The sequence below is a fragment of the Piliocolobus tephrosceles genome, chromosome 13 (genome assembly GCF_002776525.5).
Source record: "Piliocolobus tephrosceles isolate RC106 chromosome 13, ASM277652v3, whole genome shotgun sequence".
Taxonomy (NCBI): Eukaryota; Metazoa; Chordata; class Mammalia; order Primates; family Cercopithecidae; genus Piliocolobus; species Piliocolobus tephrosceles.
In genome coordinates this window covers 71,340,763-71,484,941 of record NC_045446.1, presented here as the reverse complement: position 1 = coordinate 71,484,941, position 144,179 = coordinate 71,340,763, and positions in this window count along the sequence as shown.

Here is a 144,179-nt window from a genome sequence, read left to right as displayed (position 1 = left end):
AAAGCTACATTTTAGGTTTGTGTCAATCAGAATCAGAATTCTTTTGGTGAAGTAATGTCAGCTCAGATTTATTGATATAGAACTGAATATCTCACACATTTATTCAACAGTTATTGACACTCTACTGTGCACAAGATACTTTTCCAGGTGCTAAGGATGAAGCAGTGAACAAGTCACCTGTTCTCATGAAGCTCCTCTTCTATCTATTACAGAGGAGCATGGGGAATATGGAGATAAGTAGAGGAAATAAAAACGTTTAGCAATAAGTACTTTTTGTTATGTTCTATAAAAATACACTACTAGGACAGAGAATAAGTTGAAATTGATAGGACAGGGAGACATCTTAGATAGGGTACATAGAGAAGTCCTCTCTGAAGTGGCATTTGACTTGAGACTGAAAGAAAAAAAAGAGCCAAGGGTTTGTTAAGTTTTAAGCATCTGGGAGAGAAACGTAAGAGTTTCAACTTGACGTTTATTTTCTGGTCTAACAAAGAGATTGAGTTCCTATCTCGTTATCAATTTGAAAAATGCTCAGAGAGGAATATTGGCCCAGTTGCTTGTACTTAGAGCAATCAACTCTGCCTAAGAAGACAGGGTTAAAGTAAGTAAATGACTTCCAATTAGAGCCACATAGTAGGAGTAGTGGTAGACGTAGTCCCCATAGAAGGATGGGGCAACGGTCAGTGTCTACTTACTGCAAGATCTAATGGAAATTTACTAGATTTTGGTAAAAATGGCAAACTGGCACACACACACCTCACTGGTGACAGATTGAACCTGTGCAAATCTTATTGAAAGCAACTTGAAAGTTATTGCAAGAGTCAAAAGGATGTTTACACTTTTTTTTGACTCATCAATGCATCTTGATAATGAATATGAATATTATTCATCTTATGAATAATATTTTTGAAAAAACAGTATGGTATGCATGAAGATGCTCATTACAGTGTCATTTAATAATGAAAAATAAGAAATAGGCTGAACACTCAACAATATTTTAGAAGTTGTGAAACTGTGACACATCAGTTTGATGAAATAATAAGTACTCATCACAGCAATAATTAAGAGGATTATGAAACAAAAAGGACAGTGAAATATATGTTAAAGTAAAAGCATGGTTTGAAATTATAACTGTGGGTTTTTTGAATTTCATGTTAAATATATGAATTCATTTGGGCAAAATGCAAAAGGAAACCTGAGGGAAAAGTCTAGTTTATTTTATATAGTGAATAAAACATTAGTTTATTTGATATATTTAATAAAAACATTAGAGACATACAGTATTTTGCCAGATTTAGAGTAGGAAGATAAGTCCTCCTTATTAATAATAAGCACCTCATGTTTTGGACCTCCTATCAATTCAGGTAGTCAGTATGTACATACAGAAACAGGAGGAGCTACTTGCTATTGTAGCAAGCTCATAGGTTGGGGGAAGTGGGTGAAGGAAGAGAGCCATTATTTCTTGAGTATCTGTTGTGCATTAGTCTCTTTATGAAGAATTTTATCTGTGTATTTCATTAAGACCACAAAAACCCTATAATTTACATTTCATCATGCTCTACTTTATTTTCAGGTAAACTGAAATTCTGACTAAATAATTTGATTACATTCTCTGTTGCAATAAGTAGTAAATCTGTAATTTAAATATATAGCTTTGGGTTCCCAAACACATCCTCTGCTTTCTCCTTGGAAACACGAATTTAAAGGGGGCAAGAGGAAATTAGGGAAATGAGGAGAATGTCCTCAGAAAGCATAGACATGGCTTTTGCACTGGGTCTAAGCTGCAGTGTGGAAGCTTTGTAGGGACATTGTTCTAAGTCTCGGAAACTGCATATACAAAGGAAGGCACTGAGACCTGAGGTAGCACAATGTGCTTTGTACATTGTGTATTTAGAGTGGCTACAGACGGGCCTCCATAGCAGGGAAGAGCAGGACATGAGATGAAGAATTTGTATTTGAGTGATCTATAGGCTATGATACAAAGCGTGAACTTAATACTTAAATGGTGGAAAACTAAAGAATCTGCAAATTTATAAGGGAGCTTTACTTGTTCCTTTTGTCTAGCCTGTACCTTTTCCAATTGCAGAGGCCAGAGACAGACACCAAAATGAAAAAACATCCACTGACACCTCAAATGTAGTTCTGCCACATATTATCATAATTTCTGTTGACAGAATCACAGAAATTTACATTAGAGCAATTTGAAATCAGTTCCTTTGTGGGTCTCTCAGTATAATGTTTCTCTCTGTTCAATCTTGCCTTTATGTTAAATGAGATTTGCTTATCCATGTTGCTGTTTCTTGTTATTGTTGTGATTTCCCTAACCTTTTCAGATCTCTATCATCAAAGGCATTGCTGTGGAAATATGATCTTTGTTTAAAACTTCATTAGCTATCTTGATAAACAAAATATTATCTTATTTCTAGTATTTTAAACTCAAGCCTATGAGCATTTGAATTTCCAAAGGACTCTACTTTTTTAAGAAGCCTTGAATGTAGTATATAATCTTTTCACTATTTTGGCCATAGCCCGGCATTCAACCAAAAGATACATATATATATGAATACATATGTGTTTACATATGTATATGAATCTCTGCATATATGTGTACACATATATACATAAATATATATGCATAAAAATAAGCATTAGATTTTACATATACATTATAAAAGTATAAATATATATACACAAGTAGACTATATATATACTTTATGGTAAACATAGAAAACAATATATTATTTATTATATAATATATTTCTATGTCCATAGACAAATATATTTTTAAAAGAAAATATAGACAATGCTTAAAGATATATCAAGAATTGCAGATCTATACAATTACAGAGCAAGGTTTAATCCTAGATCCAATAATAATTAAAGTGTGGCCCCAAATAAATCTATCAATCTATAGCTAATATTTCTACCTGCAGTTTTTTTTTTTTAATTTATTGAAAGAATAATTTTGAGTTTTATAGATATCACTCTTTGACTTCTGGAGAAGGATAAACTGCATATTCAGTATGACATGGATAACATGCAGAGATCATTGCTTGTAAAGAAAGAATCCAAAAGAAGTAAAACATTGCAACATGAAGAGGAATTTGCTTTAAAGCAACATTTTTCTGGATTGTCCATAAGCTATCACTTTTCCTGAAAGCCTTATCTGCAGATTTATCACAATAACAAATAGCAGTGTTTCCAGCCTCACCACACCATCACAATTGCACACTGAAATAAAATAAAGGCTACTGTCTAAAAAATTTAACCTTGAAGACTGATAATAGCTGAATTATTTTGTTGAGAAACTTATAATGAAGAACCATGATACACTGACGCCTCTCTTCATTTTAAAAAATAATCTTAAAACACTAAATGTTTCAACAGATGATAGAAAATTGATGAAAATATCAATGGTAGATACATAAATAGATACAAGGTACAACACCACCATTTGTATAAAAACTTCTATAAATATAGACTAGGTGAAACTGAAAAGTAAAAAAAAAATAGTTTTCATTATTCTATTATAGAACGTACATACATGCATGAATAAGGTGAGAATGTAAATATATAGAATAAGTGGATTTTTGCCAAGATAATTAATTTAGTACAAGGTTTTAAAATTAAATTCATTTTAGTTCAGAAAAATGAAGTAGCTATAACTTTGTGGAGTGTTCTTACACCCAGGAATTTCCCCTATGTCAACATCTCAACAGAGAGAACAAGCCAATTTTATAGCTAAAGGAGCTTGGGGTAAATAGGTGCTTAGTTGTGCTTTTTTATAGAAAATGTTGGATCTTTCTACTTTTAATTTTGTGTTTTTAGGAGATAATTATATCCACTAGACTACAGTGCCTTGAAGCATTCTTTACAGTCAGACAGAACTGATTTCAAAGTAATATCTTCAATTTATGGGCCTAGTAACCTTGGGCATATTGTTTAACATCTCTGAACTCCACAATGCTCATCTACAAATATAAATGCTAACAGCATTACTTATATTGAGTGGCTTATTGGATTTCTCTAACAACTTCAGTTTCTTTCTTAAAACCTTAAAATTAAAGTTAAAATTTTATGCTTTTGGAATTTTATTTTAAATCTGGAATCTAACAGCTTAATTATTCTGACAATATCAGTCTCTTTGAGCTATTAGTAGTTAAGAAAATGTGTCCTGTTCATTTTAGTTTCCCTAGCCTCCACAAAATGCCCACATAAAAACGATGTTAACAAAGAGAAAATTAAACCCAGTTTTCTTAGTTCGTCCTTATTAGTCAGGATAGGATAGGCTCTGTTGCAGTGACTAACTCTTAAATCTCATTAGTTAAGATGTAAGAAGATTTTATTTCTTGCTCATGCGAAATTGGGTGGTTGTAAGTTGAGACTCTCTTCCAGATACTGAGTGTTTCTAGTTCCTTCAACCTTGTAATACTGTTTGTGGATGCTACAGGGGAAGTGAGTTGGAGAAAGCCATGTAATATTTTTAAGAACCAGGCTAGAATGTGGATTATAATATTATTCTCCTATTTTATTGGCCAGATCTCAGTCGTACATTTAGAAGGTAACTCTAAAAGAGCCTGAGAAATGAAGCATTTCTGCTTGCCCTAAAGAAGAAATGATATAATACACACATACATAATCTCTACTAAAGTGTGCATAATGTTGTTATATTTTCTGTAAAACTTTTCCATATCAGCTGATAGAACTTAGTTTTTATTTTCTCTCCTAAGTACGGCACAATACTTTTTAAAGTAAACATTTATATAGGTAATTTAGGTACATTTTAAAAACTCTGTAATGACATACATAGTACAGATCTCCAAAATAGTAAATATTTAATTAACCTTTTCTTAATATATGTGAATTACACACAAAAAATTATATAAGATGTGGCTTTAGATATTTGATAGGCCATCATATGGAGGAAATTAGTTAGTTATTCCTTGGAACATCAGATAGCTGAAGTATAGCCTATGAGAAATTTCAGAAAGGCAAACTTCTCTTCAGTTTACAAAAGGATCTCCCAAGAAAGTAGGTTAATTTGGTCATAGTGACTTCTCAGTCTCTCAATACAGTGTAGTCATGCCTAACAGCAGGATATGTCAGAAAGAGATAGTCATTGGAATAGATTCTTCTGGGATCAAATCACAGTTCTATCAGCTAGCTAATGATAGTGTAGCCTTGGCAAGTGAATTAAATTCACTGATCTTTAATTTTTTAATATATTTAATGGAGGTTTTTCTGTCAGATTTCTTTATTGTAAGCAATAGAAATGAACTTTGGTTGATTCAAGAAGAAAATGAATGTATGGAAGATATTGCATAATTCACAGAATTAACAGTAACCTAGAAAAAGAAATAAATAACAGACCAGATAAAAGCCAAGGTTGAACAGGCACTAGAACTGTAGTCAAAATCATGCCATGGGAATCATCTGGTGCTGACGCTGGCTGGACATTCATTGCCATGGCTGGTCCTGCCACTGCTGTTGATCCTCCTACTCTGGAAACTGATGTAGCAGTTACCAGTGAAAATAATTACTTATTAGACTTACCTGTGGCACTCTGGACAGATTCAAATTCCTAGGCCAGAGGGTCTGACTGTTTGGGCCTCAACTACATGCCCATGTTGGTGCTGCCAGAAAGTGGAGAAAAGTACTTGGCTTTCTTCTTTCTGTAGAAGGAGGCAGGCTTACTCTCCCTGCAATTCATACCATGGGGAAATCTCCAATATGGAAAGATATAATTATTGAACACCCCAAATCAACTACAGGATATAGCAATTGTAAGATCTTATGCTTAATGTAAGAATTATTTAAGATGTATTTTAAGTGGTGTAATGTAATATTTCACAAGTGCTCTCTGGACCCAGTTTTGAAGTCTTGGCTGAAAACCCTCAATTACCCTTTGGAGGCAGTTTGCTAAGCCTCCACCCCAACTATCTCCCTTAAGATGCTCTTATACTCCTGCGTTATAATACATATATGCCTATGCCAGAGGTCCCCAGATACTAAACACCAAGGAAGGCTTCTTCTGTCTTTGGTGGAAAGGTTGTTAAAAATGCTCAGTCCTCACAAAGTTCATGAATACTAGCTAATCTCACCTTACTTACCATATATAAGCCATGTCCTAAAATCCCAGCTTGCTATTACCCTGTACTGGGGTGCAGCTGGACATGTGGTCTTTCACGATAGCCTTATCTCATTTGGAGATGCCAGTAAGAAAGAGTTCTGCCTTTCATCTCTTCAAGTCTTTGTGTCCCACCATCCAAAGAACTGTAATTATATCTGATAATTACTTTTAAATTTACTTGGTTTCTGAAGTTTGTTATAATGTGAAACAAATGATTAGTACCATACCCGGAATATATCAGTTCGATAAATTTTTGAATAAATAACTACTGGGAGTACATTAGAGAACATTCTTGCACTGAGTAAGTTTCAGTGTTTCTCTTCAGAAGGTCAACCCAGGCAATACATTATGAAGACTTTTTTTCATGCAACATCTTTTACATTTGCTCCATTTTCTCCAGTTCCAGTGTTGCTCCATTAGAATAAGTCTTACTTGTTTGATACGCTGTGTTTTTCTTTATAATCTACAACTTATTGCTAACATCTCAAGTTCATCCATTTTACAACTCATAGAGTGATTTTTATGTATTAATTTTAAAGGTGTGAAGCATACCTTGTATGCTTGTTAAGAGTTAGGTACTGTGCAGGGTGATGAATAGTTGTGTATAAGGAAGGCTACCTAGTTTTTGGCTTCTGGCTAAGGTGGAGAATCAGGCACCAAATTTATCTTCCAGAGAGACATAATGCTTTCCTCCTGAAATCATGAGCAAGAGAAGGGTGTTTGTTCTCAGCATTTCTATTTCTTAACTAAAGGTTTTAGTCAGTGTAATATGGCAAGAAAAAAATTAAAAATCCAATTGAAAGAAGAAGTAAAATTATTTTTATTTATAGGCAACAGAATTGTCTGTATAGCAAATCCAATGGAATCTACAAAAACAAACTTCAGAAACCAAGTAAATTTAAAAGTTTCAGAATACCTGATACAGAAACAAAGAATCAATTGCTTTCCTATGTATACTAGCATCAAAGATGAAAATCTTAGAAATCTGACATAGGATGTGAAATACCTATACACTGAAAACTGCAAGATACTACTGAGAGAAATTAAAGCAGGCTTTGAAATGGAAAGGCCCAGTGTTCATGTGTTGGAAGATTAAATATTTTCTATGTTAATACCCTTAATGGCTCCAAAAATTTAATGCAATGCTAATTAAAATTTCATTAGAGTTATTAGTAAGAATTTAAAAACTTTGTCTAAATTTAATATGGAAATTCAGAGGACTTATAATTTCAGTAAGTCAAATTTGAAAAGGAATAAAGTCAGAAAACTATGCTACTACCAGATTTCAAGACTCCTTAAAAACTGACACTAATTAAGATAGTTTGTATTGGCGTTAAAATAGAAAAACGGATCAATTAACAGACTATATTTGCACAGTTTGACTGATAGATTTACATATATTTCATATATTTGAGTAACTGATTTTTTGAACAATTGGTTGTCCATTTGCAAAACAATTTTTTTTAAAAAATGCTTTAATTCATACTTGATACAAAATTTATAAATAACATGTGAGTAAAAGTGTAGACCTAAATGTGAAACATAGAATTGTTATACTTCTGGAATAAAACATAGAAGAAATCCTTTGTGATCTTGGATGAGGCAAAGTTTTCTCAGATACAATGATAAAATCATGACCCATGAAAGGATAATATGAAGAACTGCACTTAATAAACATTGAAGTCTTCAGCTCTTCAAAGATATTAAGAGACTAAAATCATCAGTCACAAGACTGGTAGCAAAAAATTTGCACCAGTCAGTGCAAATATCAGGTATTTATCATATACCTGATAAAGAAGTCATATCGTGGCCAGGCGCAGTGGCTCACGCCTGTAATCCTAGCACTTTGGGAGGCCAAGGCGGGCGGATCACCTGAGGTGGGGAGTTTGAGACCAGCCTGACCAATATGGAGAAACCCTGTCTCTACTAAACGCACAAAATTAGCGGAGCACGGTGGCACATGCCTGTAATCCCAGCTATTTGCGAGGCTGAGGCAGGAGAATCCCTTGAACCTGGGAGGCGGAGGTTGCGGTGAAGCGAGATCGTGCCATTGCACTCCAGCCTGGGTGACAAGAGCAAAAATCCATCTCAAAAAAAAAAAAAAAAGACATATCAGAATACATAAAGGAGCCTCAAAACACAATAATAAAACAAATAACGCAATATAAAATGCTTGAAATATTTGGACAGACACTTCACCAGGGAAAATAGATGGCTTGTTAGCCCATGAAGGGTGTTTAACATGAGCAGTCATTAAGAAAATGTAATTCTGTACTACATTCCTTTTAGAATGGCTAAAATTTAAATTATAAATATAAATAGGCATTATAAATTGAAAAAGTATCTTTAGAGAATAATTTCTTAAAAAGTTAAATACATGACTACTCTATAATCCAGCAATTTTATTCCTTGGTATTTTTTCAAGAGAAATGAAAATATATATTATTATAAATAATTATATATTAATGTTCATAACTTTTCTGTTTGGAAGCCAAACAATCAGGACTAACCCTAATGTCTATCAAAAAGTTAATAGGTAAACAAACCGTAGCACATTCATACAATAGAATAGTACTCAGTAAGAAAAATGAAAAGACTATTGCTACATCATTGATGAATCTCAAAATAATTATGCTGAATAAGAAAAATCAGACAAAAGTGTTATATAATTACTTCTACAGAGAATTGTAGAAAATGAGAGTCTCGTGACAAAGAAGTTCAGTGGTCGACAGGGAATGAGGGGACTGAGACTAGAGTTTTAAAACTGCACATCCTGAAGATCTGTATTTTCTTAGGGGCAGATTTTCTTTTCCATTGTTTTGCTTCTTTTCTCTCTATAACCAGAAAGTCTTTCCCTTCCATAAGTGCTATCCAATTCTATTAATTTTAAAGTCAGCCCCATGAAGTATTCTCTGATTCTAGCTTGTATTTCTGCCTCTTATGAAAACCCAAAATACTTTATTTAGAAACGTGGTGATGGCAGTTATGTGTCCAAGAGTGCTGTTAGCACTTTCACATGCTGTTCATTTGATTTTCACAACATTGCTCTGAGGCAGGCAATATCATCTCTACTATATGGATGAAAAGCTGGAGGCTCTGAGAACTTATATGACTTTCCAAAATTCACACATTGCTAAAAGGCAGAACTAGGCAAATGATTCAGGGCTTTTGCCTCCACGCCCTGTTTTAATTCCATTATGGTATTACTACTACAGCCCACAATTATGCCTGTCTGGTTCTAACGAGCACGATTCTATCATACTTTATACTCACGTTTGCTGTGGTTTTCCAACAAGATCACAAACTTCATTAGGGAATGAAGGCAATGACTTTTTATCAATTTGTGTGAGAGATATGCATATGGGATGGTCAATAAATGTTTGAGAGAAAGAATGAAGGGAGGATGAAATGAAAGAGAGAACAGAGGTGTGAAAGGAGGAAAGAAGCAGGTCAATGGTTAGTATTATAGAAAGAAGTAATTTAGTATTATAGTTTGACTTTGGGAGCGTAATGCTAGCTAGCCTTTGCTAAATGCTAAAGATGAAATTCAGATGAGGATTCAGATAAAGATTATTGAACTTTTAATAAAACAGAAATGTCTTCCATTATGGATCTGAATCTCATAATGAATTTACAAAGAATCTGTATTATCTACATTAGGTTTATTTGGGTCCTTAGAGTAGAAATCCATTGTCTGCCATGGAAATATTTGTTTACTCTGCTCTTGAGAGTTGCACCCTAGTTTGACAGTGGTGGGGAAGCATGGTAGGTTTAAGGTACTACCATTATTTGTCTCTCAGTACGTGAAGGTCCAAATGTGTCATGTGAAGTGCAATGATCCAGTAAGAGTCTCCTATGCCACATATCACAGTGATTGGGTTAGGAAAGGGTGTGACCCTAGTTCAAGCCAATTAGGAATCAATAAAATCTTAAGTTGCTGATTTTTGGAGAGATAGGGCAAGGCATACCATTTTCCCTCTTGATGCTAGATTTTGACACACACATCCAGCTATATTTAAAGTTACAACTGCCTCTGAAATTTTAATTATTTGAATTTAAAAGACTATTTTTGGCTTTAAACTTGTTTAGCTTGAATATTTTCATCTTCTTGTGGTTATTTTCAATTACGGTATCCTTAATACAAAAAACAATGTTGGTGCCTTGCAAATATATGAAGCTTTCCAAATGAATATATTGGTGTAGTGACTTGGCTTCTTTTGATCACCTGGGGATCAGTTGTGCTATGTAGGGTTGTCTCTATTACCTCATGAAGAGACTTCATCATTGAGTGTCAGTTTAGGATTACCAGTAATTGAGTGCTTATCATGTGCTAGGTAGTCTGCTATGCACTTTATATTTTTCATTTAATCCTCATGATTAACTCATGAAGGAATGGGCATTATTTTCTGTTTTAGAAATGAGATAATTGGGGCCTACAAAGATAAATAACTTGCTCTGATTTTCAAGCCGGAGTTTAAATATCTGTCTGATTTCAAGAACTGCTCTTTCTCCACTGCTAAATCATACTACCTTCCCCTTGTCCATGAGAGATACATTCCAAGACCCCCAGTGGATGCCTGAAACAACAGATAGTACTACACCCTACATATACTATGTTTCTTTTCTGTATATACATACCTATGACCAAGTTTAATTTATAAATCAGGCATAGTAAGAGATTAACAATAGTAAAAACAAAATAGAACAATTATAACAATATGCTAGTATTACCACTCTTGTGCTTTGGGTACATTATTAAGTAAAAACAAGGGTTACTTGAATGGGAGCACTCAGATACTGTAACAGTCAATCTGATCGCCAAGATGACTTCTAAGTGACTAATGGGTGGGAAGCATTTACAGCATGAAGATGTTGAACAGAGTGATGATTCAGGCCCTGGACAGGACAGAGTGAGCTGACCTGAAATTTCAAAATAATGTGAAATTTAAAACTTATGAACTGTTTATCTCTGGAATTTTCCATGTAATATTTTCAGACCATGGTTGACCATGAGTAACTAAAACTGCTGAAACTGAAACCATGGATAAGAAGGGACTGCCATACTATGCTCTTTAAGTAATTATTGAAAATACTTTTTCTTTCCCTTCTAAAAATACTTCCCAGCAAAGAGGGAATATTGACATTGAGAGATTTTTTTGTTGTTGTTCATAATATTAGAGCGGCTAGAGTATATCTCTAAGAGCTCATATATTATTTTATTTCCCCATGAGTTTTTTGTGAGCAAAAAATTTTATTGGCATCTTTGCATTGTACTATGGACACAAAAAGATATTTTGGTTGAAATAGCATGACACAGTCAACCTTGAAATAGACATTTAAAAGCCTTTTCATTTCATAAAGCTTTCAGTGTAGCATGCAGATATATGGTTATATTTTTCTACAACAATTAAAATACATATAAATAACATTCTCCATGTTTAGCATTTTAACCTTCCTTTGTTGGTAGCGAGATGCCTTCAGCTTGTTTTCCTGAGTGCAGCATAAAAAAACCATAAATTCAATAAGATGTACATAATACTATTTATACCTAATGTAAGAACAGTCTTTGAAATACTTCTTTGTGAATATATCCACTACATGAAGAGAAGTAAGCTTACAAATTTAGCTTGTATGTATATTATATGCTAATTAACTCACAATTTTATGTAAATTTGTGTGAACAAAAAAGAACAGAAATAAAAATCCATGGAAACCTTGTATTTATTTTGAATGTTGGCAATGAGAAATGTTCACTTTCTATCTTTCTATATATTATATTATTTTTAAAAATTTTTAGAAAAATATAATACATTATACTTTAAAATTTTATATACATTGTAATGTATAAAGATTATTAATACTAATTCCAAATATTACCCTTAAAGATAAAGAAGTAAGTATTAGTTGCCCAAAACTACCCATTTACTTATTCATTCAATTATTTTTTTAATTTACTATACATTATAAATACCTAACATATATCTGGCATTGTTAAGAGTGATTGAGGATATAATAGTGAAAAGACAGGCAAAATCTCTGCCCTCAAGAAGCAAGCATTATTATAGTCAGGGTAGAAAATTGATACACATGCACATACATCCAGATGTGCACGCACGCAAGTACACACACACCAAGAACACAAACGCCATATGAAATGAACACTATGAAGTGAAACAAGATCATATGGTAGATAAAAACTGGGGTGGGGAAGGTCTTTCAAAATCATATCTCTCTACATGTTTTCAAAAATAAGGAAGAACCATGTGGGTGTAAAAATAATCATTGAGTTGGTCTTACTATCAGTACAAATAAATAGAAAAAATCTCTAATATTTGAATGGCTAAGTTGTTAACTATATCAGTTTAAAAATGCATAGCATTGGATGCATAATTAATGCTATTATAAGTAGATTCTTATGGTGTGTGTGAATCCTGCACCAGCAACTGAGGTATCCAGGTTCTGCATCAGAACTGACTAGGTAGCTGGCGTGACCTATGGAGAGGAAGGAAGAACAGTGCAGTGTGGTGGCCCACCTGAGAGCCACATGGGAGAGGGGAGCCCCCACTGCCCAACCAAGGGAGGTGGTGGGTGAGCCTGCTACCCAGCCTGGGAAACTGTTTTTTCCACAGAACTGTGCAACCCACAGATCAGAAGTTCCCACTCGTGAGTCCACGCCACTGGGATCTAGGGTCCCAATCATGGAGTTGTGCAGATTCTCAACAGTCACTCAACTGGAATCTGCTTAAGCTTGCGGAGCCGAGGGGGGTCAGCACCACCACTGCAACTGTCTGCTGTCTAAGTCCTTGGAGCTTCTTGGGGGAGGGGCGGCAGCCAGCACTGGGACTCACAGCTGCCTAACACTCTAGGCTCCCAGGGTGGGGGAAGGGCAGCAGCCACCTCCATAGCTCCAGGCTGTGCATTTTCCATTGATACTTAATCAAGAGATTGGATTCAGTCGTACAATGAATTTACTTTTTGTTTTTATATCTAGAATGTGAATTTTCATTCAACTCCCTTCTGAATCCCATAGCTCTCCTTCACAGGACATTTGTTTACTCCTAGCCAAGTTGTGCTCTAGTCTAGTAGCACATGAAGCCTCTCAATATTTCAGGGCACACACACACCTGCAAGGATACTTACTCTAGAAGAGTGCAGATCAAGACAAGGCGACTTCGTAGTGTTTGATAGATCAGTAGGGTGAATATAGTTTACAGTGATGTAGTGTATATTTTAAAATAGCTAGAAGAGAATGATTTGAATGTTTCTGACATAAAGACAAGCACTTAAAGTGATGGATATCCCAATTACACTGATTTGATCATTACAAATTATATGGATATATTAAATTGTCACAGCTATCCTGAATATATGTACATCTATTATGTATCAATAGAAAATAAATTTTTTAAAAAGACAAAACATAGGCTCTGGAGTGAGGCAGACTTTATTCAAAAGTGATTAGTTATTATGTAATTACATGTTATAAAGCCTTGGAAAGGTATTTTACCCTCTGAGTCTAAGTTTCCTTACACACAAAATAAGAATGATGATACTTACTTTTCAGGATTGTGTGAATAAAGGAGCTAGACCACCACATAATAGCAAATATTTTTTTTCTCTCTCAAAAATCTAAGCCAGCATGTTGACATTTGCTGCAACTTAGGCCCTTCCTTCACCCTTCTTGGCAATAAACCAACTTTAATTAGCTCATCTGTAATCCTTCTTTGAATCTTTCTTTAGTATTTATTTCATTCACTCTCTTATTGCAAATAATAGCTGTTCGCGGTGACTCACGCCTATAATCCCAGCACTTTGGGAGGCTGTGGTGGGAGGATCACAAGCTCAGGAGATTGAGATCATCCTGGCTGATATGTTGAAACCCCGTCTCTACTAAAATGCAAAAATTAGCTGGGCGTGGTGGCGCGCCTGTAATCCCAGCTCCTTGGGAAACTGAGGCAGGAGAATTGCTTGAACCTGGAAGTCGGAGTTTACAGTGAGTGGAGATCATGACACTGAACACCGACAGAGCAAGAGCAAGACTCCGTCTCAAAAAAAAAAATTGTTTATATATTGGACTTTATTCCAACTACAACCAGACTGAAGACAAGATTATCTTATTACAGTAAGACTATCTTATTACAGCCTCCACCTCCAGGCACCTTCCACTGGTGTAGGGCCTCCTCCATGACAGTAATGATTTACGGAATGTCTTCAATGTGTTGGCTACTGTTCTGACTGCTTTTCTGGATCAATTTGTTAAATCCTTATATCCAGCCTATGAGACAGGCACTCAAATTACCTCACTTTAACAGACAAATAAATAGAGGATGCAATAAATTAAGGGACTTTCCTAAGGTCTTTTTCTCTAACATCACACTGCACAACTTGAGGGAAAGCAAGCAATACATATTTGTTAAATAGGGACTGGTGGGAGAGCAATGCTACAGCAAGCTGCAATTGTTTAAAATATATTGTTTATGAAATAGATGTCTTAATATTAAAGGCATAATTTGAAACCTTGTTCTGTATGGCCATTAACAGGATAGTTTTCATGTCTTTAAAATGATCATAATTATATATAATTTATGTGTTGCATGATTTGTAGGATATACATCTAAAGTGTATCTCATAATAGGAAGCACCAATAAGTGATACAAACTCTTTTGTTGTTATAATTAACAATAACAATAGCACAAAAACAATTGCAATGTGTGCCTCCTTCCTGCTCAGTCATTGAGTTCTGAGATAGTCTTTATGTAAGGTATTCTGGTTCCAGTTCCTGCCTCCTCCCAGTCCCCAAACTCCAGCTGTAATAACATCTGTAATAACAATTCCACAACCAGAAAATGTAATAAGCTAATAAGTCCTTCACAGCGTTGCATTTCTTGGATGTGGTGTTATACTTACCTGTTAGTCATCCCCATCAAACCTTCAGCTGCTGACCCCCCACGTCCAACTCTTTCCTTGAGACCACACCTCAAATGCATTTTGTTGTAGAGACAAGGAGGTGACTGTCCTGAATAGAGACCTCCATAACTGCTTGCTACTGCTGTTGATTTATTCTGACTTTCTCATTTTGAAATGTGAGTTATCCCAGGAAAATTGAGATAAGCCACGATGAACTTTATTTGATCCTTTAGAAAACGGCTGTGTTTGGAGAAGAAAGCCACCACAGAGATTCAAACCCATCTGGCAGGCACAGAGAAAATGAAAGTGATTTGTAAATGCTAAAACATCCATTTGGGGGAAAAGTATCAAGGGATTCAACAAAGGTCATTTTGGGGAGCATCTCTGTTTTCTTCATGAACATTTCAGAGAAGGACATAAACTGGGTATTAATCACGAACCCTGTGCAAACTAAATTGGAAGAGACAACAAATAGGAGACAAAGTGGGGAGGGGGATCTATGAACAAAGTGATCTGGGAAAAGAAAAGACATATTAAGCATAATTTAACTGGAAGCTTAGGGATGTTGAGTATCATTATTCAGAAACACAAAGTATTAAAACATAATTTCTCCCACTGTTTTCTGCTCCATGGTTACTTTACCTTCATTTTCTTTTGGTTACTTTCATGAAGGTATTATTCAGGTTAGGTCCAAGTTTCCTCATGGTGAATCACTCCCTCCCAGCATCTTTGTTTTAGGATCATACCCACTCAGCTTCCAACTTCCCTGGGATGAGTCTGGGCATAAAACGGGATCATAATAGGCAGGCAAGTATATTCTCTCTGAAAATATTTTTTCTTATACTGTGCCCTCCGTGCAAGATGACTCTCCCTTTTCCTGTATTGATCCAGTTCAAGTAAATTCATCAAAAATAAAAATAAAAGACCCTTTCTCAAGGACCTTACTTTCCACTGTTGGAAATTAAAATGAATTTATATCTTTCAAAATGTTAGTTATTGAAATACATCTATTCATGCTAATGTAGAGTTGGTGGGGAAAGGGCATGTAAAAGGAAACAATGATGAAAACGTTTGCATATACCTCTGAGCCCAGCTCTTCTCTGTCAAGTACATAAAGCCTTTTTTGGTGCTCATTTATGTTCACATTGCCCTCTTTTACTGAACTATTTTTTCCTTCTTATTTTTATCTTCCTTCGTCTGGTAAATTTTCCTGCCCCCCCCCCCCCCCCCCCGCCAACATATGATAAACTCTTTAGAATTGACTGAAATATCTCTTTATGTAATAATCAATCACTGTACTAACCAGTCCCTAAGTAGAGTTCTCAAAGTGCAATACGTAAATCATCAAATTTGGTGCTCCCCATTTCTCTGATAATTAGCTAGAAAAAAATAATAATTCTCATTTGTATATTACAAATCTGCTTTCCTGAGAGGCAACGGCTTGCATGTGGAGCCCTCGAACATCTCCAGTCTATAAAGGATGACAGGGATTTCTTCTATCATATTGTACACTGCATACTGGAGCAGTGCAAAATTCTCAATGCACCCCAGCAGACATTATTGAAGACCCTTTTTACATCAGCAGAGACTTATTGGGTAAAATGAAATGACTTAAACAATTGTGTTTTCTTCCTTAATAAAACCCACACTTGTTTTCAGTTTATTGCATATCTCAACTCTGTTATTTTAAGGTGCCATTCAGTGTAATGCAGAAACACTAAATCTGAAGGAAAAACGGGGGGCGGAGGGGAAGAAACAATTTACCTGTCTCTTTCCTTGTATAGACTCATTTAGTCAGTAATGTGCAGCCAAATCCTGCTCCTTACCCCCCAAAATATAAAATAAAATGGAACTGGTAAAGAGCAAGTCCTAAAACTTCTGTGAAAGTTTGAGGCATTCACTTGAAATGTCAGAAATGCCAAGCACTCACTCATACATTTAAGAACTTAGAAAGCTCTTATTTACTCAAAGTAACTATCTGGAAACTGGGTAAAGTTCAACATTTTAGTGGAAAGCTACCAAGAGTCAGAACCTCATTACATGACAACTTATCCAAAGAATGATATTTGGTCAAAAAGACCTTATTTGAAGATATTCACTACTACTCTTTGAGGTAGTATTTTATCATAATTAAATATGTTGTAAAAATTGTATTTAACTTGATATTTAGGCTGCTTTTATTCTGAAAGTAATATTATTATTATTATTATTATTTGCTTTCATAAGGCAAATGAGAATTTAATGTTTTAAGTCATTTTTATAGCTATTATCTCTGAATTTAGTGAATTTGCAGGACCTCTAAGACATCTACAAAGAGCTGGTCTACATCTACGTGGTCTCTATTCTCAAGGTGCTCACAAGCTAGGGAGAAATATAGAATGTGTAAAAGCAAATTAACACAGGTACTGTTTTGTTTTTTGAGACGAGGTTTTGCTCTACTGCCCAGGCTGGAGTGCAGTGGCACGACCATGGCTCGCTGTAGTCTTAATCTCCCCAGCTCAAATGATCCTCCCACTTCAGCCTCTCAAATAGCTGGTACCACAGGTGCATGCCACCAAGCCCAGCTGATTCTTAAATATTTTGTAGACAGGGGTCACCATATATTCTCTGGACTGGTCTTGAACTCCTAGTCTTAAGCTGTCCTCCTGCCTCAGCCTCCCAAGTGCTAGGATTACAGGTGTTAACCACTGTGCCTGACCTAGGTACTGTTTAAAATGAGAACATAAGAAACTTCTGTATTAAAAAAATAATTTTCCAGTTCCGTAAATACAGCATTATCTTTGGGATCATTGGTATTCAAATGCACATCTGGTTTGTTTGCATGTCTCAGGTAGATAGTAAATGCAGCAAATTTTCCAGCAAAACAATGCCAATTCATGTGGAGATAGATAATCAGGGACAAAGATTCCATGAGCTGTTAAGAGTTTCTGTTGTTTAACCACATCTCTGCATTAAGGAGAATTAACAGAGAATGGATGTTGGTAATTAAAATGACAGACAACATAATTGCCATTGTTTTTATATCTGTTTAAACTTGTTTAAACTAGTATGAAACACCTTTTTTTTGTTCTTCTTTGACCTTGTGCCTCTGAAGGAATCTAATGGATTTTAATAAAATATAGGGTGATAAAGTTACTGAATTTATAGGTTCAGCTGCTGTGCATTTTTTCCCTTGGTAGGGAATATTAACCTGTAAGCATATATTCTGTCCATTTGTTATGATGAATACTAAATGAGTCAATATTGCATCAATAATTCAAGGAATAATTTAGCTGCATAATTGTATTTTATTGCATTAATGCTTTCAGCTACTTTGGTCTAAAGTGTATCTATTGCAGTGTAACAATGTGATAGGATTCTTCCTTATACAAAGCTTTATATTTACTATTCTGTATTTTTTAAATCAACATAAATATAACAAATACAGAGAAAAAAAGGGCACCATAGAAAGATTTTCCAGACAACATGACAGATTAAAAAAAAAGAAGAAGAAGATGGATGCTTTTGTTTCTCCTGTCTATGTAGCATAGACACCTTTCTGCTTGAAATGCTTGGATTTTGGCTATATTTAATTCTGAGCCTCTGCCACTAGAGTTGTAACCTCATCAGTCCAGAGAAAATTTGAAGTCCTCTACCATAACAATAACTGTAAATATAGGTGGGAGATTTGCGATTTTCAAAGCACTTTTGCATCTATTGTCTTCTTGGCTCTTTGAGATAATTGTTTTCTTTTATGGTATGGTTTATTCTATTTTAGAGATGAGGAATGTGAAGCTCTCAGAGATAAGGTTCTTCTTGCCACAAATGACAAACCAGAAAATAGGGAAAATAGAGGAGGCAGAGTTTAAGACCTTCTGGCATCATTTCTTTGGATTCTTATGTTTTAACTGTGTTTGAGCTGTTTCTATTTATGGAATACATTTTGGCTTTTGTCTTTCTATGACTATTTGATGCACGGACTGTGATAATTCTATAGGAATAGTCCCATTTTGTAAAGGAAAAATGAGTTCCTGGTTTAGTTTTCTCCTAAACCATTTCAGTGTAGTTCTTTAGTGTTTCATGACAAACCTAGTTACTCTTTTTCTTGTTGGTGAATATGTAGCCCCATTTAGGGCAGAATATCTTGCCCCATACCCCCTCTCTAGACTGTGGTGTCTACTTGATGAGGGTCGACTTAATTATTACTTATATGGATCTTCACATTCATTTCTTCTCCAGTAGCTTTGGCCTTTTTATTCTATACTCTTATCTTAATTTTCCTTACTTGTTTCACTGCAGGAATCATTCTCAAAGTATAAATTCAAAATTAGGCACATAACAAAAGCCTGGTCGGTCTGATCAGGGTTTCCCTTAACAGATTTGTTTATTATAATGTATTTTGGGAAAATTCATACCTATTCAAGAAGTCTTTCTTAGACTTTAAGTTGTAGATATTATATTTCGTGTTACTATGGGGTTACAATAATGTTGTAACTAAAAGATAATGCTGGGCATCCATATGTGATACAGTTTTGATAGAACAGAAAGGGTTAATGAAAATAGAATTTTTATTAGAACACAAGGTGCATAGTTCTCTTTCATTTTGATACCCCATAAATCTTTTAATAATTGAAAGTGTAGTGGATGCCCACAATGTGACAGGTATTATGTTTGAGACACAGTAGTGAACAAAACAAGCATGGTCTTGCCCTAATGAATTTATGGTCTCGCAATGAATGATTGAATGAGCACATTGGTTACTAATCAAACACAGACTTCATGCATAAAATATAGTTACTGTACTTCTTATTCTAATACCTTAGAAATTTAATAATAAAAGGGAGTTTATGCATATCACTACCAGCATGGCATAAGCATACTATTGTCCATTTCTGAGGAGCTCTTCTCTTCTTCACCTTTATAATCTTTGCCATAAACTGAAGATATGAAAGAAATAGCTCATTTGCTTCTAATCTTGTTGTTTGTTTTCATATTTATGAGTTTAAAAAGGCACACATTTTCCAAAGTACAAATTTATTATTTTTATTTACTGAAAACAAATGGTGGGGAAATTTTATTTATGTTTTCTGAAGGAAAACATTTCCTTTGGTATATATTTACAACAGCTAACGTAAGTCTTTAAGAATCAGAATAAGGACATAGTTTATTACCTATGGCATATATATAATGAGCTTTGTTACATGGCAGTACATATGAAACTATAAACTTTTTCACAACAAAGTCCAGCTCTTAATTATCTGAATCTTCCTGACATAACAGAGAGCCTAGAAGATATTTATTTTATAATTGATGATATGGTTTGGTGTTGTGTCCCCACCCAAATCTCATCATGTAGCTCCCATAATTCCCAAGTGTTGGGGGAGGGACCTGGTGGGAGATGATTGAATTATGGGGGCAGGTCTTTCCTGTGCTGTTCTCCTGATAGTGAATAGGTCTCACAAAATATGATGGTTTTAAAAACAAGAGTTTCTCTGCACAAGCTCTCTCTTTTTGCCTGCCACCATCCACGTAAGATGTGACTTCCTCCTCCTTGCCTTCTGCCATGATTGTGAGGCCTCCCCAGCCATGTGGAATTGTAAGTCCAATAAACCTCTTTCTTTTGTAAATTGCCCAGTCTCAAGTAAGTCTTTATTATCAACATGAAAACAGACTAATACGGCAAACTGGTACTAGTAGAGTGGGGCGTTGCTGAAAAGACACCCAAAAATGTGAAAGCAAATTTGAAACTGGGTAACAGGCAGAGGCTGAAACAGTTTAGAGGACTCAGAAGAAGACAGAAAAAAATGTGGAAAACTTTGGAACTTCCTGGAGACTTATTGAGTGGCTTTGACAAAAATGCTGATAGTGATATGAACAATAGAGTCCAGGCTGAGGTGGTCTCGGATGGAGATGAGGAACTTGTTGGGAACTGGAGCTAAGGTGACTCTTGTTATGTTTTAGCAAAGAGACTGGCAACATTTTGCCCCTGCCATAGAGATCTGTGGAACATTGACCTTGAGAGAGATGATTTAGGGTATCTGTTGAAAGAAATTCTAAGCAGCAAAACATTTGAGAGGTGACTTGGGTGCTATTAAAGGCGTTCAGTTTTAAAAAGGAAACAGAGCATAGAAGTTTGGAAAAGTTGCAACCTGACAATGCAGTAGAAGAGAAAATCCCATTTTCTGAGGAGAAATTCAAGCTGGCTGCAGAAATTTGCATAAGTAACAAGGAGTCCAATGTTAATCGCCAAGACAAAGGGGGAAATGTCTCCAGGGCATGTCAGAGACATTTGCTGCAGCCACTCCCATTGCAGACCCAGAGGCCTAGGAGTAAGAAGTGGTTTTGTGGGCTAGGCCCAGGGTCCCTGTGCTGTATGCAGCCTAGGGACTTGGTGCCCTGTATCCTAGCTGCTCTAGCCATGGCTGGAAGGGGCCAAGGTACAGCTTGGGCTATGGATTCAGAGGATGCAAACCTTAAGCTTTGGTAGCATCCATGTGGTGTTGAGCCTGCAGGTGCACAGATGTCAAGAATTGAGGTTTGGGAACCACTGCCTAGATTTCAGAAGATGTATGGAAACACCTGGATGTCCAGGCGGAAGTTTGCTGCAGGAGCGGGGTCCTTATGAAGAACTTCTGCAAGGGTGACGTGAAAGGGAAATGTGAGGTCAGATCCCCCACAGAGTCCCTCCTGGGGCACCACCTAGTGGAGCTGTCAAAAGAGGGCCATTGTCCTCCAGACTCCAGAATGATAGCTCCACTGACAGCTTGCACCATGCATCTGGAAAAACCCCAGACACCCAACACTAGCCCATGAAGGCAGCCAGGAGGAAGGCTGTACTCTGCAAAGCCACAGGGGTGGAGCTTCCCAAGACTATGGGAACCCACCTCTTGCATCAGCATGACCTGTATATGAGACATGGAGTCAAAGGAGGTCATTTTGGAGCTTTAAGATTTGACTGCCTCATTGGATTTCAGACTTGCGTTGGACCTGTAGTCCCTTTGTTTTGGACAATTTCTTCCATTTGGAGTGGCTGTATTTACCCAATGCCTGTACTCCCATTATATCTAGGAAATAACTAACTTGCATTTGATTTTACAGGCTCATAGGTGGAAGGGACTTGCCTTATCTCGGATGAAACTTTGGACTGTGGACTTTTGAGTTAATGTTAAAATGAGTTGAGACTTTGGGGGACTCTTGGGAAGGCAAAATTGGTTTTGAAATGCGAGGATCTGAGATTTGGGAAGGGCCAGTGGCAGAAACGTGTGGTTTGGCTGTGTCCCCACCCAAATCTCATCTTGTAGCTACCATTCCCATGTGGGTGATGATTGAATCATGGGGACAGGTCTTTCCTGTGCTGTTCTCATGACAGTGAGTGGGTCTCATGAGATCTGATGGTTTTAAAACCTGAGTTTCTCTGCACAACCTGTCTCTTTCTGCCTGCTGCCATCCATGTAAGATGTGACTTGCTTCTCCTTGCCTTTCACTATGATTGTGAGGCCTCCCCAGCCATGTGGAACTGTAAGTCCAATAAACCTCTTTCTTTTGTAAATTCCTCAGTCTTGCGTATATCTTTATCAGCAGCATGAAAATGTATGAATACACTTGATAAATAAAATTATAAGAATAGAGTATCAGTATAAAGAAAAAGAACTGGAATTGGAATTATTTTTAAATGTCTTTCTCATTTTGGTACTAAAGTTTAATAATGTCAATTCGTGAGTAAAAAATTGGATTTCTACCTGTTTAGGTATGTTTGCATACCTAAAATCTAAGGTTTGTCTATCATACTACATAAATTAGTTTCTCTCACATTGTTTCCTGCAGTTGATGCTGTGGTATGCTACCCAGATCTCCCCTTAAGAATTGAGGTGTTTATTGAAGCATTTAATATTTCATCTTTAGAGCTGTGGGCTGCCAGGGGTATTGGTTTCTAAATTCTTATACCTGAGTCCTTCACAGGAATTGCTTTCAGCTGAAGTGAGTTGTCACAACTAAAGTTGCTTTCTTTCTGGGGAAGCCCACATACAATGATTCGTTAATATGGGAAATGCAAAGGTTTGATCGTCTTGCCTTAATTCAGCATAACTTTGAAGGGCTCTTCCAGCTCAAGAGTTTTCTATGGGATAAGCTGAGACTTCTGCTGCAACTACAGTACAGTTTAACTTCTCTCTCTGCCCAAACCTGCTTCTCCATTTCCCATTCAGGTATTATTTTCCCAAACACTCTCCAATAACTGCTATGCATACACACACACACACACACACACATACACACACACACACCCTTAATAAATTGTATCCTTACAAAGGAAATTTAGGATAATTGGTTCTTGAAATAATCCTAGAAATCATATTTTAAAATTGAGTTTTAGAGTTTGTCACTCTTCAGTTGGTGATAAAATGGTAAATGGAGTTCTTATAACCCCTGTCATTGCTAAAACTTTTTGGTGATCTGGGGTGGGATACCATGGAAGATAATGCACTGGCTAGTATACTATGTCAGGTATTTAGGAGGTTTGAAGGAATAACAAATGTAAGGTCTATGCAACTGAATAGCTGTTGCTGGATGCTATTGATGAATTGGAAAAGATAATGAAAGACTAGAAATTTTTAATTGCCAATTAAAGGCAAACTGTGAAAGCCGCAAAGGGCCTGCTTGACAGCATATAAAAGCACTCCCATCTCCTGCACCTCAAGAGCAGAAAATATTGAGGATTAGGTGAAGGACTTAATTATACAGGTCATGGGAACCCAAAAAGTGACTAAATTCTCAAACCCCCACAAGTCAGTTTTGTCAAGATTAGGATCTCAAGTGGAAAGAAGTGAGATTCTGACACTTGTAATGAAAGGATCTGGGATAATGCACTTATAAACTTTGAAATCTCACATTGCACTAAAATTTCTAGGCTTGCAGAAGTCGCCCACTCTGGTTAAAGCTAATGGTCTCTCACTGGTTAAAGATGATGCAGAGATTTGTTACCTTGCAAGACAAGAAGCATCCACTTCAGGATCTATTCCTACCTCCCTTCCTGGCTACTAGACCAATACCTAGGATCAAATTTAATATAATCTTACTAGAAAGGTGCTGTATCTATAGGAGAAGTTGTTATATACCTAAGTAGCCAAAAGGTCTAGCCAACATGTACTAGCAGGAACCAGTAGACAGTATGGATTATTAGTTCTGAGAATGCCATGCAAAGGGAGAGGAGGAAAGGTTAATTGAGCTAAGGAAATGCTTATTTATCAATGTTTATATTTACAGATATAGAACACCTTTCCATGATATAAGATTTAACACCCTGACAAGGGCATTAGAAGCTAGTCTTAGGTCTATGAAGCTACGAATAGTCTTGGAGACTTAGAGAAAAGCAATGTACAGTAGGAATGTCATAACTGGCACAGAAGATGATGCAATTAAAAAACAAAAACAAACAGATCAATGGCTCACAGCCATGGACATCCAAGAGTCAAAAGAGTAAATATGGCCAGAAGACAACAAAGACAGGTTTAAAAGACAATTATTTTACCAAAGCAATAAAGAATGTTTTAGGTAAAAGGGGATGTGCATTATTGAGAAACTCATTAGTGGCTTTCCTATGCAAGCCAAGACTAATAGTGGGAAATTCTATTACAGATATGAATTTCCTCATAATAATGGGAATAATAGAATCCCCAAATAATAGAAGCCAGGTAATGGCCCTTAATAATCAATAGCAAGTGGGTACATTTATCTCAAGTTACACCTATGGTTGCACGGTAGATGGGGAGTTTTCTCTTATGACCAGTCACAGAGGAAGAAAAAGTCCAAGCTTTTTCACATATAAGGCATCTCAGAATGTGAGTTCAAAACACAAATGGACTGCTGCTGCACTACAGCCTCAGTCAAGAGTGTCCCTAAAGCATAGCAATCAGTGTCCCTAAATAAGAGCTGCTAGTGTTATACCCAGCCATTCACTATGTTTGAAAAGACCAGTAGTCCAAGATAAGAATATGCATTGAATATTAAGCATTAAGAAGTGACTTTACTGGTTATTCAGGAGTAAGAATGGGAAGAAAACAAACAACAAAAAAAAAGGACTCTAAGATAGAACCAAGGAATGATACCAGCAATTTATCTGGTATCATTACTTGGAGAAACTATTTTCAGATGAGACAAATTTTCTATATACAGAAAGTGAGCCAAAGCAGGAAAACAAGTAGACTGTAGTGAACACTGTGCTCTACCACCTACACCCCACTTTAAGATTAAGACACTCATTTCTCATTTTTCCCAGTTTGTTTCTGGCTGATGGTGGCAGTCTAGGAATTTCTTTCTGTTGAGGTGAGATGCCTTGCTCAAATTTATAACTCTTTCCTGGAGGCAACCTGCATCAAATTACCGGTCAATGTGGGATATACACACATCCCATATTGTGATGTATGCTTTGATTCAGGTTTCTGGCTTTGATTCATGTTTAATCTGAAGGGTTAAACCAGTTCTCAAGCTCCTGTAGGATCTACTGATCCCTCTATTGCAATTGTTTACCTGTTTAAGTTCCTCTGTTTGGTACTGCTGTACTCCACCCCTTCACAAATAATTATTTTTAAGAGTACTTTCCAATAATCCTCTAGAATAAAAATCTTAGAGCCTCAAAGTCTATTTCCTAGAGTACTCGACCTAAGACTAGTGATGAAGATTGATCTGTTTAAAGATTATTTCAAGGCAGTTTTATTTATAGAAAGTATAATTTAGCACAGTGGAAATATAGCATGTTTTAGAGTCAGGTAGAGAAGGCAACTGGCATTGCTGTTATGAAAAGGATTAAGATTTACCTAAGCAGAGATAATGGTTTAGATCGTGCAGCCCAAGCAACTCCAACTCATGAAGGCTTGTTCATAGTTTCCCAATAGATGCCAGTCCTTACCCCGTTCTCACCACTGTAAACTCTGATCCTTCTGGCTTAGGCCTCTAGATGTATCATGAAATTATTATCTAAGAAATAAAAGAGAAATGCATGCTGTATTTTGGGTTTTGTTCTGTTATTATTTTGTGGTAAGGGTAGATTTTGAGAAGTAGCAATAATGTGTTTGATTTTAGAAGATGTAGTTTGACACAATTATTTGCCACAGAGAAACACAAAGAAATTATGTTTGTGATAGGAGTAAATTAAATAAGAAGTAATTTTTAATAGGGTTTGCATTTTATATTGGACATTTTCTCTCATACAGAGCCTATGTGTGGCTTATGATAGATGTGCAGTCAAGTTTTTTATGTGGTTCACTATAAATGTAGTGGGATCATGAAAATTTCAATGTTTCCAAAGATTCTTCAAATCCATGTTTTTATATAAACAGTAAATTGGCTTGTTTTATTAGTAAAATAGAGTAAAACGTAGATGCAAAGGCAAGAGCATAATTTTAATAAAATACTTCATGATAATCTGTACCCCTACTTATATTACTGCTACACCAGTTCGGGATTCCTATTAATATAAGTAAGTCACTGTCAAGTTTCAGAGTGGCCTGGAACATATGTTAATTTTCTGCTACCTCTAAAAGTTGTGACATCCTGTGCCCTGCCTGGATATTCCAGAAAGGTTCTGGTTTTCAGGGGGCTATCGTATTCATGTGTGTCTGATCTAGGCTTGGCTTTGTAATAGAAAATATGATAACCACATAATCAGAAACCAGAAGGGACCTCAGAAATTATAGTTCACTTTCTCCATTGAATTTTTGAATTGAGTTCAAAACAAGTAAACTGTAAGGCCAAATGCTGCATAGTAAATTAATAATTTTAACCCAGAATTAATTTTTAAAGACTTGTTATACATGTGAATCTCAATAGGGAAAATATGAAATAAGAACACTACGTACTATTGGGCTCAAGGAAATCTTGTGGTGGGGTATTCTTACAACAATAACAAAATGGTTGATAAGACCAAACCTATGCTTAGGAACAAAAGAAAGATGAAACACATTGATGGAAGGTGTTAGAGTTTGGAAGGTTAGAAAAGTCAAGGGGTATATATTGAAACTGAGGTATAAGTAATCTTGTATATCAGTTATGTGTCTGTGTATCACCTGTGGATTTTCTTCAAATTACAGATTCTTATTCCATAGGTTGTGGGGATAAGGCTTGGGATTCTGCATTTTTAGCAAGTTCCAAAATAATGCTAATGCTGCTGGTTTCTGGACACACTTTGAGTAGCAAAGAGCTAGATGGCTTAAGCTTCTTATGAGTAATGGATATTTGTCTAATGCTTTTTTATACGGGCCACTCAGTGGAAAATTTGATTTTTCTTTTTGACAACATTTAAATTATCTCCATTTCATAGACTAAGAAGTTATGTGAAGAAAGTCACATAGTAATTATATTTAAAGCAGAGCCCACAATTCTTGACTTTCTTGTGTTTTACACACAAGACCAAATTACTTCTCAATTTTATGGTGTGTGAATAGTGACCCGAAGTCATAAATTTTCAAAAAAAAACTTTAGTTACATCTTACTTAAAATTCCATTGGCATAGTCCATATCTTCATCTTTGTACCTTGCTCATATTCCAGCTTTTTGACATACATAGAAACATAATTACTTCTGCAAGCCCCATTTAATATTAATTAATAGGGCAACAATTATTGTAAATTTTCTATGCCAGTAATAATTATTAATGTTGAGAAAGGTATACCAATATTATATGTATGTATGTATGTGTGTGTATATATATATATGTATGTGTGTGTGTATGTGTGTGTATATATATATATAATTTGTCTATAAGACATTTAAAATCTAGTTGGAAGAAACAGATGAAAAGGTATGAAATAGAAAATACCTAAAATCTATAACATAGAAAGAATATTGGACATGAAATTAAAACATGTTAAAAGAATACAAATTCTAATCCTAGAAAATTACTAGATGTGAGATTTGAGGGTGGGTTACTTAATGCCTTTGAATTTCTATTTCTTATTGGTTAAATGGGGATAGTAATAACAACAGTATAATTCTTTTTTATTATTTATTTATTTTTTTTTTTTTGAGATGGAATCTCACTCTGTCACCCAGGCTAGAGTGCAGTGGCACAATCTAGGCTCACCTGCAACCTCCGACTCCCAGGTTCAAGCAATTATCCTGCCTCAGCCTCCTGAGTAGCTTGGACTACAGGTGTGTGCCACAATGCCTGGCTAATTTTTGCATTTTTAGTGGAGATGGGGTTTCACCATGTTAGCCAGGTTGGTCTCAAGCTCCTGACCTCAGTTGATCCACCCGCCTTCACCACTCAAAGTACTGAGATTACAAGTTTCAGCCACCATGCCCCGCCTAAAATTATTATAAAGATTAATAAAACATACACATACATTCCTAGTTCAAAGAGAGGCAATATGGAGTAATGACTAAGAACACAGGCTTTGGAAATAGATTATGTAGTTCATAATCTTGGTTCTGCCAATTTACTGTGTGTGATTTTGGGTGAGTTCCTTAATCTCTGTGTTCGTCATTTTTTACATTTAGATGCTGGGAATAGTAATAATAGTTACCCATAGGTACTGAGATATTAAATACACACACACACACACACACACACAGAGGTAGATTATAGTTGATGTGTATTAGGGTTCTCTAGATAAACAGAATCAATAGGAAATAGATAGATAGATAGATAGATAGATAGATAGATAGATAGATAGATAGATAGATATTTTATAAAAATTGGCTCATGCAATTCTACAGTTAAAAAATCCCACTACATGCTATCTATAAGCTGGAGAACCAGGGAAACTTGTGGTATAATTTAGCCTTAGTCCAAATGCTTGAGAACCAAGGCAGCTGATGGGGTGCATTCCTGTCTGAGTCCAAAGATGGAAGGACCAGAGTGCAGAGATTTCTGAGATCAACAGAAGATGGATGTTTCACCTCAAGAAGAGAAAGAATTTGCTATTACCCCAGTCCCTTTTTGTTTTACTCAGGCCCTCAACAGATTGGATGGCACCCACATCAGTGAGGGTGATCTTCTTTACTCAGTCTACTGATTCAAATGCTAATCTTTTTTGAAGACACCCTCAGAGACACGCCCAGAAATGATATTTTATCTGCTTTCTAGGAATCTCTTAGCCCAGGCCCAGTCAAATCAATACATCAAATTAACATAGATGATAGATAGATAGATAGATAGATAGATAGATAGATAGATAGATAGATAGATAGAAAGAAACATCATTTGGCACATAAGCTCCATGTGAGGGTTTGCTATCATGTTTATCATGGTAGGGATTCAATACATATTTGTTACAAGCTACTACTGAGTAAAAGCAAGATAAGTTTGGAGAAGAATAAAATCAGAATGGGTTCTAGTAAAAGCAAAGACTTTCAGAAATAGAAGTACTTGCTTTAATTATCACAAAATAATGCAATGCACAAGAATATTTTTAAAGTCATGTAGAATTCTAGGCACTGGTGGTAAAATGTGAATAAGATTTTGCAGTCTAATGGGAGTTCAAATACCTCAGTAAATATAAGTTGTTCAGTACTCTCAGGGCTGTAGCAGAGGAAGATATAAAATAAAGTGAGGGCCACAGAGGAGCTGTCACCCTGAGAAACCAGGGATGGCTTCACATTTGTGTATTTAACAAATATATACAAAGTACCTAGTATGATTCAGGTCCTATGATAAATAGGCCCTGGGCAATTTGAAAATAGGTAAGAAAGTTCTTCTCATAGAATGTATGTTCATAAAGAGTATAACATTAAATCCAATCTTGAAGAATGAGTAGCGTCTATATAAACATACAGAACGTGATAGTTGTTTTACATTATTATTGTAGGAGAACTCCCAAGGGTTCACAGTGAAGGAATATCAGGGCTAGAACTAGATGCAGAATTCACCAACAGATAGTCTTGCAAATCTTCTCACTGCAATCCACTGAGGTCAGAGACCCCAAGAGGAAGGAATTGAGCTATACTTCACCTGGATCACTGAGCACTTTGACATATGTAACATCAGAACTAATTTCTGTATGCCATTAGAGGGAGAAAGGAGTTTTAATGTCATCTTTTTCCTTTTGCTGTCCTCTTTTATGGGAAGAAATTTCTTCCAATGAAAATGATGCTTATGCAGTACATAAATATTGAACATGTATTTTTTATGTTTTGGAATGGATTTAACTGAATTTGTATTGGTAATCTGGGAATGCAACACATCCAAATAAGTTAAGGAAGTTTGATATCAGCCTAGCTAGAGTTTGGTTAGTATCAACTTAGCAGGACTAATCTTGTGCCCTCCTGCAAACTTCTTTCTTCTCAAAAAAAAAAAAAAAAAAAGAAAGAAAAGAAAAAGCTTACTGCTGAATGTTGAAGATGTTCCTGCTGTTCTTTCCCACTGAGTCATCAAGAAAGATTTTGATTGATATTACATATGCATCAAGGAAATGTGCTGCAGCAAGGAACCTAATTTATCCTCTGATTTTTGACCAAACAGTGTGATTCACCATTCTAGAGGGAAATCATGAAAACGTCCATTATCTCTAAAGAGCTATTATGAGGTTTACCTGCTTTTTGGAAAAGTAAGTAGGTATAGACACTTTAAAAGGAAACTATGGAAAATGTTCATCCTATCCTGGGACTCCTACCTCGATCAGTAATTAAAATGGGATAGAAAAATAGAATTTGGAAACAGTAAACTCAGTTTACGACCCTGGTTCTACTGCTTATTAGTTTTAAAGAAGTTCTTTTCACTTCTCTGAGCCTCAGTTGCCTCATCAGTAAAATGTTGAGAACTTCCGTTCAGAAATAGAGGATCTAATGAAACAAAATATCTAAAGCTATTAACATAGAAGCTGCAATTGTGTGAGTAGCTATTACATAGAAGATCCATTCCCCTCTTCCTTGAAAATGTATTCTACTTAATTTAGCTATTTATAATTCTCTCTCCAAATATAATTAGTTAGATAGATAGATAGATACATACATACATACATACATACATACATACATACATATCCCTGTATTAGGAAAGGTATACATTTAAACTTTTCTCTCTCTCTTTTCTAATTTAACAGAAATTTATTGAGCACACATTATTTTCTAGGCACTTTATAAGCCACCAGGGAGAGTGCTTTCAGATTTCCCAGAATACAATACCTCCAGATAAGATAGTATAGGAGAACAGCACAACCTTCAGAGTTTACCAAACTCTGTGGATTAGGCATGGTGAGGCAGATTGCCCCACTTTACAGATGAAGTAAACCAAATGCTAAAATGTCTTGCTCAAAATAACACGATTGTTTCTGTCATGTTGATAGCTTAGGCTACAAATTCAATTTTTTTTTTACCTTGCTTTTCTTCTCAAATGTCTGACTTTTGGCATAATTTGATTCATCCTAATTAACTTCTGATCACGAATCATTCTTCTATCTAGGCACAATAATCCCTTAGACTTAACCTTGGTTCTTTTACTCAGAATAAACTTCGGGCTTTTAGAAAGTAAACATCCCCAAGATGCATGACTTTCATCTGAATAACAAGTGTATACTCCCTTGCTCTATTTAGGGTGGTGATTTAGTTGTAGATTAATATGTAAGAGATAAGAGTGATCCTATAGCAACTGCCTTAACAACAGAAAAAGATAATGTAAAAATATTTCTAACTCAAAATATTAAGTGTATTCTATGACAAACTATAGCCAACATCATACTGAAGGGCAAAAGCTGGAGGCATTGCCCTTGAAAACCAGCAAGTATGAGGATGCCCTCTCTCACCACTTCTTTTCAACACAGTATTGGAAGTCCTGGCCATAGCAATCAGGCAACAGAAAGAAATAAAAGGCATCCAAATAGGAAGAGAGGAAGTCAAAGTATCCCTGTTTGCAGACAATGTGATTCTATATGTGAGAAACATGCTTACCCATCCAAACCCAAAGAATGGACTCAGAGGCACCAAGAACAGTAAAAGCAAGACTTTTAGTAGCAGTCTTGTAAGATCCGGTGTGTGGTGGGCAGGCACGACCGGGCTGCTACAGCAGGTAATTTGTCTCTTAGCATGTAAGTCCCTCCCCCAGTTCCTTATTGGTCGAGTACTACAGGTTACAATCACCTAAATTTCATTATCTCCCTTATAAGGTTATATCCTGGGCCCCTTCCCTGCTTTAATTTTGATTTCCCAATAACGAAACTTTCTTGCCTTTTATGGGCCGACCCCTCCTCTACATTCTGTTCATTTATCACGACTTTCTAGAAGCATGAGCTGTGTGGTTTGTTACATCCGCAGGCTGGCTGCCAGTGCTTAGATTTATCATGCCTTGAAAATGGACCATTTGAAATATTTTTTCACAAATTCCCTCCTCTTTTCTATTTACTTCCTTTGGCCTCATTTTCATCTAAACCCTTTTGGTCCTCGAATTGCTCTAGACATCTTTTACTTTCCTCCTCATAGGAGAGTGAGTTTAATTTGGTTTTTAAGAGTAGCAGGTTATTTTGCTCGTAAGTCACGGGCATTTGTTTATTAATAGCTGTTTCAATTAATCTCTGTGCTAGTCCCCTCACACATGAGATAATACAACATCCCACTGCTGTTAGAACTCCTGCCACAATTATGAGAGATGTAAGGATTGAAGCTACCATGCCTTGCCATTTTCCAAACCAGCCTTCTAGCCAACCCATAAATGGGTTATCAGTTCCAGCATTTTCTGCCAGATTGTTGAGTAGAATTGTCTATCCTTGTAGAACTTTTGTGATGGTCCCATCTGGGGCAGTATTGTTGGGAATGAAAGTACAACATTTTCCACCCAGCATAACACATACACCCCTTTTTTCTGCTAGTATCATATCTGGCATAAGCGTGTTTTCCCAGACCATTCAGCTGGTGGCAGCTAAATGGCTAGCCACCACTTTGAGGACGACTCAAGGGTAATTGATGAATCTCTGTTGATTATAATAGACATAGTTAATGCAATCCACATTCTTATTAATAGTTGACCACCAGAATAGTGCTGACTCAAACTCAGCAGCTATTTGGTTTCTGGCCTTAAATTTATTAGGCACCCCCTAGGAACTCCTATCAAGTCAACATATATGTTAGGATTAAAAGAATTTGTTAAATCTTTCCGGTTTTTGTGGTCATGTGTATTTCTAAGTATCTTATAGAATGCCTTCATGAAGGGAATGACCAATTGGACTAAAGCACAAGTCCCAGTCCAGTTGAATGGTAACAGGATGTGGAGGTTCCTTTTCCCACAATACCACCAGACATCAGCCCGGGGCATAGGGAGAGCTGAGTAATTGCCATTGCCTGACTCACCAGTGATGTTTAGGATGTGGGTGTAAGTCAAGAGTTCTCCCATGGGGTTATTGAACGCTGCCCGCTGCCTAGAGAGGCAAGAGGAATGGTTCATATTCCCTATAGAGAACAAGGGAATTGCTCTGAGATCTGACCTCTGCAATGCAGGAAAGAACAATGACAGACTCTTACAAGTCTCATTTCCCCCATGCATTCTTGTCCTGGTATAGAGCCAACATGCAATGCATTCCTTTAGGATTGGTATTTCATCCTAGGAAAAATGGAACCACCTGTGCCTGAGGTCATCTCTGAGCACATGCATAGCTGTGCTACTCTTGTTGAGGGCTTGTACCAAAAATTTGACCCATTTGACCCAGGTATTCACATCCCCATACCCTGTCTAAATTTCTAAGGGTTGCCTTATGTCCTTTACCTTAGTGTTTATTATGGTCTGAGGTTGGAGTAGTCCCAAGCAAATGGGAGGTTGAGTTCTTGATTAGTTTGAAGACAAATCACCTTAGGGGGTCTTTCCCTGTGATGTCTGCCCCTCACCCATATACTTGAGACTCTACTTTTGGTTCTTGATTTAGAACACCTGGATTATCCATGGTGATGAGTATAGGATTGCATTATAAATTCTGGCAGTTATTTGGCAGGGAGCCCTTGGACAGATGTAGTTTATTATTCAAGGGTCTCCAGCTTGGAGTTACCCACCCAATGTTTACTGTCCAACCCTGAAATTGGGTAGTCCACCATACATTATTCCAGCTGGGACAGGGCGATTCCCTACTGTAATTTGTATCTGGTTCAGGGCAAAGATGTTTATCTGCCTGTGAGAGTGGTCTTTGATTTTCTAAAATCCCACAAGGTAAAACTTGGCAGGCATCAAATCTTATAGTTTGGGGTGCCACCATCTTGGTTATATTAATTACCAACCTGATTGGACAGGGAGGAGTCCCCTGCCAGTTTCCATTTTCACCCTCTGCTCTTTGTATAGTAGCCCATCTCAGCCATATTAACTTTCAGAAATGAGGCCAGCCCATGTTTACTTTTTAGATTTTTCTGAGTTAACTTGAAGTGTTCCTCAGGTGACTGGTGCACTTTTCACTTTTTTTTCACCCCTCCCTTCCAAGGTGTCTTTTACCAGTCCCTTGACTCCAGTATAGTGAATCCACCCCCGTTCAACTGTTTACATGGCTGTCTCAGTGGTCAGGAGCACTTGATAGGACTTTCCCAGCTTGGGCAGAACTTGTCTGTTTTCCCAACTCTTAATCAGCACCAAGTTGCCAGGCCAGAAGCGGTGAACCGCGAGCTCGAGAGGCAGAGTTTGAGTCAGAAGTCCTTTTAACCTAAGGATTGACAGGGTGGAGGATATGGCCAGTATGTAATTTCTTAAGAATTGGTACTTGGTTTCCATATTAGGAAGATCTGTAGCCATGCCCAAATATGGGGGAATCCATATAATAACTCATAGGGGGACAATCCCAAGTCTTTTCTTCGGGCTGTCCTAATCCTAAGAAGTGCTAATGGGAGACATTTGGTCCAAGGCATTTTAGTTTCTAAGATTAGTTTGATGATATGCTTTTTGAGAGTTTGATTCATTTTTTTCTACTTTTCCAGAGGAAGGGGGATCCCAAGGAGTGTGATAATCCCATCTAAATTGTAAACCTTCCATAATTCCTCTTAGCATCCTTGAGGTAAAGTGGCTCCCCTTGCCTGAATCAATGCTTACCACCAGGCCAAATCTAGGTACAATCTGTTCTAATATTATTTTGACCACATTTACAGTGGTCAAGTATTTTGATCATAATTCACCTTGGCTGTTGGAAGGGGAAAGGCTTCCATCCAGCCAGAAAGATGATCTATAATTACCAGTAAATACTTTAGTCTTCCTACTTTGGGCATTTCTGTGAAACTTACTTGAATGCTTTGAAATGGTCTTAGTCCAGCAGGTCTTCCTCTCATGGTATGTTTTCTAATCACTTTTTTGTTTATCCTTTGACAAATTACACAACTTCCTCATACTTGTTTAACAAGGGCATAAATCCGTATACACCCATAATTCCTAAGTATTGAATTACACAGAGCCTGGGGTCCCCAGTGACTCCCTTTGTGTAATATAGGCATTAGTTCTCTTATTAGGGGTGTACTCACTCTAGTTGTCTTACATTGTTCACGTTTATCTCTGCTGTCTACTCTGGCTGTGTGGCTCCTGCTGCCCCCATGCCTGTAGCTGCACTCCCTGGCCTGCAAGTTCAGCTTAGTTACAAAGTTAACCTTCAAAAGGCCTTGCTCTAGTGGGTGCTCTGGATTTAATCTGAAGTATTTTCTCATCTGATCTCTGAGCTGCTGCAGGAATGCAGAGGGAGTTTCCTTTTTTCATGTTGAATCTCAAATGCCTTTGAAATATTTTGTGTCCTAAGAGTGGACTCTTTGATCCCTTTAGTTAGTTCCCTGAGGTCCTGCATTTGGGCCCAGTCCCTAGGATCATTATAATCCCATTCAGGATTGACATTTGGAAATTTTTTTTTTTTCAGCTGGCAAGACTCCTTGCCTGGAAGGATGTCGCCTCTTCCAGATGGTCATGGCCGCTGTCCTAATCATTCCCCTTTCTTCACCTGTGAACATTCATGATGGACATCGTTTCAACCCATTATGACACCATATCATTCATGATAGACATAATTTCAACGCAGGTGTAAAAGCTGGGTCCTAGGAATTGGTCCAGCTGGTCTGCTAAACAGGGGATCTTCTATGAGTGGTTTCATTTCCTTCTTGAAATTCCTAACTTCAGTACTTAAAAGAGGTTCATTTCCAAAGCCAGTCTCTTCTGGTCCCGTGGGAAATTCCCTAAGCAGAACATACTAGATGTCTGCTACTTGGAAGAGATAGGGAAGTTCTCAATATCCCTCTTACACTGTTCCAATTCTTTTATTAAATTTGGATAAGAATCTAAAGGAGCAAAGCAGTTGGTTCAGCTCCCCCATGTTCACCAGGTCTTTCTTCCTCTAACCCTCCTGCTGCCCCTTGATCTTCTTGTCCCCTGTTTTGTGAGCTGTAGGCAGGGGTAAGCATGATGGGGGTCCCAGGGCTTTTCACTAGGTGAGGGCTCTTCACTAGGGTTTTTTTCTTCTTCTTTGTAGGAGAACATGGGGGCTGATTCCTTGTTCCAGCAGAGAGCATAACTGTCTCTCCTTGTGGGAATGGGATTTTATCATTCACATAGAGAATTAAAGCTTGGCAAACCCAATCCTCATCTGAGCCAAACTTAGGCCAAAAGATTGAAGGCTAACAAATGGGGTCTTTGGGCCAGATAAAACAGCAATACTTTATCATATTTTGCTTTTCGTTGTCCCTGGTATGAGAGTTGTCCCTCCAAACCTGCAGCATTCTCCCCAAAGGACTACCTGCAGGAATGTCAGAGGGAGTCTCTTGGGCTCCCTCGTTCCTTTGTTCCTTAGGCCTAGAATTCCTGTTTCCCATTTTGGTCAGTCTCTGTGTCTGAGCCTTTCCCTGTGTACTCAACTCCCTGCTACTGGAGGTTTCTTGCACAAAAATCGCTTTGTGTGTCTGAGCTTTTCCCTGTATACTCAACCCCCCTACTGGTGGTTTCTTGCACACCTCAAGAATTGCTTTGTCCATCTCCAGCCATTTCCCTTGCAGGGGAACCAAACCATAGATTGGGACTGTATACTCTCTTCATACCTTGGATACATCTGAGTCACACACACTCAACCTCCAAAAATGCCCAACCACCAAGGCAGCAGTTTTAGTCCAGTTTTCCTAAATTGGCTCGTCATGAGGTTGCCCGGTTGCTGTGGTGCCTGCTTTTCTCCCTGTCTTGCCTCTGTTGCCTCCTGAATAACAGTCTCAGTGTTGTCTATGGCCTCTGAGGGGAGCTGGGACACCTGGACAGAGTGGGTCACCTAAATCGGGTGGGATGCATTGTCCCTTTCACAGAAATCCTGGATGGGACTCCAGATTTGTGAGAAACATACTCACTTGTCCAAACCCAAAGAATGGACTCAGAGGCACCAAGAACAGCAAAAGTGAGACTTTCAGTAGCAGCCTTGCAAGAACGAGTATCTTACAGGCACACCCAAGGCAGTTACAGCAGGTAATTTATGTCCTAGCACACAAGTCCCTCCCCCAGTTCTTCATTTGCCAAGTACTATGGGGTTACAACCTTCCCAGATATCACCTAAGTTTTATTATCTCCCTTATAAGGTTATACCCTGGTCCCCTTCCCCACTTAAGTCTCGATTTCCCAATAACAAAACTTTCTTTCCTTTTATGGGCTGACCCCTACTCTATATTCTGTTCACTTATCATGACTTTCTAGGAGCATGAGCCATGAGATTTGTTACATCCACAGGCTGGCTGCCTGTGCTTACATTTATCATGCCTTGAAAATGGACCATTTAAAGTATTTTCTTACATATATCTAGAAAGCCCCATAGTCTTGGCCCAAAAGCTCCTTAATCTGATAAACAACTTTAGCAAAGTCTCAGGATCCAAAAATCAACATACAAACATCACTGGCATTCCTATACACTAATAACAGCCAAGCTGAGAGGCAAATTAGGAGCACAATCCCACTCACAATTGCCACAAAAACAATAAAATGCTTAGGAATACAGCTAACCTTGGAGGTGAAAGAACTCTACAATGAGAATTATAAAACATTATTCAAAGAAATCAGAGATGATGCAAACAAATGAAAAAACATTCCATGCTCATGGACAGAAAAAATCAGTATCACTAAAATGGCCATAATGCTCAAAGCAATTTAAAGATTGAATGGTACTCCCATCAAACTACCAATGACATTATTCAAAGAACTAGAAAACGATATTTTAAAATTTATAGAGAACCAAAGAAGAACTAGAATAGCCAAGGCAATTCTAAGCAAAAGAACAAGGCTGGAGGCATCATGTTACCCAAATTCAAACTATACTACATGGCTACAGTAACCAAAACAGTGTGGTACTGGTACAAAACTGGATGCACAGACCAATGGAACAGAATAGAGAATCCAGAAATAAGACTGCAAACCTACAACTATCTGATCTTTGACAAAGCTGACAAAAACAAGAAATGGGGAAAGGACCATTCAATAAATGGTGCTAGGGTAACTGGCTAGCCATATGCAGCAGATTGAAACCATATGCAGAAGATATATATATATATATGAGTCATATGCAGAAGACATACATGAAGCCAACAAGCATATGAAAAAAACTCAATATCACTGATCCTCACAGAAATGCAAATCAAAACTACAATGAGATATCCTCACATCAGTCAGAATGGATATTATTAAAATCTCAGAAAAATAACAGATGCTGGTGAGGTGGTAGGGAAAAGGGAACTCTTATACACTGTTGGTGGGAGTGTGAATTCATTCAACCATTGTGGAAAGCAGTGTGGCAATTCTTTAGAGCTAAAAACAGAACTACCATTCGACCCAGAAATCTTATCACTGGGTACATACTCAAAGGAATATAAGTTGTTCTGTCATAAAGACACATACATGCTTTTTCAGTCCATATTCACATTGCTATAAAGAAATAGCTGAGACTGAGTAATTTATAAAGAAAAGAGGTTTAACTGTCTCATGTTTCTGTGGGCTGTACAGGAACCATATTGTCTTCTTCTGTGGAGGTCCCAGGAAACTTACAATCATGGCAGAAGGTGAGGGGGAAGCAGGCATATATTAGATGGCTACAGCAGGAGCAAGGAGACAGGGCAGAGGTGCTACACACTTTTAAACAACTAGATCTCACAATAATTCGCTTACTATCTTGAGAAGAGCACCAAGTGGCTGGTGCTAAACCATTCATGAAGTATCCACCCCCATGATCCAGTTACCTCCCGCCAGACCCCACCTCCAACATTAGGGATTACAATTTGACATGCGATTTGAATGGGGAAAAGCTCCAAACTATATCACAGGTGTATGGTCATTGCAGTATTCACAATAGCAAATACATGGAATCAACCTAAATGTCCATCAGTGGCAGATTGGATAAAGAAAATGCGGTACATATACACCATGGAATACTATGGAGTCAAAAAAAAGAATGAGATCATGTTCTTTGCAGGAACATGGATGGAGCTGTAGGCCATTATCCTTAGCAAACTAATGCAGGAACAGAAAAACAAATACTACATGTTCCCACTTATAAGTGAGAGCTAAATAATGAGAACACATGGATACAAAGAAGGAAACAAGAGACACTGGGGTCTACTTGATGGTGGAGGGTGAAAGAGAAAGAGAGGATCAGAAAAAATACCTATCTGCTACTAGGCCTAGTACCCAGGTGACAAAATAATTCATATAACAAACGCCTGTGACACAAGTTTACCTATATAACAAACCAGCTCATGTACCCCTGAAGCTAAAAGTTAAAAAAAACCTAAAATATAAATAAAAAAATAATATGCCTAGATATCTTCTATGGATCAGGGAAGATTATATGGTTAAAATGGACCTATTTGTGGATGGGGAAAAAAGGAGAGTTATCTACAAGTTCAAATTTTTGAGATAATAAAAGTTTTAGGTTATCTATTTATAATCTACTTAGCCTGGCCATATATAAACAAAGAAATTCCCATATGAATTCAAGCACAATTTCTCATACCATAAGCCTAGTACACAAGATTTGCTTAGTCATTTATTTCACTAATAATTATTGAAACTTTATTATGTGCCAGGCACTGCTCTAATTGTTGAGGGTAGAATAACAAATAAACTTAGCTTCTTTTCTTGAAGAGTTTAGTAGTTAATGAAAGATACAAATGAGCAGACTTGCAACAGAATAAACAAGTTTGTTATATACTAATTAAGGGAAGTATAGGATAATGTGAGAGCCTCTCAGAAAAACAACTGACCAAATCTGGTGTGGTCAAGAAGGTTTTTCTGAGTGATTGATGGCTCAGCTAAGACCTGAGGGATGTGAGGAAGGAAGAGTTTTTTTTTCTTTTTCTTTTCTTTTTTTGTTTCAGGCAAAGGGAAAGGCATGCAAAAAGGCATAGAGAAAGGAAAGCTTATGGAGAGGTCAAAGAGATGAAAGAAATTTAGTATAGTATGAATTTCTGTGAAGGTTCATGATGACGGTGGGAAGTCTTAGCCAGATAATGCAGAATGATATTAAAGACATTAGACTTTATTTTGTGGTATATTGGAAGGTGTTGACAGGTCATAAATGGAAAAAAAAAAAAAAAAAAAAAAAACCTGACATAATTATAGGTGTACTTAGTAGGGCTACTCTGTCTGCAGGCTCTGTATCAGAGCTGGTTGGAATAGACAAGACGATACAAGGCTTCTGTAATAATTTAATCAAGAAGTAATGATTTACTGGTCTAGATCAGTAGTAGTGGAGATATCAGACAGTGAATAGATTTTGAGAATATTCTAGAAAGTATTCTGGAGTATTTCAACATAACTTGATGATGACAGGATGCAGAAGAAGAGGGCGAAAGCTCAGCAATGTGTCCAGATGGCTGGTTTGGGAACCTATGGGGATATCATTACCACATGCCCTTGTGACAGTGGAACTAGGAGCAGGTTTTTAGGGAGTGGCCTGGAAGAGATAGCAAATTCTTTTATGTAATCAGCCCTAACAGTGTCTGCTGTAGGTCCATTCTGATTAAAACTGAGGAATGGCATTCTGCATGGCATAGTCAGCTTCTTCCCCTCTGCTGACAATTGTCTGCCAGAAACTAAATATATTTCTCCTCAGCTTTCCCCCTCACCTCAGAATGAATTTCAGAAAACAACTATTCTTTTTTTCTACCATCTTTTCTCACTTTATTTCCTTCCAGTCGTCAGTTTCTTTTGATAATCATTACTAACACATCAAAGCCAGATTTTCTTCAATTTCCAACTCAGCTGTAACTTTTCTTGAAATAATTTTATTATTTCTCTTAGATAAAAACAGAAATGTTTCTAGAAATAAAGATTATGTAATACACTTTCAAGGACTTTTAGGTCTCTAGCAATGGTATAGGATTCACTGTCAGGGTGACATTAGGAAAGTGCCAACTGAATATTACTGAATGAAAGTTTAGTAGATTGGCAATGTCATTATGGGACCCAGCTCTTTCTTACTGTAAATAGTGGTTCTATGCAAAATTGGTCACAGACACATTACAATAAACAAGTTCAGGCTAAAGGATTTGAGCCAGTAGGATTGGAACAAAACCATTAACACTGGGATAAAATCAGATTAAACAAACATGCCATGCCAAATGCTGTGAGGGATTGGGAGGTATTTAACAAAGCTTTCGGAGACCACAATTCCACTGATATCTCCAGGTCAGAGAGAAGGTTATCTCATAGCTAAGCAGAACACATATTTGCTCTCTTGTTTAGAACCTGGCAAAGCAAATTTATTGGTCAGTGGGTAGTTTGGTAGTGTTATTCTTGACTGAACTGAAACTTCCAAAGTTTATTTTGCTCCTGAAATGCAAAGTCCTAATGTAACTACATTGCTCAGGCAGATGCATAAAAAGCCTTAGCACTTTGTTCCTCAAAATCATTATTTGGTAAAATCTATTACTTGAACCAGAAAAAGCTTTGGGTGTTTGAATTATTTCCCAAATATCAGAAACTCTTTTCAAGAAGTCAGGGCTTTTAATTTGAGGTCAAATATAAGCACAATCTAATTACTTGAACTTTCTCTGAACTTCATGGCAATTTTGCTTTCCAGTTGCTGTTTGTTTTAGAAAAGATATACATGTAGAGAGACAGGAAGGGAAATAAGAGCAATGAAAGAGAAAAAGGGAGAAAGCAGAATTTTAAACCCTTACATGTGCACAAGAAGAGTATTAGGCATTTTCCTTGCATTATCTCATTTGCTCTCTCCAAAAATAGGCATGTGGTATAAGTCCCACTTTGTTGAAAATGAACTTAAAGAACTTTAGTCACTCCCTAGGTCAAACAATTGTTGAGGAGAAGCCCTGGGATTTGTAATCAGTTCTACTTGACTTCATAATATTTCTCATGTTGATAAATATGGGAATATTATACCAACAAAAAACACTGTATAAAAATGGTCTAACATCAAAAAGCCATGGTAAATTATATATTAAGATGAAAATAAAGTGCATTTTTTTCCTAATATAAATGGGTATGCGAAAGTGCAACAAAGGGTGGTATCTATCACCCAGTGTATTCTTCATTTAAGGCAATGCTACTCACAACCATGGGATTTTTAATCCACAGGAATAAATTGTTGAGTTGATAGATTTTTACAAATAATGCTTAGCATTCCATTCACCCAGTCTTTATAATATGTGATACTTAGTTTTTCTACTCCGAATGTATTGTTATTGACAGAAATCAGACACCTCAGCTATTGCTGGCATTTCACGTGCTCAATGTGTCCACCAAACATAGGTGTCTCTAATAGTCCCCTCATATTGTCTAGTATTGGTGCTTGCAGAGCAAAATCTTTGGGCATAGTTTCATATGGATACTTGCATTCATTTGCACAACAACTATCTATTAGATATTTATATGCTGGGTAGGAATAATGGGATGAAAGCAAAACCATTTTATAAAACATTCAAATTACATGCATTTTATAGTAGTGGTGGCCACAAGTGTGTTTACATAGTGTTGTCTACAAATATCTACAAAACTAAATACCTAGGCTTTTCTTAAGGGTGCACTAGCAAGTATCATAAATGGCTCTGTGGAGATCTTCATTCATATCCCCCTTTTTTTTCTTGGTTTGAGTTTAGTAAAAAAGATTACCTAGGAAACCTCCCTGTCTCAATCTCCTTAAGATGTCACCAAGCCTATTTTATTTTTACCAAAGCACTATAATATTTTTTTCTAAAGCATACTCTGATCACATCTTCTCAATTTAAAGCTTCTAATATTTTGACTAGAGAAAAAAAACAAGTCCACATTCCTTTAAATGTTATTTAGAGCCTTTATAACCCAGCTATTGCTTACTTACTTTTTATTCTTAAACTGTAAGTAGCAAATGCTTCAGCCATATTCTGCTATGTTTATAACAGCCTTTTCTAACACACCAAACATGTGTATGCTTCATTGCTTTTGCATATGGTCTAGACTTTGCCTGGAAAATATGCCCTTCAATCCCCATTGTCCACTGGGGAAACGTTTTCTCAACCTTCAAGACAAAGTGCAAATGCCATTGCTTTTCTAACTTTTTGTTTCCTAGACTCCCCCACACAGATTAAACTGGTCTCTGCTCATTGTTTCCAAAACGCTGCACATACACTTCTATTATTGCACTTATCACACTGTTAACAAAAAACTATAGTGCATGTCATTTCACCCCAGTAAACCATGAGCTCATTTGTCTCTGTCCCATTCATCTTTTTATTTTTACAGCCTAACACAATTCTCAGTCCAGAGTAGATACATAATAAATGTTTGCTGAAGTACTAACTTAAATTTTGATCTATTGCATTTTTCTTAAGACTCCTATATAACTGTGGTCTCTTATTTTGTCCTAAGCATAAAATATGTCTATAGCATAGGGGAAAGGTCATGATTCCCATAGTAAATATTTCAATGTCCAGTAGTACTATAATATTTCGCTGACTCTTACAAACTGGATTTCTTTGTTTCTTCTTCTTTTTCTCCCTAAGCTCTTCTGTTGTTTTGTCCTAATCCTTGGTCTGTCTATACCCATTTCTGTGATTAACATATTTCACCAACATTTAGCCTTCACTACCATTGTTGTGACTCCCTGAGTAATGGCTTTATGTGTTTTTCCTTAGGCAAGTTTTATGCTAGTTTTATTGATTTATTTATTGGCTAAAATGTCTTATACAACCTTTGTAGTAAGTGAGCAAAAAGCATAATATACCCTTTTAGAAAACTGTGGTTTGGAGAGAGAAGAATCAACCTCTTCCTATTTAATTAATTAAGGAAGCATTTATTCTCGAAGACTTTATAGGGACATGACACCAGATGTTGCAACATGGGGGAAAGGGATGTGTAAATATGGGCCCAAACCTCAAGGTCTTTATTGTTTTGCTGAAGAATTAACATCTGTTTATAAATAACTTCAGTAAACTATTCAATGTTAGGCCGTTCATAGTAACCAGTTTTCTGTGAATTTTCTAGTGATTTTAAGAAGTGTCCTCATTAAGGCAGCCTGTTCCACCAAGATTGAAACCACAAGTCCACTAGGAGATTTTTGGTTGGGACCATGCTGTAGTTAATATCAGCATTTCAGGCTGTAATCTGAGATGCTGAAAAAATAAAGGGCCAAGTGCTAAAGTGTTAATATCTGGGTGAAGTCCCGTCCTTAATTTATGGGCTTTTTTCTTCGTATATCTTCACCTAAATCCCCTCCTGAACGTGCCTCATAATTAAGTTCTACTCATTAGGTTACTAAGATTAAGAAGTGGGTCTGAGGTCTGTAGAAATGGTGTCTTCACTTGAACAACAGGTATGATTGTTGGAATTCTCTCAGATTTAATGAATGCCTTCACATTTTTACTACTGTATTCAAACATGTGGACCATGACCTCTTCCCTCTTTGTTGTCTAGGCAACTACTCTTCACATAGTAAGACTTAGTCAAGGCAAAGCATTTTCATGGAAGTGTTCCATGAATCTCCAGACTGATGTAAATGCCTTTTACTTTTGCTGTATTATTTATTTTGTGCTTGTTTCCATAGCAAAGCTGACCACATTGAGCTTCCCGTATTGTTTTACCTATTTTTCTTTTCCACTAAATTGTTATAAACTTAATTACCTTCTTCTTTCTATTCTTTCTTACTAACCAATTTCTTCCTTTTCTTATGTTTTCCTTCTTGACTCTATGAATGGTTTATTCATAACCATTCCGTGAGCACAAACAAGGCGCTCAGACCCTGGGAGAATGGAGGTAGAAGGTGGATCATTTTGTGCAAGACTTCAGGAGAGATATGTCAGAAGATAGTTATGATGAGTCTACAGACAAAGTATAGAATACAGTAAAATAAGACATAAAAAAATTCAAAATGCCTATAGCCACATGTTTTCTATTCAATAAATCTTAGTTATTGATGAATTTCTAAGACTTAGTTTTTTCACTTGAAAAATGAAGAATTCTTAGTCATAGAATTGGTGAGATTACATGAGATATATTTAAGTCACTTATCAAGTTCCTGTTACACAGTAACTACATAAGACATGAAACCACTTAATATTCTAGGTCCATCCTTGAGGAATAAATAGAATTGAGATGGAGAAATAATCAGAAGGGGACTTGACTGATATCCTCCAGTCATTGGCTCTATTCAGTGAAGCAGAAATCATGTATTTTAGGGTCTCATCTGTGAAGAGGAGTTGAAGAGTTTCACAAAAAAAAAAAAAAAGAGACTTGCTAAAAGTCAAGTCAAGATTAGACTCTGATTGAGCTTAGAAGGCTTGCTGTGTAGCAAGACTTTCTGGCAACCATCTTAACTGTTTGGTGCCAAAATATCTGCACCTGTAGCACCTGTTTCATGAAAAGCACTGTTAGCACAAAGGGTGATAATGACAGAAAATGTAGAAAAGTCTGAATACTGATTTATTGGTTACAAGAAAGATACTAGACAATGAGATTGGCATCAAATAATTTTGGTATTTTATATAGTCAGGCTCTTGGGTCCATTGTCTTTGTTTGATTAGCTTGGTTTGCTTTTTTACACACGGTTACTTTTCCCTGTCCATTAGGACATCTATCATGTCAGTCCTATCTAAACTCATTTATTTTCCCTTTTTCCTCTTTTCTCACTTGCCTTTCTTTTACGACCTGCTCAATGTGCCTTGAGCAGAGACAAAGATGTTTCTTCTTCGGTGTTTACAGACAGAAGGAATAACTGCAGAAGAAACGCATCTGTAAATCCACCCACAGCCTGGATTCCAAGCACACCCTAGCAGTATATATAAGGGCCTCTGCAATTGGATGGAAACCTGCCTTTTCCAGATGCGTTGCTATTGTTCTGCCCTTTGATGTATGCTGTCCTGGTGCAGTCTAATCATGACTACCTCACAACAGCCCTTATTATCTTCATGACTTGCCATATGTTGTTGTGGGTTTCTTTCATTTGAAATACTTTTTCCTTTACCTGTTCCTAGCTTGTTTCTTATAAAATTTCTGAGTCTTAATTGTTAGGAGCTTGAACTTTGAAATCAAAACCAATTTGTTTTAAAACTTACGAGTATATGTCCCAGTAAAATTAATATAACATACATTAATGCTAAAAGACATATTAACAATGAATACTATTTAGTATCATTTTCTAAACAGAGAACTAAGATATTTATATTCATCTGTTTATCAAATATATAGTTATTGAGGACTTAAAAGGTACCTTGCATTCTTATAGATGTTGAAGTTATAGATCTTGATCCTCCTCCCACAAAGCTCATAAACAACATATTCTCTCATAATATATTGAACAAGTTTAGCCCAATGACTGGTGCCTTGAAAGCACTCATTCAGTGGAAGCTTCTGTTATATTTTTAGTATTCTTTAAGATTCATCTAAAATACTGTTTTTTAATAGCCTTTCTGTATTCTCTTAAGGTAGAATTAATTAATTCGCATCTCCATTTTACTTTTAAGGCACCTCATACCTGCTACTTAAGATTGGCTTTTAGTCTGCCTCTCCTGTGATCCCTGGAGACTCTCAGGATGATACTTCATTTATGTCTGAACTTCTGGAACAGGAGTCCCAAACTCAGCACCATTGCCATTTGGGGATGGATAATTCTTCATTATGGGCAGTCTAGCCTATGCAGCAAAGATGTTTAGCAATATCCCTAATTCTGCCCACTATATGCCATTATCATGTTTTTAATTGTGACCAGCAAAACTGTTTCCATACATTGCTAAATGTCCTCTGTTGATAAAAAGCATCCTCAGTTGAGAATTGCTGTGATTCTTAGAACTGTAGCAGTCACAGATTAGTCACTGATGAAATAAGAAACAAAGATAAAATAACAAAAGTAGGAAACAAGGGAGAAAAAAATCAAGAAAAAGTGAAAGGAAGGAGGTTAAGAGGCAGAGATGGAAGGAAGGAGGGAAGAAAAGGAAGCTAACATTCATTGAGCTGCTAAAATGCACTGAACTAAGCACTTCACACACATTAACTTCTGTAATCCTCACCACAGCCAGATAAGATTGGAGCTCTTATTATCAAGGTTAGAGATAAGGAATTGGTAATACACAGACACCAAATGTTAATCCGAGACCATGTGAGTAATCCAGACCAAGTGAGGAACCAGTATTTGAACTTAGGCTGTCTGATTCCAGAGGCTAAAATAGAGGGGAAACTAAGGAGAGACTAAAAGGGGTAGGAGGAGAAAAGGAAAAGAGAGACAGACAGAGACAGAGAAATAAAGAAAAGACTAGAGAGCAATGAGGGGAGGCAAAGAAGGAGGAAGGACAAAAAACAGAATGATTTTCAAGTTACAACAGGGGACAGAACTTGCAACAGAGATGGTGGCACATGGGATGCTGAGACTATGATTAGAACTAGTGCTGGATGCTTGGTATTTTAGGTCAAAACAAAGAACAAATTTAAGTCTTGGACAAGAGGAGCCCCTGACCTGGGCACCTTGCCTTCTTCCCAACACACATCTCTTTCTGTGACGATCCCATGGGGTCAGAGATATGCCTATGTGGAACTCATAAATGCCTTTTAGAGATGTATCATCTGGGTACTTGGGACTCCAGAATCCACTCTATAATTGTCTTTGAGATTTTCTCTGTGGTGTCCCCGGAAGGTGTAGTAGCACTGTAGACATCCTAGGCCCAAGCAAACACGGGATAGTTTGCTATGGGAATATGGATGGAGCCTTTATGTGTGAGAAGGGATTCTCCAAAGCCCTTCTTAGTTTGAGATGAGTCAGTAGTAAGAGAGAAGGGGTGGGGTTGCAAATCTGAAACTGGAGATTGAGGATTAGGAGCAGGCCCTCCTCTCAATAATACATTTGGCTCAGAATTCCAAAAAGTGCGATAGTTCTATATTCATTTGGCCTTTCAGGTCAAAAAGATAGAATACCTTTAGCCATGTCATAGGTTGATTTATAATTTTTAAATATTTAGACATACGGTATGTGGGTTTCCAGCTTTTTCCCAGGGCTCCACAGAGTGATTGAATAAATGTTAAAACGTGGGGGAGAGAAGATCCACACATAAAACCAATGCTTGAACATTTTTCTGGAAGCTTTAAACAATGGATGTTCAAGTCCAATATGAGGCCTTCATTTTTCCTAAAATGATCAGATTCTCTCTTCAACATATCATAATCATCTGTTAGATATAACAGGCAAATATGATTCATTAGAAAACATGTTGGCTTTAGAAACAGATGAAAAATATGGATTTTGTTTCTTTTCTAATTCCATATCTTTGATCAGATAACTTATTTCTTTGACACTTAATTTTCTCATATCTAAATTATATATTGTAATACTAGCCTTCATAGCAGCTCTGAAACTTAGAGACCATGCCCAGACAGTATTCATCACAGAGCATGCCACATGTAAGTGCTCAGGAAATGGTAGCTGCATCCCCTGGATTATATCCCTCTTGCAGTTATTTACAATAGCTTTGATTCTATCCAATGTCTTTTCCAGATTCACTCAGAATACAGAGAAGCTAAGTTTACTATGAATGAATATCAATCAAAATGTATATGATTGTGGTAAATAATTTTCTGTTCAGAGTCAGAAGATGATTATATATCAGAAAAATGTCAGTTAATTCTGAAGAGTAAGAGTACATCCAGAATAAAGACTTGTGGTACAGAAATTTCTTCAGAATTTTCACATGAACCTCCCTTTAGAAGGCATCTTAATCTGTGTGGGCTTCTATAACACAAATACCATAGACAGTGTAGCTTATAAACAAAATACATTTATTCTTCACAATTCTCAAGGCTGAGAAGTCCCAGATCAAGGTGCTAGCACCATTGTTCAGTATGAGCACATATCCTGGTTTGCATATGGCCATTGCATCTTCCCATTATATTCTCACATGGCAGAAAGCAAAGAGAGAGGAAAAGTAAGTTCTCTTACTTTTTAATATGCTCTCGAATTCCATTTGATATGGTTTGCCTTTATGTCCCCACCAAATCTCACCTTGAATTGTAATCCTCATAATCCCCATGTGTCAAGGGTAAGACCAGGTGAAGGTAATTGAATCATAGGGGTGGTTTCTCCCATGCTGTTCTTGTGATAATGAGTGAGTCTCACAAGATCTAATGGTTTTATAAGTGTCTGGCATTTCCCATGCTTGCACTTCTGATTCTCTCTCCTGCCGCCCTATGAAGAGGTACCTTCCACCATGATTGTAAGTTTCCTGAGGCCTCCCCAGCCATGCAGAACTGTGAGTCAATTAAACTTCTTTCCTTTATAAATTACCCAGTCTTGTGTATGTCTTTATTAACAGCATGAGAATGAACTAATACACGATTCATGAGGGCTTGTCCTTTATGACCTAATTACCTTCTATAGACCCTACCTCCTAAGACTGGGGTTGGGATTTTCACATATGAATTTGAGGGAAATAAGCATTCAGTCAACAGCAGTATTCATCATCTCATTTTGCCCTCACAACCACTTAATAAGAAGTAAATTTAAAATACATAGATTATACTTTATAGGGAAGAACCGTATTCTAGGTCTGCAGACTTCAAAGCACATGCTTTTTTAATGTCATAATATTATGCTTTAGTAATAGTTATTGCATATATCTTTACAACATCTTTGTTCTTGAAAACCTTGTATAACCTGAGAAGGGGTGAAAGGAAAAGGAGAGGGAGACAGGAGAAGAGGAATGAGAGAAAGAGAGATTGAGAAATTATTGGGATAAGCTATGTAAATTTATAAAATAAAATACAATGAACTCAAGTCAAATAGAATTTGAATTCAGTTCCCTCCCATGGTCCTGCCACTATAGTCGGGGTCATTCACGTCAAACTTTTATTTCATGCAAAAATGACTGCTGTATACTTAATTAGCATAGAGTTTTACTTTACATCATTGGACTATTGTCACCAAAAGCATCAGAGAGAATAGGTCTTCACCATCCCTGATAGCTGGAGAACAAGCTAGTTAAGATGGATACCTTGAGATTTTGCATTAATAAAGGTGAAATTATACTAGATATGAAAAACAGATATGCAGAAAAGCTTTCTGTATTTAAATGAATTGTTTTGTGATGCAAATTAGCACACTCTGCACTAATAAAGTGAATTCTTTAACTGCATGAGTCATTTCTGGTTATCATGAAGCCATTGAAACCCCATGAAAAGAATTTACAACTAAAATTGGTGAATAAAACAAGATGATGAATAAAACAAACCTATTATAAGTTCACCAAATTGATGCGACTCAGCTGTTGAAAAGTAAACTCGTTAGGTTTTCAGAGTCCATATTACAAAATGAAAATAAAGGAAATGGTCTTGGCTTCTGAATAAACAACTAAAAAGGAATTCTCTGAATTACACTGTAGCCAATTACTAGCAAAACCCCTTTAAATTTGTATCATCATTCATTTAATAAAAACTCAGTAAGTGCCATTGATAGGTAATGCTCTAGGACATGCACTTTAAATACAACTAAGAAACTATAGAGATTCTATCTTTACGGAGGACAAAGTCTAATAGGGAATACATGTAGAAGTCAATCGTTGTATTTTTTGACAACTGCTGTGGTGCAGATGGAATACTTTTATAAAGACGTGGGCCCATAGAAGAAAGTATAACTATTTCTACCAGGAAGTGAAGTAGGCATCACACTGTAGGTAGATTTTACTTGCAACCAGGAAGCATAGGCATATGTCATCTTATTGTGCTTTGCTTTATCACTTTTTTAAAAAAAGTTAAAGGTTTGTGGTAACTCTATCAGGCAAATCTTCTGGCACCATTTTTCCAACAGCATGTGCTCACTTTGTGTCATTTCTAGGGGGAGTGAGAGGAAAAAAAAAATTTGAAATGCATGGATTAGAGAAGAACAAAAATTTAAAATCAATAAGTTTCTGCCCTTAAGAAATGAATAAAAGAGTAAATTGAATACAAAGTAAGTAGAGAAAAATAAATAATACAAAATAAATAATAAATATATTTTCAGTACATTTGAAAACAGAAAATGAACAGAGAAAATCAACAAAACCAAAAGCTAGTTCCTTGAAAAGATCAATAAAATTGACAAGCTTCTAGCAAGAGTAACTAGGAAAAAAAGAGACAGAATATGAGTTACTAATATCAGAATTACAGTGGAGGATATCACTGCAGATCTCATGAGCATTAAAAGGATAATAATAGAGTGGTATGAACAACTCTATTCCCACAAAATTAATAACCTAGATGAAACAGATCAATTCCTTAAAAAATATGATCTGCCAAAATTTGCAAAAAGAAGAAATATACAATCTCAGTAGGCATATATCTATTAAAGAAATGGAATCAGTAATTAATATCCCTCAAAAACAGAAAAGATTAGGCCCAGACGGGTTCACTGGTGAATTCTACCAAACATTTAAGAAAGAATCTATGCCAATTCTCCAGAATCTCTTTCAGAGGACAGAGAGAAAGTACTTCATAACTTACTCTATGAGGTGAGCGTTACCCTAGAAACAGATATTATAAGAAAAAACTACACACTAATATCTCTCATGAACATAGATGCAAAAATTCTCAACAAAATATTAATAGGAAATATAACAACGTATAAAACAATTATATACACTATGACTTGATGAGATTGGTCCCTTCAGGTATGCAAGGCAGATTCAAAAATGACTAGTTTGGGTGCAGTGGTGTGTGCTTGTAATCCCAGTTACTTGCGATGCTGAGATGGAAGGATCACAGGAGTTTGAGACCAACCTGGGCAACATAATGAGATCTTGCCTCTTAAAAAAATAACAAGCTGTTCATATCTGAATCTCATTTTTAAAAGTTATTAAATATATAGAGATACTCTATGTTCATGGTTAGGAAGGCTCAATATTGTCCAGATGTCATTTCTTCCAAACTTGATCTATAGATTCAATGCAATTCCAGTCAAAATCCTAGAAAGTTATTTTTTTAGATAGCAACAAACCAAATTCAAAGTTTATAAGGAGAGGAAAAAGACCCAGAATAGTTAATACAATGTTGAAGGAGAAAAGCAAAGTTGGAGAACTGACAATACCCAACTTCAAGACTTATAGTATGTCTACAGTAATCAAGACAGTGTGGTATTGTCTTTATAGACAATTAGATCAATGGAATAGAATAGGAAGCTCAGAAATAGACCTGTATCTTCAAATGATCTTTCCACAAAGGAGCAAAGGCAATACAATGGAGCAAAGATATTCCTTTCAACAAAAGTGCTGGAAAAACTGGACACCCCCATGCAACAACAACAACAAAAAATGAATATAGACATAGACCTTATACATTTTTCAAAAATCAATTCAAAATGGATAATAGACCTAAGTGCAAAATACAAACTATAAATCTGGATGATAATATAGAGGTAACATAGGTAATCTTAGGTATTGTTACCAGAAAGGAGTCCCCATCCAGACCCCGGGAGAGGGTTCTTGACCTCATGCAAGAAAGAATTTGGAGTGAGTCCATAGAGTAAAGTGAGAGCACGTTTATTAAGAAAGCAAGAGAATAAAAAAATGGCTTCTCCATAGGCAGAGCAGCAGCATGAGCTAATCAACTGCGTATATTTATAATTATTTCTTGATCATATGCTAAACAAGAGGTAGAAGGATTAGTTTGCTGGGAAAGGGGTGGGCAATTCCAGAAGTGAGGGTTCTTCCCCTTTACAGACCATGTAGGATAACTTCCTGACATGGCCATAGCATTGTAAACTTTCATGGCATTGGTGAGAGTGTCTTTTAGCATGCAAATGCATTATAATTAGCATATAATGAGCAGTGAGGATGACTAGAGGTCACTTTTGTCACCATCTTAGTTTTGGAGGATTTTGGCCAGTTTCTTTACTGCATCCTGTTTTATCAACAGGGTCTTTGTGACTAGTATCTTGTGCCAACCTCCTGTCTCACCCTGTGACCTAGAATGCCTAAACTCCTGAGAATGCAGTCCAGTAGGTCTCAGCCTTACTTTACCCAGTCGCCATTGAAGATGGAGTCACTCTGGTTCAAACACCTCTGACAGCATGGCAATGCCTTTTTAGATATAACACACACACACACACACAAAACATGATTCTTGAAAGATAGAACTTATAAGCCAGACTTTGTGAAAATTAAAAACTTCTGGTCTGTTAAAGGCAATGCTAAAGAATAAGAATAGGTGTCACAGACTGGAAGAAAATATATGTAAAAATGTTATATGTGATAAAAGACTGTTCTCAAAAATATACATAGAACTCTTTAAACCTTCACAATAAGAAAATAAACAACCTAATGAAAAAATAAGCCAAAAAACTGTAACAGACACATCAGTAAAGAAGATATACAAATAGCAAATAAGCATAGAAAAAGATGTTCCACATCATATGTCATTAGGGCAATGCACATTAAGACAACAATGAGATGTTACTACATACCTCAGAGTGCCCAAAATCCAGAACAGTGACAACACCAAATGATGGAGAGGATGTGGAGCAGCAGAAACTCCATTGCTGTGGGAATGCATAATGATGCAGCCACTTTGGAATACAATTTGGTGGTTTCTTATAAAATGAAACACTCTCATACCATAAGGTACAGCAGTCATGCTTCTTGGTATTTACCCAAAAATAAATAAATAAAGAGGTACCTTCACACAAAAAATGTATACATGGATGTTTATAACAGCTGTATTCATAATTGTCAGGTTTTGAATGCAAGAAGTCCTTCAGTAGGTGAATGGATACATAAACTGTATGTTAGCAGTCCCCAACCTTTTCAGCATCAGGGACTGGTTTCATGGCAGATGGTTTTTCCATTGATAGGGTTTGGTAGGGTGGATGGTTTGGGGATGAAACTGTTTAGTCTCAGATCATCAACTATCAATTAGATTCTCATAAGGAACGCACAATCTAGATCCCTCACGTGCACAGTACACAGCAGGGTTCGCACTCCTATGAGAGTCTAAGGCCACCACTGATCTGACAGGAAGTGGAGCTCAGGCAGTAATGCCCGTTCACCTGTGGCTCACCTCTTGCTGTGCAGCCCGATTACTTAGAGGCTACAGACCAAATACTGGTCCACGGCCTGGGCATTGAGGATCCCTGTTTTATGTGTTACATCCAGACAATGGAGTATTAGTCAGTGATAAAGAGATACAAGCTATCAAGCCATGAAAAGAGACTGAGAAAATTTAAATGCATATTACTAAGTAAAAGAAGCCAGTCTGAAAAGGCTATATGAATCCAACAATATGAACTCTGGAAAAGTCAAAATTATGAAGACAATAAAATATCAGTGGTTAAAAGAGATTTGGAATGGTGGAGGAAGGATGAATAAGGCAGAGCACAGAAGAATTTTAGGGTAGTGAAATACTTTATGTGATACTGTAACAGCGGACACATATTATCCATTTTCCTGAACCCACAGAATCTACAACACCAAATATGAAGCCTAATGTAAAATATGGATTTGGGTGATTATGATGTGTCAATGTAGGTTGACTAATTGTTAACAGATGTACCACTCTGGTAGGGGATGTTATTATGCATGTGTAGGGTATGGAGTATATGGGAAATCTCTGTACCTTCCTCTCAATTTTGCTTTGAACTAATGCTGTTCAAAAGAATAGTCTCCAATTTTAAAAAAGAGCAACCAAAGAAGGAATATTTCAGAAGTTACCTAAAACATGTGTTAATGGCAACCTTCGGTTATCACCAGATGAAACTGATGGACTTCTAGGTGTATAGGCTGCTTGGGACCTCACTGTCCCTAAGTGTCTCTGTTCCTGTTCTGTATTATCCCCTTTATTAGTGAAGGGTCTCCAGAGAAACTGAACTAGTGATAGTTAGGTCATACAGATGATAGTGTCAATCGACAGAGAGACAGAGAGTGAGAGAAAGAAGTTTTAAGGAATTGACTCACACAATTGCAAGGGCTGGCAAGTCTAAAATTTGTAGGGCAAGCTGGCAGGGTGGAAATTCCAGTAAGAGTTGATATTGCATTCTTGAGTGTGAAGCCAGGAAACCCACGCAGAATTGGTATTTGCTATCTTCAGGCAGAAGTCCTTACTCTTTGGGAAGGCCTTCTATCTTTGCTCTTACAGTCTTCAACTTACTGCGTGATGCCCACCTACATAATGGAAGTTAATCAGCTTTACTTACATTCAACTGCTTGTTAGATACTTAACAATTACTTTTGAAGCAACATCTTGAATTGCATTTGACCTAACAACTGCTCACTATAATCTAGCCAAGTTGACACAGAAAGTTAATTATCACATTATCTTTAGAACTATGGCTTTGATTTGAAGTTTACAAAAATTTATGTGCCCTTACATATAAGTGTATTGTACTAAAACATTTAGATTTTTTTCACATTTTCTTTTTTATCAGAGTTGTTATAAACAAGGTAATAATCTTAATTAGTTATATTCTATTCAGAATAATCTCACTTTCTTACACATCTAATCAAGGATTCTTTTATAATTGCATCATTTTTCTAAGACTTAATTTGTTTTCCACTCATTCTTTATGTAAAATTCTTTGGGTAAGACTTTATTTCTTTTCTTTAGGTTTATTATACTTCTTAAATTTGTCAAATTTTTTAACTTTGCACTGATATGTATTCAAGTTGATTTAGTCCAAATTTATTGAATTTTGTTCAATTGCCAAACATTATGCTAGGTTTTAGAGAGACTGAGAAATACACTGCCCCTGCTCTTAAGGAACTCTCTCTCCTGCTACTGCTGTAAGAGAACATTACAGTACAATATCTCAACAACAACAACAAAACACAAAGTAGTCAGGGTGTGGGAAGGATTTCTGATCTGGGGAATGTCACTCTGATCTAAACAGAATGTAGCAACTTTCCTATTCTTTACAGGGTCCCCAACCCCCAGGCTGTAGACCAGTACTGGTCCGTGGCCTCTTAGGAACCAGGGCCACACTGTGGGAGGTGAGCGGCGACCAGTGAGCGTTACCTCCTGAATTCCACCTCCTGTCAGATCAGCAGTGGTATTGGATTCTCACAGGAGCATGAACCCTATTGTGAACTGTGCATGCAAGGGATCTAGGTTGCCCACTCCTTATGAGAATACAATGGATGTTGGATGATCTGAGGTGGAATAGTTTTATCTCACAAAAATCCACCCCACTCCAGCCCTGCCCATGGAAAAATTTTCTTCCACAAAATTGGTCCCTTGTACCATTAAGATTGGGGACCACTGCTTAGAAGAAAACACGAACAAAAACACACATGTTGCCCTGCCATGCTACTAAATCAGAAGGTCACTGATTCCTTTCAAAGAAACTTACTGCAGGAAGTAGAATGATCTTTCTCCTGTCTCACTAAAAAGCTAAGCTTGTTTCAGGTTTGTTTCAGAGATTCTAGGGCATGCAGACCAAAGGACAGTGAAGAATTAAAAAAAGAAAAATCCAGTATCAAAGATCAGCAGTACCAGCAGCAATTTTAGAGGTACTTTTTTGTAGAAAAATAATGTCTTTTGGTTATATGATTAATTTTAGCACATGAGAGTTGGAACTGAAAAGCTACACAGTGTTTCAGTGCTTCTAGAAGTTGCCCTTGAATAATATTTTCTGCCCATGATTCACTTATAATTGAAGGTGGAAGATGATGACAACTGTCATGTAGATACTCTTCAAAATTTCTTTAAAATTATGACTGGAAAATACAAAAGTAACTTTTTGTTCTCAATCTTCTTATCTCATAATAAAGATATAAATTGTTCCTGAATTTGAGATGCTCATTTTCTCAGGTTTAAATAATAAATTGTTGATGAGAACAGGGAGCCTGTGTCATGATGAAAAGTTAAAACATAGTTATCTCACTCCATATTTTCTAATGGTATATCTCTCTCACACCTGCATACCATCGTTCACACAGAAGACGTATCAATTTTATCCTAATTTGATTAGAACCTGAATACTCCCAAGTAGCTAAATGATTTCCTCCCGTTATACAACTAATTTGACATTTATCCTTGTAAGAGTCAAGTCAAGACTCATGTTATTCCTTGGGAAAGAAAATATCTTATGAAATTCTGACATGTTTGAAAATGTGTTCTTAAAACTAAAATAAATTGTTCTCATAGATTTATGGAATTGTAGAGCAGGGAGGAAACTTAGTTTAATCTCATGGTTTTGTAAAACTAAAATACAAGCCCAAAGAAACCTGTGGTTTTGGCAAGGGTGGTCAGAGTAATATTAGATGGAAGAACAATTACTATCATATACTCTCTTAGTCTCAATAACTATACTCTTCTTGATGCCACCCCTGTTCATCTGACTGCCTCTTCACACATTCTTTGGTGGTTCTCAGTGCTACAATCCATGTGTCAGTTAAAAGCAAAATCCACTTGTCTTGTGCCCATGCTTTTGACTGTTATAGCATTTAGAATAATGTATAAGTGATCTATTTATGGGTCTGACTCACTGTGAAAGCCATGCTTTAATTCAAGAAACAGAATAATTTAGTTATTTTACACAGAAAGGGATGTAATATAGGAAATAAAAGGTACTTACCAAATAATTGGATGAGCTGGGGCAGCAGAAGCCAGGGCATGACCACTGGACTATTTAGTTCCAGGATGCATCACACTAGCTGTGATTCCGTTGTCAAGAAGCTCTGCATTCCCCACCAGCTGCTTTCCCAACTGCCTCTCACACATGCGAGCTGGTAGCTCAATGCAAGAAATCAGAGAATGGCTGCCATCACCAGGAACTTCCAGTACCCAGTCTCATGACCCTGCTTGCCAGAACCAATAGCAGCAGCAAGAGTTTCTGTTGCAGTTCTGCTTTCTAAATCTCATGCAAGTGCCACTAAGGGGTAGAATCTCATTTTTATCTGGAACTCAAGCTGCAAAGGAGTCTGGTGGGTGTAATTCTTAGCAACTATTCAGCTTAGGAAAGAGCTGAAGATATTTACAATACTCACCTACTGAACTATGGACCCAAGGACCTAGAATGTCTTATATTTATCTTTATATCAACAAATAAATCTAGCATAGTATTTAGGATAGTGATCCCACTATTCATAACATGCTGAACTGAAGTGAACCCATTTATCATTCTACCTCCCTCTCCACACTCAATTAGTCACCATGCTATGATGAGTCTATGTATGAAACACCTGTTACTTATTCATTCCTCTTCATTCTCACAGACCCTGTCCTAGCACAGTTCCCACTTATTTCCAAGTAGCTGTCATTCCTTTTGTTCTCGGCACCACTGATACTCCTCCTTAATACAGATATCTTTCCAAAACACTCGGATCTAAGTACATCAGTCTACTCTGTGTGAGTCTTTGCTCTCAAATTCCCTTCAACATATGCTTCAAACTTCATTGCATGTAAAACTTTCTGCGACTGAACAAGTCTTTGCATTCTAATATATTTTAGTCTAATACACTGTATTCTTATATAGTATATTGTGTCATAAACCTTCCTTTTCACTTGTATAGTAATTTTCTTTTATCTTCACAATAAATAAGTAACATAGAAATCATTATTTATATTTAATTTTTTCATCACTCTTTCTAATTAAGCATCATCTATTTCCGGAGTTTCTACTGGATTCTCCTTGGTGCTCCATGCTCTGCTTTTGTCATCTCCAGTGCATCTGTAGGTCTTTTTAGAAATGTGAATGTGTTCACATGGCACTAATTTTGCAAAAACTTTTTCATGCCTTTTTTTATCCTTACTTTCTGTACTCCACCCACACTGACTCCAAAATTGTTTCATTTCCTACCTTTCCTTTTGTCCTTTCTTCTAATGAATTCCTGTTAAGTCTTCAGATTATAGCTAAAATGTAAATTCCATAAGGAAATCGTCGTCTTCAACCTACCAGACTAGATCCTATGAATCCATATGTTTTATTTTTAGTAATAAATGTTCACACTGCTTTAGTACATATTTATGTGATTATTTTAATAAATTTCATTTCTTCCATCAGACTTTTAGCTCCATATCAGCAGAGATGGTATCTGTTTTGCTCACATATACCCTTAATAACTAGTTCTTTTTCTGGCATATAGTAAGCATTCAAATGAGTATTTACTGAAATAATGAAATAAGGAATAATTAAGTGGGCAAAATTTAACTTCACATAGATTGTGTATAAAACATCCGAGATGACATATGACTATGACTTCAACTTGTTCTATTTTATTCCAAACCATAACAACTTCCCAAAATGTCCTGTGCCTTTTCCAGACTGATTTCTTATTGCTATATTTAGATACACAACATATGCTGCAAGGTACCAAACTTTACACCTCTGGTGTTTGCTTACAAGAATTCCTTTCTACATGTCTGCCTTCTTTCCCTACTTAGAAAAATCTTGAACATCCTTTAAAGAACATTTAAATTGTTACCTTCTGAAAAATACACTTTAAGTTCTAATACCAGAGTATTTTGCCCAAACTGTTTATTATACAGTCTTTTAAGACTTGAAATGGCATAGAATTTTTGAAGTAGGTGGAGTGTTTAAGGAAGCAGACAACCCTGAGGTAAAATTTTGGTACTTTCACCTATAATTTCAAGTCCTTGAAGAAATTAGGTTGCACTTCCATACTTTCTTTCTATTAAAATACATGATGAAAGTCACCTAATAGGTCACCATATGTGATGGTTAATACTGAGTGTCAACTTGACTGGATTAAAAATACAAAGTATTGTTCCTGGGTGTGTCTGTGAGGGTACTGGCAAAGGAGATTAACATTTGAGTCAGTGGGCTGGAAAAGGCAGGTCCACCCTTAATCTGCATATGCACCATCTAATCAGCTGCCAGTGCCACTAGAATATAAAGCAGGCAGAAAAATGTAGAAAGACTAGACTGGCTTAGCCTCCCAGCCTACATCTTTCTCCCATGCTGGATACTTCCTGCCCTGGAACATCGGACTCCAGCTTCTTCAGTTTTGGGACTTGGACTGAGGAGCTCTCCTTGCTCCTCAGCTTGCAGACAGCCTGTTGTGTGACCTTGTGATTGTGTGAGTTAATACTTAATAATCTATCTATCTATCTATCCATCCATCCTGTTAGTTCTGTCCCTCTAGAGAACCCTGAGTAATACAGATTCTGGTAACAGGAGTCGTTCTAGAGGAACAGAATATTAAGGATGGAGTTCTTTTGTTGACTTTGGGGTTTCTAGAGTTGGCTGTTTAATATGCTTAAACCCCAAAATGCTAAGGACTCCTCTTCTAATACTATGCAGAACACTGATAGTCCTTGGTGTGAACTGTTTAGATAGTTATGCAAAATAAATGCATTTGACACTCCTGACTTACTGCTTGTGAGAGACAAAATTTTTGCTTCCCTTTCCCTTGACATTATGTTCTACTGGCCTAGAGGTCTTAGTTCCAGAGGGAGGAATGCTGCCACCAGGAGAAACAACAATGATTCCATTAAACTGGAAGTTAAAATTGTCACCTAGACACTTTGGGCTCCTCCTACCTTTAAGTAAACAGGTTTACTTAAACCTACCTTTAAGTAAAAGGGAGTTACAGTGTTGGCTGGAGTGTTTGACCCAGACTGTCAAGATGAAATCAGTCTACTGTTTCACAACGGAGGTAAGGAAGAGTATGCATGGAATACAAGAGATCCATTGGGATATCTTAGTATTACCATACCCTATGAATAAAGTCAAGGGGAAATGACAATAGCCCAATCCAGGAAGGATTGACTCCAAATGGCCCAGACCCTTCAGGAATGAAAGTTTGGCTCACTCCACCAGGAAAAAACTATGACCTGCTGAGGTACTTGCTGAAGGCAAAGGGAATACAGAATGGTTAGTAGAAGAAGGTAGTCATCAACACCAGCTATGACCATGTGACCAGCTGCAGAAATGAGGACTGTAACTGTCATGAGTATTTCCTCCTTCTTTTGTTAATAAAATGTGCATGTAATCACTCGTACTAAGAAAATATCTTCATTTTATTTCCTTTTTCCTTCGTCATATGACATAGATTTATTGACTTCACATCAACATTTAAGCATTGTCAACTTTGTATAATAGTATTTGGGGTGGGGATTGCTGAGTTTCTGATTGTACAAAGAATACTTGTATTATCTTAGGCTTAATTATTACCTTATTATTGTCTTTATTTGAAGATTATGTAAGATCTCAGGAGATGTGTATGGGTTCAAGTTGACAAGGGGTAGACTTGTGATGGTTAATACTAAGTGTCAACTTGATTGGATTGAAGGATATAAAGTATTGATCCTCGATGTGTCTGTGAGTGTATTGCCAAAGGAGATTAACATTTGAGTCAGTGGGCTGGAAAAGGCAGGCCCACCCTTAATCTGGTTGGGCACCATCTAATCAGCTGCCAGTGCCACTAGAATATAAAGCAGGCAGAAAAATGTAGAAAGACTAGACTGGCCTAGCCTCCCAGCCTACATCTTTCTCCCATGCTGGATGCTTCCTGCCCTGGAACATCGGACTCCAGCTTCTTCAGTTTTGGGACTTGGACTGGCTCTCCTTGCTCCTCAGCTTGCAGACAGCCTGTTGTGGGACCTTGTGATTGTGTGAGTTAATACACTCCCCTTTATATATATATATCCTATTAGTTCCGTCCCTCTACAGAACCCTGACTAATACACCGTATGTCTGTAGAAAACTAATGATGAATGTGAGGAATGTGTAGTAAATACTAACTTTCTATTAGTTTTTTTTCTTTTCTTCCCCTTAATATTATTATTGAGAAGATTATTATGTTCCTTAACCTTTTTTGTTTCTTCTTCCATGACCACTTCTATTTAGTCAATATCAATTTATTGGCTGCCCAAAATAGCCTCATTTTGACCCCTCACATACATGCTGTACTCCCCCTGTTTTGTGTTCTGGAATATTCCAGTGTCTGAAAATTATTTGATATATTTCTTTTACATTTAGCAAAGAATAAGCCTCCCTTTGGTCTTAATACCAAAGGGATAATCCCATGAATTGAATGACTTATGTCACCATATAAAGACTTTTGGGCCAGATTTTTGGGAGCTGAGAATGTTCTTGCTGCTGAGTAAGAACTGTATTGTTCTATCAGGCAATATATGGCAGATGGCCTGTTTTCTTGGCACAGGCATAGAGTCTTCAAATAATCAATGGATGTTGAGGACTTCAGCCACATTCTTAAAACTGTGCCAAAGACGATGACACTGACTTCTGTGTTTGAAGGAACACTTGATAATTTCATGTCATATTCAGAAAGATTAGATGAATATTCAGGTCACAGGTATAAATTGATCTGAGAGCTATATTTTAAAATAATTTCAAAGTGTTTAACTTTACCATGGTTTATGAGGGGAGAGTTCAGAGAATGGAGTTGATTGGCTAGCCTGCTGATACTGGCAGACAACTAACTGCAAAGATTCTAAGTACATTCTCAGAACAGTTATTCAAATCCCCATTTTAATTTAAATTAACTCATTGCAGTGGTTTTGAAACATGGCCACATATTCTTTGTCACTTCCTCTATTAAGAAGCTGGACTCCTTCCTTATACCATATACAAAAATCTACTCAAGATGGATCAGAGACTTTAATTTAAAACTCAAACGTATAAAAATCCTGGAAGACAACTGCGGCAATGCCAGCCTGGACATGAAAGTGGGCAAAGATTTCATGACAAAGACACCAAAAGCAATCGCAACAAAAGCAAAAATTGGCAAGTGGGATCTGATTTAACTTAAGAGCTTCTGCACAGCACAAGAAACTATCAACAGAATAAACAGACAACCTACAGAATGAGAGAATTTTTGCAAACTATCTGACAAAGCTCTGATACCTAGCATCTATAAGGAACTTAAATAAATTTACAAGAGAAAAGGAAACAACCCCATTAAAAAGTAGACAAAGGACATGAACAGACACTTCTCAAAAGAAGACATACATGGGGCCAACAAGCATAATTTAAGAAGCTCAATATCACTGATCATTAGAGAAATGCAAATGAAACCACAATGAGATGCTATCTCACACCAGTCAGAATGGCTATTATTAAAAAGTAAAAAAAAAAAAAAAAAAAAAAACAGATACTGGTGAGGTTGTAGAGAAAAGGTAACACTTATACACTGTTGGTGGGAATGTAAATTAGTTCAACTACTGTGGAAAGCAGTATGGCAATTCTTCAAAGAGTTAAAAGCAGAAATTTCATTCAACCCAGCAACCCCATTGCTGGGTATATACCCAGAGGAATATAAATCATTCTACAATAAAGACACATGCATGTGACTGTTCCCTGAAGCACTATTCACAATAGCAAAGACATGAAATAAACCAAAATGCCTATCAATGACAGATTGGATAAAGAAAATGCAGTACATATACCCATGCAATACTATGCAGCCTTAAAACAAGAATGAGACCATGTCTTTTGTGGAAACATGGATGGAGCTGGAGAATGTTATCCTTAGCAAACTAACACAGGAACAGATAACCAAATATTGCATGTTCTCACTTATAAGCGGGAGCTTAATGATGAGAACACAAAGAAGGAAACAACAGACATGGGGGTCTACTTGAGGATGGAGGTGGGAGGAGGGAGAGGACCAGAAAAGATAACTATTAGGTGCTTGGCTTAATAGGTGGGTGATGAAATAATCTGTGCAACATATTCCTGTGACACTAGTTTAACTGTGTAACAAATCTTCACATGTATCCCAAACCTAAAATAAAAGGTTAAAAAAAAAGTTGGAATCTGTCTCTTCCTTCCCTTTGGATCTGGGCAGGCTTGTGACTGCTTTGACCTCTGGAGTATAGTGGAACATTTCCAAGGCTAGGTCATAGAAAGCCAGGCAGCTTTTGACTTGTTCACCAAACACTTGCTTAGAGCTATGGCCCTCCTTGTAAAAAGTCCAATTACGCTGAGACCTCATGCTGGAGAGATCACATAAAGGTACTCCTGTTGACAGCCCCAGCTGTGCTCAGCCTTCCTGCCATTTCTGCCCAGACACAACAAATGTTAAACAGTCTTTCTTGGACCCTCTACATCAGCCCAGTTGCCAGCTTCATACTACCCAAAGGTACAAATAATAAGGCAACATCATTGTGATAATATGACCAAATAATTTTTTTATCTACTTAAATAGTTTTTAAATTTATAAAGCTTGGTAATTAGAAAAAGCTTATGAGATTATTATGAAAATCAAAAGGAAAAGATAAGGCAATCAAATTAAATTTTGAAAAACATAAGCCAAGGAGGAGAGAGAAAACTAGGATAAGAGTGTTATTACAATTGAGCTTTAACTTTAATCATAAATTTCCTGACAAGTACCTGCCTACTTCTTTAATCTCATTGTATAACATTTTCTTCTAGCCCAGTACACTCCTGCCACATGGGCCTTTGCAATTCTCCAAATCATCAGTGACAGCACAATGAATAACTTAGTGGTTAAAAGCATAGCTGTAAAAATATAATGCTTGTAATTTTCAGCAAATATTTAACCTCTGTGGTCTTGATTTCTTTATCCATGAAATTATGCTCTCAATATCATAGAGTTTTTGTTGTGAGGACTAAATGAGTTCAAGGTACCAGTCACAAAGAAATTATTCAATACATGTTAGCTATAATTATTACTATTATTTTTACTGATATCATTATAATCCTAGAATAAGGAGCTTTTTGATGACCTATTATCCTTGCCCCTGGTGCACAATAGCTATATCTTTATATAGGTGACTTCTTAATGGTAAGTCTAGCTTAAATATCAGCATTAAAAAGAAATTTAAGACCACCCAACATCAATAAATTCCATGGGTACTCTGTCATATCACATGCTTTATTTTCATTATAGCACTTATTAGTGTTAAGCATTTTCTTATTTATTTCATTTAACTGTCTATAGAAAATGTCTAGATTCATGCCTGATATAGAATAGATACTCAACAAAGGTTTGAGCCATGAACAAATTTATCTCAACAAATTCCTAACAAGAATAATATGACTTTAAGATCACAATAATGATAACAAACAATATGTAAATATTAGTACTGCTAGTGTTAGCTAGCATGTATTGACCACTCACTGTGTAATAGGCATGGTACTTTTTATATGTAGTATGCATTTTAATATTTACAACAGCTGAGACATGTGAGTTTCATTATAGGCATTCTAAAGAGGTAAAAACTCAGATTTGGAGATGTTAAATAATTTATTTAAGATCACAGACTTAATAAGTAATAGAGATATGGCTATAAGTTGTGTTTTCTTACTCAAAATCCATTTTCTCAATTACCATGTTACTAAAAAGCAAACAAAATAAGCACATTTCACTAATGGAAAAATTAGTGCAGGGACCAAGAATGAGAGTAAGAAGTCAATAAATGGATAAAATTTCAATAAATGGATAAAATTTAAATGTAAAAGGATATGTACATGTATGCTTAAAACACAAGTACTAACAAACCATCTAAAATGATACAAATTAGCTCCATTGATTATGATAGGCATTCTGGTATATAAATCCTAAATATGTCTTTACAAACCTTTATGAAAATACGGTGTCTATTTGAAAGAGTAAAATAAATAAACTTTATGTCTCACTGAAGCCCAAATTTTTGTGTGCTGAAATAACTGTATCCCACCATAAAGTATGTTTTAATTCTTTTTCCTGTTCTCATTCATCTGTGAAAAGCACTTATACATTATTTATATTCCTGCCATTTTCTGAAGAAGGTTTGCTCTTTCAAATTTCTGTGTGCTTCTTTATTGGCCCTACTGTTACAGGAAGGAAGTTTCTTTTATTTATCTTTTTTGAGTTGTGTGTTCTATATTTATGAACATTTTCTAAGTAAGCATGTATTACTGTACAAATGTTCCCATATTTTTGAGGTTTTGTTTTTTTTTCCACAAAGGTACAGGATCGTGCAAGCTATTTTTGTTAAGAGTGTAAGCTACTGCTAAGGATCTAATTTTTATGAGTTTATGTAATACTATTTGTAATTTAATTTCTAATATTAAAAATTAGCATGTGATTAATATGGAAACTATTTCTGGAATTTATGTTTCTTCTCAGTATCATCACTGAAGGGACATCTTTGAACTGGTACGATATAATGTAGGGCTCATTTTACTTCACTTCATTTTTGCCTTTGAGTTTTATGAAAGCATTCAGAGTGACATAATATAGCAGAAAGAACACTAGACTGGGATTAAGAAGATATAAATTGTAGTGTGGATCCCATCATTAACTAGGCATGTGATCTTGATTATTTCACTGAAAATTTTAGAAGCTTGATACCCTTACATATAAAATGAAGATGACACTCTCCTTATCCATTCCTAAGAGTTCATCTGTGTCTTCTGGGGATTGCTGCAAATCAAAGACATTTTAAAAGCATGAAATAGTACATAAATGTTCTGTGGTAGTAGCAGTAGTATTATTAACATTTTTATGATACCTATTTTTATTTTGGCCAAATTAGGTAAATACTGCCTGGGATCTTAAAACAGAACAAAAAACCCACCATAAATCTCTATTTAATTTAGTCCACTTTTAATTTTATAATAGTTAACTGTCAAATAACAATTGTATATATTCAGGGTGTAAAACATGATGACTTGATATTGTAGACATTGTGTATTGATTGCCATAGTCAGTCAAATTGATTCACACATCCATCACTACCTATAGTTATAGTGTGTTGTGGGAAGAGATCGTGTAAGGACACATAAAATCCACTCTCTTTCCGTATTTTGCCATTGTCCTGGGGTGGGAACAATGAAGAAATGTTAGTCTACTATTTAAAAAGAAAATAAAATGAAAGTTTTGAAACAGGATTACCTTTTGTAATCCTCACTAGACAGAAATAAAACTTGTTAAATTTAAGTGGTAGCAAACACAGTTCAGATTTTTAATTAACAGAATTAAAAAGGAAGGGGTGAGTGATCATTTTAGATGATTTATTAATATAAAAAGCTACTCTAAATCACCATTTAGAAAATGTGTTTAAAAAAGAAAAACAAAGTGCCCCTATCTCCTTTTTTTTTAAAGTAAGCTCTGTATATTGGTTAAGGACCCATCTCTAGAACTGAAATCTTGTGTTTGGAGACTGAGTTTAGCTTTTAGCACGTCTGTTACCGCAAAAAGAAAGCTTCGCTTGCCTTTTCCACTGGGAGGCAGCAAATAAGAATTTCTTCATGGCTGAGTAGCGTTTGTATGGATGGGAAAAGAGGGAAGGTGAGACAGAGGATGTAAACTTAATAAGGATATATGGTAATTATGTTTCAGGGAGTTTGGCAAATTTTATTTAATTTGTTTTTTTTTTTTTTTTTTTTACACCTGAAGGTATTCTCCTTTATATACTAAAATTATAGTTTTTGAATTATAATTCAAATTGAAATTATAATTCAGATTTCAAATTGGACTTCAAAGAGGTTGAACAAGTTTTAAAAAGGAAACCATATAGAAACAGAGTGTATGGTGAGGCAGATTATACATGTCGACACAAATGATTTTAGGAGAAAAATAAAAAGTAATTTCTTTTAAATGAAAGAAAAGACAATGTCAGGTCATCTGTATGCTTCTGTCAGTCATTCCTACATTGCCTCCCAGAGACGATCCCTCAGATATCTTTTACCATATACTGTATGAAGACTTTTTGAATACTTCTTATGGTATAAAATAATTCGAATTGTAAATTTTGTATAAAAAATATTCATGAGCATGTACCATTGTCCTAAAGAAGTAGGTGTTATAAGTGCTTGATTGTGGGTAGCTTATATTTTATCAAGAAAAAGTTTTCTCTTAGAGCTTTGCAATTACTGAAAGTCTGCTATGCGAAAGGCATTAACCGAAGAGCTGAATGAACTATAGTGAAATAATACATTGTTTCAAGGACTAATGAAAGAATCACATTTGGTTTTGTCTTCTTTAGATTTAAGATTTTTTTAGACATATGATTATTAAGACTTTTTTTCTTCATTTGGTCAACACTAGAGTAAATGACAAAAATAAACATTTGGAAATACAGGAAACAAGTGTGAAGTACAGTACAATTTCAATAAAACATGCTAATCCTGAGTAATTATTGAACATATATTTTTGTGAAATGGTAAAACATTTCTGCTTCTTTTATATCTGACTTGTACTTTCATCTTATATCCCAGGTGGTCACCACATATCTTCACATGACCAAAATCTATCTATTGAGAAATTTTTATTTTTTTTATTTTTTATTTTTTTTTATTATACTTTAAGTTCTAGGGTACATGTGCATAACGTGCAGGTTTGTTACATATGTATACTTGTGCCATGTTGGTGTGCTACACCCATCAACTCGTCAGCACCCATCAACTCGTCATTTATATCAGGTATAACTCCCAATGCAATCCCTCCCCCCTCCCCCTCCCCGTGATAGGCCCCGGTGTGTGATGTTCCCCTTCCCGAGTCCAGGTGATCTCATTGTTCAATTCCCACCTATGAGTGAGAACATGCGGTGTTTGGTTTTCTGTTCTTGTGATAGTTTGCTGAGAATGATGGTTTCCAGCTGCATCCATGTCCCTACAAAGGACTCAAACTCATCTTTTTTATGGCTGCATAGTATTCCATGGTGTATATGTGCCACATTTTCTTAATCCAGTCTGTCACTGATGGACATTTGGGTTGATTCCAAGTCTTTACTATTGTGAATAGTGCCACAATAAACATACGTGTGCATGTGTCTTTATGACAGCATGATTTGTAATCCTTTGGGTATATACCCAGTAATGGGATGGCTGGGTCATATGGTACTTCTAGTTCTAGATCCTTGAGGAATCGCCATACTGTTTTCCATAATGGCTGAACTAGTTTACAATCCCACCAACAGTGTAAAAGTATTCCTATTTCTCCACACCCTCTCTAGCACCTGTTGTTTCCTGACTTTTTAATGATGGCCATTCTAACTGGTGTGAGATGGTATCTCATTGTGGTTTTGATTTGCATTTCTCTGATGGCCAGTGATGATGAGCATTTTTTCATGTGTCTGTTGGCTGTATGAATGACTTCTTTTCAGAAATGTCTGTTCATATCCTGTGCCCACTTTTTGATGGGGTTGTTTGTTTTTTTCTTGTAAATTTGCTTGAGTTCTTTGTAGGTTCTGGATATCAGCCCTTTGTCAGATGAGTAGATTGCAAAAATTTTCTCCCATTCTGTAGGTTGCCTGTTCACTCTGATGGTAGTTTCTCTTGCTGTGCAGAAGCTCTTTAGTTTAATTAGATCCCATTTATCAATTTTGGCTTTTGTTGTTGTTGCTTTTGGTGTTTTAGACGTGAAGTCCTTCCCCATGCCTATGTCCTGAATGGTATTACCTAGGTTTGCTTCTAGGGTTTTTATGGTATTAGGTCTAACATTTAAGTCTCTAATCCATCTTGAATTAATTTTCGTATAAGGAGTAAGGAAAGGATCCAGTTTCAGCTTTCTACTTATGGCTAGCCAATTTTCCCAGCACCATTTAGAGAATCCTTTCCCCATTTCTTGTTTTTCTCAGGTTTATCAAAGATCAGATGGCTGTAGATGTGTGATATTATTTCTGAGGACTCTGTTCTGTTCCATTGGTCTATATCTCTGTTTTGGTACCAGTACCATGCTGTTTTGGTTACTGTGGCCTTGTAGTATAGTTTGAAGTCAGGTAGCGTGATGCCTTCAGCTTTGTTCTTTTGACGTAGGATTGTCTTGGAACTGTGGGCTCTTTTTTGGTTCCATATGAACTTTAAAGCAGTTTTTTCCAATTCTGTGAAGAAACTCATTGGTAGCTTGATGGGGATGGCATTAAATCTATAAATTACCTTGGGCAGTATGGCCATTTTCACAATATTGATTCTTCCTATCCATGAGCATGGTATGTTCTTCCATTTGTTTGTGTCCTCTTTGATTTCACTGAGCAGTGGTTTGTAGTTCTCCTTGAAGAGGTCCTTTACATCCCTTGTAAGTTGGATTCCTAGGTATTTTATTCTCTTTGAAGCAATTGTGAATGGAAGTTCATTCCTGATTTGGCTCTCTGTTTGTTACTGGTGTATAAGAATGCTTGTGACTTTTGCACATTAATTTTGTATCCTGAGACTTTGCTGAAGTTTCTTATCAGCTTAAGGAGATTTTGGGCTGAGACAATGGGGTTTTCTAAATATACAATCATGTCATCTGCAAACAGGGACAATTTGCCTTCTTCTTTTCCTAACTGAATACCCTTGATTTCTTTCTCTTGCCTGATTGCCCTAGCCAGAACTTCCAACACTATGTTGAATAGGAGTGGTGAGAGAGGGCATCCCTGTCTTGTGCCAGTTTTCAAAGGGAATTTTTCCAGTTTTTGCCCATTCAGTATGATATTGGCTGTGGGTTTGTCATAAATAGCTCTTATTATTTTGAGGTACGTTCCATCAATACCGAATTTATTGAGCGTTTTTAGCATGAAGGGCTGTTGAATTTTGTCAAAGGCCTTTTCTGCGTCTATTGAGATAATCATGTGGTTTTTGTCTTTGGTTCTGTTTATATGCTGGATTACGTTTATTGATTTGCGTATGTTGAACTAGCTTTGCATCCCAGGGATGAAGCCCACTTGATCATGGTGGATAAGCTTTTTGATGTGCTGCTGGATTCGGTTTGCCAGTATTTTATTGAGGATTTTTGCATCGATGTTCATCAGGGATATTGGTCTAAAATTCTCTTTTTTTGTTGTGTCTCTGCCAGGCTTTGGCATGAAGATGATGTTGGCCTCATAAAATGAGTTAGGGAGGATTCCCTCTTTTTCTATTGATTGAAATAGTTTCAGAAGGAATGGTACCAGCTCCTCCTTGTACCTCTGGTAGAATTCAGCTATGGATCCATCTGGTCCTGGACTTTTTTTGGTTGGTAGGCTATTAATTATTGCCTCAATTTCAGAGCCTGCTATTGGTCTATTCAGGGATTCAGCTTCTTTCTTGTTTAGTCTTGGGAGAGTGTAAGTGTCCAGGAAATTATCCATTTCTTCTAGATTTTCTAGTTTATTTGCGTAGAGGTGTTTATAGTATTCTCTGATGGTAGTTTGTACTTCTGTGGGGTCAGTGGTGATATCCCCTTTATCATTTTTTATTGCATCTATTTGATTCTTCTCTCTTTTCTTCTTTATTAGTCTTGCTAGCGGTCGATCAATTTTGTTGATCTTTTCAAAAAACCAACTCCTGGATTCATTGATTTTTTGGAGGGTTTTTTATGTCTCTATCTCCTTCAGTTCTGCTCTGATCTTAGTTATTTCTTGCCTTCTGCTAGCTTTTGAATGTGTTTGCTCTTGCTTCTCTAGTTCTTTTAATTGTGATGTTAGAGTGTCCATTTTAGATCTTTCCTGCTTTCTCTTGTGGGCATTTAGTGCTATAAATTTCCCTCTACACACTGCTTTAAATGTGTCCCAGAGATTCTGGTATGTTGTATCTTTGTTCTCATTGGTTTCAAAGAACATCTTTATTTCTGCCTTCATTTCGTTATGTACCCAGTAGTCATTCAGGAGCAGGTTATTCAGTTTCCATGTAGTCGAGCGGTTTTGATTGAGTTTCTTAGTCCTGAGTTCTAGTTTGATTGCACTGTGGTCTGAGAGACAGTTTGTTATAATTTCTGTTCTTTTACATTTGCTAAGGAGTGCTTTACTTCCAATTATGTGGTCAATTTTGGAATAAGTGCGATGTGGTGCTGAGAAGAATGTATATTCTATTGATTTAGGGTGGAGAGTTCTATAGATGTCTATTAGGTCCGCTTGGTGCAGAGATGAGTTCAATTCCTGGATATCCTTGTTAACTTTCTGTCTCGTTGATCTGTCTAATGTTGACAGTGGAGTGTTGAAGTCTCCCATTATTATTGTATGGAAGTCTAAGTCTCTTTGTAAGTCTCTAAGGACTTGCTTTATGAATTTGGGTGCTCCTGTATTGGGTGCATATATATTTAGGATAGTTAGCTCTTCCTGTTGAATTGATCCCTTTACCATTATGTAATCGCCTTCTTTCTTTTCATCTTTGATGGTTTAAAGTCTGTTTTATCAGAGACTAGTATTGCAACCCCTGCTTTTTTTTGTTCTCCATTTGCTTGGTAGATCTTCCTCCATCCCTTTATTTTGAGCCTATGTACGTCTCTGCATGTGAGATGGGTCTCCTGAATACAGCAGACTGATGGGTCTTGACTCTATCCAATTTGCCAGTCTGTGTCTTTTAATTGGACCATTTAGTCCATTTACATTTAAGGTTAATATTGTTATGTGTGAACTTGATCCTGCCATTATGATATTAACTGGTTATTTTGCTTGTTAGTTGATGCAGTTTCTTCCTAACATCGATGGTCTTTGCATTTGGCATGTTTTTGCAATGGCTGGTACTGATTGTTCCTTTCCATGTTTAGTGCTTCCTTCAGGGTCTCTTATAAGGCAGGCCTGGTGGTGACAAAATCTCTAAGCATTTGCTTATCTGTAAAGGATTTTATTTCTCCTTCACTTATGAAATTTAGTTTGGCTGGTTATGAAATTCTGGGTTTAAACTTCTTTTCTTTAAGAATGTTGAATATTGGCCCCCACTCTCTTCTGGCTTGGAGAGTTTCTGCCGAGAGATCTGCTGTTAGTCTGATGGGCTTCCCTTTGTGGGTAACCCGACCTTTCTCTCTGACTGCCCTTAAGATTTTTTCCTTCATTTCAACTTCTGTGAATCTGGCAATTATGTGTCTTGGAGTTGCTCTTCTTGAGGAGTATCTTTGTGGCGTTCTCTGTATTTCCTGAATTTGAATGTTGGCCTGCCCTACTAGGTTGGGGAAGTTCTCCTGGATGATATCCTGAAGAGTGTTTTCCAACTTGGTTCCATTTTCCCCCTCACTTTCAGGCACCCCAATCAGACGTAGATTTGGTCTTTTTCCATAATCCCATACTTCTTGCAGGCTTTGTTCATTTCTTTTTCTTCTTTTTTCTTTTGGTTTCTCTTCTCGCTTCATTTCATTCATTTGATCCTCCATCGCTGATACTCTTTCTTCCAGTTGATCAAGTCGGTTACTGCAGCTTGTGCATTTGTCACGTATTTCTCGTGTCATGGTTTTCATCTCTGTCAGTTCGTTTATGGCCTTCTCTGCATTAATTATTCTGGTTATCAATTCTTCCACTCTTTTTTCAAGATTTTTAGTTTCTTTGTGCTGGGTACGTAATTCCTCCTTTATCTCTGAGAAGTCTGATGGTCTGAAGCCTTCTTCTCTCATCTCATCCAAGTCATTCTCTGACCAGCTTTGATCCGTTGCTGGCGATGAGCTACGTTCCTTTGGAGGGGGAGATGCGCTCTTATTCTTTGAATTTCCAGCTTTTCTGCCCTGCTTTTTCCCCATCTTTGTGGTTTTATCTGCCTCTGGTCGTTGATGATGGTGACATACTGATGGGGTTTTGGTGTGGGTGTCCTTCCTGTGTGTTAGTTTTCCTTCTAACAGTCAGGCCCCTCAGCTGTAGGTCTGTTGGAGATTTCTTGAGGTCCACTCCAGGCCCTGTTTGCCTGGATGTCAGCAGCAGAGGCTGCAGAAGATAGAATACTGCTGAACAGCGAGTGCACCTGTCTGATTCTTGCTTTGGAAGCTTCCTCTCGGGGGTGTACTCCACCGTGTGAGGTGTGGGGTGTCGTCTGCCCCTAGTGGAGGATGTCTCCTAGTTAGGCTACTCAGGGGTCAGGGACCCACTTGAGCAGGCAGTCTGTCCGATCTCAACCTCCATGTTGGGAGATCCACTGCTCTCTTCAAAGCTGTGAGACAGAGTGGTTTGCATCTGCAGAGGTTTCTGCTGCTTTCTTGTTGTTGTTGTTGTTGTTGTTGTTTAGCTGTGCCCTGTCCTCAGAGGTGGAGTCTACAGAGACTGGCAGGCCTCCTTGAGCTGCTGTGAGCCTCACCCAGTTTGATCTTCGCAGGGCTTTGTTTACCTACTTAAGCCTCAGCAATGGCGGGCGCCCCTCCCCCAGCCTCGCTGCTGCCTTGAAGTTAGATTGCAGACTGCTGTGCTAGCAATGAGGAAGGGTCCGTGGGCGTGGGACCCTCCCGGCCAGGTGTGGGATATATTCTCCTGGTGTGCCCGTTTGCTTAAAGCACAGTATTGGGGTGGGAGTTACCCGATTTTCCAGGTGTTGTGTGTCTCAGTTCCCCTGGCTAGGAAAAGGGATTCCCTTCCCCCTTGCACTTCCCAGGTGAGGGGATGCCTCGCCCTGCTTCAGCTGTCGCTGGTCGGGCTGCAATAGCTGACCAGCACCGATTGTCCGGTACTCCCTAGTGAGATAAACCCAGTACCTCAGTTGAAAATGCAGAAATCACCTGTCTTCTGTGTCCCTCGCGCTGGGAGCTGGAGACTGGAGCTGTTCCTATTCGGCCATCTTCGAGAAATTTTTATATATATTAAGATTCTAAATGAACCTTTCTTAAATACACCTATTGTAATTTGTTAATTCTATTGTCCTTCAAAAACAAGTTCAAGGTCAGAATGAAGACTTTTTAAAATACTTTTTAACTTTAGACTCTTAAATATGCTGCTATTGTTGAGATTCCACAGATACTAAATGTCTTGGGAATTCTATAAAGAAAAAAGTTTAAAGTAAGATTGGTTTACCTGCCTACATTGGAATGAATCATAGCCTTGTTTCTAATTTTAGTTGCAGCTATGGTAATGCCATGCAGAGTGATAATTGGGTGAAACGGACCATTCTGGCCAGAATTCATCAGCCTCTCATGCACATCTCAGCTCCTTAATGCTGAGTATGTTCAGGGATGTATTTCCAAGACCCCAGGGCTTTTTTTCCTCCCTTTCTTTGTTCTCCTCTTCTATGGCTTCTTTTCAAAAATGTCCAGTCTTTCTCTATCATCCATCTTCCCTTTTCTCTTCCCTACCCCACAATATCTCTGTTTCCAATTCATAGTGACCAAAATCATTATATGTTCTTCACTTTCCGCTATTACTTTTTGTTGCTGGGCTTCAGTATCACAGTGGGAAGTATATTTTACAAATCTGTCTTGAAATAAGCATATTTAATTGTGTAAGGCTTAGAAAATTTAGGAAGATATTATATAATTACTAACCAGTATTGTGATCAACTATATAATTATGAACAAGTAATTATTTTTCAGATAATATAGGGACACAAGGATGATCATGGTTTTATAATATATAGATAAAAAGAGCAATATTATAGAAATTTCTGAACAATGTTTACAATAAAAAGATGGTATTTAAGCATTCACTGGATTGATAAATGTAGTAAGTCTTAATCTTCGTAAGAATTTTCCTAGCTTTCAGTTCAGTCTTGAGCTGATATGATCATAATAGCTCTCATTTGTATAATGTTTAAGAGTTTATCAGTACTTTCTACTCTATTACTTATTTCAAGCCTAATAATAATTTGTTAAATTAAATAACCCTTATTTTGCAAATGGGAACACTGTGACTATGAAAGACTAGGCAAATTGCGTAAGTCAAGCATGGATCCCAAATTTAATCAATCTCTTCCTTGGCACCCTTAGAAGACAGCTTTTTCTGTGGTGGCATAGTTTTGTACATGCGCACATTTGAACCCAATTACAAACTTTAAAATATCATTGGGTTTGTACCCCATTTTTCCAAGATAAATGTCATTTTCACTAGGAAATTATCAAGTTACTTACAAGCAACTTGCTTAAAGAGAAGCTACCTGCTATTAACTCTTCATGTTTCTGTCTTCTGTAGATGAAGGCAATAATTCAATTAGGGGAATGAAGGAGATCAGTTCTGCCTTTCCAGTGGATATCTGATGTTGAATCCTTTCTCCATATCCTTAATATATACATGATATTACAGAAGGTTTGAAACTTTTTCTGCAGTCTAATTTTCTCATCCATGTGAGGTTAGTAAATGTATTTGCCTCAAAGACAATAGTAGACTGTGAAGATTAGGTGATTTGAAACATGAGGTTGTCCAAGTCCAGTAACTTGCATATAGTAGATTTTTAATAAACAATATTTCTCACTCTCCTGTTCCTTCACTAAATGTGATTTCACATTTTTCAGCCTTTATGTATATAAGAACCATTGATGGTGTCTTTTAAGTATTAAAATTCCCAAATCAGCAGTAAGTTAATCAGTAAGTAAGTATATCAGCAACAGCTCCAACCCCAAACTATGGCTGTATCTGTGTAAAATATATAAAATTGTTACATTATTCATTATATAAAGAACTATAAATTCCAAAAACACATTCATCTGTTATTCAAATGTGAGCTCGTGAATGTAATGTTTGTTGCTAGACTTATGCTTTGAAAATATCATACCTCTATATAAGAGGTACTTAGCTCTACACTAAGAATTTGCTCAACTCAGTAGTAGAATATTATGATCACTTTCATCATCATCTCCATTCTCCTTCTCTTTACCATCATTTCTAACATGTATTGAGTGTTTACCATCTGCCTGACCTGTTACTAAATTACTTGTATGAATCATCTTATTGATTCCTCATCACTACCCTTATGAGGGTACTATCCTTAACTTCATACTATAATTAAGAATATCAAGTTCTGGTGTGGTTAGGTAATTTGTCCAAGGCACAAGCACTAAGTAGTGGTGGTAGGATTTGAATATAAGCAGTCATATTCAGGAGTCCATTATACTTTCATGTCTGCATTAGGCCAGAATATTAAGATTTATATAAGTGGTAGCAAAAACATATTTTGCATATTGATCAAAATTTGGAAACAGGAATATGGAAGTGTCAGGCTGTTATCTAATTCCCTAAGATAATTAGTTTGTCTTGAAGATGCATCTGGGAGGCAAACAGGATGGAACAGGCTGAAGTTCCCAAAGTCAGAGAGTATTCCTGTAACATAGGGTTGAGAGGGTTCAAAAATTATTTAGGATCACACTTTTGATCGAACCTCATGCTTTGAGGTTATATATTTATGTGACTCTTTCTAATTATTTATTATATAAAATTTAAAATTGATTTATTAATATTAAAAATATATTGTTAATTTTGTTAAAGTTATTTTCAAATTATTGACTAGGATATTTTGAAACCTTTATAATACTAAGTCATAATGTTGATTGTGGTATAATTTTCCATATGTTTATATTTTCTATTATGTCCTTCATAGTGTTTTATAAATTTCTCTATAAAGGTCTTGATACATTAATTTATAGATAAATTATAGTTTTGTTGCTAAGGAAAGTGATCTTATTTTCTCTTAAGTTTTTAACTAGTCTTTAAAAAGGGACCAGTAATTTATTTTTTGAATATTAGCTTTATATCTGGCAACCTTTCTGAAACTGTGATTACTAATAATTGTTCTATTAGAGATAATCATGTATCTTCAGATTATTAATGTTCTTTTCTTATCTTGTTATATCAGCCAGGACTCTCTGAACAATAGCAGTGATAACACATATTTTTATCTTGTCCCTGACCTTTAAGGGAACAAATATTTTATACTTCAATTTTTGGGAACATTTTTTGTATTACATTTATGATCAGAAATAACAAATGTTAACATAAAAATTTTAAAAAATTAACAAACCTATGGTAAAGAAAAAATAAGTATTTTATACTAAGAGCTTCAGTATAGGTATAATCTGTCCTCAACAATTTACTTTGGGGAAAGACAATTAAAATTTTAAGTAAAACAAAATGCCATTTTACAAGGCTGTCTCTAAAGAAGAAAAGCTTTATTCTGCATGTCACTGAGAATAGTCCTGAAGCCTTTGTCTCTCCATCTTCTAATAGTTTATTTTTATATTAAATTGTATAATATTTTCATTAAAATACTTCAGGTAATGAGTTTTTTTGAATGAAATACTTTTGAATATAGAATAGAAGATATTTGGCAAACCTGACGTTGGACAAACCACTTAGCTTCTAATCCATGGGGTTTTTTTTCCAGTTATGATTATTATTAAAATTAAATAATGAAAGTAAGGAACTCCCTCTCTTTTTTATTATCAAAAACATCTATGACCTCTTTTGTTTACTTCCACCTTTGATTATTAAGATGAATGAATATAAAATTATTACATCATCAGAATACCTTGTATAGAAAAGACTATATTTTTTTCTGCTTGTTTGTTGGTTTTAAAAACTTGCAAAAGTTTCAGCTCTTAAGTCTGTAACAACAGTTTCTAAAAACTATGTGTTACATCACTATATCTGTTTCTGTTTCTTTGATGAAATTGGAGGAAAACTCTAGATACATCGCTAGTCTGTAATAGTTCTTTTCTAACCCTTCTTTTCTAACCATAAAATAAAATAAAACCCTAAAGCAAAAGTTTCTCAATCTCAGAGCAAAGAGATATATAAAATATTCTTTGTGTACCTAATAAAATAGTGACGAGTAGAAATCTGGAAAATAATTCATAACATTGTGTTTGTGTGTGTGTGTGTGTTATATGCATTCATGTGGAGCCATATTTCTTATTTCTTATTAGTAAATTTGTGTCATTGATGCCTGTTTCTGGTGGTTGTATTTTTTAATCATCTCAGTCAAGTGCCTCATAGCTCAGGAAATAGTAGTTGACATATTTCAGAGAGAAAGAAGGCTGAATAGAGTATGCAGCTTGCAGCTTGATTATAACCTTTTTATTCTATTTGCCTATTGTGTTTGACATGTAATACCAACATTTTTCTGTTACCTACAATTTGCATCCATGTAAGTCATAATAAGAAGAAAGCATCTGTGCCCCTATGCTGTGCAAAGCTGCTGAGGCATAGCTACAGATCAAGCATATAACACAAAATCAGAATTGAATCTGCCATGTAGCTCTACTCATTATTTTGTTAAAAATATTAATGCTAAGCAGCCAGGTTGGTGCCTCTCTCCTGTATTCACAGCACTTTGGGAGGCCGAGGCAGGTAGATCACAAGGTTAAGAGATCAAAACCATCCTAGCCAACGTCTCTACTAAAAATACAAAAATTAGCTGGGTGTGGTGGTGCATGCCTGTAGTCCCAGCTACTCAGGAGGCTGAGGCGGGAGAATCACTTGAACCCTGGAGGTGAAGGTTGCAGTGAATCAAGATGGTGCCACTGCACTCCAGCCTGGGTGACAGAGCGGGACTCAGTGCCCCCCCAAAAAAAAGAAAAAGAAAAAGAAAAAATAAATTAATGCTAAGCAGAGTGCTTTGCATTCATAATCTCTGTTAATGCTCGTAGCAAGTCCTTTTGTACGCAAGACACAAATCATGAGCTTCATTTGAAATTGGGAAAGGCCAGATTTGCAAAAGCTACATATCCTGCCTGAGGTGATGAATTAGAAAGTAACAGCCCAGATTTTCTGAGTTCTAGTTTAATACCTTCTCCCAAGATCAAGAAAGAAAGGCACCCCCATTGTTTCACTCCTTTCTTCAGCTTGGCTCCTTGGAAGCTTGGAAAAATTGTCTTTGAAGAAGAAATAAACAATAACACTTAAAATAGACATATTTTTTTAAATTCCTTAGGAAAAAAGGTTTAAATATTTATTTAAACTCATTTCTTCCGAAGGTATCTCACTGACACCTGATGAACTTTCTACATAGCCCTTGCATCAGGTACAAATTTGAATATTTGTATCAGTTAGAGTTCTATAACAGAATAGTCTGTAAGGGGATATTAAGAGGTGCACTGCACGGAACTGGCTATGTGATTTAAGAGGCTTGCTAGGCAAACCCAAAATCCATAAAATGGATTATCAGAAAGGCTGAGCTGGAATTCTGAGGCACAGGCTGAAGCTGGTGTCCACAGGTGGAATCCTGTCCTTCCAGGCCTGCTCTGCTTTTAAGGCTTTTTAATTGAATCGGGTCCACCATATTATCTGGGATAATATGGCTTATGTAAATCCACCTGATTGTGGACCTTAATCAAATGTCTTCACAGCAGCACCTCGCCTTATGTTTGATTGAATGTCTGCGAACTTTAGTCAGATTGGCACACCAAAGAGATCAGATCATTACCATGTTGATGTGTAATCTGTACAGATTTTAGAAGCAACACTGGATTTGGGAGTTGAGGGGAAATCTTAGATTGATTAGGAGTTCTTACATTTGTTTGCTAATTATGCTTTCCCTAACTTTTCTAAACCATTTTTCCTTACCTAAAAAGTGGTCATGATATTCAGCTATTGGACAATGTTATTGAGATAAAATAAGATGGCTGTTCACTGTGAAAAATCTTTAAATTTCCAATCTATATTAGATTTCCATATTAGACTCTCACCTAGCACCTGATATTTTTCCTTTGATCAATTAATTTAGTGTATAATTGTACATACAACTGTGTAAGTTTATATTTGGCTCCTTTTCTGGATTATAATGAGTACCATATTCCTAGTTACTTACTATTGCATTTCTGTGAATTTTCTTCCAACTATGTCAATCTCTAAGTCTAATAACACATCTCAAGGCTTCAGTGAGAAAGATACATAAACAGCCCTTGAGCTTTGTCAGGTGATGAGGAAATTAAAGAATCCACGCTACCCAGAAAGCAACAGAGTCCTATGACCTGAAGTTAAATTGGTTGGCTGTAGTATACTAAACATTGCAAAATATCCTAAAATCTCTGTTTCAGTTTGGTAGTATAGAATGTGCCAGTTTATCCAATTGGTAAAAATGATAAATAAACATAGAATAATTGAGCTCTGTTTCCATCTTCTCTGAACCATGAAATGCAATTTAGAATTTTCAAATTAAAATCAGAAAATAAATAAATAAAATAAAACTAGAAGCAAACAAGGAATGGGTAGACTGTTCACCAATCCTTCAGTGTAAAATCCGGTCCCTAACAGAGCACTTTGACAGCTGTCACTGCAAATCAAAGACTCTGATAAGCAGAACCCTCTTGATTTCATCCGTGCTGCATGGTTCAGAGAAGATTATGTCTGGTAATAGAAATTCAAAATAATGACAACTTTGTTCCCTCCTGTTCATCACTTCAGCTGAGTGCCAAAATAACTGGTCCTGTCCTGGCCGGAGGATTTGGTGGGGGAACATCAATCAGAAAAATGCCACCTGATTCAAGGTTATTTATATCTACACCTCAACCTTCTTCAGCTCTAGAAGGTTAAGAAAACCACCTTTAAAGAGGCACAAAACATGATTGAATTTGCTCAAGGTCATGCCACTCATCAACATGAGCACTGGACATGACAATTCCACTTCCTACCTCCCTGCAATAATCAGGACTGCATTCTCCATCATCTTGTTTTGGAGCAAAAGATCACAAATTGAGAGGATAACATAATACCCTATCTGTTTTTTAAATTATCAAAGTTTTTCTGAAAAAGAAATAGAATTCGAAAAAATGTTAATGACGGAATAAGCATCATGTGGTTTCTTAGTTGGGAAAAATTTAGAAACAGATCAAAAAGAAAGAGAGCTTGAAGGTACAAGGGAGAGGGCATAGGAGGGAGATAAAATAACCTTCTCTAGAATGGTGCTATACAAAAAACAGTAAGTAAATTATATAAATCAAAGGTGCACCTGCTTTGTAGACTGTACAAGTGACAAAGAGGTTGGATTATAAAAATAAAGAGGTTTTTAAACATTATATTGCAAAAGATTATATTTTAGGTTTTCTTTTTATAATAAGATGTCTCAGTGAATTTATAATATAATGTTTCAAACATATGATTTCTTCAGAACTGTTGAAGAACATATCCCTTGTGTAAAGTAAGATGTGCCGATGTTTTGCACTGGGACATGGGATGGATGTGTCACACCCTGTTCCAAGGACAGGGCCTCTTACTCCTGGACATTTTCCTCATGTTTAGTCCACTCAAGCTGCCACTCTGTTGATTCCATAGAGTTATAGTAGTGAGCACACTCTTCTAGGACATAAGGATTTGTACTAATTCTAACTCTAGCTGCATGATGTTAGTGAATCAGACCCTTTTTCCCAACCTGTTAAATGAAGATGATGACACAAGTCAATCTTATGTTACTATGCAGTTATGGGATAGTGAATATAAAAACACTTTGAGAACTATGCCTATTGTATATACTTATTTGTTACAATAATAATTGTTATTAACTTTGGCTTAATAATTTACTTTATCCATTGATAAAACATCAAGTATTTTATTCTCTTGTTTATATACTACCCTGTTCCTTTGTTTCGTGTCAAGTAGCAAATTCAGGTGTGAATTCTTGTGATTTCTTGATAAGCCAACTTGTTCATTTACGTAACACCTTCATTCTACTTTTCTTTTCTGTGTCCTCATGTTTATGCAGTTTGGTAGTGCTCTAAATTGAATGTTATTTTCCAAATACATTTTCCTAGAATTTTCATGGACAGAACCAATATTATCTCCCTCTTCAAACTCACTGTAAATTGACTTTGTCTTTTTGATATCATGCAGTGTTGTAAAGTCACACCCCAGTTTCTTATGTGTAGAATGCTAAGTGGGTCTGGGCTTGGAATTTAGAGTTCTGGGATCTAGTGCTGACTCTGTCATCAGCCCATTTGTTACCATATGACTTGGGGAATTTAATTCAGTAATTCATTTGTTCATTTTGACAAATGTATATCAAATATCTAAGAGAATGCAAAAATGAACAAAACATAGTTAATATTCTTGTTGACTTCATGGACTAATGATAAAAACAAGTGCAAATACGTCTGCAAAGTGTCCAATGACAAATCTGTGCGAAGTATGTGTGACCACTGGATAAACTATATTGAGTTCTGACTAAAGGTTTGTCAGAGCAGAAAGAATATTTTTGAACTGGATCTTAGAGGCCAAATTATATTGCCAGGAAAATAAAATTAAAAAAAAAGATTTTCAGTAAGTGTGCATAAACATTTTGTGGAGCAAGAAGGAGAAAAGATGGAGAAGAATCTGACAAGGTGGAAGGGGATCAGATTGCAAGCGTGCAAATTAATATGAAGTTGGAATCCATAGCTCACGAATGCATAGTCACTGTCACCTATGCAGTTGACCCATTCTTCTCACCTAAATGACTGTCTCTTTAGTTAACCCCTCTATCTCTCATGCACAATCAACTTTAGAAGCCCCTACTTTTCTTATCACTAATGACATTTTAAATTGTATTATTTTTTATAGTATTTTGCTCTTTTGCCAAAGTACGGGTCTCACCAGATATACCTGGAGATCTGAGACCATGTGTATCTTCTTCACTAATATATAACCAGAATCTTGTATATATTTTGAAAGAATGGATAAATGAATACAAGCAGAAACATACTAATATTCCAGGCAAGCAATTTGAGTGATCCTACTTCTGCTATTTTCACTTTAGAGTGACCACAACAATAGCAGTATAAAAGATAAAGTGGAAAAGGAAGACCAAAGGCATGAATAGCAAAAGGCAAAGTACTTATTTAACTCATGCATGAAATTAATAAACAATTTTAATGACTAATACAGATTCATACTGAAAACCATACTGAATATCAGGCTCACCTATTAAATGAAGTAACTAAAAATTCATTATCTCTAAATCTTTCTGTGGTTCCAACATTGTATGTGACAAAATAATTTGCCAAGTTATAGAAAGTATATAGAAATGGAAATTTTAAAAGTTTCAGAAGAAATAAATGGCCCTAGATATATCTCTCAAATGCATACTTTGCATCTATTGGACAATCTTGGATTACCTTTTTTCTTTCTTGAACCATGTTTATTGGTGGTTTCTGGGCATAGTCACAAACTATGGGACATCAGAAGTAAGTGGGCAAATGCCTTGTGCTTTCTCACACACATTTTTGTAATGCCTGGGTATTCAAATTGTATGCCATAGAAATAAGGCACACCTAACGGGTATGCCATTCATATCTTAGACATGGAGTTTCTGAGCTTCCAGGCCAAGTTGTGGAGCAACAGGAGAATCCCTGTTTACCTTGTAGCCATTCATGTTCACCTGGGCTTGTCACAGCTGTACTCCAGATGTACCCGGAGACTGCTTTCTCTTACCTTCGCACTGGCCTCAGGCCTGACTCTTCCCCTTCATCGAATTCTGAATCTGTCAGTTACTTCACCTGAGTGATGAATGGAAGGACATGGAACGTGTTCTGTACTAATGGCATGCATGTCCTTGTGGTATCCAGGGTAGGTATGGGAAGGCTAAATTTTGGGTATAGCTACTCAAATCACAGTCAGTGTGCTGCTTACTGGACACTGAAATTTTCCTGAACAGAACTGTTGAAAAAATGAAAAAACAAAAGAGTATAAATTCTTAAAATTTGCCTGAGTAAATGATTTCTTTTTCTAACTTGCACAAAAGTATCTTTTAGGTCAGCAGCAACCCTTATATAGGGTTGTCTTTCCTTAAGCAACTGCTTTTTTAGCATAGCTACAGGCATCCAGCCTTTGTTCTCATCTGAATTATTCTGTTTGTCTGTGACTCTTTTTAACAAGTTGTGTAGAGTGATCACTACAGACTTTCATCCTCTTTCTAGCCTAAGGAAGATACGAAAGGTAGAGCTCTTCCCTGCCCCACTCTATAGTCATGGTAGAGTTATATGCTACTTAGCACCCTGCACTGAGAACAACATTGTGAATAAGGAGAGCAGGATTTTAATTACAGTGTGTCAAACTGTTACAGTGACTAGAGTAAAGTTGAATCTTCCAAAATAAACATTTGGAAACATATTTTAGGCAGATTTTGATGACAGTTAGTTAGATCAAATCACTTTCTCTGCTGATCTGTGACCATACAATCTGACATGTCTTAAAGAGAGCTAGGGAACCACACTCATTCATCATTAGGCAGAGCCTTTATTGAGACCTCTGTGTGCCAAGCAACACTTCCAAATAGAATTTTAAACTATATTCACTAGCTCTGGTAAACTACCCTTGCTGCTCAATAGGACCTTAGTTCATTAAATAGCAAAAATGCATTTATTCATTTCCTCATACAGTCCTTGAAGGGTATTTCACGTGGATTCTATGTTTTCAGTATATTCAAATATGAAAAAGCTATGGTGTCCTTGCTTATTAAGCTCCCCATCAATAGGAGAAACATTTGTGTAAATATATCTTTCTTTTTATGTTTCTTAGGTGTGTTTTCTGAAGATTTAGCTAAATGTTGTTATCGACAGTTTCCCCCAAGGTTTCCAAGGGCTTGCTTTTCATTTGTTTGCTCCACCAATAAACACAGAAGATGTTAGCAATTTCATGAAGATCACACAATCTACTTAGGAGACTATTCTCGATCGTCATTTATACAGAACAACAAAAAAATAATATTCCCTATTTGTTGAGCAGTAACACTATGCTAGGCATGAGCTCAGTGGGTTATGTGCTTAAGTGGATTTACTCTTTAGAAAAGTCCTGTGAACTCAGAATAATAATATCCTTATTTCAAAAGAAATTGAGCATCACAGGAGTTGAGTCTTTTACCTAAGGTAAATTAAATCGGTTGGTGAGTGTAGAGACCATCATTCAGGAAGGTTGACTTACAAGTTTTTTGTTGTTTGTTTTTTCTCGTATGCTACCTCTGACAAATGTTTGAAATCAGCAGAGTATAGATTTTGGGAAAATACAGTATTTCAGAGGCCCCTGGACATGGGCAAGGCTGCGTACCCTGTGAAAAGTTTGTGGAAGGGCCATGTAGGGAAAGATGCCAGCCTATTCACCATGCTATAGTCCAGGCAGATGGACAGTCCATGACAGGTCAGACCACCACCAAGACCCTTCTTGTATAACACCTGTGTTAAAGGGAGAAGCTACCTGACTTAGAAATCTTTAGATCATTTTACCTATATCTGAGTGTAGAATTCACTTAAAGACACTTAGCCTACCCAGACTTACCATGCCAGATATAGCGATGACCTCAAGTGATCCAATTGATAACTCAAGATGAATAATAACTACAATGAGTTGATCAGAACACACACATTGAAATAGAGAAATTAATTCCTTGGGACACAGGGATAGCTCCACAGTTCATATTTAAGGCAGACCCATGAACTGAGAGGTACTGCCCCAACATACCAAGAATCCCTGTCTACCCAGTGCACCCATCTAGGAAGTGAAGAGGGCTTGCTAGTATCACATGATTATCTTCCATTTTTCTATTTAATTACTTATAGAACGTGACTCTTCTCAAGATAATCATAAGCCCAGATTTCACGTGAACATCCCTTTAGCCAAATATCAAGCAAACATATGGTATGTGCCAAAAATATTTAAATGATCTTTTAAGCAAATGGATATTTGAGTTCATTTTTAGAAAGTATGTAAACTGGCCCAGGCATGGTGGCTCATGCCTGTAATTCCAGCACTTTGGGAGGCTGAGGCGGGCAGATCACTTGAGGTCAGGATTTGAAGACCACGCTGGCCAACATGGTGAAACCCCATCTTTACTGAAAATACAAAAATTAGCAGGGCGTGGTGGCACGTGCCTGCAATCCCAGCTGCTTGGGAGGCTGAGACAGGAGAATCATTTGAATCCAGGAGGCAGAGGTTGCAGTGAGCCGAGATCACTCCACTGCACACCAGCCTAGAGGGTGACAGAGCAAGACTCTGTCTCGGGGCCAGGGTTGGGGGGAAGAAAGTATGTAGGTTGTATGACAATCTGTTTAAAAGGAGAACTGGGCCTTGAAAACAGTATTAGTAAAACACGTTACAGAAGGTAGAAAATCACATAAATTGTCTGTATTAAAGAATAGCAGGAGAGGGAGTGCTGGTGCTGAGACATGCGGGAGGTAGATGATCAAACACTTCCTAATGAATCTCACCAAGGCCCCCTTGGGCTTAACTTACAAATGCTATTTTAACTTTATATATCATTTAAGCTATTTATAAGAAGTATATATGGTTCTGCATGTTTATTGTGGCACTATTCACAATAGCAAAGACTTGGAACCAACCCAAATGTCCATGAATGATAGACTGGATTAAGAAAATGTGGCACATAAACACCATGGAATACTATGTAGCCATAAAAAAGGATGAGTTTATGTCCTTTGTAGGGACATGGATGAAGCTGGAAACCTTCATTCTGGCAAACTATCGCAAGGGCAGAAAACCAAACACCGCATGTTCTCACTCATAGGTGGGAATTGAACAATGAGAACAAATGGACATAGGAAAGGGAACATCACACACTGGGGCCTGCTGTGGGGAGCAGGAAGAGGGGAGGGAAAGCATTAGGATATATACCTAGTATAAATGACAAGTTAGCGGGTGCAGCACACCAGCATGGCACATGCATACATATGTAACAAACCTGCACATTGTGCGCATGTACCCTAGAACTTAAAGTGTAATAATAAACATGTTTAAAAAAGGACAATAACCAGGGGCAGAGACATGAGTTGAATGTGAAGTAGAATCATTCATTTATTGATAAGAAATATACATAAGCCTTTTAAGAACTGAAACTAGGGATGCGAATGTCAGAATGCATAACAAATCCTGGTAACAGGAAATGAAGTACCTGCATGCAACCAAACGATACGTTTCAATGGACTAGAACTTGGCTAGTCCATATAACTGGATTTGAAAACTTCTCAGTGACTAAAGATACCTTCGTGGGAACTTTCCATTGTCCCAGAGTTTATCACCTAAGAGAAAAATATCACTATAATATGCATGTACCACAAATGGTTATAATATTCGTACTCAAATAGTTATAATATTCATACTCTAATTGTTTTCATGGTACATGAATAAAATTATCATATGACCTCGCTGATGTAAGCCAGTCCTGGTCTTCCATAAAGCCATGTTTACTTTCAGAAGTGTACTGCTTGCTTAATAAATTATTAGATCATTGTATACATAGTCACTAGATAAAAAGTCAACATAAACAATAATCAGGAACTAATGAAGACTTTGGGCCCTGAACTGGGGCAAAACAAAAATTCTCCTTCAGTAATCCCAGGTAGAAAGTGTATATACATGTGTGCACAAACACATGACAATAGAAGATAATCTTCTGAAGATGAGACCACAGTAAAAAGTTACAAATACAACCCACAATGAGAGAGAATCAGTCAATTGTATAAAGAGGAGAATTTACAATATAAGTAAAACTAATATACTGTAAATGGTAGTTGAAAGTGCTCAAATAGCTAAAGAAAAAATAGAAACAAGCAAGAATAGAATGAAAAAAATCAGGAAATATGAAGAGTAATCAAGTAGAACTTTAAGATGAATAGTTTTTGAAAAAAATATTAGCCTAAATTAATGATTTAAAGGATGGATCATATATAGATCTAGAAGTATTAACTGAAACGAATGTTAAAACTGAAGACATAGATCAGAATGTAATTCAGAGAAATAAAACAAAATGGAAAATGTGAATAAAATTATGGGGCTCTAACGATGTAATGATAAGTCCCTATATATTTTAATATAGAATGCCTAAGAATTTCTCAAAATTCAAGAAGACATTATTCCTGATATAAAAGAATTACATTGAATTCTGAGAAGAAAAAAAACAAATTCACACCAAATGCCTCATAGTAAAAATGTATAACATCAAAAAATAGAAAATTTTAACTATTAAGATTATTTCACAGTACTAATAGTAAGGAAATAGATTTGATAATAGGCTTCTCTTAAGCAGTAATATGTGGTACAAGACTATTGATTGATATACTCAAAGTACTGGAGGAAAATAATGGTCAACTAGCTTGTTACAATAGGGTATTATTCAATAATGTGGTACTTAAGGTCATTTTAAGAATAGAAAAGATTGACAGAATTAATTCATCTCTGACGTTAAAAAGATCCATTAACTGATTTCTTAAGGAAGAAAAATATTAAACCCAGAAGAAATGAGTTGAATTTTAAAAATTTGTTAGCAGAGATATTAGTAAATAATTATCTTCCTTAACTTAGAATTTCTATGTTTTTAACTTGAAGAACTTTGAATTCATGTTTCAAGTACCCTGCATTAAGTTATTGAGGGTTATGAGGTTATGACTTATATAATGTAAAAAGGGAGTATCATTGTACTCTTGATCCAAAATGACTAGCTTTTATGTTTTGTTTTCTAAACATTATTGTCTTGGCCACTCTCTCAAGCACTTTTAAACACACACACACACACACACACACACACACATACACACACGTATAACCGTTAAAGGTTGTGTGATACTAAGTGCAATAGCTTGGATTTAAATCCAGGTCCCATGAATTAAAAATAAAAAAGCTGTCCACTACTTTATGGAGTCTTACTTGATTACATCGCAGCAGATGCCTATTCCCTATATTGTGCCCTACTCTGTGTCATATTACAACCTGTGACTAATGTACACCAATCATCCATAATCTCATATGTGAGAAGTAGAAAATGTAGATATATCCCTATGAAACATCATAAAGATATATTTGTGATGACCAATAAATATTCACTCACGTATTTGTCTAGATAAATGCTAAGAACCTTTGTAATAATGGACATACCTGTGCTGTCCAATGTGACAAGCACTAGCCACATATAGCTACTGAGCACGTGAGCATTTGAAATGTAGTTAGTGCAACTGAGATATAAATTTTTAAGTTTATTTTATGTCAATTCTTACATTGATATTTAAATAGCTACATGTGACTGGTGGCTTTTGTATTGAATCATGCTGTTCTATAGCAGTAGTTTAAAACTACTAAAAATGAGTAGATTTCTTGTGAGGCAAATTAGGAATAGTTTAGACATCCTAATTTAATAGCAAACATCTCCAATAGCCATTTAAAGTTTCTCCAGTTTTACATTGATTTACTGTAACACATTTTTCTCTGTGAGTATACTTGCAATAACTTTCTCCTATATTAAGAATGAATGTCATATAAGTTGGTAAACCTTGTTTTAAATCCAAAATCACATAAACTGGATAACACTGAACTATTTATTTAATTTATCTAAGCTTCAGTTTTCTCATTTTTGTAAGAAAAATAATAATAAGAAGAACAATCCCTTTGCTTCCTCGCAGAATAAGAGCAAAAAAATTGTTAGGAGAATTGGAGAAGTAATATGTATAAATGATATATCACAGTGATTTATTGCATAAATCTAAATACATTGGTGTCAAGAAGGGTTATCCTTAAATACAAGTGTTTATGGAGGTATTGGTAGATATCACAAAATGGCGGAACAAACAAAGAGTCCAGGTAAACAATAAGAAAATAAAATAATAACAAACATCCAAATGCATTTTGCTTTCATATAAAGAAATCATGGTGATAGAGAGTATGCTGATAAATTTTTCTAAGGTGTGTAAGAATCAGGTATGGTGATTATGTTAAGTGTAAAGAGCAGAAGAGAATGCAAAGTCTTGAAAAATGTAAAATCAAATTGGATATAATTATGGCATATAATTATTAATTATGTTAAATCATTTCTAGATAAAGCTATCTCACTATGTCAACATAAATAAGCATTGTCTATTTATAACCAATACTTGAAGAATAATTTAAGCAAGTTTTTACTCGGATAGATTAATTAACATATTCTGTATCCCTTATTAGATTTCTGTCACAAGCTAGATTGAAATAATTAGTATTAGGTTGAGGCAATTAAAACTAGGTATTCCAATATGCCACTGTTATATACCATTTTTAGCCACCTATTTCACATCTCTTCCCAGTTTTTTTTTTTTTTTTCACTTATTTCCCTCCACAATTGATTAGTTTTAATCAACAACACAAGTCTTGAATTTCTAAAGACTTGGTAAGAGTAGATGGTTGTAAACATTAAGATGAAAAATGTTTCAGAAAAATACACTTGCATGGTAGCATACTTCTGAAAAGGAGTTTTCCACTGGACAGATGCAAAAAAATTTATACTGGGCTCTTATTGTACCTATATATTTCAATCTAAAATGCAAATTTCATAATAATTCTTTCTCAGACTGTCTCTCACTCAGCAGATTGCTCTAGAGAGGCCCTTCTGAAAAGTCAGAGTTGGCATGCAAAGTGAAAAACCATTTGCCATCCCTACCATCTGCTCTTCTTTGACATGGAATGCTTGCCAAAGTATTAGAACTGCAAATTACCAAGAAGTTTCCAAAATAAATAATTCAAATATAGACTATTAGAGCTTAAGAGAATCTTAATTCAATTCCCTTACATTACCATGAAACTTGAAGTCTAGAGAGGTAAAATAATTTATCTAAAGTCTTGTAACTTAATGTGATTAGCCCATTGAAACTCCCCACATTTATGCCTGTTTAAGTGACTATTTCTCTAATGAAATTAATACAAGATTTGTAAGTTAGGTTGGTGCAAAAGCAATTGTGGTTTTTGCCACTGAAAGTAACGGCACCACTCTCCTGTTTGTTCTATGTGGTAAATTTATCTTTACAGGTCAAGTCACATGGCATTTTCTCCTAAAAAAAGTATTTTCTGTCTTCTCCAAGCACACTTAGTTATTGCATTCTGTTCCTCCAGAATGTTTTGTCCCTAACTTTATTTTGTTCATACAACATATCATATTCTGTTATAATTACTACAATTATATACTTAACATTTTCTAGCTTCTTCAAAATATTATATATAGCTGAGGACAAAGGTTTTGAGAATCATTAGAGCTCTTCATAGATATTCTGGCCCCCTCCTCCCCAGCACATGGTAGAATTGCACTTCTCTACCCCTTTTCAAATTAGGTGGAGCATTGTGATCTGTGCTGTTTATATACTGAGACTTTAAGAACCAGAGGTTGGTGTGTCATATTCCTTTCCTCTGCCACACAGATTGTGGAAAAAACAAGTAAAAATGTTAACTGTGCTCACTACCAGGGAGACAGGATCTGTACTCCAAACCCCAGCATCACACAATATTCTCATGTAATAAACCTGCACATCTACCCCTGTATCTAAAATATAAGTTGAAATGTAAATATATATATGTATCAACAGAGATTTCTAAGTTACTATAATGAACACAACACACCCCCGCTCACCCAAATGAGTCATGCTGTTTTATAGAGAGGTAAAATTTTAAGCCACAAGAATTTGGGGTCTTAAAAGCAGCAAAATCTAACCTATTCTCACTAATGCATTGCTTGTGTCTTGCACATTCTTATATCCCAGTACCTCAGTCTTTGGTCTGTAATTGTAATTTCTGAATTGATGTCAACTTGCAGTAATTTAATTATTTTACCTACTGTCCAGTGAAACATATTTGCATGTTATTTAACAAGTAATAGTTTCCTAATAACATCTCATCTAAGGCAACTGTCTATAAGCAAGATTTTAGTATACCCAAAATGTGAGTATTTTCCAAAAGATTTTTGTAATAGGAGGAAGCTAGCTGATCTGCTGTATTGAACTCTGGCCTAGAAGCTGAAAACTTGAATTTTACTCTGTTGTTTGTTTAATTACTAGCTTCAGTACCTTGTAGGAATTATTTAAAATCTGCTTTTTTTCCAAATCTTAACTGAAGAAAAAATCAAACCTGCCTGTATCACAGACTTGTTAGAAAAAAATGAGGTAAGAAATGTTAATGGATTTTTGTAAACCAAAAGAAGCTATGTAAATGTGTGCCCGTAGTATTGTAGTTCCAGGGAATTCCTAACTAAATATTTTCAGCATGTAGGGTGACAGGAACTTTCAATTAATAAAAAGAATGGACTTTCTATCCAGTGCAATAAAATGAGAAAAATTTGAATTTATGAATGCTAAAGTTAAAAAAATGATAATTTATGTGATTTCTTCCTGAAATGGCCAAGAAATTTAACTAGGAGGCTTTAAGAAACAAGAAGAAAAGCTGTGTTTGGTGGGGTATCCACTACTCAGCTCCAAATATGCATCACAGCTCTTCCATGAAACAACTCGTTTGTGTGGAACAGCAAAATATTTCTCTCCTTTTGATGTTGGCTAAAAAAGAACACAAAACATTTCAATAAAACTTTCCCAATGTTTCTGAAGAAAAAAAAATTACTGTCAACCAGAAGATTACAAAAGAAAGATTATACATGAACAACAGTTTTCCTTTACGTAGTAACTTGTTATTGCTTGTATCAATATGAGCCAAAAAAAAATGCTATTAGTTTTAAAAATTCATAAAATATGACTAAACCTGTGAAATATTCAGTGTCAGTGCCAATAAAAACTCTAAAATATTATTGAAAAACTCAATGAAGAGATATATTTAACATACTTTAACTGGGAAACTTGACACAAAAAGACTTCACATTTACATTATCAATTAAAACTTTAATGCAGTACAAAAATACTAATACCATTTTAGTTTTCAAAGTACAATTGGAAAATTGTTTTAAACTGTATTGAAAAGAAACATTTTATTAACGCATTACCAGCTTTAAAACATTTAGGAGTATATTGCCAGTAATGACCAGACAGAAAATATATGATAAAAGCATAATTTCTAATAAGAACCCAGTCTATTAAACTTACTAGCTTACCATTTGTGAAAAATAATACATAAAGACAGATTTCTGTGTTGTACCATAAGCTTTGATTAAAAGGCTAAATGAAAATGGAATCAATACAAGTTTCAAAAGAAAATGTATTATTGAGTATTTACCTTGTCTTAGAATGTTTGAGAACTTTATAAACTTGAATCCGAAGGATAAAGGATTTATGACTATAGTTAAATAAAAATGTACACTTTCTGCATGGATGTAAAATAATATACACAATAAAAGTTTTAAAATGATATGTAAGAAAAACAAGTTGTTACCTTGAATATATAAACATATTTTGTAACTCAATAAAAACAATGATGAAAAGCTCTTCATTAAACGGGGTAAAAGACAGTAACTGGTATTCGTGAAAAAACACTTAGGAATGATCAATAAACCTAGATAAACATGTTAAGGTACCAAGGATTGTGAATTAAAACAGCCAAAAGATAACAGTTTTATATCCATCATGCTAGAAAAGACTAAATAAGTATAAGAGCCAATTCCCAAAAGATGTAAAGAAATGAATACTTTTTCACCTTGTTAATAGGCATATACATTAGTAAAATTTTTGGAGAGTGAGTTTTCCATTATATACCAAAAGGCATAAAATATAACATCATTAATTTTAAAATTCCAAAGAAATCGAGTGTACAAAATGTCCAAAATGATCTGTAAGATGTTTATTGCAATGTAAGAACGATGGCAGTACTCACTGGACTCTTGTGATTTGCTGTAAATTAGCTCATTTAATCCACCATACAACCTTCGAAGTAGGTACCATTATTGTTCTCATTTTTTTAAGTGAGAAAAACTGAGAGACAGAGAAGTCAAAAAACCTGCTAAAGGTTTCACTTTGGTTGTAATGGCAAAACAAAATATTAGAGCCCAAGTATCTAATAATAATGAATTGGCTTATTATACTCCTGCAATAATAACAGTATTCATGTAATCTTTAAAATGATATTTTAGAATACTTAATGACATGGAAAAATGTTCATGGTACATTATTAACTGAAACAAGTTGTTTCCCAATAGAATAAACTTTAATATTTCATAAAATAAACAAAAGAGTTACACATGTGCTTAGTACAAATGCTAGAATCAAATGTGAACCGTGATTATTTCTGAGTGGTGTGACTCTGTGACAGTTTTCATTCTCACCTTATGGCTTCTCTTTGTTTTTCAATATTTACAGTGAACATTAATTTTTGTAATGAAAAACTGGTTATAAACGGGACATATTTTGATAATATGAATATAAGAATGAGAGGGAGGGACTCCTCATTGTTACCGTGTGTATAGCCCAGTACAAGGGAATAGAAACAAAGGAAGAACTTTCCCTGAGTATAAGTGTAGTCTATGTTTAATTATCACTCCAGAATTCTTCAATAAAAGAAAACATTTCTCTTTAACCTCTGGCATGGAGGATTAATTGGACTGAAAACAGATACATTAATAAACACGGGAATGATAATATCCGTTGTTTCTGGGCCTTTTCACCTCACCCCGTTCTCCTTCTTGAATCTCATTAATTATGTATCATTCAGATATCACTTCATAAGTCTTCAGGATTCCAGCTACATCTCATAAGCCCATTGTAAATAGAAGATTGGTACCTGAGGAAATAGTCTCAGATCAGCATCCACTAAATTCAAAGTAATGGGTTAATTTCTACATAGACTCCTAACAATTTTTAGAGAAAGTAGTAGGAGAGAAACGATATAACCTTATGGGAGATTACTTAACCATAATTTTATTTAAAAATATATATAAACATAGGAGAGGCTCCAAGAGTAGTAGGTGATGTACAGTGATCTAGTTGATTGTTGATTATTTCAGAATACAGAGTCGTCTGTTACTGGAGTGCTGTTATAAAACTCCATGATTTAAGAGGGATCTCAATTAATTTTTAAATGCTGCACAGGTTTTTAACAGATTAAAGCAAGTGTCAACAGTAGCCACAATCTAGTGAGAAGTTCACCAGATTTAAAGGCAGAAAAGACGGGTGCAAATCATTCTGTTGCTGCCCAAATGGATGCATATATTCAAATAAAATACTTTGCTTGAGGTTCAGTTCCTGTGTTTATAGAATAGAAAAATAACTGTACCTATGTCACAAAGTTGTTGGAAAACAGTGAGTGAGAGGCAGAGAAATAAAAAATAAAACTTCAGAATTGTTTGGTGGCCAGATTATGTAGATAATAATGGATTGAGAATATGAATTATATCTTATCAAGAGAATGACATTCTCTAGTAAATTTTAATTTCAGTTTTCTGTGGAAATGAGTGTTAGCAGATGCTTCTTCATGACACGTATTTATTGATTGCCAACTATAGGCTACGTACTATATTGAGTGATGGACAGAAGGATCAAATATGTATTTGATGGTGTTTCTGCTCTCAAGTAACTTCCAGGTTAGTGGAATAAAAATAATTAAGTTAAGTGGCTGTTCACAGTGCGGTGGACATACACCAAGGTATTTCCTCTATCCTGAGACAAGAAGATAGTTTCCTCCCCATCTGAGTTTTAATGCATAAGTATACTTAAAACAGGTGGAAAAAGGAAAGAAAAGTTCTTATATGAGCAAGAGAGAGAAAGTTGTTGATGGGAACCACATAAGACATCAGGAATGATAAGGTGCTAGGTGTAGATTGTATAGCTTGCCATGAGAGTAAGTTTGGTGTCAGCAACTGGGGATGGCTTTGGAATGATTAGTTGGAAACAATATGTTATATAAAACATAGTGATTGGAATTGGACTTTATTCTGTATGTAATGGAACCTTTTGAAATCATGATGCAGAAAATTTAAAAAATCAGATTGTAAATGAGACAACCAATTGGAGCATAGACTAAATGCAGATCGAGACAGAAGCAAGCACAAATATTACAAAGTACTTGCAGATGCACCTATGTATCTGCAAACTTGTTCAATCATATATGTTTTCAGTCGTATGTAGAATTTTCAATTGAACATGAAAGGCATGTGTCATCATTCATTTTGAGGTAGTTAAAAATATAGCCAGCTTTCTATCATAGACTGAGGCTTTGGGGATAACAAGATTCAAGTGGATAATAAGGAGATAAATTTTTCTGAGTATATTTTAATAGAAAAGACAAAAGCATCATATGATAAAAAGAATATAAGCTTGAAGGTTTGTCAGAGGTGTAAATCCAAGTTTTGTGACTGATGAGCTGAGTAAGTTTTGGGAATGTATTAAATGTTGAGCCTCAATTTACTTATTTGAAAGATAGGTATAACACTCATTTCTCAATAGGGCTGAGATGAGTATCAAGTATGATCTGGTTATGAGAAACTAGATCAGTGTACACCCAGTAAATGTGAGTCTTCTTCATCTAGTATGGCAGCCTGGGCATTGCAAAGAGTAAGGCTTCATAGCTTGTGTTTTAAAATTCTGATGCCATGCATTTCAACTTTGTTCATTGGTCCAGAATAATTTTATGGTCATCTCCCTTTTCTTAGGGTCAGACTTATGAAGAGTGATGTAATAGAAAGAAATTAGTATGTAATGCAAAATTGGTAATGAGAAGAAGTATCCTTTATATCCCTAAGCCTTGGCCAGAAACCTCATGTTTTGTTTAGCTTTTATTGTTGTTGTTGTTGTTTGCTTGTTTTTTGAGACAGAGTCTCACTCTGTCACCCAGGCTGAATGCAATGGCGCAATCTTGGCTCACTGTAATCTCCACATCCTGGGTTCAAGCAGTTCTCCTGCCTCAGCCTCCCGAGTATCTGGGATTACAGGTGCCCACCACCACGCCCAGTTAATTTTTTTAATATATTTTTAGTAGAGATGGGTTTTCATCATGTTGGCCAGGCTGCTTTTGAACTCCTAACCTCAAGTGATCCACTCACCTCAGCCTCCCAAAATGCTAGGATTACAGGCGTGAGCCACCGTGTCCAGCCAGATCTCATGTGCTTTAACTATCACAAGAACAAAAAACGAAACACTGCATGTTCTCACTCATAAGTGGGAGTTGAACAATGAGAACACGTGGACATAGAGAGGGTAACATGACATACTGGGACCAGTCGGAGTGTGGAGGGCTAGGGGAGGGATAACATTAGGGGAAATACCTAATGTAGGTGACGAGTTAATGGGTGCAGCAAACCACCATGGCACGTGTATACCTATGTAACAAAACTGCACTTTCTGCACATGTACCCCAGAATTTAAAGTATAATAAAAAAGAAGAAAAAAAGATCTTGGGAAAAAGATTGGACTTCCTTTTAGGTTGCTTGAGAAGCCAAAAAGAGCCAACAGGCGAAACTAGTACAGTAGTACATGTTAGTTTAATATTTCAAACAAATTTTCAACTAATAAGAGTTACAACACCAGGGAATGTTCTGTCGTAGGGGGGAGTTACCTCTTTGTTACTGAGGATAACTGATCCTTCAGATGAATACCTCTGAGAGATATTGTAGGAGGAATTTCTATATTCATTAAGATGCCAAGAAAGCACCTTATACCCTTCCAGATTCCTCCATATTTATCCATATTCCCCTCCATTTATTGCTCCATTTTTCATAGTAAATCTCTTTGAAATAGTTTTCTATATTCAGTATCTCTCACTTCTCAAGTCCAATTTTATTTTCAATCCACTCCAGTTTGGATTCCATTCTCAACACTTCACTGAGATTTCTCCTGCCATGTTGCCAATTCAAATGTGTCCTTCTCTAGTGTTACCTTAGTTGACCTAGAGGACACTCCCTCCTTCCTGAACCACTTTCTAGAAGCACTATATTATACTAGAATTGAATAATTAAGTAAATGGGTGATAGATGCTGAAACTCAGAGACCACACTTTCAGAATGGGAGCTTACAAATAAGCAAGGAGAGAAGGATGAAAAGCCTCATAAGTATATGGATCAGTGTGAACTCATATTTAGTTTAATATAGACATGGATGAAAACATACAGAAACATTTATAGAAGTGTGTATACATACTGCATGGGTAGTTTACACACATATAGTCTTTTGCTCTATAAGATGAGAGGGCCTAGAAGTAACCACACTCAAGTGGCAATGAGCATACCCAGTATCTAGATCATGGTTTCTAACACTGTTCTCCAGTGAAACAAACCAAGGCTGCTTAGAGAAATGGCTCATTCTGGAATTGGGACAGGAAATTTTAAAGATGAGCCTGGAATATCTTGTGGTACCAGAAAATTAGGAAGTTATCAATAATCACAATGAGAGAGTATATAAAAGGGACACAGGATCCAAATGAAAGAGCTCCTAATGTCAAAACCTAGAAAAATATGAAAGGAAAAACCATTACTGAATTATAACCCAAAGTACAAAATAAAACATCATAAGATCATATTAGTATAAATAGTAATTGAATAAAGACATGAGGGAGAATAGACAAATCTCCCTTGCAGAAGAATGTCAAGTAATTTAGATAGATACACCATCCTCAAGGAGGTGGAGCATAATCTCCCATTCGCTGAGTGATCTTTGTGCATAGTGGTGTCCTTCCAAAGAAGAACTTTACAGTGGAGAATCCTGAAAAACACTACCCAGACAGGTGATCAATATTAGCATCGTAAGTCACGTTGATAACATATAGTCTTGATAAGAATGGCACTTTACCTCTGTGATCTTCCTTCCTAAAACCCATAAGCACAATGTAATCATGAGAAATATATCAGACAAATCCCAGTTGAGGACATTCTACAAAATGCCTGACTAGTACTTCTGAAACCTGTCAAAATCATCAAAAACAAGGAAAGTCGGAGAGACTGTCGCAGCCAAAAGAAGCCTAAGGAGGCCTTATCTCTGAATTTAATATGATATCCTGGAAGTGATTCTGAAACATGCAAAAAAAAAAAAAAAAAAAAAAAAGACACTTGGTGAAAACCAAGAAAATCTGAATAAAACATGGACCGCAGTTAATAATAAAGTATCAATAGTGGCTCATTAACTGTGACAAGTATACCATATTAATGTAAGATGGTAATAGAAAACTAAGTGTGGGTTATGAAAACTCTGTATCCTATCTTCACAAATTGTCTGTAAACTAAAATAGAATGCTTATTAAAAACAAAACTAAGAGACCTTGTTTCTACTGACCTCCCTAGTTCTATCTCTTCCTCTTCCAAATCATCCATTCGTGCTTCTTCCACAGTGGCCTCTCCTCTTTCCCGAACACGTCAAGGTCTTTCTCAGCCTTAGACTTCTCCAAAAGCCGTATTCTATGCCTGGGATACCGTTTACCTTCATTATCACTTGACTGATTCCTTCTTGTTATTCAGAGCTCAGTTTACATCCCATCACCAAGAAAGGACTCCCGTAGCAGGGACAGAGATGTGTTTCAGTATTCCAGTTTATTCCCCACCTTTTCCAGGTCCTTCAAGTTAACCAGGGCAAATGACAACTTCTAGCCAAAAAATGTGAGTGGGAATGATCTGTCTTCAAGTCTGAAGCGATATAATTGCCTGTTTGCAGTTGGTCCCTTTCTTCCCCTGACATGACAAACCATGAGGCTTCTTTTCTTCCAGACACTGGACATACAAAATAAAGGAGACTCAGATTGCTTGCATCCCTGATTCTTGAGGGGATAGGTCCTGTGAGGTACACAGAGACCTTTAGTGTTATGTGACTGGAATTTTGTTACTGTAACATCCCGTAAACCACTCTCTTGATGAGTGTAGCTTTGCTGACCACCCAATCAAAACTAGCCCCATTCACTTTTGATCATATCAGCATTTAAAAAGTTATCTGAATATACTTTTTAATATCTTATGTTTTTAAATTTTTTATTAAAAATATTTTCTCCCTTTGCATACCACTTCCAATTAAAATATACATTCAGTGAGGACTGTGCAGCTTGTCTGTCTTGTTCACCACTAAAAAAATACTTAGGAAAGTGCCTAGCACATAACAGACAATACAAAATGCCTATTAAAAGGAAGATTAATACTGTATCCTTCAAACCAGATGCTCCACTCTGCTAGTAGCAAAGAAGAGGTAAAGGAATTAACTTTTTAGAGTAGATTTCTGAAGCCCATAGATAGTGATTCAGCATCTTGAAAGTGTGGAAGGAATTAGTTTAAATGCCAGCATCAATGAAGGTACAAGGGGTGATAGCAGCCGTACTCAGCCAGGAACATTGACTAAATGTCTCCACCCTGTGCTGCTATCATTTGCTCAAGGCGACTTACTGCTGGAAACTAACACACCCAGAAGCTCCTCCCTTGTGTTCATGGGTCTCCTAAGACTACCTCCAACTTTGAACAAATCACATTATGTTGCAAATGATAATATGTGCCTCTGCTTCTGCTCTATAGGGAAAATGTTCCTTGAGGTCAGAGATATATTTTATTTCTAATCCCACTGTGGTACATATGTCCACAGGTCACGGAATACAGAAGAAATTTGAGACTCTCCCTGTCAATAATATCTCAATCTAGCATCATGTTTTCCTCCTTCCCCTTGCACTTAATTCAGTGTCTGGAACATTAGAACGGATCAGGAAATATTAATATGAAGAAATGAATGGATATATGCAGCATCAGCATTGGTATTAAAAGGCAGGAGGTGACATAGCCACTGACTTGCCATTGCTTCTGATATAGGAAAGAAAAGCAAATCATACATGTAGTCAGAAGATATCTGAACATAGTTTATGCTTAATACACCATTTAATTAGCTTTAGGTGAATATAATACAAGCCAGATAGATAAGTGTATTAAGTAACCAAAATGGGTAATCAATAAAAAATCAAAGCAAATTTTCTGCAAACTGTACATTTTGGGCAGGGTATATCATAGAAAGGGCTAGGGGCTGAGGGAACAATTTGTGAAGAAAATATTAGAAACCTGAGATTCATCGTACCTATCCATACTATCTGGGTTGAACACCACTGGGTCAATTTTTAATTCTTCCATAAGGATAGCATGTTCCCGCCCTAGCTCTTGTTTGGATATTAGCACAAGACCGAATTAAGAGCAAGACATTATTATCCTCATTACACAGAAAAGAAAACTGAGGCACCAAGAGGCTTTATTGCCCTGGGGTTTGAGGAGTTACCCCATGTGCATTTTACTATATTGAAGCATCTTTTGAGTGCAGGCCTGTACTGGCTATCAAAAGCCACAGTTCCAGACTTATTCTTTTTCCTCTTTGTTCCTGCCACCAGGCACTCCACCTCACTAAACATGTCGTAGATTTCCTGAAAGGAGGCAACTACATTAAGGTGGCCTTTCTATTAGCTTGACTATTAAAAGTGCCATTTCTGTGTTTATCCTGGGGTTTGGGAAGGCTCAAAGGGAAGCCCTCTTCATTTTATTCTAAGGAAGTCTCAGAGTCAGCACTTCAGGGCTCACAATACTGTATTTTAATGGAGAAGGGCCTAGAGAGCATTATCCAGAAGTTACTAAATGTCAGGACCATGGAGGCAGACTTTATGGATTTCTTTAAAGAGCTTCATTAACTTGACTAATTGGAAAGTAGAGATTTGCAGACTTGTCTGCTTGTAAGGGTGAGAAGACAGAGTCAATAGGATGTGTGCAGGATGTGAGGTACTGTGATAAACCACTGAGCATTCCCGACAAGAGAACAGTACTTTTGCATTTGGTCCACCGTAAACAAGGGTGAAAATGGAGGCAGCAACTTTCAGCAGGAAAAGCCACAAATTTGGAGTCACCCTAAACTGGATAAGAATCCTGACTCTGCCAATTATTAGCCTTGAGAATATAAAACAACTACTTACATTTGCTGAGCTTAACTTTAGCCTAATTTTAATGAAGTCTGGGTAGAGATGGTAGAGTGAAAGCACTTTTACCTTTATTCCTAAAGTGAAAATGAAAGATGTGTTAAATTGTACAAAGCCACAGAGGAAATAAGATAAAGAGAGGAGATAAAAGCAGTAAGTATTGAGAGCTGAGAAATTGACAGGCAACAGACCTAGGAAAGGGAATCCTAAACTGGTGGTGAGAAAATCTGAAAAGCAATTGAATATATAATGCATATTAAACCCTTTCCAACAACAACAAACAGTATAGGAATTTGCTATTAGGTGCTTTTTGGGAACGGAAAATGGTTAAAAAAAAAAAAAAAAAAGCACTTCTTAACTATCAATATGAGAAGCAGTTATATCCTGATGTAACTTCCCACACTCTGTCTTATGACTAAAAGAAGACTAAAGAAAAAAAAGCAGGGGCTTTTTGGACAGAAGTCAACAGCCTTAGCTATTGGAGGGGGTACCATACTGAAAATAAAGGGATTAAGGGTGTGTTTACACAAAGAAGTGTTGAGACATGCAGCCCTTTTCTCTCAATTAACTTCCAGGTATGCTCCAGGAAAGAATTTGGAAATTCCCTCTCAGGGGAAGTTGACTAATCCATAAGGAAAATCCTAAAGTAAGGAAACTAGGTAAATAACTTTATAAGTTATAACCTATAAGTCACACACGTTGGCTCAAAAATTCCAAATACATTTTAATTTCAAACTCTTAAACAGATAAACCAAAAGTCACAAGCAACTAAGGAATCAAGAACAAAGAGAAAGCAAAAATACTTCCAAATTAAAATTATGAAAAATAGTTAAAAGGTAAAAATGTTTATCAATAGCTTCAGAGGACTAAGAGAAGATATTGAGTCTATTAAACAATAGGATGCAATAAAAAGTTACATTTAGGAAACAAAGAACTCAATAACTATATGTAGGCCTTTTATATTTATGTAAATCATGATGATTTTTGTTTCATATAATAGCATACATCTTTATGGATATAGATGTAAACACATTATATTATAATTTCTGAAGTTAAAATTCAATTAAAGAGTTCAAATATAAATTTGGAAAACAAATCTCTGAAAGTAGAACACAAAATAAAGGGAAGTAAAAGCAAAATGAAGATGTGTGAAAATTAGAAGACAGTTGCATCAAATATTAGGAGTTTCACAACACCACAACCAGAAAAATTAAGATGAAAAGAAATGGGAGATGGAATTTTTAATAGGTTTCTTTAAGATATTTTTATTTCAGAAAAATATTTGCTTTTTGATTAAAAGGGATCACTAAATGTCCAGGAAAAGAAATGAAAATACATCTACATGGTACAATAAAAATCACATTGTTGCTTTCTCCTTCTGGTCCAAGCTGTATTTTATGATGCCTAAGTTACTACAATAGTTAAACAAACCTTTCTGCTCTTGGCTATCTTTATTCATATCTGTATACTATCATCCAGAGTAATATTTTTTTTTTTCTCTGTACCTGTGTTTTTATGCTGGGTTCAGCACCTACTGTACACCTTTAGTCAGCCTACTTAATCTCCCTTTGCCTTGGTTTCTTTCTCTATAAAGTAGAATTATAATTAGTACCTACCTTGCAGGGCTATATGAAGATTAAGTCATTTATGATAAAGCATTTAGAATTGTCCCTGGCAAATAGCAAATTCTTGTTGCTACTATTATCATTGTCATCATCCTTCATGATCTAGTTAGACTATTCTCTAAGCGAAGCCTTTCCTGACCATCACACCCCAACATTATTTTTTTTCTTTTGCCCAAGATTGTAACTAGCACAAATCTCTACAATCCCTGAAAATCTGTATTAAAAATAGTTTATTCCTTGCTCCTTTATAAAATCATGATTTCATTGATGCCAAGGGCCTTCATCTCTGCATTCCCAGGACCTGATACAGTAAGTGTTACACAGTATTAAATACATGCTTAATGGATTTTTATTCTTCTATTTTTATTTAGCATTCATTACTGAATGTTACACATATTAGGGCATTAGTGTTCCTCAAGACCAAATGACAGAGGACAAATGAATCACTATGTACTGTTATCTATGTTAAAAGGAAAAAATCTATTAACTCTATGTTCATATATTGCTTTTATCTCCCAATGATCTTTTTTATCTTAGGGCAAAAATTCAATCTGAGCTATATTTTCCAAACTTTTAAAATGTTTGCAGTGATTTTTTTGTTACATCATGGCCGCAAATATGTCTTCATATCTGCAGCCTATATTACAGTTGTTTGTGATATGTTTGTCACAGAGAAATTACCTTCTAAAAGTTGTTGAAGGAATGAATAACTGAATGAATGAAAGTATGAATGAATGCTGTTCTCTAACTAGAGATCAACTCCTGCGTAAAGACAACAGAGACTCAGTTCTCTCTGAAGAACCTGGAGCAATTCTGAAATCTCCTATCTCCCTCCCATAACCATTTTCACGGTATGTATAGGTTACTGCATTTTCAGACCTGCAAGTCAAATGGCAATGCTTCCTTTATCCTGTTTGGTACTCATGCTAACCAGTGGGGTAGGGGCTGGGGTAAGGAATAAAGAGCTTAGAAAATAGGTGAAGTAACTTCTGGGCACAGGATGGAAATATAGTTCAAAGTGACTTTCACCTACAATGACAATTATAGATTGAACTAGAATATAGTAATAGTTCTTATTGAATGTGAAAAGGAATTAATCTTTTACTTCCCAAATGAAGATGTGAAAAGTAGGCAAATGTGAAAAGATGTAAAAAGAGGCAGAAATTAATGCATCTTATAAAAATTATATCTTGCATTTTAAATATACTAATATATGTTCATCAACTTGATACTCAAATCAGCTTTGGGAGGCAGAATGATACTAACCTAGATTTTTAGATGAGGTGATTGAGGTTTCAGTTTTTCAGTCCTAAAAGTTTAATATGTATTAGAAAAATTTCTCTGAAAAATGTATATCTATCTCAGATTAGGTAGAGTTGACTAAGCACATTTTCACCAGCTGCCCTCATATTAATGCCAAATGTTTCATATATCGTCTTTATAAGGTAGAATATTCTGGATAGAATTTTCAAGGATTTGGGTTTCCCCAACTATCTCTAATTCCTATAATCATAATTTTAAAATTCTCTGACATGTAATGCAAGGTGTAATTTCAGATTCTCATGCTCTCTCTCTGGCTTTTCATCTGTAAGCTATTGGATAACCTTCACCAGCAGCTCTGCCATTAACATTTACATTAACCTTCATCAGTTCCTCTTTCAAAGACGGATTGCTTTTCACTTCACGTAAGTCTGTCTTCATCTGAATAACCTTTATTGCACTTCGTATGCAACCTTTGGGAATTCGTTTTTCGAAGATACTAGTTCGTTGCAACTTTGGAGAAACAAGGAAATCACCCCAACAGGGATGTCTGACACACAAGCGTGAGCGGAGAAAATCACCACCTCTGTGTTCATGGCTGGTGGCTCCTTACATTACTGTGATTGGAGCACTATGCCTATATCCAAATGTTGTATTTCCGGTGCCATAATATGGTCTATAACCTTATAAAGTTGTATGACATAATAAATCGTGCTTTATAATTTATAATAGTGCTTTATAATTCTTCATAAGCATGCTTATCTCTCTTATAAATAGTTCTTCAACAAATTTAAAGCTTCTCAGTAACAGAAAGTATAGTTGCTGTTCAAATAAATATTTAGCAATTGGATGACTGCATCTCCCAAGAAAGACTCAAAATTCATGTTCATTTTTGAAGAGCTCTAGAAGTCCTTCAGTCTAGAAATTTTTACTTTCAGTTATTTTCCACTGTATTCTTCATGTCTCTTCCTTTTCTAATGAAAAATGTTAAACATTCAGAAAAGTTGAAATAATTTTATAAAGAATCCCCATATAACCACCATCTAGATTATACCAATAACATTTTATCTTAGTTGGTTTATTATGTATCTTCCCAAACTTTTAGCTACCCACCATTCCATGGCCTTCTTTCTTCTTTTATATTTCAAGTAAGTTGCAGGCATACATACGTATATTCCCAAATACCATGCATGCAATTCAACATTTGCTTAGGATTTTTTTTTTCTTCCTTTGAGGTGTATTTTACATGTAAGGAAATGAACAACTTTGAAGTGTGCATTCAATGAGTTAGACTTGCATAGGTCTATATAACCCAATCCTCTGTCAAGAAACAGAACATCACTCTAAAGAGTCATTTTTGTCTCTTCACAAACATTCCATCCCTACTCCATCAGAGGTAATCGCTGACATGATATTTTTTCCATCAGTTTTGCCTGTTCTAGGATTTTTATAGTAGTGTTTATGTTTTATGTATTTAAGGATTTTTATTTTGGGCACAATATTTTTTAAGGTTTATCCATATAGTTGTTTCCATTGAATTGTTTAATAAACTTCAAGTGCCTTACCTGGATTTTCTAAGCCTAGAATATACATTTGGCCTTATCCATCCCTTACACCTAAGCTCTTTTCCTCTCCCCATTGGTTCACCATGCTTCAGCCACATTGATCTTCTCATGCCCCTAGAAGACTCAGGCTTTTTCTCCCTCAGGTTGCTTTCGCTTGTTGTTGCTGTTCCATCCATCTCAAACAAGCTTCACTTGGTTCCACATATGACCACTTCCTTTACAGTCTTTGGGCCTTGGTTCATCTGTCATCTCAGAAACCTCTTTCCTACCACCTCATCTGAAGTAGCCCACAGTCCTTGGTTATTTGCTGCCAAAGCACTTTATTTATGCACTCTTATCACAAGCTGTAATTACTTTTGTTTGTTGGCTTTCTAGTCTTTTGTCTCTTACATGAGCATGCAAGCTCTATAAGATCAATAATCATTTTTGTTCATTTTTTATCTTCAGAATAAGCATAATTGGGAGCAAAAGATAAGTATTTTATAGAATTTGTAGCCCAGATATATTTAACTTTAGAGTTTCTTGTCAAATAATATGTTAACAGTATTAACATCCCTCCAACCTAGTGTGCGATAGAACAAGAATTGGTTTTTATTACTACTAAATACATGTACCTATGGAAACATTCTTAAACTTTCTCAGTTATTTATGTTCTTTAGTGTTAATTACATCATAATATTTTTCTAATGATATGTCGATAAATAATAACATTTACTATTTCATGACCTTTTTGCCTCCCTGAAGCACTTTGACACAAACTGTCTCCTTGGTTCGTTAAGCCTGGAGAGTTAGATGTTACTATCACAAACATTTTAAAGAGAGCAACAAAGGTTTAGAAAAGGGAAAGGTTTTTCCAGGATTGCACATCTGGTAACCAGTGCAGCCGTGATTTCCCCTGCAAACTCCACTATTCCATGCATAAAGACACTAAGGCCCTCGGGGAAAATAGTGAATAAATATCACAAATTGCAAAGATACTGAAATGAATTTTACAAATATCAACTTATTGAATCCATTTAATAGTCCTGTTCAAGAATCAGCATTTTACAGATAACTATTCGTGGCAGGCCCTGCAGTATCATAAACTGACCATAAAGAATGTTCTTATATCATATTCTTTCTATGAGAGAAACTTTACACACTCAGGTGTATGAATCAGTATCACAGAAGGGAAAGAAAAGTTCTAAGAGAATACTGCTTTGGTTGTTCTGAGATATTCTGGTGGACAATTTTATCTGTGAGGTGATTGTGGCTGGCAGAGAAGCCAAGAAACGTGTTTGATCTTGGCAGTTCAAAAATTAAAAAAACAAAGGGTTCTTGTTCTCATTAAGATTACATTTAAAAATGAACAGACAAAAACATGTATAAATTATGCCCTATAAAACATACATAATGCAAGTATATAATCTGCATTTAAGTTAGCCAGATGAAGAATGGAAAAAAGTGATGCAGACAGAGAAAATCACGTGCACAAAGGCCCTGAGAAGACAGGGTCTGGAGTTTTCAAAGAACTGAACTGCCTCTACTAGACCCAGAATATAGTGATCATGGAAAAGGGAGAAAAACGGACACAGAAAGAACAGATCACGCAGAGCCTTTCCAGGGAAATAAGTTTTGAATTTTTCCTACCGCTGCAGAAAATTCCTCAAGAGAGGTGGACAATAGAATTATAATAACACAATATGGGTTCTAACCTTGGTCAACTAACTTCATCTTTCTAAGACTTCATTTTCTCATTTGTAAAATTATGGTGATACTAGTGCTTATCTCATTACATTGTTAAAAGCAACACACAAAATAATGCAGGGAATGTTTATGGCATTATGCCTATTGCATAAATACCATGATTATTTTAGCTATTTTATAATAATAGCATGTAGTTTTATATTTATTGGAAAGTTTTCACCTTGATGATGAGTGATAAGAGATAAGAAAAAAATATAGCAAGAATGGTCCCAAGTTTCTGACACAAGAATGACTCAGGAATATGGATGGATCAGGTATCTTCTCCCACAGAGTACATATATTTATACTATATATGTCTGTATAGTATATGTATACATATAGACATATGCACATTTACATCTTATATATACATACATATATGTATGTCAGATAAACAATCTGGACTGTAAATTTAATTTTTAGAATCACTGGAATATGAATTATATTTACAAGATGGATAGGATTCTCTAAAGAGAGAATGTAGAATTAGAACAAAAAAGAACTGAGACTGGAACTAAGCCCTGGAACAACATCAGACTTAGGGTCAAGTGGGAGGAAAAAGAGGTTGTAAGGAAAGCCAAGCTAAGAGATAAAAGAAAGACAAAATTACTAGAACCATAGAAACCAACAGAAGAGCAAGTTCTAGGAAGATGGAAGTGGCCAGTTGTCTAAATGACAGAGGAAGTCTACAAACAGCCTCCTGGAATCAGCAGATAATGATTATTGGTGACATTAGAAAAGAGAATTTTACAAAAGTGAATGGAGAGAGCAACGAGTGAAAGGATCAGGAATATGAATGGAAGCAGCACATACAGAAACACCGTTTGAAAATGTTGATTGTGCAGAAGATTAAAGAATAGGGTAGTTGTTGAAGGGGGCTCATTGATGAAGAGAAGGCTTTATTAAGAAGGCAAATACTGGAATATTTTAAATATTTTATCATTTGGTATTTTACATACCACAAATTGAATCTGCACCTAGTTGTTGCAAACAAAGCAACATAAAAAAACGATGAAAAAGGCTGGTTATCTCCTATTTGCCCTCTATCTTTACACATCCTCATATACCCAAGCCACTTTTCAAAGGATGGTGTGCATATATTCCCTCATTCCTACAGATGTATGCCAGTATAAATACTCATATAGATAAGATATTATTACTATTCTTTATTTTGTTTACACCTAAGTGGAATCATACTCTATACATCTGATTTGGTTTCATATTTTTTGAATGACATATGATAGTACAAATCAATAGATATAAAACTATTTTTCTAATATGTTTCTATTAATATGTAAGTATATATTTAATTTAATATATCAACTATCATATCCCACATTCAGAGTTTTTTTTTTTAATGCAGTTTTTGGTTTCAATGTTGGTTGTCTCTTTCTTTTCGCACCCTTACTGTCTCTGTCCACAAAACTTTCACTCTCAGCCTTTGTGCCTTTATAAACAAACAGATGTATATTATTTCACATTTATATTTACCTTTTAATAACCTTTATTGTAACATGTTTATGTCTTATCTGTATAAAAATATATACACATTAAAATAACAAACAGGACATGATGGCCTTAGAATATTGTTTTCCTTCAGAGATACCCATCTTCACTTTCCTCTCTAGGTGACTAAAAACAGAATTTTCTCAAAAAGGGAAGGTTCATATACCTTTAATAAGTAAAAATATAAATTTCAAAAATCATAGTACAAGTCAATGTTCTTATAAATGTCTATCTGAAGATCTTCAAAATGCTTTGATGTTGCTAATTAAACCTTTCCAGGCCTACCAGTTTAACTAAGAAACATATAGTAACTTCACAGAGGGATCATTTCATATGACTCAAATGGTCTCCCCTGGTGTAGAATAAAATAGCCATGTGATAACCCAGAGTGACACTGAACTGCATCTTAAGATGGAAAATGAATGATTCTATGAGGACCGAATGCATCTGCCAAGGGAGTTTATATAGAATGTGTTTTAGATTTAGAATTTGCATAGCATGCTAGTTTTTATTGCTATTAATATGCTATTATGAAGCTGAATGCCTGGTGTTTTAAAGTGCCTCCTGATCATAAATTAGTCAACGCATAAAATATTTTTGAAGTAACATCCCAATTTTCCAGTTGAGATCTCTGCATCCCAAGAATGACTCTCATCAGGTGTTTTAATTCCTATATTTTGTTCCCCTGTGACTTTCTTCATAATGGCAAATGCACTTTGGAGCATCTACTGTATTCCTTGCCCTGAAATAAATAGGATTTTTGTGCATTTGATTCACATGATGTCTTATACGTATGAGAAGTAGGTATGATTTTCTTCCATTTTGGAGGCAAGGAAACTAAGACTTAAACAGTTTGCAAAAAGAAGCCAGAATGGCTAAGTGGCAAAGTGTTAGCATTGTAAACCCCATCTTTAGGATGGGTATACTTGCAAGCTTTCTATCAGGCCACATTTCAGGCTCAAGCATATGGCATGGATCAGGAACCTGGCTTAATACATATCTGTAATTTTTATATGTTAGCAGCAACAACTTTTATACACATTTTAAGTACTAAGAACTGTGCCTCCATATATTTTATATTTCATTAAAACCCTATGGAATACAGACTATTACACCAATTTTACACACACAAAACCTAAGACTGTGATTAGCTAAATGGTAGGTGGGAGAATAGAATGGTAGTATTAACAGCTATCTGTTTCTGAAGCCCATGTACTAATTTACAATACTATGCCACTGCTAATTATGTTCTGCTATCTATCTGCTCCGTCCTAAATTAGAAACTATATTTTGTATTTACTATACCAATAAGCTTCTGCCCAAAACATTAGCACTTATTTATCACCCTCATTGCATGTGCTTTAAAGACTGGCTGCAACTCTGCCCTGGATTGTGATGACCTTCTGCCAGTGGCTTCTTATTCCAGGACCCAGAATGAGGAAGAAGGTCTAATGGGAGAGTGATTTGCTCATGACAGATGTTAGAGGCTCAAGAAGCCCAACACAGTCATACAATCAAATTTAAACCTCTGTGTGGGGGTGGCACATGTTACAATTCCTCAGATTACGTTGACCAGTGAAAATCACATGGTCATGGCATACAGGGGTCAGGGAAGTACACTCTGCCTGCTGGAGGGCATGGCAAGTCACTTATGACAGGGTCTGAAGATGATCTTGTTAACAGGTAAGGGAGTAGATAGCTGTGAACTATGTAATCTACCTGATTCCAGAAATACTGGAATCAGGTAGATTAGCTAAGTTCCAGTATTTCTGACTGAATTTGAAAACCTTTATAATCTGGCTATACCCTATCAACTCAACACTAGTTGCCACTAATAATATATATGCTCAGCCAATACCACATTATTGTCTACTGTTTATTGCTCATGCTGTTGTCTTTACCTGGTATATTTTCCCTCCCTCCCTCTTGTCTCTCTCCCTCCCTCCCTTCCTCCCTTCCTTCCTCTTTTGTTTTTTCATTCTTTCAATCTTTTGTTCTTTCTTCAGTTTCTTCTTTCTTTCCTACCTTATCTAAACTTTACTTAGCCTTTCTTAGCCTCCTGCTCAGTTATATTGGGACATATGTCTTTGGAAATGACATATGGGGAAGGAGTTTGCCAACTCCAAGCCAGGCCATAAAATGTCCTGTATGATCTTATGTTAAAAATAGCAATGTTACAAGACAGAAGGCGCGCATATTCCTGGGTACCACTAGAGCAAATGCTGCCAAGGAGAGCAGCCTGACCCAATCTAACTAAAAAATGGACCATACCACATACACACACACACACACACACACACACACACACACACACACACAAACACGGTAAAGAGAGGAAATGTGTGCTAAAAATCAAAGAGAAGACAAAAAAAATGAAATCCTAAAAAATAATTTATAAACCTGAAGAACACAGGAAAGGGGAAATAAAAGAATAAAGAAAATAGGGGACAAGTAGGCATATTATAGAATAAAACTCAAACAAATCAATAATTAAATTGGATGGCAGGATCACACTGCATATAAAAATCTAAAAAATCTAGAGAAGACCCAACTATGTGCCATTCACATGAAGTGAGTTTTATATATAAAGACGCACAAAGGACAATAAAAAGATGGAAAATGATATACCTTGCAAATACTGAGCTTATGAAGGTAAATACAGCTATGTTAATAGAACACCAAATAGATTTCAATACAGGACTATTACCAGATATAAAGAGGGTTGTTTCATGATGCTAAATGTCATTATAGTGTATCAACTTGCAACTTTCACTTAACTGCATAATTTTTTTTTTTTATTATTATACTTTAAGTTCTAGGGTACATGTGCATAACGTGCAGGTTTGTTACATATGTATATATGTGCCATGTTGGTGTGTTGCACCCATCAACTCGTCAGCACCCATCAATTCATCATTTATATCAGGTATAACTCCCCTATGCAATCCCTCCCCCCTCCCCATGATAGGCCCCATTGTGTGATGTTCCCCTTCCCGAGTCCAAGTGAGCTCATTGTTCAGTTCCCACCTATGAGTGAGAACATGCGGTGTTTGGTTTTCTCTTCTTGTGATAGTTTGCTAAGAATGATGGTTTCCAGCTGCATCCATGTCCCTACAAAGGACGCAAACTCATCCTTTTTTATGGCTGCATAGTATTCCATGGTGTATATGTGCCACATTTTCTTAATCCAGTCTGTCACTGATGGACATTTGGGTTGATTCCAAGTCTTTGCTATTATGAATAGTGCCGCAATAAACATACGTGTGCATGTGTCTTTGTAGTAGAATAATTTATAATCCTTTGGGTATATACCCAGTAGTGGGATGGCTGGGTCATATGGTACATCTAGTTCTAGATCTTTGAGGAATTGCCATACTGTTTTCCATAATGGTTGAACTAGTTTACAATCCCACCAACAGTGTAAAAGTGTTCCTATTTCTCCACATCCTCTCCAACACCTGTTGTTTCCTGATTTTTTAATGATTGCCATTCTAACTAGTGTGAGATGGTATCTCATTGTGGTTTTGATTTGCATTTCTCTGATGGCCAGTGATGATGAGCATTTTTTCATGTGTCTGTTGGCTGTATGAATGACTTCTTTTGAGAAATGTCTGTTCATATCCTTTGCCCACTTTTTGATGGGGTTGTTTGTTTTTTTCTTGTATATTTGTTTGAGTTCTTTGTAGATTCTGGAAATGAGCCCTTTGTCAGATGAGTAGATTGCAAAAATTTTCTCCCATTCTGTAGGTTGCCTGTTCACTCTGATGGTAGTTTCTTTTGCTGTGCAGAAGCTCTTTAGTTTAATGAGATCCCATTTGTCAATTTTGGCTTTTGCTGCCGTTGCTTTTGGTGTTTTAGACATGAAGTCCTTGCCCATGCCTATGTCCTGAATGGTACTACCTAGATTTTCTTCTAGGGTTTTTATGGTATTAGGTCTAACATTTAAGTCTCTAATCCATCTTGAATTAATCTTCGTATAAGGCGTAAGGAAAGGATCCAGTTTCAGCTTTCTACTTATGGCTAGCCAATTTTCCCAGCACCATTTATTAAATAGGGAATCCTTTCCCCATTTCTTGTTTTTGTCAGGTTTGTCAAATATCAGATGGTTGTAGATGTGTGGCATTATTTCTGAGGACTCCGTTCTGTTCCATTGGTCTATATCTCTGTTTTGGTACCAGTACCATGCTGTTTTGGTTACTGTAGCCTTGTAGTATATTAACTGCATAATGTTAAGTGTCAACTCATCACACCATAATAATTCGAAAATGTGTATGTATCTAGAGCAAAGCATCATGTATATAACCCAGAAACTGATGGTACTTAAGGGGGAAATGAACTAATCCGATAAGTTAGGAATTACAGCACTGCTCTCTAAGTAATTAGAGAACAAACAGATAAAATGACCGTTAAAGTTCACAAGGAGAAGAAAGGCAGGTAAGGTAAGACACATACCTACACTTCCTAGGAGATGCACACATTACTTCCACTTTCCTTTGGCCAGGATTTAGTCACTTGTGCATACTCATCTGTAAGAGAATCTGAAAAAATATGTATTCTTTATTCTAGATACCTCTGTGTGTGTGTGTGTGTGTGTGTGTGTGTGTGTATATATTTATGTGTTTTTGTGTATGAACATTTTAGTACATATATATAATATGTACTATATATATTCATACACATATATATTTTATGGTACTAGACCCATATATATTATTACTATAAAGATGGGAGAATGGATATTGAGTGTCAATTAATTGTCTGCCATAGAAGAAATGAAAGATCAAGTAGTTTGTGTTTGAATACAGACACACACACACATTCACTTTAAAAACACAAATCTAAATTTAAAGTAATATGGCAGAGGTAAGTTTGGTCTCTGGGCAAAGACACTATGCAACTTCCTGAAACAAAAACAAAATTTTAGTCTGTTTTCATTAAATAAACATAGTTTTTAAAATAATAAAAGATAATAAATGGAATGTAACAGCATTTAGAAAGTCATGATATTGAAAATGTTATTCTAGGCATATAAGAATGATATAACAAAATTAGTCAAGAATAAGAAATGAGGAAATTGGATAGAAAAGAAAAAAGCATTATCAGACAATGTAATTTTATCAATAGTAGTGGATACAAGGGGGATATAATAATATCTAAAAAATATAAAAGAAGAGAGTTCATCAAGATTGCTGAAATAAGATTACATTAAAAAATCAGTAGGCATCCTATATATTAGAAATAAGTAATTAGAATTGTATTTACAAAACTCATTGACTATAAAGTACAAAAAATTAATAAAAGATGTGCAAGAGATATGTGGAGAAATTATTTAAATGTATTAAAAGTCATAAAAGAAGACTGGAATAAGTAGAATGGCATATAATAACAGTTGAAGAAATCAAAATCATAAGGGTATGCAGATAATCAAAATTTAATTGGATTTAATCAATTCTAATGACAATTTTCAGCAGGACATTTATGTAACTTTCTGACAAATCACTAAAATATATATGAAAAAGTGTGTGTCCTCAAATTGCAGACATTTTAACATTACTTCACTGGGTATCAATTATGATGATGAAGCAGTAGTAATACAAACAAAATAGACATTGGCACAGAAAGAGAAACATAGACCAAGACTGGAAAGTTCAGCAGCAGACTCACTGCATGCAGAAACTTGATAACTGTTTTAGGGTGCATTACAAGTCAACAACAAAATGCTGAAATATGACATAGACTATGTTGAAAAAATTTGTCTTTTACTTCATAAGTTTTTTTCTCTTTTCATAAAAATTGTAATATTTTCGTGTAAAAATACAAGTAATGATTTAAGATGTGTGAGAAGTGAAAGGTCAAACAAGGCTCTTGATAAATATAAATCATAAAGAATATGGCCAAAAATTTAGAGTACTTCAAAGTATAATATTTAAAGATTAAGATTAAAAAAATTAAAAATATTAAAAGAAAAAAGAACTAACTGTATAATTGCATTTGCAATCTATATTTTTCAAATCCTATAAAAATAAAATGGAAAGTAACAATGAAAATGAGGGCCAAGGATGTGAACATAGAATACACAAAACAGGCAATTTGCATGATCTAAAATATATGAAAATGATCAACCACTTTGGAGAATAATTTAAATAAAATAAAGAAATTAGTTACTTTTTTTTTTTTTTTTTTTTTTCTTTTTTTTCTTTTTTTTTTTGAGACGAAGTCTCGCTCTGTCGCCCAGTCTGGAGTGCAGTGGCCGGATCTCAGCTCACTGCAAGCTCCACCTCCCGGGTTTATGCCATTCTCCTGCCTCAGCCTCCTGAGTAGCTGGGACTACAGGCGCCTGCCACTGCGCCCGGCTAGTTTTTTGTATTTTTTAGTAGAGACGGGGTTTCACCATGTTTGCCAGGATGGTCTCGATCTCCCGACCTCGTGATCCGCCCGTCTCGGCCTCCCAAAGTGCCAGGATTACAGGCTTGAGCCACCGCGCCGGGCCAGAAATGAGATCATTTCATAGTCATAATGCCTGCAATCATTTTAAGAGATGGCAACCCAATGTTGGCAAGGAAACCAAAATATTCATACACAGCAGGGATGAGTGGAAATTGGTAGAAATAAGTGAAGAGTGTTTGTTGATGTGATTTCAGGATGTATGTCTAGCAAAGCTAAAAATGTACTTGCTCTAATACCCAGATGTCTCAGTTATTGGTATATGCTCTACAGCAATTCTCACACATGAGCACTACCATACAAGGAGGAGTATATGCATTTCCATTGTTAATCACAGGAAAAAAAAGTGACTCGTTAGATATAGTCCAAGAAGGGAAAATATATAAATATATTGGGACATAGTCATATGATGGGATACTACATAGCAGGTCAATTAAATTTCTGCATTTGATAAAAGTCTCTTGAGCTTCTAATATGATACTTGAAAATCTGTTTTACATACTAGGAATAATGAAGTGAAGAAAATTAATAAATATTACTCACTTCATTGAGCTTACCTTTTAGTGGGGAAGAGGGAAATTAATTACTAAAATATAAACCTTACTAGATGATACAGTGTTCTTTGGAGTAAGGCAAAATAAGGGAGGACAATGGAGACTAGTGTTCAGCTGACTGTAATTTTAAAGAGGGTGGTTAGAGAAAGCGACACTGAAAAGGCGACATTTAAGCAAAAACCTAAAGGAGATTGAAGGAACCAGTTGTGTGCATATTTGGGGGAAAGATCATGCTATGTCAAGGGACTAGTAAAGACAAGGAGCCCTTATAAGATCTGAGAAATAGCACAGGAGCTAGGATATTGCTAGAGTGGAGTGAGGACAAGTGACGGTGGTGAGGGAACTGAGGGTCAGGGTGGGATTGCTGTGCCATCTATTATTCAGAACGCAGTTTCATGTAGTCTAAATCAAGGACTTGGCCTTTTCTCAGAGTGAAAAGGTTTTGGGAAAAGAGTATCTGGTTACTTGAAGTTAAAAGGATGATTCTGTCTACTCTGTTGAGAATAGAGGAGGAGGGACAAGAGTGGAATTTGGGAGATAGGAGGCAGAGAGATTGTGAGAGACTGTGGCTTGAATTTAGGTGGTGGTAGTGGGAAGGCAAAAAGCAGGCAGATTCTGGATGTATCAATAAAACCCCAGGAGCAGAATTATTTAGAATTCAAAAGTGGCAAACTTGGGGTCAGGAGGAAGGATGTGACTGAGAAAGCAACAACCTCCTGATCATTTGTAACTTTTGTGGTCAAGGGTAAATTCAGGACTGTGCAAGTTTCACCTCCTTGACTTTGGGCTTCTTCTGGCAATAGAGGCTGACTAAAACATATTATTGTCATTAGCTTCACAATAATAGGCACTCCCATTTTATACTTTGGGATACAACTTACCCTGTTAGAGGAGATTTCATTGTAGTTTGATGCTAGAGCCATCAGCATCTGCTGATGGATTGGTTGTTGGGGGAGAAATAAAGACAGATGTCTAAGAGTTTAGGACATTGAGACCTGAACAGTTGGAAGATGGAACATACCTAGAGCCTTGAAGTAGCAGTTTTTGGTGAAAAATTAAGTATCAGACTGCATTTGGGCATGTTAACTTTATAAAGTTTATAATAAGTCCAAGTGGATATTTGAATTAGGTGGGGCTATAAACCTGGGCTCAAGGGATAGATCCAGACTGAGTGTATGCATTTCAAGCTATCAATGTATATACCATGTATCTACCTATAATATTTAGCCATATGGTTTAAACCCATATAGTTTTAACTGTAGAAGTCTCCCAAAGGAATGAATATAGGTAGAATTGACCTGGGGGACACTCTAACATTTCAGAATCAGATGAAAAGTGACTAGGAAGAGACTGAGGAGCAGTCATAAAATGGGAATAAAACCAGGAAAATATGCTATCCCAGAATCCACATAATCCAAGTACTTCCAAAAGGAGAGAGTCCTCAACTGTCCTAAAACTTAAGTTAAACAAGAAGAGAGCTGAGGATTGACCTTTGAATGTATAAATGTGAAGTCATTGTAGACATTGAGAGGAACTGAATTGAGCGAGAGTATTATGTATGAAAACCTGGTTCAGTGTGAGTCCAAAAAAAAAAGTGAAAAGAAATCAGATCATTTTGTTACAACAGTAAACATATTAATAAGGTAGTGAATGAAAAATAATGTGGGCTCAAGAGGGGTTTGTATTTTTGGGTTTCTTTTAAGTTACAGAATGTTTGTATTGATGAAATGATCAGTGGAAGGAAAATTGAAAAGGCAAAAGAGAGAGGAAGAATTGCTACAGCAATGCCCTAGTTTGAAACTTTGTATATGGGGCAAGAGGTTGGACTTGGGTAGAAACACAGGCATTTAATTTGTTTAAGAGAAGAGGAGGTGGAGTAGTGTTTCTGGCACAGTTGCAGGTATGTGGGCAGATGCTATCATAGAACTGTGTGCAACCTCTTTTGTAAATTGCTTTCATTTTCTCAGAGGAACAGGAAGCAACATCACTAGCTGAGAATTAGGACAATGGAGCATTGAGAAGAGAGGGGGGATAGTAAGCAGTCATAGAATAACATGGAAGAATCAATGGAGTATGGAACTCTAACATTATCTTAAGCTATAAGTAAGGGTCCACTTGACATTACATAGTCATAGATATAGTTGTATCTCAGCTTATATATAAGATTAATATGATAACAGAAACTGAGATATATGATCTTTTCTAGCTCTGTTCATTTGTACAGGGATATATACAGAATAGATTGACAGATGGATGGAATCAGTTTTGTGATTATGACAGGCAAGTATGATGGGACAGGAGAAGGGCAAGGAGGTTGAGCACATATGAGAGGGAGTGATCACAATGCTGGGTCATGGAACGTAAGCTGGGTATGGAGGAAATTACAAAATGGTGAGCATGAGAAAGGTTGATGAAGTAGATGAGGTAAATAATTGTCAATAAGGATAGGCTGAAAACAAGATATTAAATGAGAAAAGGGGTAGTAAATATATATACAATTTGATTCCACATATGTCAATTAAAAAAATGATAGCCCGGGCATGGTGGCTCATGCCTGTAATCCTAGCACTCTGGGAGGCCGAGGCAGGCAGTTCACTTGTGGTCAGGAGTTCAAAACCAGCCTGGCCAACATGGGGCAACCCCATCTCTACTAAAAATACAAAAAAAAAAAAAAAAAAAAAGCTAGGCATGGTGGTGCACCCACATAATCCTAGCTACTCAAGAGACTGAGGCAGGAAAATCACTTGAACCTGGGAGGTGGAGGTTTCAGTGAGCCGAGATTGTACCACTGCACTCCAGCCTGGGCAACAGAGTGAGACTGTATCTCAAAAAAAAAAAAAAATATTCAGTATATATACTGAAAAATGTTATAGACGTATGTAATAAAAATATTGATAATATGTTCGTATGTGTATATCTATACTATATACACATATTCATATCTATACTATATATACACATGTATGTTTATGTGTGTATACGTATCTGTGTGTATACATAAATATACAATGAGAATAAAAGGAAAATGAACATGAGCTTCAAAATAGTGCTTGCCTCTGGAAAAGGAAAAAAAAAATCTTTAACTTTGGTAATAGTTGTGATACTGTATTTTTCTAGATGAGGGAATACCATGGTGGCTAAGAATGTAAACTTACGAGATAGAGTCACTGAGTTCAAAATCCAGTTCTACCATTTATTACTTTTAGACTATTTAACCTCTCTGTCTATATCATTTTTCCTAAAGTATTCCGTATCTCAGTTTCCTATTTCTCTAAAATAGGAATTGTTATAGACTGAATTATGTCTTTACCACCCACCCCATAGCTTGTACGTTGAAGTCCTAACCACAAATCTGATACTATTTGAAGACAGGATCTTTAGGAGAAAATTGGGCTTATATGCGTGCTTGAAGATAGGGCCTTCTATCTTCAAGGCCAACAGGGGCGCTCTCTCTCTCGTGCTCTCTCTGTCTCCTCCGTCATGTGAGGACACAGTGAGAAGGCAGCCATATGCAAGCTAAGAAGAGAGACCTCACCAAAACCCAACCATGCTTACACCCTGATCTTGGGCTCTAAGTCTCCAGAACTGTGAGGAAATAAATGTCCATTGTTTAAACCATCCATTCTATGGTATTTTGTTATAGCAGCCCAAGCAGACTAATGTAGGAATAAGAAAAGTGCAAAAGCACCTTTGTCATGAAAATAGTAACACTTCTAACACTGGCATAGAAGTGTTTCATAAGCAGTAGCCATGACTTCAAATGACCTGAAGCCATAAAACACAATGTCTGAGTGATAAGTACACAGGTGATTGCAATATTTTTTGGTTTTCTATAACCTTGAAGTATTTAATACTTTAAAATAAAAGAATCCAAACTATATAAATCTGTTTGTCGGTAATATGGATTTGAGATGGACAAGATAAGGACAGGATAACACCTTAGGGGTCTGTTTCACTAGTGCTGATGAGTTGTGATTGGAATTCAACTAGAAGAGTGGTAGAAGGCAAAGAGAAAGAGAACGAGATTTTAAGGAATACTTTGGCTATATGAATGACAGGGAGGGGAAGGAGGGAAAGATGATACCTGGGTTCCAGAATACTGAGTGGAGAGTGATGTCATTACCTGAAATAGGTTTTTTGTTTGTTTGTTTGTTTGTTTTGTTTTTACAGCAGATTTTGTCAAAGAAGATGATATATTTATCTTTTAACCATTTTCATTCTGAACTCATGATTAACAGTGAGCAGAAACATTTATTTCATCTAGTGATTTTGGTTTTGCTGTTTAACTTTGTACCACTACAAGTGCAGACTCCAAGAGCACACATGTGTGATACGTATACTGAGACAGAAACACATGGTTAAGAGAAATTAGGGATCATGTAAATTTCAGAGGATGGAAAAGTTTTACAGGAAGATGAAGCTCTAAATAATCCACAAGAAATATGATATTCTCAATACAGGTGCAAACCATGAAAGTCACTGCTGCAAAACTGGCTCTTAGTTTAAATTTGTCAGATAAGATTTCCAAGATCGTAGCAAAATACAGCCCTTGAGTAGCATCTATCAAATAAATTAGATGAATTTATTTGTCCCATTGTGTACCTAATATCTATATTTAAATGAAAAACAGAGGTGAAAATAGTTTATATTTTCTTAATTGTTTTTAAATTATCAAAGTTATAATAGTAACTAGAAAATTTTAAGGTGACAATAGTAACTATAAACATTTTCCTGGCCATGACAGAGTTTAGAATTATTCTTTGTGTAAGGGAGGAACAAAAGAAAAAAGACTTCAAAGCAGAGGAGACGTAGTGGAAGTAAAACCATCAGAAAAGTATTATTCTGTGCTTTGGCTAAAGGCATTTCTTAGCTTATAGTTTTGATAAATTCAGCATCTGAGTTTAACAAATACTTGGGAAAAGGGAGATATCACACTTAAGAAAGAAGAAAATAATAATTACAACACTATTAATTAATTTGAGTTTTGAGTTTATGTTCTGTAATTTTAAAATGTTTCAAATATTTAAGAACTAACGTGAGTACATGCATTGTAAAAATTATTAGTGAAGAAATATTTATTCTTTCTATAAAATATAATATTATGTTATGTTACTGTCAGCTGAGTTAGAAACTCTTATTTTTTATTAATAACTTATGGATAATAATAAGTTTATATAATAATAAGTTTATATAATAAGTTTATATATTATATAAACTTTATATATTATATATATAATATAAACTTATATTATATATATACTTTATATATAACTTTATATATTATAAGTTTATATATTATATATAAAGTTTATATATTATATTATATATAAAGTTTATATATTATAAGTTTATATAATAAGTTTATATAAGTTAAGTTTATATAATAATAAGTTTTATAATAATAACTTTATTAATAACTTTTTTATTAATAACTTAAGTAACTGTGAAATCCAACATCTTTCAGATTATAATTTAAAAAAATAATTATAGTCATGAAGGTCCAATTTGCTCATTAGTGTTATTAATCTAGCATAAAAAATTACTATGTAGTTACTTTTCATTATTAAAATGCCATCAAAAATCCTAAGTATCTTTTACATACTAGATGACTTAGTGCTAGAAACATTTTACATTTTCCTCTCTCTCTTACATTATACTATATGAAAATCTAAGATATGTATCACACATTTCAGGGAATTCTCATCTAATTTCTAAATTTCATAATTTTTATTTTTGATATTTTTTCTCCAGGTGGCTAAGTCAACAATTAAAATTAAATATATTTATGTATACTTATTTAATGGCATCAATATTTCATGAATTTTATTCCTCACTTAAAAAAAGACTGACCTGGTATTTATACCAGAAGGGGCAGCCTCTGCCTGTTATGGCTTCCATGATGTAAGAATTGCACTGCTTGCCTCCCAAGTGCTCAACTGAAATGCCCAAAATTCCTGTTAGTTTTAATAACATTTCTAAAAATGTATATGAGTTTTCACTTAATAAGGCATGTACACCTGTGTTAACTTATTTAAATCCAAAAGCCAATAATATAAAATATTATGATTTACCTTTCCAGATTCAGAGAAAGGAAAGAATTAAACCCAAGTCAGCTCAAAAGCACAATTCATTAACCAGAGAACCAGGATTCAAATCTAACTAGTAAATGCTGAACCAAGACAGAAACTTTCATCTTATCGTTCCATATTCTGTTTTATTTATTTATTTTTTTAATCACATGAACGTTCTTCAGGGGAACTCATTATGATTAATTACTTTATTATATAAAAAGTCCATATAACTGGCTGAGGAAATGCACATTTTAAATGAGTTAAAGGGCTTAATATAACCATTAATTTATTCTTTATTTCAAAATAACTAAAAGAGTGGAATGTTCTTAATTCAAAGAAATTCTAAGTGCTTGAGGTCATGGATATTCCAATTACGTCAGTTTGACCATTACGCATTCCACGTGTGTATCAAAATATCACATCATGTATCCAATAAATATGTACAACTATGATATATACATAACAATCAAAAGTAAAAAGTAAATTTAAAAAATAAATGCTTAGCAAATAAAGAGAGCATTTAATAAACTAAATGATCATGCTAGAAGTGAAACATACTATTTAAAATAACAATAAAATAAAAACTCATGCATATTATATCCGAAGATGGCTTTAAGAAAAATATTTAATGTTATTGTGATTGTGGTGAACTTGGAACACTGGTATATTCTTGAGAGAATTACTTACTGGCAAAACAGTTTTGGAGAGCAATTGGTAATATTTGTTTGTTTACAACATCTTGAAACATATTCTGTAAATATAATGCAAAAATAGAAAATGTCCATTCGTGTTCATGGGCATGCATTGCTGGCTTCAGTGCTTAGAAACTAAAGGTAATCACAGCATTCAAAAATGGAAAAGTGGTAAACTCTATTATTTCTACTGTATGAAATAATGTGTTTTCACTTAAATTATAATTATAGATGCATGAAGCAGCATAGAAATGTTTATGAGTTGATGTAAATTGAAAAAATAAACCCAAGATGTTTATGTGTGTTAGGATTGCCACATGCAAAATTATATACAAGTATATTGTTAAAATGTGGAAAGAATAGTATTACTTCCTGTAAGGTAGTTGAAGGTGTAGGTAATTTTTTTCCTAACACTCGTAGTAATAATTATTATGGAATATTTAAAAAGTAGTACAATAGATAGGATAATAATCCACATTACAATTACTCTAAAAATGCAAAATTCACGTTTGACTCCACCCTCTCCTCACTCCCAATATGAAACCATCATTAAATCTGGACACTCTTTCCTCAGACAGATCTCTAATTTATCTGTCAAGTTCCTCCTGCCACCATCGTGGAGCAAGCCATCACGATTGTGTGCTTTGATTACTGTAACAACTTGCTTCCACTATTGTTCCTTACCATTCCCGTGTCAATTCTAGCATCTCTCCGTCTTGAATTCAGTTTTCCTTCCATAGAGAAATCCTTGCTCCCTTCATTAGATCATGCTTTTTCTCCCCTCTGAGCTTCCATCCAGATCCTCTGCTTTTCCTTCCATGGCTAACACCTACTTTAGAACCTATGTACACATCACTAAATGCTCCCTACTGAAATTGTTTGCTAACTCTTTTTCTTCTTTCCACTTGTAAATTCTAAGGAGGCCTATGACTCAATCTTTGGTTCTCTTACCTTTTCCCTCCTGCCTCTCTCCTTAGCTGAATTTTTCTCAGTTTTATAGCTTTGAATTTCATATCAATGCCATTGATTTCCAAATTTGTCTCCAGCCCCAAACTCTTACACAAGCTATGGACTTGAACATATCATGACCTCTTTGTCATCTCAGTTACAATAGGCATCTCTAATTTAACATGTCCAAAAAAATACACTTATGATTTCCCATTCCATGATCAATAGCCCACTCCTCTCTTATTCTATGTCTTTGTAAATGGCATCTTAGTTTACCCAATTGATCAGACCAAAAACCTAGGTGGCATTCTTAGATCTTTGCTTTCCCTAACAACCAACCTCAAACTCATCAGCACATATTTTTGTCTTCTAACTTCAAAATACCTATCAATCTAACCACTTCTAACCAGATTCAAAACCAGCACTCTTTTCTAAGTGTGATGTTAAAGAAGCCATTGATGCCTCTTTCTTTTTCTAATTCAATAGCCCTTTTAATTGTCTCTCTGTTTCCATGCGTGCCCCCTTTATTGCCTATATATTCCTGAGAATGGTGTTTTTAAAAGGTAAATGATCACGTCATTCACCAGCTTCAGACCTGCTATTGACTTCCCATCATCCTGGGATCAAAATCCAGACATTTTACTTGGTCTGGAAGGCTCTACATTTGCTGGTCCCCATTTATCTCCCTGAAATCTTACCTTATACCGCTCACTTCCATGCCACCTCTCTTCCAGCAACAAGGCTTTTGTTATTCTTAGAATCCTCCAAGCTCTTGTCTGTTTCAAAGCCTTTTAAATTGCTGTTTTATCTGCCTGGAATTGTATCCTCCCAATTCTCCAAGTCTCACTCTTTCCCACCATTCTATTATCTATTAACAGATCATTCCCTTGGGCTTTCTTTGTTTCCTCCATCATAAAAAAATCAAGTCTGTTAGTCCCACCACATCCTGCTTTATTTTCTTCATAAAATTAATTTTCATGCCTCGTGAGGGCAGGGATTGTTGGTTTTATTCGCTGAAAAATGCCTAGAACCCTCTAGTATCTATGACACATAGTAGATGTTCAACAAATATGGGATAAGTGAACAAAAAGCTTTATCATTATAAGTTATATTATTTGTTTTGTGGATGTCTCCTTCATTAAAAAGTAGGTTCTGTCTGACTTACATGTGAATTCCCAGTGCCTAAAACTATGCTTTGAATATAGTAGTCTCTCAAATAGTATTTGTCAAAATTATGAATAAATAGGTTTTCCCCTATCGCTTCATTACTTTATTCCTAACTTTAAAAATACTTTCACTTTATTTTTCTGTGTTAACATGCAACTAAACATTTTTAAACTCTGTTGGCAAAACTGGGATCTACTGTTAAAAATAATCTACATTGATCCTACACTGAAAAAAAAATTTTAGGGACAAAATTTGTTGAAGTATCTGAATGCTTTCTACTTCTCATGGAAAGACATATAGAAGGTGACCACAAATTTGAAAATATCTGCTCTATACTGTGTCTGCCAGTTGTCCTTGATTATAACAGATGCCATTCATTTTTTTCATTTAAACTTATCATTGTTCCATACCAAAAAGTAGCTTACTATTTACTAGAACTAGGAGACTGAAATGCTGAATTATGAAATTCAGATGATAGAAGGGTCTGCATGTCAGACTAATAATTCTTAAAACTGTCAAGCTTAGCACATCCAATTTTTGTGTCACTTATGTCTAAATCCAGTGACCCATTTAGAATCATTGACTGCCTATAAGCTGAATTTATTTATTTATGTATGTATTTATGTATTTATTTATTTATTTATTGAGTGGGAATCTTACTCTGTCGCTCAGGCTGGAGTGCAGTGGCATGATCTCAGCTCACTGCAACCTCTGCTGCCTGGGTTCAAGCGATTCTCTTGCCTCAGCTTCCTGACTAGCTGGGATTACAGGCACCTGCCACTACGCCCAGCTAATTTTCGTATTTTTAATAGAGACGGGATTTCACCATCTTGGCCAGGCTGGTCTTGAACTCCTGACCTCATTATTCACCCATCTCGGCCTCCCAAAGTGCTGGGATTACAGGTGTGAGCCGCTGTGCCTGGACTAAATTATTTATTTTTGAAGATAAAATTTTATTTTGAAAGAGAAACTGCCTTTGAAAGTTTAGCATATTAAATAGGATTCTTTTTAGGTAAATTATAATAAATGGTTGCATTGTCGCTTTTATAAAAGAAATGCTATACAGTTAGTAGACAAGTTGTGCAAGTCTGGGAGAATGTTTTTTCAATAATATGTTTCAAGATTTCAGACTGGTGTCACTACTTCACTACCTTCGTGAATGTCATTATTAAGGCCATTTCATCACAGGTCCAAATGTACTGTTAGAGTATATGTTGCAATCTTGACTGCAGAGTGGGCAAGTAGATAATAAATGAATATTCCATTTGATTATCACTATAGTGAGAAAATCTGATTGTCAATCTAGTTATTTTGGTGTCCTCAGAAACAGAATTAGCACAGAAAATAGGTTATTAGGTTCTGATAAGATTTTGAGTTTAGCCATTGTGTGTGTATGTGTGTCTCAGGAATAACAAGAATGAGTAAATGAGTAAAGAAATCCCCCAGGTAAAAATACCTAGATTCTAAATTGGCTTCCAGACTCACTTAGGTTAAGTGTATCAATCCAAGCCGTACACATGTTCCATATATGGTGGGAAAGCAGCTTGGGAGCTTCCTGTGTCTTCGTGTTTGCTGGTGACCTCACCTGTTCTGCTGAGAATGTGAAACAGCATGGCCACATAGTGGGGCAAGGCCCAGTGGGGAATTTCCTCTGCTCTGCTCCAGTCGAGACCTCCTGTCCCTATCACCAGCAAACAGGCAGCTATTTTCTTTCTCTTCTGCTTACTTGACATGTCTTCAGATACCCCATTATCACACTTAACATTGTCTGAAGTGCTTGATAAATGATAATTTTTATTATTATCAATCTAAAATCACATTTTTCACCTTTTCTGAGAATCTAGGAAGGTTCCTGTCATATACAGTTACTCAATAAATTATTTGATAAATTGTGTTTTCTTGCTAGAGTTCATTGTAGTGGAGAAAAAAAAATAAAACATTTGAATTCCATTTTTAAGTAGCATTGAGAAAAGCTCATTAGAATATAATAATTTGTGTTATGTAAGTAAAAGGTAAGGCACATAAATTCAGTTTCCTTGGACTTTGAAAAAAAATGTGCATTTATTTTTGCCTAGCAGATTGAAAATGCATGTTTCTGGTACCATCTATTAAGACAAAATGTATATGTCCTTGTAAACCAGGACTCTTAAAAAATGTTTTGGACTAATATTTGCTAGAGAGAATTTAGGGTGGATTAATTCTGCTGAAGAGAGGGTTTAGGATTATACTTCGGTTAATTGTGACTTTACTTGCTTTTCACTTGTTACACATGGGGATTTTTAAAATATTCAATGAAATGATGTTTTTGATAGTCCTTTGGAAGTTGATTTGCTTGTTTGGGGGAATTTATTGTTATAATAATGTTCTACTTGATAATGTGACAAAGACTATTAAATAACAAAATAAGGGTTTTGAAGATTGAATGATTCTGTCTGAACATCAAATTGCTTTTACAATTAGACAAGCTATATTTTTAAATGTATAGTCCTAACCCATAGTAAGTGATTTGTTTTTCTAAGACCACCAGAGTGGGCACAAAAGAACCAGCGAGTAGGCAAGGCTAAAAGCAAAACTGCAAATTTATTCTTTGGTCATCTAGCTTCAGGGACCGCAGCTGGGGGGGTGGGGCGGGGCTGGAGTTTCTAATACAGTCCCGACAAGAGTGGGGGCTGAGAAAGCCCGCCCCCGGCGCATCTGCTGGGAGCGACTTTTCTAGGAGTGGAAGGGCAATAGGCGGGGCACGGGCATGTCGGGGGGAGAGGGGCCGCTCCGCAGGTGCCACCAGGTAAATCTTGGTCTCCTCGGATTGACATCACCTGGTGCGTGCCTGATTAATCTGCACCTTCCCGGGCGTCAGCTGCATTCTCGCACACATGGGAAGAGTTGGTGGTGAAGAAGAACCCGGAAGTGCACCATCCTGCCTCCGTTCCTCCAAACAGTAAGTATATACTTGGTTGCAAATATTTTAAACTTTGAGAACTATAAATGAATTTGTAGGTGATATAATTTTTAATATTACCCCATATGTATAATTTAGAAAGGATTTTGTTCTTTTATACATTTTATTTAGTATTCATTGATTCAACAATATTTACTAGAAATCTAGAACTAGAGATATTAAAATGAACATTTATTGAGTTCCTAATACAGTGGGATAGTCAAAATAGACATGTTTGTGTGTTTGCAGTTCTTCAAATTTGTTATTTTTATTAACATTTAGATAAAAACAAAAGCCAATTCAGAGGGGTATCATGTCCAAGATTATAAAATGTATTAAAATAGTAGAGCTAGGATAACACACACACACACACACACACACGTCATATTATTAAAGGGACATGATATTTAAGTGAATGAGCAACTGAGCCTAGGACTGTTCTTTTGGGATAAGAATCTCAACACTGCCAGTTTTATAGGAGTGAGGCCTTAGCCAGAATATTAAAATTATCTGTCTTTTGACTTCCATGTTGTTACCCTACAGCATAAAATTGCTCTTAGGATTAAACAATTAAAACATGTGAAACACTCAGATTCACATGTCACAAATTAAGTGCTCAATAAAAAACAAGTTATTATTTTATGATACTTAGTGTTTTCCGCTGCCCAGTGGGTACAATTTGAAAGACTAGCTTTACATGTCGGCTAAGGCCTTGACATTGATGGCTCTTTGTGTTCTCTCCTGCTGTCTGGCCTAGACCCCTCACCTGCAATAGAGACAAGCGTGTAAGCTAGCAATGCTTGCTAGCACTGTGACCTCACAAAGCCTTCTTGCAAAGCTAGCAACTTGTGTGTGTATTTCCTGTCTAATATCCTCACTGGCATTTGAGAACAAGATATTAATCCCTGAAGAATTAACGGCTAGTAATTTATTAGCAAGCAGTTTTAAACATGGAGTTTTCTATTCTAACATTTTATTGGAAATTGAGGGGTTAGTGTAAAGGGAGTGTCAATTGAAAGCTTTAGGTTAGAAAATGTAATAATGAAGAATGACTATTTTCAGATAGAAAATCCTGTAGGATTCTGATGACTATCAGGATACGCTTTGGGTTCATAGAGAATATTCATTACAAAGGTCATATAGTCAAACCCAATATATACAAATCTGGTTGTAGGTCATGCAACCACAAACAGATCTAACAAGAATGCCCAAGATATCAATGCCCAGAAGCAAAGGTCCAGCTGGGGTTAGAGATATGTAAAATCACCTATGGTCACAAAATCAAATGTCTAACCCCAATTATAATTGAGGAGAGAGAAAAGTTAGAATTTTCAGTGCTAGTTTTTAGCCCACTTTCTTGTAAGGAACATTAAATTGGGCATTCAACCTCAGATTATTAAAACAGAGGAAGTAGCAGATGGAAGGAAGGGAGAAAGGAAAAAGTACATTACACTACTCCTCTAACCCCATTTATTAGAAAAATTTCACATGCGCTTACTCATTCCTAGTAGTAGAAGCAGTGCATTCAAAAATGATTAATTCTTCTCTAATCTATTTTTGATAATTAACCTATCACTGGTTGACAGGAAGGTGCAGAAATCAAAGAGCAAGATCTAGTCTGTGGGTTCTTTATTATTGCATTCCCAATATGTTTATTTATCTCTTGCTATGTGCCAGGTGCTTTTCTAGGCCCTGGAGATACAACAGTAAATATAAGAGAAAGCACTGACAAAAGAGACTTCCATTTTTTTATTATTATTAATTATTATTGTCATTATTATTTAATGCAACCCTTCAAATACATTTTCCTTCCATTTTTATTTAACTGAAAAGTATCCTGAAATTACAAGGTGGAATACTTTAAAATAGCAGGTACTATTTACAACAACGTGAACCTGAGTCTTCTAAATACATTGTATTGCAAAGTAAATTAATTAATTAATTAAATACTGAAGCTAATATTTGCATCTGCTATTCATGGCTCCTATTTCAGATCTGTGTCTACATCAGAATGCCCATCTTTTTTTCATTTACAGTACTAATATTTTAGAAGGAAATGTTACAAATTTGAACATACTTCTATATTAACAATTATTATTATTGTTATTATTATTTTGAGATGGAGTCTTGCTCTGTCACCCAGGCTGGAGTGCAGTGGCATGATCTCAGGTACACTGCAACCTCTGCCACCTGGGTTCAAGCAATTCTCCTGCCTCAGCCTCCCTAGTAACTGAGATTACAGGCATGCACTACCACACCCAGCTAATTTTTGTATTTTAGTAGAGATGGGGCTTCACCATGTCAGCCAGGCTTGTCTTGAACTCCTGACCTCAGCTGATCCACACACCTAGACCTCCCAAAGTGCTGGGATTACAGGCATGAGCCACTGCAGCCGACCAAAATTTATATTTTTTAGTTTGCAGCTCTTTATGTGATTTTCTCTGTGACAAAGCATTCCAGTAAAGAAAGAGAGAGAGGATTCCCTGTAAAATAAAAAGAAAAAGTTTTCAAGTAAAATGGCTCTGCTTTCCAAGGCCATTTACTTTAGCAAGATTTTAATATGTGTATACCATTAGACAAGTTTTTTTTTTTTATTAACCTCAATCTTTATATTTTTTAATTATCAAAAAAATTAATACCTACCTTACAGGATTAAATATGAAAATCTGGCATTGCTTAAATTTTGATACGGTGGTTAAGGAGAATCAATACTGACTAAAAGGCCAGACTGTAAGCTAATACGTTGTGAAAGAACTTTTGAAATGATAAGCACTTACGGAATTTTGTAATCTAAAAGAAAACTTAAAATTCAGATGGACTAATGTTATGTTCCATGCATGAATAATCCTAAGAGGGTAAGATCTATTATTAAAAGTAGTTGGATAGAATGGAAAATCAGTCAACTGAGAGTAGAGACCAGAGTTCTAGTTCCAAATCTGGATACCCTTAGCATATTCATTTTTCTCTTAAGGAAGCTTATCTTCATCTATAAGAAAAGACTGGATTAACTCTCCAAAGCCTGACAACCAGGCCTAAGCATCTGTCATCTGCTCTCATGTTTTCATTTCCATTTCCTTCAGCCTTTCTTCATCATGAATAAATGTCTCACTCTTTAATATGTTTTCCTCAATTGTAGAAGTATTTTTTTGTTCCATAATTCAATATTGTTGCAACCTAGCTTATGTATAGTTGACAATAAAGAAACAATAACTGTAGAAAAATTTTTTTATTGCTTTCATTGTTATTGTTTTTAAGAAACAAGAAAAATCACGGATGGAAGGTTGGTTTAGATTTTTAGGGTTATATGAGTTAGTGTAGAGATCTTAGGGCAGCAATAGGTATATGGTAAGCAATCAATATTAACTATTATTTGTGTTTGTATTAGATTGAGTAATACTTTATTACTTTTGATAAAATATAGACTATTATGTTTTTAATTATCTAATTAAGACATTTTAATTATGGGAAATTTGAAAACATAGAAATAGGTAAAACAACAAGAATAAAATAAACATTATTAATATCCCCACCAATTAAGGATAGCAACTATTAATAGCTTGCTATGTGCCATTCAATATTTTTCTACACACAGATATATTCAGAAACACACAACAAAATTTTTCTAAACTATTTTGAAACCAAATTGTATTTTTACTTAAAATATGATGAGCTGTCATTGTCATTAAATATTATTTTCCAGGCAGTTTTTGTGGCTATATGTTATTTTATTGAGGAGTTGTGTCATAATTTACTTTACTAGAGTCTTATTATATCATCAGATTGCTTGGAATTTTTAAATTTAATAGTGCTGTAACAAATGTATTTGTATATGTGTGTTTATTTCTGTGTATTTGTCTGTACATATGCATCTACGTACAAATATATTTCTGGTTATTTCCTTGGCGTCAGAACGTAGAAACAGAATTGCATGGTCCAAAGGTAGGCACCTGCTGAAGGCAGACTTTTTGAAATAAAATAATTGGAATGCTCATGCATTATAATCAAAATTACAGAATTTTCCACCAATTTCTCATAACTTATTCTTCCCAACTAACATGAGAGAACAGAATCGTACACATCTCAGCTGTATGTGCAATTTCTCTACCAAAGGAAACATTAGACATTTTCTGGAATGTCCTGAACAAAGTGAAGGTTAAATGAGCAATTATAAAAAATAAGTTTTGGGTTAGAACCATGAATCCCAGATACATAATAATAGGGTAAATTCAGAGGAAGCCTAAATATAAAGATAAGGAGGATAACCAATTAAAATCAAATGATTAAGGTAATTTATGTTATTCTCAGTTAAAGAACATTTACCAAGACTCTACAACGTAGAATCAATAACCAAAGAAGCATTCACATTTTGAACAACACTTGAAATTAGACACAATTTTTAATTTAATTACTTTGTATTCTGAACTCCTTTGCATCCCCTCAATTCATATGTTGAAGTTCTAACTCCCTTTGTAACTGTATTGCAGACAGGGCCTTTAGGAAGGTAATTAAGATTAAATGAGGTGATAAAAGTAGGCCCTTAATATCCTAATCCTGTAGAGCTCATGTCCTTACAAAAACAGGAGGAGGCACCCAAGATTTCTGTCTCTCTCTGTGCACAGCAAGGCAAGGTTATGTGAGGGCATCACTAGAAGGTAGCTAACTGCAAGCCAGGAATAGATTCCTCCCCAGAAACCTAATCTGCTGACACTTTGACTTGGGACTTCCAGCCTCCAAAACTATGAGAAAATGTTTCTGGTGTTTAAGGCCACCCACAAGGTGATATTGTTATAACAGTCTGACCTAACACATATACTTTGTAAGGTCTGTCTATAAGCTCAACTGCAATATAACAAACAAAAATTCACCAGAAAAAAAAAAAAAAAAAAAAAAAAAAAACTTTTTTTTTTTACCTGAATGAATGCTGTAAGTTGTATATGAGAAGTATAAGTAACTGCAAGCAGACTAGAAGAACCATGTAACCACGGCAATAGTTCACAGGAACAGAAGGCCTTCCCATAACTGAATATCCTGATTTTCATAAGGACATCTCAAGGAAGGTGTTATTATCAATTGGACCTTTTGGTGGATGTTGTGAAGCACCAGCACCCAGATTCCTCTTTCATTAAAAACATGTTGCTCTAGCTCTGGTGAGCTGTCAGGCAACAGCCTTCAGCTATCAGCTCCTTCAAGGATTGCCTGGGCTGCAGAGGGTTGCCTCATTCAAAATCAAGCCTTGTCCCAGCATGGCCCAATTTGAGTGACTAATCCACCAGAAATATAAAGGCCTGGTCATAAATCCTACCTTGAGATAATTTATAGGGGCTACTCTAGCTCCACACCTCTCTATTTGGTAGATAGAGGCTGTAGTTGGTCACATTGCAGCTTGACTTCTCCTTCTGTCAAATTCTGCTTCCCACCCATCCCTTCTACAGGTGGTGTTCCCAAGGGTGCACTTAAATATCCTGCCTGCTAAATTCCATTTCAGAGTTTGCTTCCCTGGGAACCCCACCTGTGGTAGAAAGCGGGTAGAAAAAGGTTACAATAATATTTGCAGGTGCTATAATTGCTTCACTGCCTGATTGTCTTTACTTAAAATGGCACTGAGAGGGACTCTGTGCCCTTTATGCTAAGCCAATTGGCTCACAAAACCAGACAGACCTAGCGATTGCGGCACAAGACCATATTAGTCTAAATTTTTCCACTCCAGTTGTATAAAATATGTAAGAAATCAATAATAAATGTAATTTGTTTTCAGTAAACTCTTATTATTAGTTTACTATGGATTATTCTTATTCAGAAAGTAGACTGTATTCTCAACTTGATATACATATAATTAAAGTTATACTTAGAGGTTCAATAATTTGAAGTTCAAATTGCTGTTAGACTTTTTCAAATAGGTGTGATACAAAGTAAATAATCCTATTCACTTATATTTTCTGTTGGATTGGAATTCTTGTGGTCCGTTTTCTTCATTTAGCATGATTCTCTTCTTCTCCCTTCTAGCATTCGGTCCTGCTTCCCCTACACCCAACAGACAGTTCTTCCCATCTTTCCCAGGTCTCCACATCCAGGCTTTGATACTTTATTTCTATGTGACATTGAGAAGGTTCACTCAATTTCTCTGAGCCATAGTTTCCCCTTTTGAAAAACAGGGAAAACCTGTTTAAATATGATAACTATGATATAAATTAAATAAGATAATATATGGAAAACACAGAACATAATACCCAATACATACCAGGGATGTAGCAATTTGTTTTTCTCTATGTCTTCTTATGAGAAAAGCTATGAGAAAATCTGCAAGAAGAGAAAGACTCTCAGACCCATGGCAAACAAATGGTAGATGTATTGAGACAGGGACAATCTTTCTTATTTTTAAAAATTCGGTTCACTTATGGAACACTCCTGTGTGCTAGGTGTGTAATGATGTACAAGATAAACTCTCTTGATTCAAGTAACTTACTGTCTACTGGGGTATTACAGACAAGAAAAATGGTGATAAATGATGAATGGAATGGTGACTACATTTATAGGAAGAATGAAGTAGAACAATGCTTTCCTTTATTCAAAGCTATGTTTCTTAAAAACAGTAACAACACACAGAGGCAGAGCTATGTTGCCACCCTGTATTAACACAAAGACAGTGTTGACTATAGGTATACAACTTGCATCCAAAACAAGGGTGCTACTTCCAGCACTAATATAAAGGCTCAACCAAGGGAAATTGCAAAATATTTCTAATCTTCAAGCATAGCCCCCAATTAGAATACCCTGCATTTCCAAGTCTGACACAACATGTCTTTGTAGTGATGTTAACAATGGCCAAATTTGTTGGCTCATGCCTGTAATCCTAGCACTTTGGGAGGCCGAGGCAGGTGGATTGCCTGAGCTCAGGAGTTCAAGACTTGCCTGGCCAGCATGGTGAAACCCCATCTCTACTAAAAATACAAAAAATTAGCTGGGCATGGTGGCACATGACTGTAATCCCAGCTACTCGGAAAGCTGAGGCATGAGAATTGCTTGAACCCGGGAGGTGGAGGTTGCAGTGAGCCAAGGTCGTGTCACTGCACTCCAGCCTGGGTGACAGAGTGAGACTCCATCTCAAAAATAATAATAATAATAGTGAACAAATTATGGCAAGAAAATATGCATTTAAGTGGTGGCTTTCATGTAACAGGAATTGTTGCAAATTGAAAAGGAAAGGGGTGTATCTTTATGAAATATTACTCCAAAAACACCTATTACTTTGTGTGACAAATACAAATTTACATACCCATTACTTGGACTCCTTACCCCACCTTTGTTGCAAAGGACTTACTTTTAATGAAATAAACAGCTCAGTGATTGTCATTAATTCAGCATAGTTTTCTGGGCACCTCCTGTCTTTGAAATGGACAAAAATGTCAGTTGTCTGCATTATTTTCTTTTCGTGCTGTGAAAAACAATGCAATTATACAGTATGGTATACAGTATTGTTTCTATGAAGAAAAAAATAACTTAGAAGAGATTAGCCCTGACTTTTGATGGAATAACACTCTTTGGAATTTGATATAGCTTGCAGGTAATAAAAGTAAGGTCTTCTTTGATTTATCACCAGGAATAAAAGAGAAAAATACCAAAACAAAAAAGAGGAAGTTGGGACAGGAAGCGTTTTGTCAGAAGACAGAAAGCAATACACTTAGTGTAAGGAGATAAAATGGAATTGAATGAATGAAGGAAAGAAGAAGGCAAGGGAACAGTATTGAATATGTGCTTAGCACTTTACATGTATTCTCCTATTTACTCATTACAAAGGTCATTACAACAGATAAAAAACCTGAGACTCTGAGGATTTAAGTTGCCTGCTCAAGCTGGCCCAGTTAGTAAAGAAAGATTAGAGTTTGAGCCCAAATCTTCCACAATCCAAACATTGTGCTTATTCTCCTTAAATGTGCCAGATTTCTCAAAAATCTCCATTTGTTTATAACAGTCCTTCCATTGGTCACTCTGAAGCAAATCCATCATACTTAGCAGCTTGAGTATCTGTGGCTTCAATGTTTACTCTGTCTTCACCATGCAGTGAGAAACATCATGGTTAAAGAAGAGAAGAAAATTAACAAGACTAGCTTTATGCTTTCATTGAAATCAAAGTTGATCTTTCCTGGACATAAAACCTCCCCATTTTCCCAGATTTCAGGTTCTCTTAAGTGGAAGGGTCTGGTACACAGTTTCTTCCCTCAGATGAAGCTAAAATAAAAGTTGAAATTAAAAAAAAGGAAAACAATTTAAAAATAAAAGAATAGCTGGAATCCCTGAGTGTGTGTGTCAGCAGAGGGGAGGAACTTGAAAGAAGCTTTCTAGACATTGGAAACAGCACAAGCAAAAGGAGCAAGAGGGGACATCTCATGTTTGAGAAACTGAGGGAAGAGCATTTTACTTACAGCTGAATCTAATAGGTGGATAATATAGTATTAAATCCAGTTTATGGCTACATAGTACTTCATGGCGTATATGTACCACATTTTCTTTACCCAATCCACTGTTGATAGCACCTAGGTTGATTCCTGGTCTTTGCTATTGTGAATAGTGCTGCAATAAACATACAAGTGCAGCTGTCTTTTTGGTAGAACAGCTTATTTCCTTTTGGATTTATACCCACTAATGGGATTGCTCAGTCAAATGGTTGTTCTGTTTTTAGTTCTTTGAAAAATCCCCAAACTGTTTTCCACATTGGCTGAACTTATTTACGTTCCCAACACCAGTGTATAAGTGTTTCCGCACCCTCACCTGCAACTATTCTTTTTTTGACTTTTTAATAATAACCATTATGACTGGTGTGAGATGGTATCTCATTGCGGTTCTAATTTGAATTTCTCTGATAATTAGTGATGTGAGCATTTTTTTTTCATCTTTACTGGCCACTGGCAAGGTGTCAAACTATAGGAAACCTAAAAGAAAATCTAGAAAACACCATTCTGGGCATTGGCCTTGGGAAGGAATTTATTAGTAGGTTCTCAAAAGCCATTGCTCTGAAAACGAAAATTGACGAGTAGGACCTAAGTAAATTAAAGAGCTTCTGCACAGCAGGAGACTGTCTCACAAGAGTGACAAAAATGGGAGAGGATATTTACAAACTATGCATCTGACCAAGGTCTAATATTCAGAATCTGTAAGGAACTTCAACAACTGAACAAACAAAAACAAATAACCTCATTAAAAAGTGGGCAAAAGACACAAACAGATACTTCCCAGATATTCTTCTGCATCTCCATTTTTACCTTTCATCAGGATGAAAAGACCTGACTACATCAGTTTTTTCCATTATAGGAAATTTAAAGCACTAGATAACTCTTCAAAAATCATACATAACACAGTGGTAAGTTCTCATTTGTTTATGTGGATTTTTAACTATGCTTACTTTACACAAGCTCCTCAAAAACAGACTACATATTTGTGTTATTTTCATACTTACCATTGCATCCTTGGATGTAGCTTTACTAAAAGCTTAAGTGAATGAATAGTAGATTTGCAATAATGTTTGTTCTCTTTCCTTGAAAATATTCTACCACAGGAAAGCTTTGCTTCTTCCCTTTCTCTCAGTAACTGAATAACCTTGTGATATATTAAAAAGGCCATGAACTTTGGCATGCTTCCAGGTTTGAATCTTAGCTCTGCCACTTAATGTTTGATTTTGTGTAGCTTATTTACTCTTGGAGCCTCTGATCACTCCTCCATTAAAATGGATATACATTTATATCTCACAGTTATGTTCCAACTCTTAGTGAAATACCAACAAATCATGTACAGTTAGCAAGTGTCAGTTCCCAAACTCAATGCCCATGTCTTCTTCCTCACAAATAAGGTTGGTAGATATGTAGGTGTTTGAACTGGAGGTGCTCTTGCTGCCACCAGAGCATAAACTGGCTTTCAGATGCTCAAATGGACAGGCGGTAATCAGTTTTACCTCCTCTTTGAAGTCATCCCGAGCTAAAAGTGATTGTTAGATTAATCACTGCCCATGGGCTCTTTTGTTAGAACAACATGGTTTAGTATTTTATTTAATTCTAGTTTTCATTTTATTCTAATAGTTTAGAATACGTGTATTTTCCTTTTTTGTTTAATGAACAACTATTTAAAATCTATGAAGTACCTGACACTCTACTAGGCTTTCTGGGGTGATTCAAAGGTGAGCTGGACACTATGATTAATCTAACAGTCTACTGGCAGAGGCAGCGGTGGAATTAAAAAAAAATACAGTGATGAGAAAACGTGAATACATAATTATAGAAATCCTTTGTGAGGCAAGGTTACTGTATATCAGACACTGTGCAAGCACCGCTGGGAGAAAAGAAAAATGCAAATGCAAAGTCATGTTAAAGTGCAAGGGGATGGCATGTGCTGTGGTAGCTGCTGTGCCGAGGGAGCTGGAGGATTGTGGGTACCTTAAGTCCTCACTTAAGGTCCTTCATAGCTTCTTGGAAACTGTTATTTGTAAGGAAACAATGTATAAAGAAACCAGTTTTACATAGGCTAATTGATACAAAGAATAACTAAATTCTTACAGTCACAAAAGTCACCAAACTTCTAAATAAAGCTAAAAAAAACACTTGTAATATTAAGTATGGAAATAAATGTGAACTATACATACATTTAGGAAAGATTAATCAAAAGAAGGAAGATAATTATATGCCTGCTTCAGTTCAATGTGACAGGTGGCTAGAACCTACCCCTGTAGCTCAGGATACAAGGCAGGAACTGACCCTGGACAGGATGCCATTCCATCTCAGGTCGCATACACACACTCACAGTCAGACCGGGACAATTTAGACATGCCAGTTCACCTATTAACATGCACATCTTTGTGGATTTGGAAGGAAACCATAGAGTACCTGGGGAAAACCCACAGACATGTGGAAAACATGCCAGCTCTACACAGACAGTGACCCCGGCCAGGAATTGAATTTTTTTTCCATCAATGTTATAACAAAATGACATTTAACAAACTGATATATTTCAAAGATCTGTTGTCTGTGGAAGAGTTGAAGGAACTGAGGCTGACCAGAAATGGATGGATGAACTACCCAATAGAGACTCTGCCATTCACTCTATAAGTGTTCAGTTTTTTCCCTAAAGCAATATGCTGATGTCAGAAAACTTTTAGCAAAAAAAAAAAAAAAATGACATGTTCCCAAGCATGTTTGATAAAGGCAAAGTTTGTCTCACAAATGTTGGCTTCCTCTCAAAATTGTGTCTTCCATAAGCACAAAGAACACATTTTTTTCCTGTGCATCTCCCTAAACATTTAAGAATGACAGGTACAGAATAATCCTCCACACATTAAACATAAGTTACACAGTAGGCAAATTAACATTTGAATTCCCAATATGACATAAGTTGTTAGATATAAGAAAACAAGGTATTAGTTACTTAAAGTACATATAAGTAGAGCTCTCCGGGTCTGGAGAACTTTTATATAGATTCCGCCATTTGTTCTCATGATATTCCTCTAAATGGAACAGGAAAGGAGGGAGGCAAACATTAAATATGTACTTTGAAATCTTGATAGACTTTATAGACGTGACTAACCTTGTAAGTACCCTTAAAAGTTGAGCTATATGGAATCCAGAGGCCTTCTGGGTATCCTCAAGTCTGGTTCTGTCCAGTTATATTTTTCTATGTTTATACCCACAAGATCTCTTCTCTAAGATGAATGCTGATGTACCAGCATCCTGAGCTAAAGAGTGCTCTAACTCCTGAACAATTGTTGATGCGTGTTTTATCTAACTAAATAATATCCATAAAATAGAATCAAGACACCAGTATAGTAACAGTTTTTATTTGTTTGTTTGTTTTGTTTTTACTAGTTCTGTTACCAACTCTTTCCATCTTTTTTTACTGTTCCATTTTAAAGAGACTGAAACAAATTAAAAAAAAAAATTTGGAGTCAAGATGTTCCTGTTTTGAGGTGCACACCTTAAAATTAGAAATAGACAGTGTGAAAACTTGTCTTACATGGAGCAAAATGGTTTTAGTGCAAGGAGCATTAAATTCTCTCTCTCTTTGTCTCCCTCTCTATTCCTCTCTCTTTCTCTCGTTCCTGTTCTTAAGCTATGTCCCCCTTCAATATATCATAACCCATAAGTGGGAGTGTCAGTGGTTCATGTATCCTCTAAGAAGCAATTGTTAAGCACTTGTTATGTGAAAGTTATTGTGATCAACACTTGAAATAGAGAAGATGAACTAGACTTTGAGTTATAGAGAGAAACTGGGTGTAAATTTCTTCTCTACTCAAAGGAACTGGCAGTGCTTAATTAAGTTTCATGAAATGAAAACAGTAAGTACTAAAAATGGCACTAAGAATAAAGTTCACAAATTAAGTATTTGCTCTATATGATGGTTTTCAAAATGTGGTCCCTGACAAGTAGTGTCAGCAATATCTAGGAACATATTAGAAATACAAGTCTTCAGGCTTCATTTCATACTCACTAAATCAGAAAATCTGGGGGGGGCGGGTGTGGGGCCTCACAGTTTTTTTTTTTTTTTTTTTTTTTACGAGACCTCAGTTGACTCTATTAGACACTAAAGTTTGAGAAGCACTTCTCAATGTTAAATAATTGTTATGTGTTATTTAATTTGACTCTTACAAACCTTATAGGTCAAACACTACTCTATTTTTGCATTAGTTGTCAATTGCTGCTTAACTCATCACCCCAAAACCTAGTGACTTGAAACAACAACAAAATTATTATGTCGTTATCCTTCATGATTCTTGGCGTCAAGTAACCTTGTGGTATATTCTCATCCAGCATCTCTAATATGATCACAGTCAGTTGATAGTTGGGGCTGGAATGATTGGAGGGCTTGCTCACCGAGTCTGTGTCTGGGCTGGGAAGAATTAAGTAGCTGAAAGCTAAAAGAGCTGCAACTATTTAGGCATCTGTATTTTCAATATAGTCTCTCCATTACAGCAGCTTCAGGATAGCTAGAATTTTATGGCATTTCAAAATAAGAGTCTAGAGAGAAAAGAAAGGGAGAGAGAGAAGCGGGAAAGGAAGGAAGGACAGAAGGACGGAAGGAAGGAAGAGGAGGGAAGGGGAGCAGGAGGGAAGGGAAGGGAAGAAGGAAGGAAGGAAGGAAAGAGGGAAGGAGGGAAGGAAAAGAGAGAGAGAAATGGAACCTTTGTCAACTTTTATGTCCAAGCCTTGGAATTTACATGGCCTCACAAAGTCCTACCCAGGTTGAAAGGGAGGGTTAGAGAATCCACCTCTTGCTGAGAGAATTGGCAAGTTATGAGAAGAGATGGCAAACTAAAAATATTTTTGCACCCATCTTTAAAAATATAGTCTGTTACCATCTCAATTTTTCAGCTGAGAAAATGAAGATGGAGTGAGGTTAAACAATTCACCCAAGATTTCATAGTTAGTAAATGGTAGAATAGAGATTGAAGCTTACAGTTCTTATCAATATGTAATTCTGGTTTTCATACTGCAACTTTCAGACAAGGGCAGACAGAGATTTTACATGAATCATCTCTGCTTTTTCTAATGACCTACTGAGATCTATAGGATTGCCATTCCTATTTTATAGATGAGAAAACTGAGGCTTAGCTAAATTAAATAGCTTACCCACATTGGCATGCCTAACAATTTGTGATGCCAATATTTGAATACAGATTGTATTAGTCCAAAGCATACATTCAAGCATGCCATTTCACTGATGATCTTTATTATCATTATTCATATATTATAACAAGATTTTTGTGATGAGTTTTAGCATTTTAGTTTTCTTCTCTATATTATCTGCTTATCCCAAGGTATAAAATAATAATTGTGTATTCCTATGATGTAAAATAAATTTACTTAAAGTAGTGCAGCATTACTCTGAATTTGAGGTAGTACCACCTATACTGAAAACAACTGAAAGACGAATGTGGTTTCTTAGTATAGGAAGAAAGGCAGAAAGGTGAAAAAGGCAATAAAGGATAGTTGAGGAAAGATGAGATTAGTTCAGGTGTGGTGGCTCACACCTGTAATCCCAGTACTTTGGGAGGCCAAGGCCTGGGATCACTGGAGGTCAGGAGTTCGAGACCAGCCTGGTCAACATGGCAAAACCCTGTCTCTACTAAAAATACAAAAATTAGCCGGGTATGGTGGTATACATCTGTAGTCCCAGCTACTGGGGAGGCTGAAGCAGGAGAATCACCTGAACCTGGGAGGTGGAGGTTGCAGTGAGCTGAGATCACACCACTGTACTCCAGCCTGGGTGACAGAACGAGACTCCATCTCAAAAGGAAAACAAACAAACAAAAGATGAGATTAATTAAGGACAAAACTGTTGTCTTTAATTGTGTGAATATTGATCATGGAGAAGAATGTAAACTAATTTTGTGTAACTCTCAAGACAGAGAAAAAATAAAACAAAACACCTAATTCTTAAATACTACAGGTAGGCAGATTCCTGCCCAGGACAAAGCAATTTACAATGATGAGGAGTTCCTGACAATCCGCTGGACTCCTAAAGGGGAAATCTTTTCCTGTGCTGAAAGTATTGGAGATGGGGACAGCTGGCCAGCAATTGCAAAGATTGCAGAACTTTCTACACTAGGAAAGTTGTCAAAGGTTATGGCACGTTTGATTGCTTCTGATCCTAAGATTCCAAGATCATTGGGAAATGTATTAAGGATACACAACAGAATTAACTTTTCAATGGACAGTGCTGGATACTCACCAGCTGTCTTCTTGGGCTTATGTGAGCATTAGAGACCCTCATGACAATCATAGTGCATGCTGGGAGTTTACTAAGAAGAAAACAGAAGAAAAGCTATGGCTTGCTAGCAGGACCATGTCAAGCCTTTCTCTCTGTGGCAGTCAAGGCAGCACTTTAGCCATCCAGAAGCTGTCTTTTTCCCAGAGGATAACTTCTGGTCCAAAGAAGCAAGCTCCACGTTGGTGGGTATAGGGCTGCCCTGGCTTAGTACTTCTATATCCCAAAAGGTACAATATCTCTTTTAACACTCAATAGGAATAGCTTCACCACGAGGGATATCTGTGACACAGCACTTAGAAAACCCCAAAACATGGCATACTCATCACATGTTTATAGTTTATAATTCTTTCCAGTCCAGATGTAGTTTACTGCTCAGGGATATATTTTACTCTTAGCTGTTGCCTAGATACATGTTGACATTCTTAGCATTATCAGATTTTTCAAAGGAAGAGAGCTGGATAATTAACTCAAGGTCATGTTATCATGCATCAGAGATGGTATTTTGTTAACACTTCGCCTACAGTAGCATTCAAAAATATAACATAACCTGAACTAACAT